The following is a 144,179-nucleotide window of genomic DNA, read 5'->3' on the forward strand; positions in this document are numbered from 1 at the left end:
TTTGAAAAGGCTTTTACTTTGGAAGGCAAAATCAGAATGACTTGATATTGATATGGTATCACTGTGGGGCTGTATACTGTTGATCTAAAGTGGAATTACCCTCTGGAAACAGGAATTTTCCATTTTAGAGCATTTTGAATTCACTGAAAGTTAGGTCAATTGTGGACAATTTGAAAAGTCTTTTATTTTGGAAGGCATAATCAGAATGACTTGACATTGATATGGTATCACTGTGGGGCTGTATACTGTTGATCTAAAGTGGAATTACCCTGTGGAAACAGCAATTTTCCATTTTAGAGTCAAATTTTAAGTCAAATATCAGCAATTTCAAAGGGCCATGATAGTGACAGGGCACAATTAGGGTACAAGGCTGTGTCATATAGATCTAACATTAGAGTTTGTAAAAAAAAAAAAAAGAAGCCTAAATTATATGTTATTATGTTCTTAACATATCTGTTGATTCACTCGAAGTTGGCTTTTATTTTGAAATCCGGTTTCCACATCCATTCCCGTAATAATTTGAATACACAGGGAACGTAAAACAAACTGGAGGCTGGCTTGACTTCAAGTCTCGAATTGGAGGCTGGCTTGACACAAGTCTCACTTTCCCTGTTGACAAGTAATGTTGAACCAAGTCAGCGGACTTTGCTGAACTGCACCTGTGCAGATTCAGATGGAGCTGCAGTGTAATGATGCACTCAAGGGAAAGTACGACACTGAATGGCCCGCACAGTTTATTAGTTCCATTCCTGAAGCAACGCCCAGCTCCGTCTACATGCGGCTCCAACCCTGTGAATGCTTTCATTTATTTTTTCTGGGGGTTTTTGGCAGCATGTTCATATTTCTAACTTGCATAATTTTGACAGGATATATTTTTATGAAGAGCAAAATATTTAAAGTTAAAGGTTTTTTTTAAAGTTTATTTAATCTGGAATAATATTCCTGTGTTTTTATTCATATTTTGTGGAGTTTATATACTGCTGGGCGGGTGCTATGATGTTATTGATGTTGAACTTGTTTTATCTTATTTTATTTATAAGGTTAATTATTAGAGTTTCCAACCGTCCCGTAAAAAACGGAATCGTCTCCTATTCAGAGAAAATATTGCGCGTTTCGTATTGAGGTGAAAAGGAGCACAGTTTGTCCCGGACTTCAGCTACAATGAAAAAGACACAAAGCTGGAGTTATTCTGTCTTTGCTGCACAGCTGCCTCTTCTTCTCTCCCCTCCCTCTCCTGTTTCCAGGGCTGGACTGGGACAAAAAAATCGGCCCGGGCATTTTGACTAGAGACCGGCCCACCAAAAATGTGACGTCATTCAGGGGTAAAACCGCAAAGGATTCTGGGAACTTGTGGCAAGAGGTACTAGCGCATGCAGGCTTTCAATTGAACTCAGTTACACAGCGATAAAAAGAAACATAAAAAATGGCAAGAAGCTGTTGTATTATTAATTGCAATAGCCGGTGTTGTGCCAAAAAGTGATTGTCTGCCAAAAACTGATTTCCGGTATTTGCCACAAACTGATTGCTCGTATTTAAATTGCTATAAGTAACTTGTTGGCCTATAATATGTGAAACATATGTCAAATGCATCCCTCATGGATGACATAAAGTCATCTCTCCATAAAGTCATCTCTCCATCTCCATCTGCTGCTCTTCTGTCTCCTCTGTCACAGACTTCTCCACTTTTGATGATAAATCAGCCTGGTGCAACATGTAAGGATTGGCACAATTTGTTAAGATTTTGAGGAGTTTGAGAAACTAACCTTAAGCATAAAATAAAATTTACTATCAGTAACTTCATAGCACCCGCCCAGCAGTATATAAACTCCCTCATGCTAGCTAGTACGCAGTACCAGTTATTCTAAGCGACTGTAAAAAGTTAGCACAACGAAAACAAACTACAACTAAACTTGGTTTATATCTGACACAGATAGACAGCAGGTCATAACTTCTTACCTGAAGTTCAGTTCCTCTGCCACTATGCCTCCTCTTGCCTCCCCTTTCCCTTATCCACCTGCTGGCCTCCACCACTTGCTGATGTTGCTAAATCTGTGGAAGCTATGCCATAGCTACCGCCAAACAATTCAGTTATTTTTACACATTTGGCAGCGTCTGCCTGAAGGGCTTGTTTCTTTTTGGCCCTAATTTTTTCTGCACCTCCTTTCCTTTTTTTGTTCTTCATTTTCTTTAGTTCGTCTATAACACAGGTGTCAAACTCTGGCCCGCGGGCCAAATTTGGCCCGCAGCCTAATTACATTTGGCCCGCGAAGCCATACCAAATTACTATTAGAGCTGGCCTACTGGTATTATACAGCTAATATATATATTGTTTAGTATTAAGCTTTGCTTGTTCCATATTCAGTTTTTCAGCAAAACTTGTTTGAGTCCATAAGAAAAGATTCATTCTTATATCTGGAGGAATAAATATATTTCAATAAATATTAACGTTAGCCCACGACTTTGTTCCAGTTTTGAATTTTGGCCCACTGTGTATTTGAGTTTGACACCCCTGGTATAAGATTGCTAAACAAGGGGGAGGGTGCATCCGACCTCCTCGGCTGTAATTGGTCCAGCCCAGAGTCGATCATGACCAATTGGCCAATCCAACACCTTTCATTATTTATACCCTTCCAAAAAAAACCAAAAAAATCGATCGGCCCATAAAAACAAAAAGTCGCCAGCGGCCCACCGGGCAAATGCCCGGTATGCCTGATGGCCAGTCCAGCTATGCCTGTTTCTACTTCAATCATGAAACTGATCAATGATCAGCTGATTTTGCCAGTATTTTCCCACATTTTCTAGATTCTGTACCAGTATTCTGTGTAAAATGCCATCAAAAAGTCAATTAAGTTTTATTCTTTCTCACCTGTCTTTCTGTCTCCTTTCACTTTTTGAAGGTTGCCATGTTAGAAAAAATATTTTGCCCTGCCATGCTGTTTATTGATGTGGCAAATGAATGGTTTATGAAAATATATCTAAATCTGTCATCAGTAATCAGTAATGATCATGTCTCACCTCTAGTCTCCTCTGTCTTAATTTCAGGTTTTCACCATGTGTTGTAGATAGTTTAGGAGGTTAACTCGACCAAGCAGTCTACTTTTGGGTACTGTTTAGAATACCAGAATAGGGAGCATGGTGTAGGCTTAAGTTTATTAGACTGATACATATAACAACAAGACAGTGTACATCACTGTGACAACAGCGTTTGTTTTCATTCAAAGGCTTTATGGTTTTTCCTATAATACCTGGTGGGCTGGTCTCTAGTCAAAATGCCCGGGCCGATTTTTTGTCCCAGTCCAGCCCTGGTTCACCCTGATAACACATCATACATGATGCAAATTAAATGAATCTTAAAATGTGAATCTTGATATTTCTCTTTATTATTAGGTACAAAAATTACATTAAAATAAATTCTAGGGGTGTTCTGTCACACGGAAAGTGTTACTCTTTTACATGACATGGGTAACATCGGTCCTGGACTGTAGTTGTAACTTGTTTGTCATAAACACAAAACCATCTTGCTAAAATCTACTGTGTGAATTCTTTTACTGCTTTTGCTTTTATCAGATCTCATCGTGCCCTTCAGTCCTGACTGTGAAGCCGTTTCACTCAGATCATTTTAGCACAAATTCAATTATTAAAGGTGACCTACTAATTAAATTTTCAAAATTTAATTTGCTTCATTTAAGCCTCAATCCAATAAACCATTTCCTGTGTAAATGTGTTTAACTGAGATAAAGAAGACAAAGTACAACATTTCAGAGGCGCTTTCACCTCATTTTGGGGTGTTAGGCTTCATGTTTGCATGTCACCTCCAGCAGGGGGGGCTGACCTCTCAGAGCTCATTGCTTCAGCTGCTTCAGGTTATCCAGCTGTCTGACAGAATCACTCTCCGTCTCAGTGTGCGTGTCAGGCCTGCCTTAATAAAGCCTTCATTGTCAATAAAAGTCCTTTCTCTTAATTAATCAATTTATCCAGCATCGGTTATGTCAGCAGTCCAACTCCTCGCTGATACAAGTGAAAACATTTTAAAATCCGAGCAGTACGAAACAATTCATCACAGATGAAACTTTGATATCTTTCGGTGTGAGACGTGTGAGAGCGGCATAAAGTGTCAAAGCTCAAAATTGAATTTCATTAAAGGTCGTCTCGGGGGAGCAAAGATCAAACCGTGTGAGGAGGAGAAAAAGAAAATGTTTGGAATCAATTTCACGCCTCCGTAAAGAATAATTACTGTGGATTTTAAACATTATGATATTAAGATAAGCGCCTTTCAGCCTGTCACAGCGGAACGCATTTAGTCTACTGGTTTATCACGCCTGCCTGTTTTGTGTTAATTACTAAATTACTGATGAGTTTATCTGCCATGAAAACCCTTTTTTCCCCTCCTACTCCTGCCTGTGATTTAGATAGATAGATAGATAGATAGATAGATAGATAGATAGATAGATAGATAGATAGATAGATAGATAGACAGATATGGCACTAAATGCACATAAATTCCCTTGAGATTTGTCTCTGAATTATTCACATCTAAAAATCTATATCCATGTGCAACACACGTACATTTATTATCCCTACAGGGTCCACAGCCAGCTTCAGTATTGGTGGTTAGATTTTTTATTTTTATTTTTTTAAAGGAGCTTTAACTTGCAGGTTTTCTTATGCTCACCATTTCCAAAGCAGCCATTTTTATCCAGAGTCCAACCTTTATTTAGAGGCAGGATGACAAAACTAATGGACACGATATTTATTAATAACTCAAAGGCACAAACATGCTGCATTTGGTCAAAACTAGAGATGGACCGATCCGATATTACGTATCGGTATCGGTCCGATATTGACCTAAATTACTGGATCGGATATCGGAGAAAAATAAAAAATGTAATCCGATCCATTAAATATCACGAAAGCACCTCACAAAACTTGCAACACGCCGTAACTCACCTCAGAACGTTAGCACGTCGAGCAGTATGCATCACGTGATAGAGCAGCTGTGGCATGCGGGACCTGTCGGTGGTCTGGATAGCATGTGGAGCTTCGCTAGCAACCTGGCATTTCATCTCCGACAAAGTTATCCCCGAGAGAAGTAAAGCAAGTGTGTAAGTCCATCTCTGAATGTTTGTAAAGCATTCCCACGTTAAGCTTAACAAGCGACTGCCTCTCGCTCTCCGGCTGCTACTTCAATCGTGAAACTGCTTAAATCAGCTGATCGGCTTTTCTGTCGCGAGTCTGTCTCTCGTTTGTTTTTGGTCCACTTTGCGCCAGAAAGAGCAAACCAGCGGCTGAACAACAGCAGCACGTTTAAGCTTGATAAGCTGTTGTTAGAATTTATTTAATATTAATTTCTACACCAGGATCTTTTTCTACGTAGCTGACGGCTGGTAACTGTGCAGGGGCGGATCTAGCAAAGTTTAGCCAGGGGGGCCGATAGGGCATTAACTGGGAAAAGGGGGCACAAAGACATACTTTTCTTTCTTATTCTCATTTAAAATGTCTAGCTTTTAATAAATAATTATCTGACACCCAAAGTTTTAATTTGATGTAAAATGAATAGAAGTCAATTACTGTATATAGTGACTATTAAGTCTAATATATATACCCTAGTAAGCTATAGTACTTTTTACTTTGGGAAGGTACCATCTGTGCAGTCTGCAATTTTGTTGAAGAAAGATGTTGAATCTATTTAATATTTCTTGAAAAATAATTGATTTCTGTGCATTTTTTTTCACACTGCATCAAATTAAGGTTGATTACGTCGATTAAGCATCATGAGGTGGAGCGTGAGGGGTGGTTCCCTATTTTTTATTTATTTAATTTTGTTGTTGCTGGGAGTTGGAACCCTATTAGTTAGGTTGCTTAATATTTACGCTAAGTACTCTTTAAAATACCAGAATAGGGAGGATGGTGTAGGTCTAAGTTTATTAGATTGATCAGTATTGCTGAACTATGAAATATTTTTTTTGTATACAGGTATAACAGAATAGCTTTAGTGTAGTTGTTGTTTTAAACTTGAGTATGAACTTGCAGACTTGCAAAATGCAGCAAGATATTTTAAAAAACAGTTTTGTTGATTAAAAAACACTATATCGGATTCATATCGGTATCGGCAGATATCCAAATTTATGATATCGGTATCGGACATAAAAAAGTGGTATCGTGCCATCTCTAGTCAAAACTAAAGTGAAAGGTGGATATCTGAGCTTCAGTGGCTCTTCGATTAGTCTGCGCTGTTTCTGGTTGAGGTTAGTGGGATTTTGAGTTGACTAAAACCTCCCCACCAATAAACTAACTGAGTCTAAAGTAGCAATTTGAAGACAGGATTTCATTTTCTTTGCTTTGTCCACGGGATTGCTTTTTTTATATGAGTGAAGCAATAAAGTGAAAAGGTAGACTATAGCTATAAATTGACAAGGCCTCGACTGTAGCGGCCCGTAGGGAGCCCTGTGCTTGTGCTACAGATGATAATTATGTTTTTTTTGGACGACTCTGTGCACTCTGCATTATCTTACTGTTTCAGAGGTGATGGGAAATGCTAATGGTTAGCAGTGTGGGAGAGTAAAAGTTGTGCGAGAAAGCAAGTGTGACAAGCAGAGTGGGTGAGTCATTTGAAAGGTCAGCACTGTATTAGCTCTCTGTGTGCTTTTGAATTAAGTAATCTGATGAACTTTCTGCATATCGATGTGTTTTTTTTTCTTTTTTGCTGTGACTAAAGTAAAGCAGATGCTACATGATTGGTTTTAGTGCGAGTGTGAAAATTCAGCTTTTTGTTTTTGTTTTATGTTATTTTATTTCCCATTTTATTTTGGTAGGGAAATGAAAAGAATAAGCCGATTGTGTTTTTAATTTCTAATTTTGTGTTTCCTGTTAAATGAAAACGTATCACCTTATTCTCCCTTAAACATTTTTGTGTTTCAAGCCAGCGGTAGATGACAGAAAAAAGCACAAACATAAAGAGAAACCCCGCAGAGATTCTCAGCTGTACTGCTTCTTTTCTTAAAATGTATTTTCCTACATAAACATTCTTCCTAATATATCTAGCCTCTTTTATTGTCACACAGAAAAGAGCCCGCAGCTGCAGGGGAGTAATTGCACCAAGATATTTCAGTGCTATTTCTTCCCTGCCAAGACTGTTTGAGCCTGTTTCATTTCTGAATTATAATACAGAGGTAATTTTTGTTTTCTCTGATGAATTAAAGTTGTATTACTCTTTATGCAGTTGTGCCTTTGGTCTACCATGTTTGCTAAGGGACCAGAGGGAGAGAACGGTAAGCTGTCGGCAGCTGCTGTACGACACGCTCAAAGACTTTTTCATAATTTCTGTCTGCATGTGAAGCTAAAACCTGTCAGTTACTCCTAAAGTTAGAATACTCAAGTTTTTCTACTATAAGCAATGAATGTTAACCTGCTCATTTTAGTGTACTTTTTCCCACTAGAGTTCATCTTAGGAAGTTCTTGATGCTGGTGAATTTTTATTGCGTAAACACAGATTTGGGCTTTAGTTAAGTCTTGTAATTACTTCCAGGACTAGCTGGCTATCTGGAACAGGCTCTGACCAGTAACGTAACATGAAAACATTTTTAGCCAGGTGACCACCTGCAGATTTCAGACTCCCGACAGTTAACTGTAGTTTACAGACTGTAAAGCACTACATGCAAAACGTTGCCAGAAATTGACAGCTAGCTGGGCAACTGTTGCTGTATTTAGGAGGCCGATTTAGTGGAAAATGTAAATATTGCAGTCTACTTTAAAACAAGATTCATAATGCCTCTGACCGTACATTTATTTGGTTGTAAAAAGCAAACTTTGTGATGCTAATCTAATCTTGTTCAGCAATAATTAGATTAAAATGATTTTCTGACTGGCAGTATGGATAGATGGGCAGGTTTTACTAAAACAAACAAACAAACAAACTAAATAAATAAATAAATATCAGATGGCTCAAAGCATTTTGTAAAAAATGAAATGAAACTGAATGCACGGGAAACATGATGTGCATTTACTCTGATGAACCTATTTCTTCAATGAAACTTCAATCTGTCATGTATGGCTCCTGCTGTAAAAGGGATTTTTTTTTTTACTATTTCCAGTTGCCTACATGAGAGAGTGACTTTGCCTCCACACCTCCCAAACTCCCAGTAGCTCTTTGTGGATTTACACAACTGAATTCAACAAGATGCACAAAGTTTGACCAGCTATCACGGCTGATGTCCATCTCCTACACTGACACTACACTGTTTAAACTGTCTTTACATTAAACAGTATACAGTTGGTATAAAGGTGGAATTCAGTGAATGAATGCAAATTGCAAATTCGTCTCTGCTTCGCTTGATGTAACCGAAATCTGACCATGAGCACCACAGGTACTGTGTACCAGTCCAACACAGAGCTTTACACCACGTTAATGCAAGCTAAACTCTTCATCCTTAGTTTGTTTTGCAGGCTGTTTCACAATAATTTATCAAAGCACATCATATACAGATCAATACAGATCCAATATGTGATTAAAATGATGACATTATATGCAAGCTTAAAATTTGCAGTTTATCGAGCGTCACCGAGCAGTAAATCTATCTTCTTCCTTTCCTGTCCTGTTTGTCTTCCTACATTTTTCTCAGAGTGAAGTTAGCTCGCACTCTTTTCTCTCCCTGTGAAATACAGCAGCAACACGCTGTGCGACAAACTGCACACAAGCAGTTTGTGTGTTTGTGTCTGACCTGACTTGTATTATCATACAATGCGGACTGTTCCATAAATAAACACAGTCTGAAGCAATGATGGATTATGTAAAAACTTCCCTGACAATTCAATCCAGTTATACTATCTGTCTTCTCGATAATGAACACAAAACAGCTTTCTTTAGTAGTGTTTATTAATGAGTTATTAACGTGATAGAGCGGCTTTTTGTGAATGCAAGATGAAGTACTTGAGCACTTTTCCCACCCATTAACAGGCCATTATAAAAAAAAAACATTAATGTGTTGTGGCCAGAGGTGGGAAATAACGAAATAATATAAAGTACAAAGAGTTACTGTACGTGAGTATTTAGTTTTCTTACAACCTGTTACTTTTACTCCCTACATTTTTAAACAAATATCTGTACTTTCTACTTCTTACATTTTCAAAAGAGGCTCGTTACCTTAGGTTTAACAGTAATCATTTAGCATTCAGTTTCTGATGGCACAAAGTTCTGCCCATATACCTAAGCTGTGGTTGCAGTGGTTACCGTGGTTGCGTCTAGCTAGCACTACAGAAGAGGAGGAAGCATGAAGGGAGTCTGTTTTGTTTAAGTAGTTACAAATGCAAAGTTTCTATCAGCTCAACAAACATCAGCCTTTGTTTTCATGCATTTAGCTTCAGAAGCTCGGTATAGAGCCACTGAAATCAGTTTATTTCAGTACAAGAGGACAATCCACTTGATGTGACTGAAGAGTCAGTATACTGAACCTTGTGTTGTCATTTTTTACTGTGCTTGTTTTTCTAAGGCCATGAATGAATCTGCAAGCTCAAAAAGTAACTGAATTTTCTCTCTTTCTTCAATCTGAAAGCGAAGCCATGAAACAAAATAAAAACTGAGCCTGTTCAGCATTGCCATAAAACAGACATCCTTTACGTCTCTCAACAACTGCTCTTTCCTTCCATAAACCCCATAAAAAGGGAGATATTGATGGTTGTCAGCTGATCTGATCAATGTTGGCTGGCCACTTCTTTAATTCATTAACCACATGGTGCATGGGCTTTCAGATGCAATCTATCCTTGAATAACAGTGAGCTGCCCTGACAGGCTTTGTCATCGATCTGCCGCAGCTCGGCGGCTCCGCCAGCAGAGATCAAACCCGCTGGTAAACCTGGGGACGCCGGCTGTTTGTTACCGTCGACTCACACCAACAGGAACAAGGACGGGAGCGGGAAGATGAGGGAGGCAGGAGGAGACGGAGTGGGAATAAGGGACAGCTGTGGTTTTTGCTGGATATTTGCACGAAGATACAGTAAACACAGAGAGTGGAAACTAGAGACGGAGACAGACAAACACACATGGACAGATGGAGACTTAGAGAAAAGCTGACAGGAGGAGCGAAAGAAAAAAAATGAGGGATGGAAGTTGACAGATGCACAGATAAACAAACTGTGGGAGTTGGGGGTAAAGGAGCTGGAGGCACCCTGGGGTGTTCAGTGATCAAAAACCAGTAAAGTACATTGTTGTTTTGCAGGTGGCGATTTTTACCTAGCTACAAAGCTTCTTGGCCTTGGAGGCTGCGAGGGAGACCCGGGCAGAGTGGGAGTTTCACTGGTGCTTGAATCAGCACGGCGGAGGTTTGTGCTGACAGTGCTTCAGCGAGGCCTCGGCACTCTCTCTTCCAAAGAGCAGGGGGGATATCATTACGTCCAATCAAACCTGCAGTTCATGAATGGCAATGAAGAGAATAAGAATAAGAAGGAGACAGTGCAGGTGAATAAGCTAACTGAAATTATCTCCCCTGTACATTTATTACACCCTCAGCACAGCAGTACCAAACAGTTGCACTGCCTGAGTCTGTGAGCCACACTTTAGATTCAGGACACGAAGAGCATCTGCAGTCTGTTCATCAAAAGTTTAAAATGAAAAGCTTAAGTGTGAGCGCTGCTGTTTCAAAGCAGTTTTCAAATATCCACCCTGTGTGTATGTAGCTTAGAGAATTGACGGCATTTTTTTTTTACTGTTTAGATGAGGATCACTGCAGATAAAATCTGCAAATATTGCATAAAGACATTCACCAAACATTACAAACAGACTATTTGCAATGTATGCAGCGCTGCATTTGATGCACTGCTTGTCGAGAGAGCCAGTCAACAGCTCAGAGCTTGTTTGTTGGCAGAGCTTGAACAATAGATGTCACACGGCTTGTAAATTCACAAAGTTGCTCTCATTTCGTGCCACTAAATTCATGTTAGAGTATGACAAAGAGCTTAGAACTGTTTCTTGTCTCTGGAGGACTGTCAGTGTTTTTTGGGGGGAAATATTCCCTCAGCACACCAGCTGCTTAAGATTTAAACCAAAGTAAAGAGGACTATCATGGTTTGATGAGAATTTGGCATACGTCTTTCAAGTATGTTGAGCGCTTCTCTGCTTCAGGGTTTAAGTATAATTTAAGATTTTAATAAGATAAGATGTTTTTCATTATTATTATTTTTTCACCACAGCTAATTTACTTTAATGTTACTATTCTTTAAATACTTACAGAGGCTACTGATTTTTTTTTAATTAAAAATGATATTTAAAGTGAATTTGCTAAAACAGATGTACAATCTCTTACTTTAAATTCAGAAGAGAAATTCAGACTCAAAGCGTCATAGAGTTCAATGATATTGACCATGTTATGAATGGAAAACCACACTCACTCACACACAGATACACACTCACACCCCACAAACATCCGCACAATTTAACACACACTGTTAAGCATTTGCTTTGAAGCATCTGCAATCCAGAATATTCCTCTCAGCATGAATTTCCCATGGTTGCTACATCTTAAACTCTTGTGCTCTGGCTGCGGGTTGGAACGACACTTCACAGGTCAGGCTCGAAATCTCTTTGACCCAAATACTCTCAGGTTCCTGTCACACATTGAAACAATCATCTGGGCTTTAAGGGTTTAAACCAAAGCAACATCCTTGTTTAATCTCAGGCATAGATGATGCTCTATATGAAGGAACATAAGCTTTTGGGTTTTTTGCCTTGGGTGTTTTTTTTATATAACAAAATTAAAATAAAATAAAAAAAGATAAATGAAAAGAAATCTGTTTTTATAGAAGAAAAGGAGTCCCAGCTTTGTCAGGTTCACATAATATTTACTGAAGGTCAGTTTGCTGCAGCTGAGCGGAAGAGAAAGGAGAGGAGAGACAAGATGACACATCTTTTGTCTGTGAAAGCAACACACCACCGTCTTTGTGAACAAGGATAACTGGCAGAACCATCTTGTTTTGCCTTCTGCAGCAATCTTGGAAGAACAGACTCCCAGCAAGTGTTTTTATTCTGTTTTGCTCGCAGCTGGATGGCTTACTCTATCCCCTCTCGGTACACACATATCACGTATCTCGCCTTTTGTTCTTTGCTGATGAAACACTCCTCTGTAACGCCAACATATTCACAAGAGTAAATGTGATCAAATGGAAGACTAGCCTTTTTTTTTTTGTCCACGTGCCTGATCAAATAAAACTTTTAGTTGATGATAAGTGTGGTTGTGTGTTTCAGGAATAGTTTTAGAAGCTGAGAAGACTGTCAGTGAAATATTAAATATGTATTATAGCCAAGAGCCAGTTAGCATAGCTCAGTATAGCACAAAAACCAAAGAGTAAAAATCTCAGTGTTTGGACAAGTAGCTGACAGACACGCTGCAACTCCTTGTTAAATAAATTTATTTTGGGGGTTGTTCTGTTGTTTTCTTATAGCCACTGTTGTATAAGGTACACCATACAAATGTTTCACATTAAACCCACTGGTACAAAATGAAGAACGCCTTCGTATTATATTGTCCTGGAAGGGTGCATCAGGGAAGTTAAAGCTGGTGCACTTCAGCTACAAAGTCTTTCACATTGTGTGATCATGAGTTGTTCTGTGTTTGTTCTGTACCATATTTTGTGTTACGTGTTAGATGAAGATGTGTCACCATGAGACTATCTGGTTGCTGTGCTGTGGTGATCCAGTGGTCCTGAGTCATCACAGGGAGGTTTGAATAGGCTGTTGCTTCTCATTAATGTAAAGAGCCGTGCAGAGGAAAACCAGCTGATTGGTGTTCTCTCTTGATTTCAGTAACTTCAGCAGAACATACAAGAAAAAGGTCAACATGAGGTAAAAAAAAAATATAGATCACAGGTGGGGAGTAACAAAGTACAAATACTTAAATTGAATTTTCAGGTATCTGCACTTGAGTAATCTGTTCAGTTCAGTTCAATTTATATAATAATAATGGATTGCATTTATATAGTGCTTTTCGAGACCCTCAAAGTGCTTTACAATTCCACTATTCATTCACTCTCACATTCACACACAGGTGGAGGCAAACTACAGTTGTAGCCACAGCTGCCCTGGGGCAGACTGACAGAAGCGAGGCTGCCATATTGCACCATCGGCCCCTCTGGCCAACACCAGTAGGCAGTAGGTGAAGTGCCTTGCCAAAGGACACAACGACCGAGACTATCTGAACTCGAACCAGCAACCGTCCGATTATAAGACGAACTGCCAACTCTTGAGCCACAACCGCCCCAATTCACATCAGCAGTCACCTCACGGAGCATTATAATGCAAGGTAAAGAGCCAAAAAGACTCCAACAATCTGAGGACCTTCCATGAACAAGCACTTGGCAACAGTGGGAAGAAAAAACTCTGCAGAAGCAGGCTCAGGGAGCGGCCTGACCATTTGGGTGTGAGAAGGAGGAAAAGAGGGCAAAGAGAGACAAGGGTGAACTACAGGAGAGCGAGTCTGAGTTTAATAATGACAAATAACAATGATAAATATAATAATAAAATGTAATAAAGAATTTTATTTTTTAATTTTTTTAAAATTGTATTTGATAAAAATAAGTTATCACTAAATGTGAATAAAAAAACATGTTTAAAGCAAATTAACAACATTTCAGTGATGACTGTTTTCTTATTATACCTTATTTAAGTTAACATAAGGCACAGTGAGAAATTACATGTAAAATGTCATTATAATCACAGTATATTCTGCAAAAAAAAGAGCCATAAGAATTGTACATAATATCAGAAACGCTGAACACAGAAACTCTCTTTTCTTACAGTCAAAACTGTTAAAATTCTTTGACCTTGTAGAATTCAAAACAGCAAAAACAACGCATCAAGCGAGGAACAATCTGTTGCCAGTAGATATTCAAACATGTGATTGTGTGGGGGCTGCAATTTAAGGGGCACATCACATTTAAAGACGCACAGCATTCAGATAACTAGGAGATTTTGTGTATAATGTGGAGGAAAAATGTGGAGCAGACTAAGTGTGGATCTAAAGCAGTGTCCAAACATGAAAAAGTTTAAAAATCAAAATAATTATATGATTGTCATCAGGTACAGGGATATAGAAGCAAGGTTAGGTGTAATAATATAGATTGTTGTGTAATATATATATATATACACAAATATATATGTGTGTGCAGACTTGTGTTTTTTTCTTTACGTGTAAATGTGTGTATGCGATTACACATAAATCAATATTGAGCTGATAGTTATCAAACAGATTAATTAAGTTCACTCTTCATATCCTACTCCTTTTCAAACATGTAAAGTGATGTGGGAGACAACATTGTGTCCTTTTTCCTTAGTTTACCAGTCTACACATTTTTGTGGCTTATTTTGATTGTTATTGCTATTTTTCATATTATTTATTGTGTGAAATCAATCAATCAATTAACATCCACTCGCCATTCAGTGAAGGGATATACATTTTCCCATAGCAACCTTTGGCTTCCAGGGGCGTCACTAACTGATCTCTACACCTGCATGACTGTGGCTGTAGCATTAAATTCATAGACAGCCAGGAACCTCCAGCAACTGCTTGCCAACCAGTTGGGAAATACTAATTTAAACTTATTGACCAGCAGTTGCTGAGTGGTCTCTCGTTCTGTGTGACCGGGGCCTAAAGGACTCGATGCTCATGGAAAGCTTTAGAGACCCTGATGGCTAATTTTGTCACCAATGGACAGAGCAATGCTGTCTGCTTCCTCCAAGCTGTCATATTATATGTAACACACTGGTAGTAACAGATGCAGTATCGAGGTGTGACGGTTAGTATAGTTGCCTTATAGCAAGGTCATGGGTTTGAATCAATGTGCTGTTTGCAGCTGCTCTGCTTGTCTGTGTGGATTCCCTCCCACTGTGAGTGTAAATGGTTGTCTACCTCTCTTTGTTAGCCATGTCTCAGACTAAGAACCTGTCCAGGGTGTGTTTGGCAGCTTGGATAAGCTCCAACCCCCTGTGACCCTGAATTAGAAAAGTGGGAGAAAATGGATGGAAAGGATGGATTGTAGGATCAAACTTCTCATCTTATAGTGAGAGATAAATGTGAGGTTCTTTTGAGGAAAGTTTACCATCTCCCGGTTAGTTGTTGATGCTATATACATAAGACATGGTGGATGAAATTAAATATTTGGCTGATGGTAAAGAATGTTTGATTTATGATGCTAATTCACATATTAATTGCTTTTCCCTTTACTTGTAACATGGCAGTGATAGTTGATTGCTCTCTATTTATAGTAAGTCAGATTAGTTAGACATTTAACAGTAACTCTAATAAAAAGACAGAAAATAGACACCGACTTATGTAATAACAATAAAGTGTTATCTTCAATTAGTTTGAATAATAAAATACAACAGATCATTGCAGCGTCCATGTTGGCTCCACATTCGGTACCATGAGAGGATCAGATGGATGTGATATTACTTCCTGTAGTTTCTCCTGCCATTCCTTTTAAGACCGTTTTAAATCACGCGAACAGAGAATTACATGAAACCACTCTTACTCTCAATTGCTCTCCCTTACACAATGTTTCCTAATGTACTCCCTGAGCTGCTGCTGGTACACTTTCTTTCCTCTTGCACTCATTTTTATCTCTATTTGCTTATTATTTACTGAAATCAATGCACTGTGGAGGCTTGGGGTAGAGAGTGATGTGAAATACACTGGAAAATTGCAGAGCTGATCATTATCTGTAGCGGGGCTTTGTATCTGGCAGTTTATGTGCTTTTAATTTGGTCTGTCTCTGAAGCATGGAGCTGACCAGTCTGCAGCTCGTAGGCGGACGTAATGAAACAGATGCTTGGCAGATGTCAAGGTTAAAACAAGTGCGAAGGAATTCGTTTTTGGTCTAACAGGCTGTTGAAAGCGTGCCCTAGCAGTAGCCCCTGGAAGTGTTTGTTATTTGGTGTCTGTTTCTTTCCGTGCACACACACGAGAAACCTTTTGACTTTCTATGTATGCATTTGGAATCAAAGCTTTCAATTTTTCCTTGGGTATTAAGGTTGGATAAGAACTGAAAATCCTCGGTCTCCAAGGCACGGTGACAAAGTATGCAGAATCATGAACTGAGATGATTCTTGCTGCACTCTTGAGCTTAGATTGAAGGCAGCTGCCAGCCACAAAGAAGATCATTTTTAAGATGGTGCCTTTTTGAAACTTATAAAAGACCAGCACTCATCTTTCCGTGGGACACACGTGGGAGAGAAGCACCTACAGGGAATGAAGAAAAAGGTAGATTTCTCGACTGAAACTGACAGTGCTGTGCGTAAAGCATGTGGATTTATTCCAGAAAAGTTGTACTTTCCCCGCTGCATTATTTAAACTTTCCACACTTAACACATACTTCGAAGCAAAACTGATATTTGTCAATTTTTAAAAAAAGACTGGGACTCATTAAAAAGGGACTCGGTAATGTTGTTTAATCACACGGAAGCCATCTGATGTTTCTGGCATAAACTCTCTTCGGGAGGATTCTGTGAGCGACGTTTTGAGATTTATGGCAGTCGTGCAGACAGAGAGGAGGCCTCAGCTAGTTTTTCATCTTTGACAGTAACAACTTCTCAGCAGAACAGACCTCCCATTAGTGCAGGGACTACTATTACCTCTCAGCTATTCTCATATGCACAAACTGGTCTTCTGAGCTCATTTGGAGAGGGGAGTCAGCTCTGCAGCCTTATGTTTCTGTTTCCCCCTTAGGTCTTAATCTAGGTTGCGACTGTTGATTTGCTTCTTGACATTGACGAGAAAGCCCTCTAGAAATTAACATGGCGGTGTCTTTGTGAGTGTTAGTGCAAAATCCACCTTATATTTACTGAACATATGAAATTGTTTTACTTTTTAGTATTTGATATTCAGCTGCAGAATCAATAAGAGGGAGACGAGAAGCCATTAAAATCCGTGCATGCAATAAATATGCCCACATTTGACTCTCATTTCTTATCCTCAGCTAACCCTGCTCTGCTACCAGTTGTAGCTGATGATTAATTAATAATATGTTCTCACTAATGCCCTCCAATCATGCCCTGTATCATCTGCCCTGCAGGGAGGAAGATTCAGTCTCACTCTGTCCAACCTCTCTTACTGTGCTGCAGCACCAGGTCACTGTCAGGTCATTCCAGCAGAACCTGTTCAATAATTCAAGCCTTGGACTGGAGAACTGGGACCCACATGTCACACACAATGAGGGAGCATATGACACTAACCTCCAGCCGAGCGCACAAATGATCATCGGTTGCTGACGGGTAATGAACCTAAATGACCTGACATGAGTAGGGAGAGAAAAATTACGTCTGGGACTGGAGAGCCTGCTCAGAAGGTTTACACTGGTACCTCTATGTAAGTTTGATGCTTTGCTTATTTGCTTTTATACTGTTAGAAAAGAAGGTTCACATACAAACATGGGCACTGCTTTTATGTTTTATGCATGTGAATCTGCCACAACAGCGATGTTCCTAACCATAATTCAGAAAGCAGTTTAGTTGTAAGGTTGGAGAGGCCGTTAGCTGGTGTTGTGTTTTTCCTATTGCAGATTCCAGCAAGGCAAGGCAAGGCAAGTTTATTTGTATAGCACAATTCAACAACAAGGTGATTCAAAGTACTTTACAGAGACATTAGAAACAAAAACAAATAAAAAGCATGATTTAAAATTGATTAAAACAAGCAAACAAACAAACTAATTAACATACAAACAAAACAGTATATAAAATCAAAACAGATAAAATCAGAACAATAGATAACATCAGTAGTTAAATGTAAGTTTTGAAATTTAAGCTTAAAAGTGTGGATTTGGTGTTTTATTCAAATGCAGCTGAGAATAGGTGAGTCTTCAACCTGGATTTAAATAAACTGAGTGTTTCAGCTGCTCTGAGGCTTTCTGGGAGTTTGTTCCAGATATAAGGAGCATAAAAGCTGAATGCAGCTTCTCCGTGTCTGGTTCTGACTCTGGGAACTGATAAAAGACCGGATCCAGATGACCTGAGGGATCTGGAAGGTTCATACTGGGTCAGGAGGTCACTAATGTATTTTGGTCCTAAACCATTCAGAGCTTTATAGACCAGCATCAGAACTTTAAAGTCTATCCTCTGACGGACAGGCAGCCAGTGTAAAGACCTCAGAGCTGGACTGATGTGGTCCACTTTTTTGGTCTTAGTGAGGACTCGAGCAGCAGAGTTCTGAATGAGCTGTAGCTGTCTGACTGATTTTTTAGGTAGACCTGTAAAGATGCTGTTACAGTAATCAAGCCTACTAAAGATGAATGCATGGACTAGTTTTTCCAGGTCCTGTTGAGACATCAGATCTTTTATCCTTGATATATTCTTGAGGTGATAGTAAGCTGACTTTGTTATTGTCTTAATGTGTTTTTCTAAGTTTAGGTCTGCATCCATCACTACACCCAAATTTCTCGCCTGGTTTGTGGTTTTTAGATGTATAGACTGAAGTTCTCTGGTGACCTGTAATCGTTTTTCTTTGGCGCCAAAGACTATTACCTCAGTTTTGTTTTTGTTTAGCTGGAGAAAATTGTGGCACAACCAGTCATTAATTTCCTCAATTCATTTACCAAGAGCCTGTACAGGGCCTCGGTCTCCTGGTGACATTGTGATATATATTTGTGTGTCATCTGCATAGCTGTGGTAGTTTATTTTGTTGTTCTTTATAATCTGTGCCAGTGGGAGCATGTAAATGTTAAACAGAGGGGGTCCCAAGATGGAACCTTGGGGAACTCCACATGTGATACTTGTCTGCTCAGATGTGAAGTTACCTATTGATACAAAGTATTTCCTGTTTTCTAAGTATGTTTTGAACCAGTTTAGTACAGTTCCTGAAAGACCTGTCCAGTTCTCCAGTCGTTTGAGTAATATGTTGTGGTCAACTGTATCAAATGCTGCACTGAGATCCAGTAAAACTAAGACTGACATTTTTCCACTGTCTGTATTCAGACATATGTCATTGAACACTTTGGTCAGAGCGGTTTCAGTGCTGTAATTCTGTCTAAAACCTGACTGGAAGGCATCATAGCAGTTATTCTGAGTTAAGAAGTAATTAAGCTGTTGAGAAACTGCTTTTTCAATGATCTTACTTAAAAATGGGAGATTTGAGATCGAGATTTGAGCAGGAAAAGAAGAATATAATGGATAAAAACAATATATTCATATATGTATTAGTCAGCTGCAGGGGTAAATATTCAGGCCAGGAAAATATGAAATGACAGAGCTTAAAATATGTAGTTTAAGAAAAAGAAAGTAGCGGCCTCTGAGCCTCAAGAACAAAGAACTGCAGTTCCTGGACTGGCCACTTGAGGCTGCGTACAAGTAAGATAAACCCCACTATATTCTCAATTTAAAGCAGAAATAAATGCAATTACATACGGCAACAAAAACGAGTCTCTATAGCTTTATAATCCATTTAGCACAACTGCAAATAGGAGGTAAAGTTGTGCATAAAATTGTATATAATTTACCATTTTAAAATACATTCAGGCTTAAAGTTATGAATAAGGGGCATGAGCACATCCAGTGATAGGTGGGTGTTTTTGTCTTGTTAGGATTCAGCTGTACGGTGGTCCCTCGTTTATCGCGGGAGTTATGTTCTAAAAATAAGCATAGCATAGCAATAAGCATAAGCAATAACAGTAAGCTTTATTTTTTTTACAATTATTATAGATGTTTTAAGACTGTAGAACCCCTCACTGCACACTTTATACACTTTTCTCACACAGGCATGAACATTTTCACACTTTTCTCTCCTGTTTAAACACTCTCAAAGTTCAAACCTTCCTAGAAAAATAAGTTCAGTACCCACAGGTGCCTTTGATGGTGCAAAATGTTTCATCGACAGTTTTATGTTTGCTGGAGAGAAAACTTACAAACATACAGTGCAGCACTTCAGAGTCTCACCACTAGCGATCGAAGATTTATGTAAATTTGACAACCTGAACGCATTCTGTACTGTACAGGAGACATGGCATGAGATTGATTGACAGTGGTATACAGCCAATCAGGATGCAGAACAGAATGCGCTGTTAACAAAAAAAAACAACAACAAAAAAAAAAAACATGCGAAATTGCACAAACAAATAATCTAGGTAGGTTCTAGGTTCTAGGTTCTTTATTATTTGTCACATGCATAGTTATACAAGTATAACACACAGTGAAATGTAGCCTGACACGCTCCTCGACATGTGCAAAAATTGGGGGGGGGGGGGGGGGGGTGTATGGTATATGGTATATATATATATATATATATATATATATATATATATATATATATAGTATATACACTGGGTGAATGTGCAGTAGTAGCAGCAAGCAGGTGAATTCTGTACATTAATATGAATAGACATCTGACTATTTTACAGGATAGACAATATAAACATATTTAAAATTAAAGGAATTGAAATGTACATTGTGCCTTGGTTTAGTGTCTGGAAGAGTCCTGTCTCAGTCAATTATAGATGATGTGAGAGGGCGGGTGTGTGTGTTTAGGGCACGGATGGCTTGGGGATAGAAGCTCCTCTTGAGTCTCTCTGTCCTTGCCCGGAAGATGCGGAACCTTCTACCAGATTGCAGAAGTTGGAACAGTTTGTTGCCAGGATGGGACGGGTCCTTCAGTATCTGCGCTGCTCTAGTCCGGCATCTCCTGGTGTAGGTGTCCTGAAGCAGGGGGAGAGCAATCCTGCAGCAGCGTTCTGCTGTACGGATCACTCTCTGGAGAGCTTTTTGGTCCTTCACACAGCTGTTCCCGAACCACGATGTCATGTTCTGTGTGAGGATGCTCTCCACAGCGCCTGTATAGAAAATCCTGAGGATCTTTGGAGAGACCCTGAACTTCCTCAGTTGTCGTAGGTAATACAGGCGCTGCCTAGCCTTTTTGGTCTGGACCTGAATGTGGGCAGCCCATGTCAGGTCTGAGGAGATGTGGACACCAAGATACTTGAAGGACTGCACCCTCTCCACTGGAGCTCCATTGATGATAATGGGCTTGTAGTCTCTGTGCTGACCCCTTCTGAAGTCCACCACCAGCTCCTTGGTCTTGCTGACGTTCAGCTGGAGGTGGTTGTCCTGGCACCACGATGCCAGATTCTTCACTTCATCCATGTAGGCCGCCTCATCGTTGTTGGAGATGGCACCCAACACCACTGTGTCGTCAGCAAACTTCACAATGGTGTTGGAGCCATGGGTGGCCACACAGTCTGAAGTGTAGAGGGAGTAGAGCAGTGGCGAGAGGACACATCCCTGAGGTGCTCCTGTGTTGATGGTGATGCTGTTGGAGAAGCACCTGCCCACCCTCACCACCTGAGTTCTGCCAGTGAGGAAGTCCAACACCCATGCACACAGACGGCTGTTAAGTCCCAGATCCCTCAGCTTTGTGAACAGTCTGCAGGGCACTATTGTGTTAAACGCTGAACTGTAATCAACAAACAGCATTCGCACATAGTTACCCTGTTTCTTGTCCACGTGGCTGAGAGTGGTGTGTAGGACGTGGGCGATGGCATCCTCTGTGGATCTGTTGGATCTGTAGGCGAACTGCAGCGGATCTGTGGTGTCTGGGATGGAGGAGGAGATGATGTTCTTCAGCAGCCTCTCAAACACCTTCATTACTACCGAGGTCAGTGCAACTGGCCGGTAATCGTTCAGGGATGAGGGTTTGCTGTTCTTGGGCACAGGGATGATGGTGGATCTTTTGAAGCATGTGGGGACCACAGACTTCGCCAGGGACTCGTTGAAGATGTAAGTGAACACACCTGCTAGCTGGTCAGCACAGCAGCGCAGCAGACGGCCGGTGATGCCGTCTGGCCCCGCCGCTTTCCTTGTGTTCACTCTCCTCGGTGCCGCTCGGACGTCATACTCCGCGATGCTGGTCACCGGTCTCTCGCTGATGACGTCACTGTCCTCGGTAGTCAGGCGGTAGATAGCATTAGCTGCCTGGCTAACCTCGAAACGGGCGTAGAACCGATTCAGCTCGTTGGTGAATGCAGAGTCGGCGTTGATCGGCGCAGTGTCCGTGGCTTTGTAGTCCGTAATGGTGCGTAGTCCGTGCCACATACTCCGTGTGTCGCCCTGGTGGAAGCGGGACTCCACACGTTCCCGGTACCTGCGTTTGGCATCTCTCACCGCGCGCCGCACGCCGTATGAGGCCGCTTTGTAGGCGCTCATATCGCCAGTGGCGAGACCCGCGTTGTAGGAGGCGGACCTGGCGTTTACTGCAGTGCGGATCGATCTGTCCATCCACGGTTTCTGGTTTGGGAATGTGGTGACTCTCGCAGTGGGGATAATCTCCTCCGCTAGCATATTGACGAAGCATACTGCTACTTCCGTAAACTCGTTGATGTCGACTGCGCATGCTCTGAACATGTCCCAGTCTACGTCGTTGAGTGCGTCCTGTAGCGTAGCTTCTGATTGGGCAGTCCACCGTTTTACTTCCTTCGTGGTCACGTCTTCCCTCCGTATGCTTTGTTTATACTGGGGAATGAGGAAGATGCCGTTGTGGTCAGACTTCCCAAAAGCCGGGTGTGAGACAGCTTTGTAGCCCTGCTTGTATGGCGTGTAGCAGTGATCCAAAATCCGATCCCCTCTCGTTGGACACGAGACATGCTGGTAAAAGTTTGGCATGACTTGTCTGAGGTTCGCTTTGTTAAAGTCTCCTGCTACAATGAGGGCTGCGCCCGGGTCCTTGTTTTGAAGCGAGCTCAGCACATCATGTAATTCGGACAAAGCCATACCTGTGTCCGCTTGGGGTGGGATGTAGACCGCCGTGGCGATGACTGAGGTGAACTCACGGGGCAGATAGAAAGGGCGGCACTTAATGCTCAGGAACTCCAGATGTGGCGAGCAGCCGCTGGAGAGAGTAGAAATGCTCCTGGCATCACACCACTTTCTGTTTACCATGAAACACACTCCTCCACCTTTGGTTTTGTTCGACTCTGCCACCTGTCCGCGCGGAGCACAAAGAATGAATCCGACGGAGTTACGGCCTGGTCCGGCACGGTGGGGGACAGCCATGTCTCCGTGAAGCACAGAATGTTGCAGTCCCTCATGTCACGTTGGAAGGTGACCCTTGCTCTTAGGTCATCGAGCTTGTTCTCCATGGATTGTACATTGGCCAGTAGGATACTGGGCAGTGGTGCGCGATGCGCCTGCTGTCTCAGTCTGTTCCTAATACCAGCGCGTTTTCCCCGGCGCTTCTTTGTTCTGCGCCTCGGATGAGCGGCCCGATCTGCGAGGCCGCGAAAGGTGAACCGCGTTAAAGCGAGGCACCACTGTACTAAAAGACATTGCAGTCTGCTAAAATTGACCTGACTTGTAGATGACTGCTACTGCTATGGCTACTTCTAGTTTCAGATAGAAACAGTGATCGCCAAACTTAAAACAGTAGTCCACTGAGGCACGGAGAACTCCACAGAGCAACAACTATTTTCTATTTACAATAGATTTTTGCATGGTTGATTAAAAAAAGAAGTAGAACAAATCTTATTTTTTGTATTCTTTTATGGCATTACTTTTTGTGATTCTTCTTCAGTAGCCTTCATCATTTTGAAACCACATCACAACAAATGCTAAGAAAGATCGTTGTGACTCCTTCCCTTATAAATGTGCTGTAAAGGGAATTACTAATCATGTTCTGAAACTAATGAATCAATGCAGTTTGGGCTTCTCTCACTGAAAAGCAACGATCTCCAACAATATCCAGAAAAAAAAAAGCTGTACATTTTTGTTTTATCCCAACAGAAGAACATTTACACAAGTTATATTACTCCCTATTGGAAAGTCTAGTAAGATATGTGCATGTTATTAAATCCCCCTCCCTGGCCACCTCCTCCCGCTTATCTGTGAGAACACCGAAGTGTTCCTAAGCCAGCCGACAGATGTAATATCTCCAGCATGTCCTGGTTCTGCCCTGGGGCCTCAACCAGGTAGGACATGCACAAAACACCTCATCTAGGAGGCGTCTAGGACACATCCTTCTTAGATTTCTTAATCACCTCAGCTGGTTCCTTTCAATTGGGAGGAGCAACTCTACACTGAGCACCTCACCCTGTCTTTAAGGCTGAGACCAGCCACCCTTCGGTGAAAGCTAATTTGTGCCGCTTGGGATCTCATTCTTTTGCACTCTACCCAGTTTAAAACTTTAGTAGAAAATTAAAGAAAAAAACTAACCTCACTTGCCTGGGGGAGAAATTTGATAAGTAAATTTATTTTTGCTGTTTTATTAATGAATATTAATATTGTTAGCACATTTGCATGCAAATCTTGTAAAAATGAAACTTGAAACTTCGTAGTTAAGAGTAAAGGCCTGGTAAACAGCAAATTGCTTTACTAAATAAGACTATAGCAGATGCTGTTCAGAGTGTTCTTGATGTCCAGGCAGACAGATTGTGTGAGGTGCTAAGCTAACTTCAATTTGTCCCCAGCTAACCTCTGTATGTTTTAGGCTAACCTCTGTAGCTGTGTCCCAATTCATAGGCCGCTTCCTTCGAAGGACCCAGCCTTAGCAGCCTACGTAGGCCAAATTGGGACAGCCTTCATGGCCTGGCTGTGATGTAATACGCCTTCAAATGCGGCCTCCGAAGGATGCAGCCTATGAATTGGGACACATTTTGCATGTCCTAGGCTAACTTCCATTTGTGCTAATTTCTATTTGGGCTAGACTTATCTCTGTTTGTCCTCGCCTAACCTCTCTTTGTACTAGGCTAACCTCTGTTTGTACTAGGCTAACTTCTGGCCGCAGTTTCATATCAAATATTAAAACAACTCATCTAGCTCTTTGTTTGAAAATTAAGCACATTCACCAAAATATAATACGTTCTTTTATTTACCTATTTTTTTTTAATGTACATAGCAAGTACTTCAAGGGTACAAGCATTATTTCAAGCACATTACTGCTGACGAAATTCAGCAGAGTCAGACCCTCTGCTGGCAATGGTTACTGTAATTGGTCATGAGTATGCACTGAAAGGTTTTGACAACTTGTGAACATTTCAAATCCCCACAGGAAGCTTAATAATCACCCCTTGAGGTTTAACTAACAAAGGAGGGAAATGAGAAAGAGCATCAAATTTCTCCATCAGCTGAATTAATCAGGAGCCTGAGAGCACTCTTCAGAGCACAGGCTAGCATCACATCTAATGACTGCAAGTCAGAGCACAGTGTGTCCCTAATTGGACTTTAAACAGACAAGGAGAGAGGGGACAAAAATATCATTGCGCTTCCATTAAACTCCATGTAGCAGAGTGGAAGTTTAGACTGAAGTCAAGGTGGAATACAAAGTGATGACCTTACACTGGGGTTTCAGTGGGACATACAGATTTCCATTGGAATGATAAATCTTAAGCACATAAAGCTGCACTCAGGAGTTTACATAAACTCATCATTTTGGGTTTTTTATGATTTAAGTGAACTGTTCTTTGTCCATGGTGGAATGATTGTACAGACTTCAAAAAACAAGAATTCAGTGAACAGGCTTCAAAATTATATGGTCAAATATGCTCCCCCGTTAATCTTTGGTTAAATATTAGCGCATTGCACCTCGACCAGACACTTCCCATCAACAAGCTTCTGCCAAAATTTTTGTTGGATATTGTTGGACTGCTTTTCTTGGCAGATCATTTAAAGTAGTCGGTTTCTTTGCACAGACCAAACTTTTAGGCATACTTCACGAATTTCCCTTGGGTTGAGGTTGGGGTTTTGGGAAGGCTGCAGTGAAATTACAATAAAATTCATGTTCATAATGAGTATATGTTCTGACCACCGCTGTATGGAAGCTTGTTTCTACAGGTTTAAGTCAAAATAAAGTCAAAAGTTACTTTATCAGAAGCTGGAGTCAGTAAGTCAAAATCTTAACATGCCTCACGTGAAATTTTGAGATAATAACCTGATAATCTGAAATTTTAAGTTATAGATGGGATTTTCCTTTGAGTGGCAGAAACAAAACGTTTTTTTCCAATGGTGGAAACAAACTTCCATAAGGATCATGTTTCAAATCCAGTATGTCTCTTCTTTTTTTTAAACAAAGCATATATTTTCAGGGATTAGCCAACTGTGCAGTAAGACCTTGATTTGTTCAATAGTAACATTCCCAAGTGTGCTTTAATACAACACACAGTTTGCATAGCAGGCAAGTCTGTAGTTTCTGATTTGCAATTCATAGCAGCTTCCCTCACACGTTTGCTCTGGTGTAATAGACTCGTGTCATTGATGAGTCCCTGGGGTGTGTAGAGTGAATCCTTTCTCAGGTCTGTATCGATTGGTCTGAGAGTCCTACCTGATTTACATTGACAAGAGCAGCGGGGCCCAAATGAAAGTAAGCATGTTTCTCAAATTGGAAACACAAGGGGCACGGTGCTCCGCAAACAGACAGCTGGGAAGGTAGACGCTGACATTTAGATTGAACACCGGTGAGGAAGGCTGACTCGGCTGCTTTTGGGGTTTCTTTAGACGCAGTGGTCACTTCTAATTAATCATATACTCAAGGATTAACAGATTATTTCAGGTTTATTTTATCTTTTAAATGTGACACAGGGCTACTGTTGTTAATTAGTTACTGATTTTTCAGTTAAAATAAATTATTTAATTACATATTTTGAACTTCATTAACTATGATCATATATTTTTAAAATAAAATTATTATTGTGAGTTTAATAAAAGTTACTTCTTCATTCCCCAAGGGGACACCACAACACATGGATCTGAATATTTGATTTGACACTACCTTGGGACCAGCACTTAGAAATGCTAGCATATGACCTTCCTAGGGTGGGTTTGTGTGCCCTCCCAGTTCCAAACTAGGGATGTGTGAGGTGAACAAGTCTGGTTAACCGCTGGTTAAGGACTACACCATGGAGCCACTTAAAATATATTTATAGAACATTTATATTCATATAAAATAATTAAATAGTTAATAAATTAAACTTAAAGTAACAGAGTTAAGTACAAAATGAAAATAAACTTTAATATACGATAGGGCTGCCACGATTTGTCGACTAGTCACGATTACGTCGACTATCAAAATCGTCGACGACTGATTTAATAGTCGACGCGTCGTTTGAAGCTTTGTAAGATCCCAAAAGACGCAGGAATAAGTGGCAGGATTTAAGAGTGTAATAACGGACTGAAACAGAAGATGGCAGCATTGCATGTACAAGGATGCCAGCTACCGTTAAACCCCGAAGAAGAAGAAGAAGAAGCAGCTGTGTCCCAGAATTCATAGCGCGGCCCAGCGCAGTTTCCAACAATGGCGGCAGCTAGTTAGTTTTAACTTTACTCTTATTATTCTTTCTGGGTCACAAAATAAACGTTTAACATATTTTCAGGCGAGAATGTAGCTGTTTAAACCTCAAATATCTGCTCAGTTTATCAGGACACCACATATTTTCAAAAGCGCTCCGACGTTTTCGGAGACATCTGTTACCCACTAGGTCGTTAGCTAGCCGGGGGCTAGGCTCACTAGCCCCGTGAGAACACCGGACTCCCCGCAAATCGTTTTCAAACCCACCGCCGTCTTTCGCTACTCAGGTTAAATATATATATGAGTCACTTAGATAACTTAAAATGTTATTGTTTGGCTTTTTTTTTTTAGTATTTTATTTGTTCCTGAGTAAATCAGTTTGTCTGAGATTAAAGTTATAGTTTTTACACAGCTGAATAAACGTCAAGCAGACAACTGATTATCAGAAGTGTGAGATGCTCCAGAATATACTCCGGTGTCCTGTTATATTTTAGATAGCAAGGAGTTTATTAAACTTCACCGAAACAATCTGCAAATTTCATTAAAATTTAATAAACTATCATCTTGTCTTTATTTTTAGTTAGCACAGACCTTAAACACTTAAAGCTGTAAGCTAATGATAGTTATATAAGAGCAGATGCTGCTGGTGCAATAAGCTGTAGTTTTACGTCCAATGGATGATGATCTGATTAGTCGACTAATCGCAAAAATAATCGGTGACTAGTCGACTATCAAAATAATCGTTTGTGGCAGCCCTAATATACGACAGATATGCTGTGTATATATACACACACAAAGCCTCTGTAACCTTAGAAATCTTTAAGAGGTCACGTGTGTAAAAGATGTCCATGATACAGTCCTGGACTGCGCTCAGATCGTGGGTGGAACATGTTTTTAAAGCAAAAACATTCATTTGTATTTGACAGGGGGCAGATGATGGAGTGAAGCTGATGTAATTATGATGTTGAAGCCTGGTATGAGAGTCGACGGAGCCAGCAGCTCAAGGAAATGTGAGCCTAAAGAATGTCAAGGGTTTTAGTTTCTCTGAGGAACACGACAGATCTTGGGAAATGTCAATGTGTAAACACATTAAAAGGTTACGCTTCATCAGTCACATGCACCCGACAGGTGCACAGACGAATCTGCACATGAACAGACGCTCACTCTTAGACGTTCGAGGAAAAAAGACAACAAAAACCCCCACATAAATAAATGCAGGCAGATTCACAAAAAGCACACATACAGACTGACTGCATCAGTAAATGACCTTTTTGTCTAATCCTTATTTTTGAGTAAGCAGCACAAATGGCTTTTTCATGAATCTCAGAGACAACCAAATTACTTTTCTTTGCGTAGTAATTTCTGTGAGAAATGGCAGGGTGTGCAAAGCAATGCCTGAAAAATGGGGTATGAGCAAAAACAGAGCAACAGTGAAGGGAAAAAAATTACAGGACAAGCACTCAAAATTTCCTCAGAGCTGTAATTTAGACACCACTAAAATGCAGTATTTTTTCCTCCCAAAGAACCTTGAATAATAGCAGCAGCATTGCACCAGGACAAAAAATGATTTGGTCTTCATAGATACACCACTCAGCCACCAGCTTTCTGTTCCCTTTCTGCATATCCTAAATTGTATTTAATAGCTTCAATCAGTGTGGGGTAGTGAAGCCTGCTGCTAATGCACTAGTCGTGTTTGAAGAGGGGGCATTGTGGGCGAAGCATCAGCCCGTCTGCCATTAATGTTGCATTACATGTCCCGTTCCCTGCTATAATTACAGCTCTTTCTCTGCCTCAGTTCAGACTCGTGTCTTGACCTGAGGCTGGGAATAAATCCAGTTTATCAGGGGCTGAGGATGAGACCGGCCCTGCAGCACACACAGCTCGGCTGCAAACACCTCTTCCCAATGCAGGCGTGTGGCTCGGACCTGGGAGTGTCAGCCAAAGTATCAGCTGCATAAGGCGAGCTGCATGCCAGATATTGTTGGTCTATCCACACAGAGCTCGGGATCCCAGCCAGAGAATTACCATGCGCACCGGGGTGGAGGAACGTGGCTTGAGATGAATAGATACAGAAATCCTTAGTCACACTGTGCTGGAATGGCATCTGCTCTGAGATTTGTGTGACACTGAGCAGAAAGGAGTGGTGTGCATTTTCCCTTTGTTGCTTTTTAGGTTTTTGCAGAAGTGAAGACTCAGACCTTTCAGATGCGTTGCTCTAGGAACAGTAGGCCACAGATTTCTATAAAAAGATGAAATTACCCTCAGCATACTTTTTTCTGGCTTCTGTTTGAGACTTTGGCATTGGATCTAACATTGTGTGAAACATGGTCAGTAAAAATAAATTTATGCTTCTTATAACAATGGCTCTCACCTACAGTGTGGTGCAAAATCCTTGAGTCTCTCGTCATTTTTAAAGCGGTCTTGAGCAACCATTCTTCAGGCTTTTACTTTGGCTGCTTTCCACTCACTTTCAGTCCAGTTCTTGCACCTGACTTTCAGAGGAATGCTTTTAATTTGTTTGGTAAGCCGCTTAACACTGACCTATGAGTCATTCAAGCACAAAACTAACCCAATTCAAAGGATATGTCTACACATAACAAACAACGTAGAAATAAATCCATTTTAAATGGTATCTTTAGGCAGTTTTTGGCAAAAATGCATCATTTGGTACCATTTCTTCAGTTGAATGAGCATGCCAATGACAGGACAATTTGACAGGAATAAAACACAATTAACGCACCAACGAAGTGATTCTCAAAAAGCTATTAGCTGTAAACTTGGCCAATCTTAGCACGATGTGCTATGTGTCCTTAAAAAAAAGGAAGAAACTGGACAAATGAGGATAAAAGAAGAAGTGTCACTGTTAAAAAACAGTCTGCAGCAGATGAACTGTATCTACAAGTCATGCCCTTAAGAAATAGATATAGCTCTTACAAAACATAGCTTTGAATATCCTGGAGAACTATTCCTGAAGACTACTTGAAGAAATTACAACAAGCTTGGCTAAGAGAGTTCAGGCTGTGCTGAAGAATAAAGGCGGTCATACCAAATATTGACTTTCAGGCTTGTTAGAATTGTACAGACTCTGGCTTTGCCTGATACGCTGTAATTACTGCAACCATTTCCCAATGTCCTGGCAAAATATAAAGAAAGACGCGCCTAGTGACTTTTGCACAGTGTTCTAAATTGGTATTATAACATTATCACACTGCCTAACAACCGGTTAACAGACAACAACATTAAGACTGTACAGCTAGACCAAAGCGTTGCAGGAAGCAAGCAAAAATTAGATAAGATTAGATTTTTCCAACTTATAATGTATAATTTTATTTAGTATGCTTTGGTTAGATTATTTTTTGAGGGTCAACTGCACAAACACACCAAACACACATGAGTGTGTCACAGTGTTGCTGTAATACAGAAATCTCTGTCTGTCTGTATGTGTGCAAACTCCTACACGATCAGAAGCTGAGAAACCAAAATTGCCACACAGGTACATGTTAGGCCTATATCCCACATTATGTCATTGTGTTTCCTAGCAACCACCTACTAACAGTCAAAGGAGCTTGCAAAGAAAAGCGTCTGGACTTCTTTAAGTTGCTTGAAGACGTTTCACCTCTCATCCGAGAAGCTTCTTCAGGACACCAAATGTCTGCCATCTATAATCCAGTTTTGAGTTCCCTCCCCAGACGTCTTAACTTTGACTAGTAAAAGCGCTATATAAATACAGGCCATTTACCATTTACCATTTAACACCCACTTACATCCTGGGCCATCTGACCTCAGGAATTCGCATGATAAGGTGGGGCCAGGTTTCACAACGAGCTCACCCGAAACCCTGGCTGATTGGGACCCACACCCAGTTTCACACCTTTGCTCATGCGATTAGAGGATCATCAGGGGGTCCTTTTGTCCCTCTGTGGGGGGTCACTCCCACTAGGTTTAAATCTGGGACTCCCCACCATTTGACCTTAGAACTGAAGAAGCTTCTCGGATGAGAGGTGAAACGTCTTCAAGCAACTAAAAGAAGTCCAGACGCTTTTCTTTGCAAGCTCCTTTGACTACGATGACCTGGATGACTGAGAACCTTCACAGACACCTACTAACAGGCTAAAATGACACATTATGAACCTGTAAAGCCTCATGAAAGCATCTGATCAGTTCAACTTCATGACGGTAACATATAATTTATATCCACAAAACCTGACTTATGTATGGTATATTATACACCGACTGTAACAAAGAAGTAAAATTGCTGGCCACACAATACTCTAGTATATGCTGTTGCTAGTTTCAATTCTACTCTTCTATTCTATTGTAAAAACTCACTGAATAGATGCATTCCAATTAAAAGTTTAAAATACATTTCTTTGGCTTTGGGATTTATGGGGAACTTCAGATATTTATTAGAAAGAAGTAAAGGACAGATGTTCTCTAAGACACCTTAGGAACTCATATGTCTAATTTTCTACATTTCAACTATACTAAAGTCAGAGCCTTGAGAAAAGAGTTGTAGCAGACAGGTGATCAGGTTGAAGTTTGTCTTAATTAATTAATAAGCATAAAACTGAATTAGATATAGAGTGGAAAGTATTCAGAATGAGTCATATTGTACAGCAGCTTTTAATATCAACCACGTGCAACATAAATACCTCTCTCCATCCAGTGCTTGTTACACGGTGATAGTCTCTTGACAGTGATATACCTATTATCCCACACAAAGGTGTGTTATTATGGATCACATTATGATTATGCAGGAGTTTCCAATATATCATGATCTGCTGGCAAAAAACGGATAATTTAATTGGGAGATTTATTATAATGAATTTGCATCTATTAAAAAATATACTTTACCAACCAAGTTTTTGAAAATTAATCTTTAAGCCATTTATAATTTTCAGTTTAAACCATCAAAGTCAATGACTTGTAGACCCCCATCCATGTCATCTTTAATTAAATCTGCTCTTTTAATGTAATTGGGTTCTTTATACAGAGATAAGCAAAAGTAATGTCGTTTATTTTTTGTAATAACTATTTTAAATAGCAAGTAGTACTGAGCAATGTTCCCTCTAATTTTTCATGTGTCTGAGGAAAACACACAATCTCCCTGAGCGATCCCTTGGACCACTGTGAGCAACAGCACATGTGTGCACTGTGGTCACGCCAGCATCGAATCCATCCAAGTTACATGGTTTATTAAAATAATCAAATTACAGCACTTACATTTATTTTAGACTACTTTTAATTAAGTGCTTCAGCCCACTTACAATCAAAATTTAAAAATAAATCTTGTTCATGACCTGTGTAGTATGTTAACACTATTGGAAGTAAAAATAACTTTAACTCCAATTTTGAAAACACAGCTTTCTTTTTTTTTTTTTTAAAAATAAAGCTCTGACTTGTATTATGAATCCGTGGTCTGGGAGAGAGTCCTGTAACTCTCTGTCTGCAAACTACAGTATATAACGACCAATGTTGGGCAATTAATTATATAGTTACTTCTTCAAAAAAAGTTACTGATTTTTGCAAACAACAAAGGTTTTTTGCAGCTGTTTACCTAAAAATGCAGCCAAGGCGGGTTTTTAAACAAACATTTCAAACTATTTACAGAACAATCAGGTGTTCTGCATCAAATTTGATGCCACACAAATTATTTGTGCCACTCCAAAAGATAATTTCTGTCCACTATGAGATAAAGGAGAACAACAGCCTGATACCTGCAGGCCTGACAACAGGAGATGTATCACTCCTGTAACACCTGTAACATTCAGTAGTCGCCTCATTGTTCTGACACACACAACAAAACTATTGACTACACTACACACTAACTACACAAGATTTGCGCTAAACGTCGAAAATCTCTCACATCTCAAAACACCGCCGTCACTCCTAAAACTTCCCCCTTCCTAAACAACTAAATGCCATGTTGCCATATCATTTTTTGATTGGTCGACATGGTACTTTTTTCGACCAATAGGAAAGGGTGGGGTTTTTTTTGGTTTTGTTTTTGCTCACAGGCTTTCGAGCGTTTTCCTTATAAAACGCAGTTTTTACCGTTTCTTCCCGCAGTAAAGATAGTATTCAGGAAGAAAACCAAACATTGCATATATTTTTGTCATAACTCTGGTTTTACGTGGCCTATCAACACAATAGAAAAACTGGTATAAAGTCCACACTGTTTCCGTCAATTCTTCCGTCTGTTCTGCTCACATCTCCAATGGTTGTGCACGTTGTCATTAACATGGCTTCACTCCACATCAGCATGTGTTGGCACATAAGGACGCTGCCATAGCCTGCCTGACGTTGATTAGCTGCGTATATACGAATGTGAATCACATTATTGGCTGGACTATGGGATAAGGTGGCATCGTTCTAATCCCATACGGGAGCAGCCAGTCACTTACTGACTAACTGTCACGGTCCTGGGTCGTTTTGACCCAGCGTTTTGTGTTTTCTTGAAGTTCATTTTTGTGCCTTGTGTTTGTTCTGATTTGTATTGGTTTAGGGTTGAACCTGAAGTTAGTGTATATTCAGCCCTACCTGTGTCTGTCCTTGGTGCTCTGTTCTTGTCCCCATGTTGTGTTGTAAATCAGTCCGTGTGTTCCCTGCTTTACTTTGTAGGCTCGTGTCCTAGAGTTCCTGTCTTATTCTGAAAGTCTGTGTCTCCTCCGGTCCTCATGTGTATTAGGTTCAGCTGTTCTTCCCTCCTGTGAGTGATTACCTGATTACCTTGTGTGTGTATATTTAGTGGGTGTCGGTCTGTGTTCTTTGTCGGCTCGTCTGCGTTATCTGCATTCATCTGCCTGCATTACTCTGCCCCTCACCCCTTTGTATGGTCTCAGGTTTGCTCTTTAGTTTCTCCCAGTTTAGGTTTCCGTTTGTAATTGCTCATGCTGCGTTGCCTGTTTTTGCCACCTCCACCTTGTAAATAAACATCACTCGTATCATCAGTTTGCTGCATTTTGGGTCCTCCTTTTCCTCCACAACACACGGCTCACTCCGCCAGCCGTGACACTAACACTGCAAAACAGAATTGTTAAAGTATTAATTTTAATTTCAATTCAGGTTAGATTTTTTTTTTGTGCGCAACACAGATTTTCCGTGCGCAGAGACCGTGCCAGCAGTGCGCAATTGCACACGCGCGCAGCTTAGAGGAAACATTGGTACTGAGTATGCTGGATGAATCCAAATCGAAATGCTCTCCAAACAAGCTTGAATGAAAGACAGGAACTAAAAGCACAGAAGACTCATAAAGAAATATATCAAAATAAAACAGGAGGAGAAAACCATGAGGGCAAAGGCCTTCATACAGAGACAAGACAGAGGGAGGAACAAAAAGACACTGCTGGAAACAAAAATACATTCCCAAAACCTGAAACTGGGACAATCACAGTTATTTTGAGTAGCTGGTCTTTGACTCTTATCATTCATTATTGTAAATGATGAGTTGTAGCCAATATGCAATCTGTCACATCTGATGTGCATGATCAGCCACAACATTAAAACCTGCTTCCTAACATTGTGTAGGTCCTTGTCTAAGCATGAATCTCTGCGTGTCTCCCGCTCTAGGACACTTGCAGCGGACCCTTTAGTCCTTTGTACTGTACAGTAGGACCTCCTTGTGGGTTTGTTTTGGCAGCTCAGATTGGGATCTGGGGAGGTTTTAATCTCAGCCGTGCTGTTAAGGGCAGTTTTTGGGACAAAGCTGTGGCCATTACTCTGCTGAGAGAGGCTGCTGCCTTCAGATCACAGGGATAGGTGTTTAGGGGCATGTCACAAGTTAAAGTAACATCCACATCAATAGCAGGACCTGAGGTCTTCCTTCAGAACGCTGCATTTTAATGAGAAGATCGGTTTTACTTACTTCACCAGTCGGCGGTTTTCATCTTGTGGCTGATCTGTGTGTACCTGTGTAAAAGATTCCTGCCCCGAAGGTTTCACAGTGACCTTCACAAGTTGTGTAGCGTTAATACGTGAGCATTTCTGGCCCTCGTCTACAACGGGGATCGTGTCTCATGCAATATAATTATTTTCACACAACATCCCATGCTGCACTAAAAACACCACTGACTTACTGGTTGCTATGGGAATAAAAAGGAGGAAAAAAACCTCATGTTGCGGCCATTTCAGGGTTGTGTTCAGAGGAGCCAAGAGCATGGCACACAGGAGGCAGCTGGTAAAAGCAAAAGAAGAAAAAGAAAAAATAGCAAGCGTTGCTTACAAAAAGAAGGTTAACTGTTCCAAAACAACGAAGCATGAAAACACAACACGGGAGCAGGCCGAGGCTGAATCCAAAGCACAGGCAGAGTTCAGAGAAACAAGCAAGAACTAAGAGCTGAAATCTGAATCCGTAAATACACGGTGATGCTCTGGTTTCTGCTGAGGCAACAAGAGGTAGGAGGGTGGGAATGTGCTGCATAAACTGAAGAGGGCTGATGAGCGGTGTGAAAACAGGTGAGAAGAGGGTCAGGAAACATCAGGTAATGCAGCAGGGCAGGTGGGACTGAAGAGGCAAGTGAGTGACTGAGTCAATGACTGCACAAATTAGGCCTCCAGCTACACAATATATTTGTTCCCGACATCTAAAGCAACCCACCTAAGCACCACTGAAAAGCTGCACAGTGCAGGAGTGGCTCCACTTCAAGAGAGTGAAAAAAAATCAGAGGGCAGGTAGGGTGCAGGAACCACAAATGTTACAGCTGACTTTTGACCACAAAATTTAAACTGCTTGGCTTTTGTCGGGTGTCAAAGTGTTTAAGATTAAAAACAACTATAAAACTACAAATAACCTATAGCAACTGTCTGGGGGAGGACAGTCTCAAATATCAGTGATAAAACCTGCTATGAACGAAACCTTACTCAGAACCCCATTTAAAAGCAAAATCTATGGAGGAAGCGATACCAGCATATGCAAATAAACTACGACATATATTTTAACACATGAACTGACGGTTGTTTAAAAAGAATCCGTCTCTTGGATAAACTGTGAAAAAATGTGTCAGCATCATAATAGAAACTGAATGAAATCACAAAAGTAGCATCAGTTATGTTTTTGTATACAAATATTAAGTCTCTGTAAAAACATTATCTCCTGATGCATAGTTACATTCACTGGCCACTTTGTTAGGTACATCTGATCAAACTTCAGTGGAAATATCTAATTAGCCAATCACAGCAGCAGCCTGCTGAATATCGAGCTGAGCATCAGATTGGTGTGGTTGTCAGTGTCAGGGGCTCAGGAAGTTGCAGAAACTGCTGATCAGCTGGGATTTTCCTGCACAACTATCTCCAGGCTTTACAGAGAACTGTTTGAAAAAAGAGAAAATATCTCTGTGTGAAAATGCCTTAGAGGTTAGAGGTCAGAGGAGAATGGCCAGTGCCAAAAGAGCATCTCTGAATGCGCATCCGGTACAGCAGCAAGAAGACCACACCAGGTGTCACTCCTGTCAGCTACAAACAGGAAACTGAGACTACAGTTAACACAGGGTCACTAAAACTAGACAACAAAAAAACAAAAAAACAAAAAACAGTCTCACTGGCTTAGTGAGTTCTTATTTCTGCTTCAGCTTTCACATTGCCAGAATTTGATGTAGACAGCACGAGAGCATGGATCCATCTTGCACTGTGGTTCAGGCTGCTGTTGGTGATGCAGTGTTGTAGGCCCCTTGAGAATTGTTTAAACAGCACACCTGACTATTGTTGCTGACCATGCTGAACATGAAAATGAGTTCACTATGAGTGTATGGCCTTCACAATCACCAGAACTCAGTCCAACAGAGCACCTTTGGTGATGTGGTGAAACAGGGAGATTCACATCATGGATGTGCAGCTGTCAAATCATCTGCACCCGCGTGATGTTGTCATGTCAATATGTGCCAAAATTTCTGCGTAATGTTTCCAGAAACTTGTTGAATCTATTCTACGAATCATTAAGGCTGTTCTGAAGACAAAAAACTGGTTCCAATCCAGGGCTATTAAGGTGTACCTAACAAAGTGGCTTCTGGCGTTATAGGCATTTGTTTATTTTGTGTTGCAAAAATGAATTTCTTCTTATTGGCACTAACGTTTTTTTAAGCTTTACAAATATCAAGTGAAGCTCAAAGAGATTAAAGTTTGTTATCTGTATCAGTCACAAAACACACTTTACACAAGTTTTCCTAAATCACACTGTATCAAATCAAAGAAGCACAAAGAACATGTCTGATAAATGCCGGTCCCGAGGTATTTGTCAAAGTCTATTAGGTTATTTGTCTTTGTAAAAAGAAAACAAAGGTGCATGGAAGCAGGCTGCCCCTGCGTCTATCTGCCTGTGTCTATCAGGGCCTTGAGAAGTCATTGATCCATGCAGACCCTTTGCTCATATGCCCGGCAGATGCTGCAGTAACAACAAAGACTTCTGTTCCTCCCTGACAGCACGACCACTCGTGTTTCCGTCAAGAATGGGTAGAAACCCTGGAGCCGTCAACCTTGCACAGCAGGATCAAATAAAACACGATGATAAGCTGGGGTGAAGTTTTCCAGACCTAAGAAATGCTGCACCTTTCATGTCCTCGAGTCGTATTAACATCCTGCAGAAAGCTCAGTAAATACTGCTTCTTACCTGTGGCCAACTGGCAAAGTGGACATTAACTGAGCTTTAAACTCTGTTATTGAGCCGCTGCCATTGACATCTTCATTGATCACCAGTATTCTCATAAGGCCCAGTAGAAACTCAGCTGATTAATCATTTAAGCGGATTTTAATGAGAGCACAAAGAGGCTTGAATTGGAAATTGATGATATATGAAAATCTTAGAGGGTGATACTGCCCTCAGCAATGATGGTTAATTGGCAAAAGGACTGAATTTATGTAAATAACATAATGAGCTACAAGGAGCGGTGTAATGAAAAATGTTGATGGATGTCAGTGACACAAGTAATTCTCTCTTATGTTGAACATTTGACAGCGGCATAAAGGAGCTTCAATTTATCATACATGCGACAAGATTGCTATTTTTCCCCAGTTTTGAACATCATGTATGTCACTTGTGAAACTGCTGAGATCACCACTGTGAGACCGTGATGGCTAAAACGAGGAAGACAGTTCATCAGGTGATCGAACAGGATTTAAGCTCAACAGATATTGTTTAAGGACTGTTTTTGCATTACTTCAAGATAAACGTAGCCTCAGAAAATAATGTCCTGTCAAAGTCTTTGGTGGGTTACATTATACAGTGTACTTTGGTGGGGCTGCAGAGCTCATGCAATGGCAATATAAACAGGGGTCACTTCCAGCTCATCACTTTTCTACATGCATTTTTAATGTTTTGTAGATCATTTTAACCTGAACCATGCTTTTCCTTAAGGTACAAAAGCAGTTTTTAGTGAGTAAACCTAATCAACAAGTGACAATGAAAGCAAAAAGTGAGTGCAAACTATGGTCTCCTGGCCATTCCCACCCCCACCAGCCTTCTTGTCTGGATACTGTAGGTCTGTTAAACCTGATCATTATTTCTCAGATATTGTTACCTTGTGCAGGGTGGCATTATACAGTGCAACAACCTGGGATGAGAATATGTTATGGAACATTTACATAACCTCACAATACTTTTGAGTTATTTCTCCTGCTACATATTCACTAGAGACTGAACCGCAGCAGCAGGAGAAGTCCGAACAATAACCACTTATCCAGGCGCAGTTCAACAATCACAGCAGGAAGAACAGCTGCAACTGTGCTCACAACCTGCAGCTGGATGCTGTTGGACATCTACAGTTTAATATGAGTAATGAGCATTAAATGCATCATGTAAAACGTCACATCATTTCTCCTCTTCAAGTTATCTGCAGCCTTTCTTTTACTGGACTGGATCACAACGACTATTCATGTGGATTAAAATTCATGTAAACCATATTACGACTAAATTATTGTGACATAAAGGCAAAAGCATTGCAAAAAAATCTACATTTTATGGTGAGTTAAGAAAAAAATGTCCTCTGTGGTCTTTAGGGAGCGCCATAGAAAAGGGTTCAGCTTATTTTGGAGATTTGGGGTGTGGTCGTTTTAACTCAGAGTGAAGGTTCTTGCCCCATCTCTCCTAATTTTAGTGATGCAGTCCTAATTTTTGTCTGGGTACTGTTATATAATGGATATAAATGATGACCTACAAGCTGGAGTTATACTAGCAGTATGCTTAGGAGAAACTTTTTTAGACAAACATCTCAGTAATTCCCAGAAGTTAAAAATTTAAAGACCCCAAAGACGCTCAGATGTCTTATAGGTAAGTTCATGCGGCAGATGTGCTTTCCTATAGCAGCTCCTGCAGGGCTTTAACATTTCTGTAGAGAAGCCTGTTTTTGTTTTTTTTACTGTCCATCCACCCAAAACTGTGTAACTAGAAATTTTGAGATAACTCAAAACTTTGACTTAGCACTGCTTGACATTTTTATTTATTTATTTCACTGGCAGCAACAAGCTTCCATGCATCTCTGCTTTTCTGGGTCAACTCGGATTTAATAAAAAGTTCTCAGACCAATCAGAGGATGAGCTATCGGGCCTTTTAAGTCAGTGTTCCTCCAGCAAATCAAATCAATCTCCACATTATACAGCAGAGAGGTTACAAGATGTTTGCAGACTGTGAATTCAAACTGAGCTTGAAAACTGTCTCTAAACTGTATTATTAAAATAATCACATTGCATGTGTTTTTTTTTTTCATGTAATGAACATAATAAATAATTGGGAAATAGATGTTATGTTACCACATGGACCCTCCTGGGACTCCCGCAGTGACCCTCAAAGAGGTGCCGGTCTCTATTTTGAGAAACTGGAAAAGCTCTACGTGGAAAAATCAGTGACATTATCAGAGAGAAAGAGAAAGAGAAAAGCAGAAAAAGACAGCAGCGAATACAAGAAGAAAGCTCGGACTGATTCAAAAACTCTGACCAATCCGAAGTCACATGACTCAACCACCAGCAGCGAACGGAGAGCGCAAAAGAGACGCAGAGCCTCGGTGTACACAAGCCTGCACACCGCCAATCCGACACGGCTATACGCCCAATTTCTTTTTAATTGAAACCTTTTACTCCCGCTCGGTGAGTACATTTCCCACTGCCATTTTCTTAAGCATATTTTTGTCCTCTTTTTCTTCCTTCCTGTTCTTGGTGTTTCGACACGGGGAAAATGTTTTCTCGTTTTCTGCATGCAATGATTTAAATCTTGGATGCAGAGTGTTTGTGCTCCGGTGACATCCACTGAGAAATAGCCCTACGTGCTTGCGGACGCTCTTGATATTTTTCCCCCCTCTTCTCTGTCTTCCTCTCCTCTTCCCGAAGCAGCTTTTTCACGAGCTCACTTGTTCCGATCTCGACCTTTTGCTTATTTTCTGGCTTTTTCCTCCTTTATCATGGCTTATTTTGGTGTGGTTTTGGTGCTTTTCTCGGGTCTTACAGTGTTTCTCTGGTGTTCGAGGCTGTACGTCTCCTCGGGCGCAAAAATAACAGTTTTGATTTTCATCTTTGAGGATTTTGCTTTTCCAATAGGTGAGAAATTTAACTTCGCTGGAGTTTGTTTTGGTGCTGTCTTTGTACTTCTTTCTGCAGCCTAGATGAGAGAAGTCTGAACTTCCCTTTCCTCTTTTTTTGTCTTTTTAAGTAAATGTCTCGAACAAACCTGGATTTGTTTTAAATAATGAACTAATTTGAGCTCTTTTAATGAAGAAAAAAGAGAAGAAACATAAATCAGTCACCATGCTACAGTTAGAAAGATCTCCACTGTAAATGTGTAATTTGTTTCTATAGAGAGCGACTGGAAAAGGTGAAGGCATTCAGTAGTGATGTGCGATACCACTGATTTCCTTTCCGATCCGATACCAAGTAATATTCAGGGTGGTATCAACAATACTGATCCGATACCGATACTTTGTACAAAAACATTTTATTTATTGTATCTCAAATTATAGCGTCATAATGATTACAGGACATCAGATTTCTTGTTGTTATCACTTAATAATGCAGAGTTCATCATATAGAAATAAAAAAAAACTGAAGTTGTGTGCTATTTGAACACCTTGCCTGCCTGCAGCACTAAAGGACTCCATGAGAGACGTCTGTCTCGCCCTAGCAGCACCTGTCCCTGTCCTTCTCTTCAGTTCGCCTCAACATAAGCTCGTCATATTCTGTGATATGATTTACTCTGAGGTGTTTGACAAGGTTAATGATGTTGCCACAACCATACATGCCAACCCTCCCGATTTTTCCGGGAGAATCCCAAATTTCAGTGCCCCTCCCGAAAATCTCCCGGAGCCACCATTCTCCCGATTTTCCACCCGGACAACAAAATAGGAAAATCACATCGCAGAATTCATAGCGCGGCCCAGCCAATTCCAGTTTCCAACAATGACGGCAGCTACTTAGTTTTAATATTACTCTTATTTCTCTTTCTGGGTCGCAAAAAAACTTTTAACATATTTTCAGGTGAGAATGTAGCTGTGTAAACTTCAAATATCTGAGCCGACCGACACATCGTTTTCAAACCCCCGCGGTCTTTCGCTACTCGGGTTAAACATGATATACAGGTCCTTCTCAAAAAATGAGCATATTGTGATAAAGTTCATTATTTTCTGTAATGTACTGACAAACATTAGACTTTCATATATTTTAGATTAATTACACACAACTGAAGTAGTTCAAGCCTTTCATTGTTTTAATATTGATGATTTTGGCACACAGCTCATGAAAACCCAAAATTCCTATCTCAAAAAATTAGCATATCATGAAAAGGTCCTCTAAACGAGCTATTAACCTAATCATCTGAATCAACGAATTAACTCTAAACACCTGCAAAAGATTCCTGAGGCTTTTAAAAAACCCCAGCCTGGTTCATTACTCAAAACCGCAATCATGGGTAAGACTGCCGACCTGACTGCTGTCCAGAAAGCCATCATTGACACCCTCAAGCAAGAGGGTAAGACACAGAAAGAAATTTCTGAACGAATAGGCTGTTCACAGAGTGCTGTATCAAGGCACCTCAGTGGGAAGTCTGTGGGAAGGAAAAAGTGTGGCAGAAAACGCTGCACAATGAGAAGAGGTGACCGGACCCTGAGGAAGATTGTGGAGAAGGACCGATTCCAGACCTTGGGGGACCTGCGGAAGTCTGGAGTAGAAACATCCAGAGCCACCGTGTACAGGCGTGTGCAGGAAATGGGCTACAGGTGCCGCATTCCCCAGGTCAAGCCACTTTTGAACCAGAAACAGCGGCAGAAGCGCCTGACCTGGGCTACAGAGAAGCAGCACTGGACTGTTGCTCAGTGGTCCAAAGTACTTTTTTCGGATGAAAGCAACTTTTGCATGTCATTCGGAAATCAAGGTGCCAGAGTCTGGAGGGAAATGCCAAAATGCCTGAAGTCCAGTTTCAAGTACCCACAGTCAGTGATGGTCTGGGGTGCCATGTCAGCTGCTGGTGTTGGTCCACTAGGCAAGGGCAGGGTCAATGCAGCTAGCTATCAGGAGATTTTGGAGCACTTCGTGCTTCCATCTGCTGAAAAGCTTTATGGAGATGAAGATTTCATTTTTCAGCACGACCTGGCACCCGCTCACAGTGCCAAAACCACTGGTAAATGGTTTACTGACCATGGTATTACTGTGCTCACTTGGCCTGCCAACTCTCCTGACCTGAACCCCATAGAGAATCTGTGGGATATTGTGAAGAGAAAGTTGAGAGACGCAAGACCCAACACTCTGGATGAGCTTAAGGCCGCTATCGAAACATCCTGGGCCTCCATAACACCTCAGCAGTGCCACAGGCTGATTGCCTCCATGTCACGCCGCATTGAAGCAGTCATTTCTGCAAAAGGATTCCCGACCAAGTATTGAGTGCATAACTGAACATAATTATTTGAAGGCTGACTTTTTTTGTATTAAAAACACTTTTCTTTTATTGGTCGGATGAAATATGCTAATTTTTTGAGATAGGAATTTTGGGTTTTCATGAGCTGTGTGCCAAAATCATCAATATTAAAACAATAAAAGGCTTGAACTACTTCAGTTGTGTGTGATTAATCTAAAATATATGAAAGTCTAATGTTTATCAGTACATTACAGAAAATAATGAACTTTATCACAATATGCTAATTTTTTGAGAAGGACCTGTATAAGTCACTTTGATAACTTAAAAATGTTATTGTTTGGCTTTTTCAGTGTTTTATTTGTTCGTGAGTAAATCGGTTTGGCTGAGATTAAAGTTATTAGATTAGATTAAATAAAACGTTATTAATCCCTCGGGAGGGTTCCTCCGGGGTTTTCACACAGCTGAATAAACGTCAAACAGAAAACTGATTAAACAGAAGTGTGAGACGGTCGAGAGTTTACGTCAGCGCCCGGTTATATTTTAGATAGCAAGGAGCAGACGGCAGAGTTTCACTCCACCGAGGGAGCTCATGACGTACTACCCGGCTTTCTTTAGACCGCGAAGGCCGGGTCCTCAGGTGGAAGCAGCGACAACACCTCACTTGTTGCCACATGTATCACAAACCACGTCTCAGCTGTTTGTGGAGGTAAAATACGTCCACACATGACTCCAACTACGATCAGCCATTGTTGTGAGTGAGCACGCCAGCAGCTGCGAGACATTTATACAGCCGTATTTCGCACAGTTTCTTATGAAAGGCGGAAGAGGAAGTAGTTCCTTTGAATGTAGACAATCCGAATGATATAGTTTCTTTCCACTGTGTTCCTGTTAATGATAAACTACAAATTTACCCTAAATTACTAAAATATCGGCATTTTAATGTGAAAATCGATTCTAGAACATAAACGATTGGTATCGGAGGAATCGATATTTCAGGATCGATCCGCACATCACTAGCATTCAGCTCTTTTGCTCTTCACATTTGCCTTCCAGTGACAGCATTGTGCAAAATTCAAACAACTTTATGAATGCAAATCGCTGATATGCAAAAGGAAACAGATTCCTGCCAGCTGAACCAGACACAGCTGTGCTTCTCTGCCCTGTTTGTCTTGCTACACACATAAGCCTTGATGCATGTGGGATTGATAACTGGTTGACACAGTCAGGCTTTACGCAGAGAAGCTGGGAAACTTAAACTCACTAAATGAGTCAATGAAGAGGGGAAAGGAGTTGGCTGGAAATTCTGTGTCAGCTCATTATGCAAATCAGGCTTGATAGATTTGATTAATAGTTTGACCTTGCTGTATCAGCCAGATCTCACCCACAAACCTGCAGGCAACAAATCCAAAAAGAACACTAAATCCCAGACAATCCATATTACGTTCCCCTTTTAAATGGCTGCTGGAATCCTTGACCAAAGTTTTGTTTTTGTGCTCCACTGAGGGAAACTTTCAGAGCTCTAGACAAAAACCTTTCAATCAGCCTCAAAAGATGTGTGTGGAGACGTTTGACAGCGTTTCCAGCCTTCAGACTTCGCAGGTCAGGGAACAGGTGGGGGAAGCCGAGCATGAAATGTGCTGCTACGCAAACAATACTTATCTCTCACAAGGAATGAGGGTGGGAGGCTGACTCTGGAATAGCCAGCCGATACACGCATGCACTGAATCGCTATGAGCTCAGAGAGGGGATGGAAGGAATAAAGTTTAGCCAGGCATTTCTGGACCGGTCAGCAACCTGCCCGTATCCAGCGGAGGCCCGGCTTTACGTTTGTGCCCCCGTGGGCTGAGATGATCATTGACCCTTAGCAGGTGTACGATGCGGGCTGCCTTGAAGCCACGCACCACAGAGCCCATCTTCAGCGAGCTACGGATGAAAAACATTTTAGAGCGGCTGCAGCTTTCAAACTATAGGTCAAAGAACAGATTAGGAGAGCTGTCTCTCTCTGTCTCTTTTTATATCCCCTGCATGTGAGAGATAACCAAAGAGAAAAGCATACGGGCAAAGGCAGAAACAGAAAGAAAGATGATGGGATGCTCATGTGGAGGAGTGGGCTTTATGAGTACATACGTGTGATATCTACTTCAGTTCTGTGTTACATTATGCATGTGGTAATACCCACTGCTCCTTATTAAGGCTGCTGCTCTCGGATGCTATTTCTACGCCTGCATTTGTCATATTCAACACATTTCTCTGGGCAGAGTGTGTGTTTGGATAGCAGCAGCTTGACTGAACGACAGCCAGTGTGTACGTATGCATGCACCTGATGCTCACTTTTGTTGTGAGACGTGCCATTCGCCTTGCAGCGTCAGTATCTCGGCATCACGGCCAGTTCCTTCTATTCCCTGTGCACAGAGATAGTAGTTGATTTCAGCACCATGGACAGCTCCCAACACTTTATTCCTTTGGCAGCTGGAGCGAGATGATTCTTGCCTGGAAGTCTGGAGCGTCTCTACTCACTAACCCCTGCCCTCTCCACCGCAGACGTCTTATTCTCAGCTATTTCAAGCTCTGCACCTCACATTCAAAAGCCGAAGAAAGGATAATTATCATTTTGTGTTTTATCAACAGAACAGGGAAAGTAGTTTAAATTAAACATTTGAGCATTTCTTGAACCGTTTCAATATAGGAATCTAAAGTATAAGTTTAATTTAATACTTTATATGAAACAGAATTAATTAGTTTCTGGATTCACATGTTGGGGAATTAAATCTTGTTTTATGACCCACGCCATCTTTGTTTTCTGTTCCCAGAAGTGACTATATTTAGAGGAGAGAATTGATTGCAAAGTTAACACCTGGAATCCTCACCCATAAACTGCACAGGTGCATCACGCAGACACAGAAACATGCTAATTAGTAACAGATTGATAAAATAATTTCTCCCAAACCAGAGAGCAAAACTGTTAGACAGCACATATTTCACAGTCAGCCTTATTATTTATCACATAACTCCAGTGATGTGCTCCTGAAGGAACTGACACCACAAATTGAGGCCTTAGCAGATCGCCTGCAGCTGCCTGTGTCGGTGCTCCTCTCAATCAAATCAACTGCACCCCTAAATTTAATTGTTAACAAATTCAAGGGTGATCATTGTTCTGTTGTTATAAAAGAGAATATCAGCTTTCGACACTAAAACCATTTCCAGCACCAGGGTGTAAACATGCTTTTTAGTGCTTAGAGTTGGACATTTTGACTGACTGTACACAGGATAAACAGACAGATGTCAACAGCTGGTTTTCAAATATGCATTTTGGAGCTTTGACGTTAGCCCTTGCTGGCATGTTTGCCAGATTGGATGAAAGGGTGGAGTGCTAAGCTATCAGCTAATGTCAGATTGTTTTGTTAGGTGTTAGCAAGCTATATTCATAAATTACATCCCTGCATTGCGCAGACACTCACATCTAATCATTAGTGCAAAGTAACATTAAAATACTAAGATTACATTTACCAAAATTGAAGCACAAACTTTTTGAATCGATTGAAGCTGTAATGTTTGTCATCTGTCCATGAAAATGCTCCTAAAGGCACCAACAGCACAGCCAGAGTGCAGTGGTCCAGTTAAGTGACTAAAAGAGCCTTTTATTCTAGTGTTCAGATGGATAAGTTATAAAAAATTAAATCCCTTTCAGGCATTTTTGTGAAGGGTAAGACTATCCATAGAGATACTGGGCTGTAAATGTGCGTTTTAATGATGGAAATTTGGACATTTTAACATGAGTCTATATGGGTCGACTCACTTTTACAGCCAGGAATTGTCCACTAGAGAAAATGCACATTTTGGCTCATCCTTGTGGGCTTGATTCTTTTAATTCCCCCTCATACTGCATGTGATCTGTGGAAGTTTGTTTATGCCACTGATACAAAAATGTTTTGGTCAAAATTTCACGTTTGTATCGCAAAATTTTGACTTGCTCAGAAGTAACACAAAATTTAGAGATATTAAGCCAGAACCTTGACATTTAAGATTACATTATTTTCTTTTTTGTGTGTGTGTGTTTTCAAGGGACCACAGTGAGCTGTTTGTGTTGACAAAATATAAACAGCACTATAAAAGCACACACTGTGCCCTTTAAGTTACTCTAGAGCTTAACTGAGACTTCTTCAGCAAACATTAAACATCAGCTTCATTAAAGAAGCTCAAGTGTAGCCGGCCCAATTTTAAAAACCTAACGAGATAACTTATTTTAATGATTTCTGCTGTGTTTTATTCTTTAGTGTTTAGAATTTAATCTCTAATCTTATGCACTAAGAATAAACAGAAGTATAGCAGAGTAGATATTTCTGTTTTACCAGTATCAGGAACATTTATACTTTTTCCCAGAGCGTTTTCTGACCCAACCCCAACAGAAGTAACCCTATGACATTCACCACCATTTTTTACCAAAGAAGAAGAAGCAGAAAGCATTTTGTGAGTTGGACTTTGTTGGTGGAAATAAACTTCAGTACACTGAGATTTAACAGGTTTGCAGCCACACAGACAATAAAACAGAAAAAGAAGCTGCTATTTTGCTATGTGTGCAAGTATAAAACTATTTGCTGCCGTGGTATTGGTATCCTAAAATGACCACACACTTTGAGCCATGCGGCTTTGTGCTTTCAAACAATGTATAATCGAGTCCAGTGCCATTCAAAATACAATGGTTTTCAGTTTTTACTCTGCATTTTGAAGATTGGTTCTTGGTAAGGAGTAAATATTATTGTTGCTCCAAAATGTTATTTGATGAAGATTAAAGAAGCTCTTTCACCTTAAAAACATTGAAATGTTTTCGTAGAATACACATTATACTATAGTAAATCTTTAAAACTGGAATATCCTTTAGTTTTTAAGGATAGAAATGCAGATACTTTTTTTTTTTGCTACTTTACACACAAAAATTACTCAAGAATTTAATAAACAGTCAAACTCTGGTAAAAAAAAAAAATGCATCAGATCGTGTTCTGAACACACCTCTGAGGAATCCACTTAGATAGGAACCTTAATCACAAATCCCATTAAAACCAACCACCGACTGATCCCACAACATGTATTGTCTGCATGCAAAGCCTAAAGATTATACCGCCGTGCCGAGTATTCCCAATCAGGGATACATCATCCAAGGGGCTATGCAGACTGTCGGTGTGAAAGCTGCACAGGACTCCATTTGTTGCTATTAATTTACAGCTGAAATGGGTATTTGACCAAAAGCAGATCAGCAGCATACCAGGCTCAAAGTTTGGGAAATTCCAAGCTTAGTAAATCTAAAAATACTAAAAGAAATTCAGCTGTTTTAAAATTGATTGTGTTTGATAGCAGCCACTTTAAAACCTTTAAAAAGACACACACTTTGAACATGACTCATAAATGACTCAAGCTGTTGCACGGTCTCCATCATTACTGTAAACCTAAAAAAATGTGGTTTATTTCAGGCACACTCACTGTCAGAAACTGATCTAAAGCACCCAGGTAATTTAGTAAATTAGTTATGAGTTCTACACTTTTGCCTAAAAAGCAAAGGATTCCAGGAGGAGACATAGAACCCTTGGAAGTTGCATCAGGAAGGCCACGCAACATAAAAATCTGCCAAATCAAATATGCAGAGCTTCCCGCTGGCGACCCCTTGTGAATGAGGAGCTGAAAGAAGCTGTTATGTAGTTGTATAAGTGAGACTGGTCTTTTCTGTAGTTAGATTTCAAAGCCACGGGTAAAAAACAAAACAAAACAAAGCTGGAATATGCTCTACCTGACACTCACTGGCCACTTTATCAAATACACCTGTTCAGGTGTTTGTTAATGATGGCTCTAATCAGGTCAGATGGGACCAGGCATTAAAAAAAAAGTATCAATATTTTGTGTAAAAACATGAAACATCGTGTAGCAACAGTTCAGGCTGCTTGTGGTGTCGTAACAGTGCAGAGGATAATTTCTTGGTACACTTTGGGCTCGTTAGTAGCAACTGAGCATAATTTAAACAGCACAGTCTACCTGAGTATTGTCAGTGACCATGTCCATCCCTATATGACCAAAGTGTACCCATCTTCTAATGGTTGCTTCCTGTAAAAGAATACACAATGTGACAGGGCTCGCATCCTGTCAAACTGGTTTCTCAAACATGATGTTGAGTTCACCGTACTCACACGACCTCCAGAGTCACCAGATCTCAATCCAATAGAGCGTCTTTGTGCAGGGATGGGAGATTTGCATCATGGATGTGCAGCTGACACATCTGCAGCAGCTGTGTGACGCTATCATGTCCATATGTACCAAAATCTCAGAACAGTCTTTCCAGGTCTACGTAAAAAAATTGGCTGGTGGATGTTAATTAACATTCTTCCCCTTATTTTCATCTCCAACACAAAATAAGAACTGTAATATTTACAAATGTAGCATTTCCCACACGACTCTTGTTTGGGATTGGGATTTTTTTTTTTTGTCAACAAATATAGAAACCAGAAAGCGAAGGATCACGAAGAGAGAAAAACTGGCTCCTGCCCGAATGTTTTTGTTCTTTTTTAATTGAATCTTTCCTGCTTGCATCACAGTGGATGTGTATTTGCATTAAAATGAGCACTATTTAGTGTTTGTGACACAGCATGCATTCACCATGCCGTCACTCTGCTTACAAAATCTGTTGTGCACAATAAACTGAAAACGTAACGTTTAGCAGCAGAAGAGAGCCTTTTTTTCATTTAAATTGCAAATTCTTCCTAAAATGAAATGATAATCAGCTCTTTGTCGTGCTGTTTTTCACATTCATGGAAAAGAACCTCCACATCATCCGCATCCCCCTCAGCCTCATGCATATTTCGACTCATTTGCTCCATTTCTGACTTTCACGTTTGACCTTTCACCCTGGGTGTCAACTCCTGCCCCAAATTATTACCTCAATATGCCTTTTAACCCCCAGTCTTCACCCTTCTGGTGTCATAAAGCGGAAACATATTTTGTTATCTGCTAATTACCCACAGCTCTAGTGACCCAGTTACTTTAGCCTGCTGGAGAGGAAGCTAAATTTGGCACTCACACAAGAGGAGAATTAAGGAAATGGAGAAATATGTCCGTGCCAAGAGATATGGGAAAGCATGGCATATGTTCGTATGCCCTCGAGCAGAGCTTTGTGTGGACTCCCCCTGCTGCAACAGCAGGTGGAGTCTTTTTTCCCCCCCTGTCATTCATTCACATACACATATTAGTAATGCAGGAGAAATCCTCTGTTTTCATGAGAACAGGGTAGACTCCCAACAAGACGGAAAGTAAAATTTTAAGAATACTTTGAATGTAATGAATTGGTGCACAGCGATGCAGTAAAGCAAAAATGCCTGAAAACAATGTCCCTGTGGAATCAGTGAGACTATATGTAAGCAGCTTTTACCATCAAAATCACCCCAAAACAGAGTAGTGTGAAAGACACACACTGACCTCACAGATCACGTTTCTGGTATGTTATTAAATTGCACCGATTTCAGAGATAATCAGAACTTCTATTATTGTAAGATGCGAGATAAAATGTCTTCCAGAGATATGACTTCATCCCATCTCACTGTACAGGTCACATTGTGCTTTATCTCCCGGCTGTCGTCGCTATAGGTTGCTCAAATCAGATTATGGCACTGCTCATTTTAGGCACGTGACCGTGTGCCCTCAGTCTTCATGCTTCACAGAGACTCCATAAAGAGGCTGGTAAAGCTGATGGAAAATAGAGTGTATTCTCCTTTGAGAAACTCTGCATATTCGCATACTTGTGGACTCTCGCACAGTAAAGCATAGCCTTGCAGTTCAAAAGTCAATTCATCAAATATATGAAAAATATGTAAACGATAAAAGGCTGATGGGATAGTAATATAAAAGGATAGAGTCGCAGTAATAATTTATAAGCTAGCACTACCTACCAACCGCATGATGTATGCCTGCATTTTCCATCTTTGATATTCCGGTCCAAGGCCCAGTTCTAAGCTCCTTGAAAATGATTGGCATTGCAAATGTCTTTTTCCCTTCTTCCTTTTTTGAAGTTCGCTCATTCTCTCCTTCCATCTCACCTCCTTTTAAACCCCCCCTCTCTCTTTCTCTCTCCTTTTGTTGCCATTTCCCCTCTCCTTCTTCAATTCAAACTCAAGACAGGTATTATGCAGAAGGTAATGGGGTGTGAACTGAAGGGAAAAAATATAAGAATAGTGCCTGACAGTCATCCTTCCTTGTTAAGATCCACAGCAGAACTGAAATTCCTGCTACATAGTAAACAGGGCTCGAAACTGGAGGGCAGGTTTCTGGTTATATGTGTGCAGTAATGGGCTATTCTCTATTTCCTTTGCACTGTTAGCCAGTATTTACTGTACAAGTCCTGCAGGAGAAATTAGATTCCACCAGGCTCCTCTGGGCAGGGAGGAAAACGGCCCAGCAAGGACCTCTATTCATTAAGTCCTTAATTGCTAATTGGGGTCTTTGAATGATTCAGCAATAGCTGCTGCTGTTGGGGCATTAGCCGAGTAATTTATGGCTGAGAGGGAGCATGGAATAATGAACGAGGGTGAGACAGGGTTATTAAAAAAGGGCACTGGTGCCCACATAGTGTTGTTATTACACAGTCACCTTATGTTAATGCTCAGAAGTCTGTGGTATGCTCTTTTTTTCTGTCTGATTTTCACCATTTGTCTGAGTTAAATTCATTATGTTCTGCAATTAAATTTAATTTAGCACTAATGCAATTTTTTTTTTGATTAAGCATATTATTGTGCCTTTGTGGAATTTGTGCATTTAAAGTGATGACATCTCTTTCTTTGACTGTGACAGACAATGAAAAATTGCGGCGGTCCTATCAGCTGCAGTCATTATTCCTGCTCCAAAGTCTCCCAGTAACAATAAAAGCTGGTGGGTCACTGAGAGATTCTTAACAGCATTTTCCCCAGCATTTTGATAAATCTTCACACCTCATGCTGTGTATATTCTCACATAAGAGAGGACGGGGAAAAAACTCATACATGGAAGCAGCATAGTTTATAAATGTTTTTCTGTCCACATTTAGTTTCTCATTTGGCTGTGATTCAAAAGAATGGAGAAAACGGGCGTATCATAAAAACTGATTCCTTTGTAATGCGCATGTCTTTGAACAAAGGAGACATAAATTAGATTAATAAGCTTCAGGTATATTATTCTCACTCCCTACAGCCTCAGAGATATAGGTCTAGTAATCAGCTGTTGACCCCCTGGCAACCTCTGCTTGCTATGGAAAATGTATTCCCCAGCCTTACCACATTTCAAATGGTGCAACTTTGAAGGTGACATTCTCCATTTCTGGTTTTTCAGTTTCATTGCTGCTTGTCGAGTAGAGTGTTTGCACACAAGTCGGTGGTTACCAATAGTTTTCAAGCCTCCATGAATGTGGGACTACCAATAAAGTTTATAGCAACCGATTGGGGAATACAAATTTTTCCGTTGGAACAACACATCTCTTACTGTGCTGTCAAGTTGTTTTCAGATAGTTTCATTTGCTGAGATTGAAAGTGGCTACTTCCTTTCATGTGCGGCGATTACATTGAAATTACAAACCAGATGTGATTAGTTTATTGCATTCAAACTAATCATTAATGCCCGTTTCCAGCATAACATTTAATAAATCATAATACTAGGTTTAGTCCTAATAAATAACATTCACTAATCTACATCACTCTACATGATGAGTAGTTAAAATAGTTTTTAATCATCATCCAATTGTTACTTTGATCTGTTGTGTTTTTCTATTATAAGTTACAGAGCGGCTCATTGCACCTTTATACTGAACTCACAAATACAACAGTGTTATCAGTTTATATTCAACAAAATATTTTTCTGTTTTTCTGAGTTGAATTCATTACAAGATTGTATTCAATGCACTCCTCATGCAATTTTAACAAGGTTTTTCAATTTTGAAAATTAAACCTGTTTTTGTCTGGAGATGTTTTGCTGCTGTAATTAAGCTTTTTTACTGGCCCATGACTGAGAGTGACAGCCACAGACCAAGTAACTGAGTGATTTCAGCAAAATTATTGAAACATTTTGTTAAATCCTCACATCTTCACAACAGAAACATGGAAAGTGCTACGCGTCTGCATGAAAAAAAAACAAAGAAAGAATTAAAATACACGAATGCTTCATTCTTCATGTCTGTTAAATTCGGAACAACAGTCAATTAACCTGGTATCACCATAGTGTTTATTGTTCTTATTACACATTAAACATTCAGGGTATATAGTGTTAATATAAGGCAGGGATGTCAAACATAAGGCCTGGGGGCCAGAACCTGCCTGGAAAAGATTTCTGTTTTTTCACGATTGACAATCATTTTTTTATTTATTTTACAGCAGTAAATTCAAAGTTTTTCACACTGAGAGGAGAGTTCAGTGGCCCATGATGTTAAATACCCCTGTTTGACACCTCCGGTCCCCTGATAAAAGGTTTAGAGGTGGTTGAAGAACTTCTATTCTCCAGACATGCTACTCTTGCTGTTTAGCCTCTTGGCTAAGCTAACCTCCAGCTTCATCTTTATCAAACATACGCTCAGGTGGAATCTATCTTAAACACCTTAAACCTACCTGTTGTTTATGGCTGATTAACATTTGTTTGATCTATTTTAATCTACATGATGATCCTCATGGTTTGCGTTACACATGTTAAACAGTAGAAAGAGAAGAAATAATCCATAGCTGCATTGGTGCCCAGTTTGTAAATTTAGATTGTATGAAAGCGTAATTAGGTTTCAGTACACAGTATTTCCCTTGTAATGTGTTTGGCTGTCCATCAAAGAAATGAGGCAAAAAGGTGAAAAGGTGTCTTATTATAAACCAATATTTTGTTCACTTGAGCAGCCACGTTTTTCCAGAAAGGCACTACAAGCAAGAGACATGAGACACAGCTGAAAAACACCTGCCTCCTGATAAAGCAGAACCGACGTGTGTCGATGGCTCTGTTCAGACAGACTATGAAGACGTCTGCAAATTAAACTTTCCTCTGTTGACGAGAGTCGAGGTTAGTCGCTTTTGGTTGTGCGCTGTCAACTTGCTAAAGATAAAATGTTGCAGTGCAGCATTCAAACAGTGGGGAGTGAGTGCGGCCTGAATGCATCTTTCACATCCCATATGTATTTGTCATATCGGATGAGAAGTTTTCATCTTTCTTCCTCAGACAGGAGCGTGAGTCAGTGAGGAGAGATCAGGGAGAGAGGAAGTGCTAAAATGATTACTTTCACCAGTTCCTCGCTTCTTTATCTCAGGAGAATTCAGGCTCTGAAGCCCCTGACAGTCAGTGTGAAAGGACCAAAGAGGATCCATGAAATACTTACACTTGGAACCTCTGCAACACGGGAGGATGCTGTAGAAGCCCTGAACAAAAAAAGGAAAGGAAAACATCACTGTCAGACACTCACTTCTGTGTTATAAGAAAGACTTTTAAGAGACAAAACAAAGTCTGTGTGTGGAAAAACATGCCAGTGATGAGTTTGGATGTATTCACAGCTCCGGTGATGCACGAAGATGTAATTTTGCATTAATTTCAGGAGCGTTAAGCATGCCAAGATGAATCCAGCACCATCTCTCTCCTCCTGTCTTGCCTATCAGACTGCTTTGAATTCGATGTGAGCGTGTTTCCTGGCCTGGGACGTTTCCACCAAGCATTTGCCAGCAGTTATGCCACATGCTTCTTCTTAAAAGGCTTTGAGGATCTTAGAGCCTCATGAATATTGTAAATGGCCTTTGAAGTCTCTTTCTTTCCATTTTGAAAACCAGAGGAATAATGTTACTCCTTTTTCCTGTGATCACTTTCATTAAAAACATGTAATTGAGGATAACTGAGTGATGCTCTACGTGAAAAATGTGGCGACTGAAAGCTTCTGCTTAGACTGACTGTGGTTGTATTTTTGTACCAGATGCAGCCTGCGGTTATTTAAAGCGTCGCTTGAGCGGTTGCTCAGTGACCATCTGATGCTGTCAGCTGCTAATAGAAGTTTGACAAGTTTGCAGACATTGTAAGAAACTTCAAGCCATTAGTCGAGGTAATGTCTTGTGTCTACAAGCAACTTTGCACCAGGCTTTAAATTCAGAAACAGACATACAAACACTTAAGAAGCAATTTGCTGTTTTCAACCGTTTCTGGTCTATATAGCTGTTTTTGCTCGATGCCGTTCCCTCAGGCTTTGAAGAACCTACTGATGCTGGGCAGGCATTTGTCTTCGTGCTCATTACCTTACTTAGATGCTAACGTTTGAGCAGCTGTGGCTCAAGCTATAGAGGGAATGTCCCCTAGTCACAGAGATGGCAGTTTGAGAACAACATATATTCAACCCAAAGTTACTCTTGATGTCCGGTGAGCTTCTAATATTCAGGTAGGAAAGCTTAGCCACTTGCTATGCAATTATCTAATGAAAGTTTGGACATCTATGGTTTGGATGGTGCGGTGGTTAGGTGGTTACAGTTGCCAAAAGGTTCCTGGTTTGAACCTGCCTACAGGCTTTTATGTGTGAAGTTGGTGTTTTGTTCTTTCTGGGTACTCCAGCTCCCTCTTACAGTCCAAAGACATCCATGTTAGCTTAACTGGTCATTCTAAATTGGCCATAGCTCTACCCTGGGTACCCCACCTTCTACCCAGTGGAGGTTTCAGGTTCCCTACGATTCTGAATTGGATAAGTGGCTAAGAAAATGGATGGATGGCATAAAGTGTGGATCATTTGGGTTCTAATGTATATTTTAACAGTTCAGTGTATATTGGAACAGTTGGATTTTAGCAATAATGAACACATATACTGACTCCTCAAACTGCATGAAAATAAAATAATAAAATAATAAGGTACCCTCTAAAATATGTCATTAACTCTGAAACAATACAACCATGCATGCTGTAAAGTCTGTTAATTATAATTTCAAGGCTGTACTTCCAGTAGTTTACTGGAATATTTTCTGGACCAAAGCCACATTCCCACCTCCAAAGCTAAAATTCTTTTTAAAGAATAAATCCTCACTGCAGTTTTTTTTTTTTAAGAATGAGCGATGGTGCAGATGTAAGACTCTTTTGTCTCATATTAATACATGTGATTAATCTTGTGATCACTGAAAACTCATTCTCTGTTTTAAGACAGAATATGTATAATTGTTCAGTTTTTGCCTTAACTGACCGACGTCATTACGAGTAGGCTATTCATGCCTTTGCGTACCGTCTGCCTCCTGGAATCCTTATATTGAAGCTATGATTATTTTTCTCCCACTGATAAGTGAAAAAACTGTGGGAAAGAAGTATCTGGAAACCCAGGAGGGATTGACAGTACTGAACAGGCCAAACACAATAGTTGTAGGCTGCATCGACATGATGTGTAGCTCGATTTTCCAGGGAGCTGCTTGTCAATTATGGCATCTGTTATGGCGTAGGTTACATCGTAGGGTTAATGCTGAGTGTCCATTAATTAAATGTAAGAAACAGCAGATTCCATTTAGCATGTCCCACTCCACTGTATGTAATGAATAAATATATAATACCTAAAAAAATTATTTACAAACTACTGTAGTCTTTCCAGCACTGTGCATTTAAACCGCTTAACTAGTATTTAATAAGCAAATGCCACCTCTTTCATTCAGTGCTCAGCATTTGTCTGAATCACATTTTCTCTTATTAAATCTATTTAAAATATTCTCCTGCTTAATCAACTATCTTCCATCTAATGGCCTCACCTCTGTACATTTGCCTCAAAGAGACCATTCAGTGCACTCCACATCCATCAGTCACTCCGCAGGTTGGGTAAGGTGTTGGGGGTGCGATACCATTCAAAAGGTAGAGACGGGGTGAATGGGATTTGAGGTTTGATTGGATAGAGTGTCAGCTTCCTGCTCTCTCACTACCGATAATTAAGTCAATTAACTCCAAACTCACAGCACTACCGTAATATGGGACATGCACCAGTTTTAATTCATCTACTCTTCTCTGTTGTGCAAAAGGAGATTTTTTGAAGAGCAGCAGAGGAGATTTAGAGTGGATTATATGTGGGTGGAGGCAAAGGATGGAAGTAAAGAAGCGGTTGGGGAGGATGGGGGAGGATGGGGGAAGCTGTGACGCAAGGGGAACCTGAGAGAGGATTGACTGCACTCAGTGCGTCTGTGTTGGTGTAGATGTGTGCAGATGTTTAGAGTAACTGTCACTCGACATGCTTGCACTCCACCTCCAGCAGGGAAAATGTTTCTGAGAAAATACCTATGGATATACAGTGGGGCAAAAAAGTATTTAGTCAGCCACCGATTGTGCAAGTTCCCCCACTTAAAATGATGACAGAGGTCAGTAATTTGCACCAGAGGTGCACTTCAACTGTGAGAGACAGAATGTGAAAAAAAAATCCATGAATTCACATGGTAGGATTTGTAAAGAATTTATTCGTAAATCAGGGTGGAAAATAAGTGTTTGGTCACCTCAAACATGGAAAATCTCTGGCTCTCACAGACCTGTAACGTCTTCTGTAAGAAGCTTTTCTGTCCCCCACTCGTTACCTGTATGAATGGCACCTGTTTGAACTCATCATCTGTATAAAAGACACCTGTCCACAGCCTCAAACAGTCAGACTCCAAACTCCGCCATGGCCAAGCCCAAAGAGCTTTCGAAGGACACCAGGAAAAGTATTGTAGACCTGCACCAGACTGGGAAGAGTGAATCTACAATAGGCAAGCAGCTTGGTGTGAAAAAATCAACTGTGGGAGCAATCATCAGAAAATGGAAGACATACAAGACCACTGATAATCTCCCTCGATCTGGGGCTCCACGCAAGATCTCATCCCGTGGGGTCAAAATGATCATGAGAACGGTGAGCAAAGATCCCAGAACCACACGGGGGGACCTGGTGAATGACCTGCAGAGAGCTGGGACCAAAGTAACAAAGGTCACCATCAGTAACACACTACAACGGCAGGGAATCAAATCCCGCAGTGCCAGACGTGTTCCGCTGCTGAAGCCAGTGCATGTCCAGGCCCGTCTGAAGTTTGCCAGAGAGCACATGGATGATACAGCAGAGGATTGGGAGAATGTCATGTGGTCAGATGAAACCAAAGTAGAACTTTTTGGTATAAACTCAACTCGTCGTGTTTGGAGGAAGAAGAATACTGAGTTGCATCCCAAGAACACCATACCTACTGTGAAGCATGGGGGTGGAAACATCATGCTATGGGGCTGTTTTTCTGCCAAGGGAACAGGACGACTGATCCGTGTTAAGGACAGAATGAATGGGGCCATGTATCGTGAGATTTTGAGCCAAAACCTCCTTCCATCAGTGAGAACTTTGAAGATGAAACGAGGCTGGGTCTTCCAACATGAGAATGATCCAAAACACACCGCCAAAGGAGTGGCTCCGTAAGAAGCATTTGAAAGTCCTGGAGTGGCCTAGCCAGTCTCCAGACCTCAACCCCATAGAAAATCTGTGGCGGGAGTTGAAAGTCCGTGTTGCTCGGCGACAGCCCCAAAACATCACTGCTCTCGAGAAGATCTGCATGGAGGAATGGGCCAAAATACCAGCTACTGTGTGTGCAAACCTGGTAAAGACCTATAGTAAACGTTTGACCTCTGTTATTGCCAACAAAGGTTATGTTAAGAAGTATTGAGTTGTATTTTTGTTATTGACCAAATACTTATTTTCCACCCTGATTTACGAATAAATTCTTTACAAATCCTACCATGTGGATTCATGGATTTTTTTTTCACATTCTGTCTCTCACAGTTGAAGTGTACCTCTGGTGCAAATTATTGACCTCTGTCATCATTTTAAGTGGGGGAACTTGCACAATCGGTGGCTGACTAAATACTTTTTTGCCCCACTGTAACTGCACCTCTTTTTGTATATGTTTTATATTCAGGTCATTTGATTTCAGCTGTGCAGCAAAATCAAGCAATTAAATATATTCGTAAGAGGCACATCAGCTAGCAAGTACTATATAGAAAACAGTAAATATTTTAGATTCTATAAAATGAGTTTTTTAGATTTCTTAGCTTTAGTGTTTAATTAGAAGAAGACGCTCATCCAGCAGGTGATTAGCTTAGCCTAGCACAAAGACAGCTAACTTGATTCAGTACAGGAAATAAAATCTACTAATGAGACTTTTTAAAGCTCCATAACACAAGAACAACCCAGAGCACCCTCTCAATTAAGAAGCTTAAACCACAGAGATTGTAAATTAATTGATTATGACTATATATAAACAAATATATCTAAATCTAGTTAAATAATTCTTAGTATTAGTAATTAATCTCTCTACTCTCTGTGAGTAGCTGTAACAGCGCTAACCACTGGGACTCACTTCTGTCCTTATAGCCTCATGAGAGCTTATCCTGCATGGCAATGTGTCTACACTTTGTGAAATCTGGGTTACACACTCTCACTCACAAACAAAGACCACCACCAACTGGGAATTCCAAGAAGAAACAACTTGAAAGTTTCTTCCTTCCTCTTGAAGTGGATGTGTCCGATTATTGTGGTGCACATCTTTATGCTCGTCTCCCAGGACTGTGGCATGATAGGAGCAAACAGTGCAGGCTCCACAGAGGTAAAAAGATCATGATGTGCTGCTGATGTTTACAGAAGGATTGCCCTAAGATTAATTCTAGATGACCTATTGGCTTTATGCTTAAATGCAAATTAATGTTAGGAGTCCAGTTAAATTATCTTTATTTCTGTTGACCTGGTTTCTGTTTGAAAGTAATTCTTCTTCTGGTGGTTAAAATATTCACATGCTTTCACATACCATGCTGCACTCAAATAAATCTTTCATTCAAAGAGTACTTAACCTAAGCATAAGTAGTGGTTATGCAGTTAAATGTCATTTGTGATATTATGATGCAAATATAATGACATACTACAAGATTAATGCTGATAACCTGGGAGGTTGGTACCTTTACACAAAGCAAGTTTGTACATATACAGTCATGTAAAAAAGAAAGTACACCTCTCAAGTCTAAGGTTTTATCAGGCGTTTATCAGGATATAATAAAAAAATCTGTGTTTTTGCTTGTTAAAAAAAATCTAAATACAACAACGTGTTACACCATGTCATTTATTTGTTTGAGTTTGTAGAATGACCTTTAGCTGCTTTAGCATGTAGTAATTGTTTTCTGTATGAATTTATCAGTCTGTCACATGGCTGTGGAGGAATTTTGGCACACTCATATTTACACCATTGCTTCAAACTTGTTTTGGCCGGTTGTGCACCAATTACCTACACCTTGAATGTTGGTTGCTAGAGATACAGCCAGTTTGTCGTGTTGATTTTTTAAACCACCAGTTTAATGATATATTAGTACAAGCCCAGAATTCACAGTGTATGCAGAGAGAGTTATTGCAAAAGTTTGAAAAGATTAGATTTCTCCTCTTATACCAGTGCTGATGTCTGGGGCCTCACACCTATCATTCAAGTGAATGCAACATCAATAGCAATGTGCAAAGCAACCAAAGCGGCATGTATAATGTGATCCTAAGCTGTGTTGCCATGCTGTTTTTAGAAAAAAAGACACTTTCTCATGGCATCCTTTACAAACAAGGTAAATGTACTGTCATGAACATTAACATACTTCTGCATTTGCACTTAGTTTTTGGTAAATAAATAAATAATGGATGTAAATAAATAATGTTGGTATATTTACCTAATTTTAAGACTTGCTAAGGACTTTTTTAATGTGCTGATAAGTAGGGTGTGCTTTATTTATCACATGAACATGTATATAGAAACAATGTGTCAACCATAGCGGTAACAATATATAATACTACATTTTCTCCTTTTTGAAACGCTGTGAAAAAGATGAACATAGTGATTATAATGTGAAATACTCAGTTGGAGTATAAAGGCCACCTCTGGCACTGCATATAGAAGAGACTCAAAAGGAAAAAAAAAAGAAAAGGGTAAAACAGTGAGTGGGGATTCTTGTGACTTCAGTGTGATACGCTATTTTCAAATGTGGGAACACAGTTCACATATATAGTGAGATCTATCAGATTCACACGCCTGAATCACAGCCGCCTCCGTGTCAGAGTTCCTCTCCCCTCCTGCAGACAGCAATCTGTCTCAGTCTCCATGCTCACTGAGGTAGGCACAAGTACAAGTGAACACTTAGACAAGGATAATAACAGCATGACTCATGAGCTGTAACCATGTGATTCATTGAATACTCGAGATAAATAATGTAGAATTTTAAAATAGCAGTTTAGGCAAAAATAACCAAAATCAGTCTGTTCAGACATTTTAAATGTATTTCATTTTCATTGGGTTTTTGATTTTTGCTTCCACAATCAAGCAATTAGTTTAAAAATATATAAGCAGTGGAGTAAATCCAAAGTTACTGTCAGTCATTTTTTAAATTATAGATTTTCTTGTTTTTTTCTTTGTTTTATGTCAGCAAACTGAATATTGTTGGGTTTTATCAACTAAAAAAATAGACACCAGGAAAGAGTTCCCTCTTACCTTATTTTATTTTTTGATGTTTTAAATGATTAATTGAGAAAACAGTTGAAAGATGATTGAAAAAAAAATGTCAGCAATCAAGGTTTGGCTTTGTAAAATTATGTTCAATGGTGCCTGGAGTTTGATTTAAACTTTGCTTGATATTTATTGTAATTATTATCTATCAATGTCTTCCTCTTTGTCAGTCCTTTTGCTCATTTGTTTAATCATAAAAATTTCTCAGGAGGGAAAGATGACACCAAATACATGCTGTATTATAATTTTTACAAGTGGCAGTTTTAAAAATAAATAAATAAATAAATACGTGAATATGACTAATCTAAAATCATTAAAGATTTGTCTACAAAAAGCCTTTAGGATAACATGCAAGCCTTTTTACCCCAGTTTTACTAGGGAGGGATTTGTTTCTCAGCCTGTACAAAGAAAATCTGAGGAATTATTTACAACATATGCTCTCAGATCTGACCAGTGTTTACATCCCACTGCTGCTCGCTGTTTGACTCTCTATGTATAACCTCTGCAATCTAACCTTCCTGGCTTCCTGAGCAGTGTTCAACTGTGTCTCCCTGCAGGCATTGCTGCAGGAATAGGATGACTGGGAAGACCCAGACCAGCAACGTGACCAACAAGAATGATCCTCGCTCCCTCAACTCTCGCGTTTTCATCGGCAACCTCAACACAGCCGTAGTAACCAAGGCTGACATTGAGGCCATCTTTGCCAAATACGGCAAGATTGTGGGCTGTTCTGTCCACAAAGGCTACGCCTTTGTTCAGTACGCCAGCGAGAGGAATGCCCGGGCAGCCGTGGCTGGAGAGAACGCCAGGATCGTTGCTGGACAATCACTTGGTAAGCAACAATTTTGATCCATGAACAGGTGAAACTTTCCATTATACTCCACATATACTACAGTGAACATATGATCAACTGAAGCAGTATATTCAGTACTTGCAGTATAAATAGAGAGAACTTTGTTTACAGCTTAAATACTTTCAATACTTCGGAGTTGGTTCTAGTTTCACTGTGTGTCAGGACATACAATTGTGGTCAGAAATTTTTATACACTGATCAACAATAGTTTGGGGCTTTTAATTGTTATTTTTTTTTAAACCTTTTCCACAGTGGAATGATTGTACAACATACATCTTTAATGTCCTCTTAGCAGAAGTGAGGAATGCCGAAGGTTTTAGAGCAGGGGCTTCCTTCTTGATTGACACCCGCTACATGTAAATCTCGCTGCACTGTGGACAGGGATGCTGGTGTACCAGCAGTTTCTAGTTTTCAGTTTACATGGCCACTTTTCTTCGTCAGATTGATCTGAAAATTCAGAGCAGGAAATTAACGTGATTATTTACTCCAACACTGTACTGTACAATTTTCAGGTACTTGTATAAGTGTTTGGATTTGCAGTCAATCTACTACATTCTCTCAATACACTTTAATACATTTACTTCTGAGCTTAAGCTGCTATTGTTGACAGATCTGATTATGACAGAATAAACTTCTGGGCACTTTCATCCAGAAAGCCCGCATCCGTGCTATACAACAGCAAAACCAGACTGAAAGCCTGCTGGTGGTTTATCTTTGTCTCTGTGCTTCTTTTTTTTTTACCGCGTTGCTTTGACTGCAAACATTTTGTGTTTCTTTAAAGCTGTTGGCATTTTCATCTGTATTGTGACTTTTTTGTTCTGTGCCTCTTAGTAGTGTGGCTGTTTAAGAGGTTTTTGTGTCTCTTTGTTGTTTGATTGACTGCCCAACAAGAGATGTTAACAGTCATGTCTTACCAGGGCTCTGGCCAAATGAAATCTCTAAGGCCATGTGATCTGGCTCTGTGCCTGGCAGTCCTATTCAGTAATCCATCCTGATACTACTCTTATAATGTTATATGCACACAATATAGTTATTGAAAAATGCTCCAACTTGACCTGCTGCAGGGCTCATTTACTGCTCAATAATGTATCAATAACAATAAAATGCTAAAGAGGTCACTTGCACACGACATATACGGTACAGCAATTTGAGTCTTTCCATTATATCTTTGAAAGACTTTTTCTTGTTATGAACGATTTCATAGTAGTATATTTATACTTTTACTAAAGGAAATGATCTTAATGATGTCAATTTGGATAACCTTGGTGGAAAAGCATGGGAAACAATAATAGAAGTTCATGCAAACGAGGTAAGCAACAGCAGGTCATTGCTGAAAAGGATGGCTGTTCACAGAGTGCTGTATTAAAATTAACTGGAAGGAAAAAGTATGATGGGAAAAGGTGGACAAGCAACAGTGGATTGTCAAGAGAACTTCACAAGGACTGAGGCTGGTATCAGTGCAAGAGCCACCACACACAGGGGTATTCAGAAAAGGGGCTATTATGATATTAAGCTATTCCTGAACCAGAGACAGTGTCAGAAGTATCTTGTCTGGGCTAAGGAGAAAAAGAACTGAAATATTGCTCAATAGTCCAAAGTCCTCTTTTCTGGTGAAGGTACATTCTTTCATTTCATTTGGAAATCAAGGTCCCAGAGTCTGGAGGAGTAGTGGAGAGCACAGAATCCAGACCAGTGTAAAGTTTCCTAAATCTGGGTTGATTTGGGGTGCCATGTAATCTGCTGGAATGGCTTGTCCACTGTGTTTTATCAAGTCCAGAGTCAACATAGTCGTCTACCGGAAGATGTGTATTGCCTTTTCCACCAGGACTTAGTACCTGCCCACAATGCCACAGCTATTACCAAATTGTTTGCTAGACATGTCATTACTGTATTCAGCTCCCTAGGCCTGTTACTATCAAAACCACCTGGGCTTCAGTGTCAACTCAGCAGTGTCACAAGCTGATTGTCTCCATGCCATCCTGCATCGACTCCCAACCAAGTACTCAATAGAAAAATGAACATATTTTACAGAATACTAGGAAATGTTCTTATGATATTTTCACAATTTGAGAAGCCTGAGTTCTGATTTTCATGATCTATAAGCCAAATACAGGAAAGACCTGATATTTCACTTTACATTGAATAAATTCAAAATATATGAAAGTTTCCATCCATAAATCCATCTGTTCCTGCTTACCCATCCAGATATTTACATTTTCTGAGATGAACTAGTAGACTTGATCATTTTTTCCCTTTTTAAATAAAATAACTAGCAATAATAAATGTTTATTTAGAAACCTAAACAAAATCAGTTTTAATTTAAGATTTAAAATATGATTGATTTGGTCCGTGTAAGGGCTTCTAGAATTATGTTTCAACCTCATGGAGCCTGAACAGCTTACAAATGATCAACTCTTATTTTTAATCAATAATGCCGGAAGACCTTGAGCTGTCATTTGGTTTTTACCATTCATGGTCAAAAGTTCTGCACTGTATCTGGTTGCCAGTCTTATATTTGATCTGTAAAAAGTATGAAATAATTTAATAAACTGAAGTATGGCCTCGGCAAAGTTTCTGAGATACAGAATACGTTTTTACTTAATCAGCTGAGTTAAAAAGGGAGATGCTGCGGGAAGGACACAAGGCGAGCTCGTACTGTACATACATTCAGGCCTCAGTCCTCATAGGCATTCTGTGGATCCCTCTAAGTCTTCCTTATATTACTTATTGATTGGCTCACAGCCTCCTCCATAGAGAATAAAAGTCCTCCCCAAGCCCTGTTCTCTCATTAAATATGAATAAGAGTGCTGCAGGGTCACATCTGTAATTCCACCTTATATTTTCCCAGTTTCATGCATTTCTGGATATGAAATTACATGCGGCAGTGGTAAAATTGCAAGGTTAACAGTTATTACACATAATTACGTGACTTGAGAACTGTTCTGGTATTATTGTAACTATATGACTGATCTCTTTAGTGAAACTATCACTCAAGTTATCAGCCTGAGCCAGTAATGAAAATGTATCCTTTAAAAAAACAAACAAAAAAAAAAAAAACACCACACACGAGTGTTTTTGATGATTATTCATATAATATGATTATTGTACTCACCAAGATATCAGTACAAGTCTAATGGTGAGGAACCCTCCAGATCTCAGACCTCTCTGGAAATGATTAACTGGAACTACCCAATCTATCAGTTCATTATAATTTAAAGACTAAGTTTCTGGTTTTGTCCTTTAGTTTGTACCAAACTTTGCATTTATACATCAACGAGACCTCTATTCAGTCCCCATGATTGAATAGCTGGTAGAAGCACCTTTAGCAGCAATAACTTGAAATAACCATTTTCTGTATGGCTTTATCAGTCTCTTACATCATTGTGGAGGAATTTTGGCCCACTCTTCTTTACAGCATTGCTTCAGTTCATTGGCGTTTGTGGCCATTCGTTTATTCACAGCTTAAGGTCCCACCGCTGCATTTCAATCAGGTTGAGGTCTAGACTTTTCTTTTTCAGCTATTCTGTTCTACATTTGCTGCTGTGCTTGGGATCATTTTCCTGTTACATGACCTCGTTCTGGCAAAGGTTTAGCTGGTAGATGGGTTCGCCTCACATTTGACTCTATAATACTTTGGTATACAGGTCGACTCAATGTCTGTAAGGCACCCAGGTCCTGTAACTACAAAACAAGCCAAGATCATCACCCCTCCACCACCGTGCGTGACAGTTGGTACGAGGTGCTTATTCTGATGTGTTTGTTTTTTGCCAAATCTGGCTCTGAGCATTATGGCCAAACATCTCCACTTTTGGTCTCATTTGTACAAGTCTTGTGTCTTTATCAGATGCGACTCTGGAAGCCTAAGCCTTGCTGCCTTGTTCCTTTTAGAGAGAAGAGACTTTCTCCTAGTAACACTTCCAAATGAGCCACACTTGTCCAGTTATTTTCTAATTGTGCTGTCAGGAACTTTAACATGCTAACTGAGGACTGTAGAGTCAAAGCAGTCCACCAACTAACTAAAAGAATACCTGAGCTCACCACAGTTAGGTAAAAATATAAAAACTTAAATTTGGTAACCGACAGCTCCTCAGATAACGTAACCCTTTCTAACATTTGCTATAAGGCTTTACTTTTCAAAGTGAATAGCTGTCTCAGGCAGAGACAATATTAGAGACATTTCAGGGATACTTAATTTAGTAAAACTGGAAAAAACAGTAAGCACTGTGATTTTTTTTTAACATCATAGTTAAAATAGAAATGCCACAAAAGCCAAAGTTGTTTGCATATGATTAATTCAAGTTGCTGTTCAGACTCAAAAATTGTCAAGAGTATAGTGAAATGTGATAGGTGGGCACCAGAGATTAGCATCAATTCACTATCAGACAACATATGAAAAAGTATCACAATGTCTCCTATGTGTTTGCAGGACATTTGTCAGCTGAACCCTTAAGCTCAGTAATGAAAACCCAATGTCAAATCCCTGCTTATATGTCTTGCTAGCTGTCAGCTTATCAGGCAAACCAGCTGTGTCTTTAGGAAACAAATATAAAATAAAGACAGACCAGCCAGGGTTTGCTCCTTTTGATTTTCTCTCTATTTTTGTTTGAAAAAACTAAAAACAAAACTACATAAAGACCATAGGTCTATTTTAGAAATAGCAGTATTCTAGCTTTGAACAGTCTCTTTATGGCTAAGTTAGACTATCTGTCAGCTAGCTTCAGCTCAGCGCCCAATCAACTGTTTTAAACAGTTTTCCAGCAAAGATTGTGTTTAAAAAATAGATGTGGTCTTTATGTTAGCTTCCTTTTAGCTAGAAGTTGTCATGTAGTTGTACAAGGCAGTAAAGTTATTAGTTAATGCTAATGAGCTTAGCTAGCAAGATATCTATAGATATCTATAGACATGCATAACCGCTATTTAGTACTAACCGACTAATGAAACACTAGAATCTCACTCACCTAAACTGAAGCACAAGGATGCACCAAAGAGCAAGCCAATATTAAGTGTCAGATTATTTCCTAAATTCGCTCCAAAAGACACCAACAGTGCAGACAAAGTAGAAAGTTTTAGTTTAGTGACTCTAATTAGCAGAGACGAGGCTGCTAATTAGATGATCCACCACAGCTGCCAGGTGTTGAGGCATCTGCCTGTCAAACCAGCCAAGCTCCTACCTTCAGTGTCCAGGTGGATAAGTTATAAAAAAAATAAATTACCCTCCTGAGAGTTGTTATGATGTGTTAAACAATCCATAAAGGACCAAACTGTTTGTACCACGCTGTAAATGTGCTTTTAATGCTGCAAAGTTGGGCATTTTAACATGGGAGTTTTTGGCACTGACTTCATTTTAATTCTCTTTCCAAATTAAGTGGCTGCTGGCTTTAGCTTAACTAGCTATCCCTCCTGTGTCCCTATCTTCCTGTCTCTGCTGGCTCTAGCTTTGTGTTAAATGTACCATGAAAAAAATGGTATCAATCACTTCGTCTAAGTAGCAATCAAAGTTTTTACTCCGGTGTAAATCAACATTTTAGCTCTAAATGTAGGCCAGAAATTGGGGGTATAATAAGATCTCTAATAAATGCTGCTCATCACTGCATTCATAAGACCCAGTTAGTGCCAAGAAAAACAGTCGTAGTCATAAACACCACTCTGTTTCACTTTGCCACAACACAGACATATTCACAGTGATGTCAGCACAAAACCACATGTCCCCTTTGCTCTGCTAAAAGAAGCTCGCCTCATTGTTATGCATGCTGACACAGTTGTATTCTCTGAGAAACACACAGAAAGAGTGTCTAGAGAAGATCTCGGGTCAACACGTCATCTGAGCTTCATACAGCAGCCAAAGTGAAATACTACTTTGCTTAGTGTGCCATACTGAGGCTCCACTGGCTGCTCTTGATTGTCTGACCATCTGTGCGCGCACGCACACACACACACACACACACACACACACACACACACACACACACACACACACACACACACACACACACACACACACACACACACACATTAAATCCAGCATATTAACAATGCACAGTAGTAAGTTGCCTAAAGTAATGTCTCTTCCTACTTTGGAAGTAATCTCTTCTGCCTTTATTCTTCCAAGAAATTTAACCCTAAACACCTTATCTTTTAAACATGAACAGGCATCTGCAGCCTGCCTAAGATATTAATGCTTGATATTTTCCTTAACATTTTTTTTTTAATTAAATATATTCACTGAAGCATGACAGAAAATGCAGCTGTGTGAAGGTATGATATGTGACAGGAATGTTACAAGGTCAGAATCAAACCTGTATATCCTGCAGTGAGCAGCTCAGCCTGCTGAGGTACCACAGCACCCCTTGCATGAGTAGATTTGATAGCAATGAGATACTGACGTGCTTGCTTTACCTGCTTTAATTTCTTCAGACATGACTGGATTGCAGATACAATGACTTAAAGTGTTAAATGTGACTAAAAGTGACATTCAATCACCCTGATGCGGTCTTCGTCTCGCAACCGCTTCTTGGGCCCCTGATGAAGATGTCTGCTGGTCATAGGGGAGGGTTTCATTTCTTTTTTTACTCACTCAGCTTCCCTTCTTGTAATGTCTCTGTGGATAAAATCTGGACACAGATGTACTGATATTTCCCACATTCATTTTTCATAATCAGTGTTTGTGTGATCACATCTTGCTTAGGTTTATAGTGTTTGAGAGCGTTCATGGGTGACAGCAGTCTTGTAGTGTTTGAGTGCCTCCCTGTGGTTGAAATAGATACTACAGTAAAACCTGTGAAATCCTGGCGTTTAGTTGAGAAGAGCGGATGGTCCTATAATAAATTCTGCACTTGTGAGTTTGAGTCAGGAAAGGTGTTACACTGTAGTAGTTAACTAGTAATAGTTTAATTGTAGGCTTGTTTACTGAAACTCCATCTTAAATAAAAATAACCCCACAAGGAGAAACATTTCTTTGAGATTGCTTTAGTTTAAAATCAATTTATATAGTACGTTTTGAAGGGCTTCACAGGAACGAAAAAGATAACAAAGGAGAACAAACGTCGTTATACGCACAAGAATAATGGCATAAAATCAATACAGAGGATTGATTAGATGCCTGTTTGTTTTTCTTTTGCTAATTTGATATTTATATTGATTCATGTTCTTCTGCTTATCCAGTTCAGGGTTGCACGAGTGGGGTATCCTATTGCAGCTGTCATAGGGGTGCACAGTGGACAGGTTGGCAGGCTTTTGCAGGGCTAACACAGAGAGACAGACAATCATTCACGCTCGCATTCACTTAGAGTCACCAATTGGTACAAGATGGACTGTAGGAAGATCCTGGAATACCCAGACATAACCCACGCAGACACAGGAAGAACCTGCTGGGGTCTTTCACACTGAAAGACCCCAGCTGGACTCAGGACCTTCTTGCTGTGAGGCCACATTGACATTCATATATTAATGCTTAAACTTTTGTCTAAAGGTTCCTCTGTTTTCTTTCCAATAGCAGCAGTTTGTTGGCCTCTGCTGATGCATTTATTAATTTCTCATCTGCATGAACACTAGATGGTGCTGAGAGAATAGCATTGAGACCAAAATTGGGACATCTCATGCTGTCCCTCAGCATGTATCATTCATTTGTAGTCAGCGAGGGAAAGACTGCATGCATCCTGCACAGAATATCCAATCGCATTTTTCCATTTATGAATCATTAAATTCCACAAAAAGATTTTTCTCTGTTTGTTAGAAAGTTCTTCGCCTGCCACTCAATGTGGTTTATTTCTAAATTAGCCTCAGGCCACTTTTTTGAAAATATGCCAGAACACAATTATATATATATATTATATGTTGTTGTCACGCAGTATTTTCACCACTTAAGTCACACAGCGGTATTTTTACTCTTTCTTAAGAGATGTCAAATTGAGACAATAGCTGATGACACTGGAGTTTGATTTCGGCGACTTGAAGCCACAAATCGTCTCACTCAGCCTGTTTTCTTCACGAGCTTTTAGTTTCTTGTCTTTTTTTTGTGAGAACAAAGAAACAATTAAGACTTCAGGCTTTGCACGAGGCAGCTGCAAACCCCATGTCAGTGTAATTAGATATCACAATTACAAGGCTTCATCTTCATCCAAGCCTAAGAGCTGCTCCTTTAGACACACTGCTGATTTTTTTTTTTAAATCTGTCTCTTAAGTCCACAGGCTATCCACTTTAAAATGAATTAAAAACCCTGATTGATGAATGAGAGACAGTGACAATGGGAGGCTGATTTACTTTTATGACAGGATGCCATTTGAATAGTGAGGTCACACAGAAAATTTCTGTGGCTTTAGAGGACAGAAAAATCAGGACATTTTTTAAAGATGTAGCTCAAATATCAAATGAATTGTTCATTTATGACCCCCGTGATTAGATTTTGTTTTGTTTATTCTGCTAAAAAGATTGGTTAAAATTCTGTGATTAATAGAAAGAATGACCTTTTTTTATGCTTGCATGTAGTCATTATACCTATAAAGCATCATGGAACTAAGGATAAGATCTTAACAGTTCTTACAGTTGAAATTATATAATAATAAAATGAATACAACAGTCTGTGTGTATGTAATTAAACATGTTAAACATATTATCTATGACTGGGCAAGTGTTCACACAATGCAGAAGTCTATATTTAGAGTGTGCAGTGCACACACGTGTGCATCTTTGTTGTTGTACCAATCACTATTTTTATATCATTGTTGGGTTAAGTGAGTTAGAGAGGGCCGCTCACAAGTGCAGACTCACACATGTGAGCGCACAATTCAGCATCTTTCAGCTTTTAGTCTTGCTTTTACTGCCTACAGCTTTATGTTTGATACAACCCCATTTCTCTTTTGGGGACCCAGTCTGGGCTAATGTGGGCAAAGGTCAGTTTTTCTGTGCTGTTTCTCTCTGCTGGGCACTGTTTAGAAAAGAAAAATAAGTGGAAACATAATTTGACGAAAGTTCAAGGCTATCTGGACAAATGCCATGAGCTGTTCACCTGCATGCAAGCTAAGCCTGCTCAAATCTCCTAGGTCACAGGCCAGGTCGGCTAAAATCAAGAACCCAGAAAGTTATCAAAACGTTTCCCCTTGCCAGCAATTTTTACATAACAATATCACACATGTATGTTTATTTACATCTGGTCATGATTATGCAAACTGGAACAGTGCTGCTCAGTGCTCCTGTTTTCGCTTTATATTAGGCCTACACTGTAGATTGGATGCAAGTATTTTATGTTCATTTTTATTTTTTTAAATGAAGATTTTTAAGGCTAAGCCTATTTGATACACCCGGCATCAATCATATTGGTCACCTGTGAGTCTCATGGACACCCATTAGTCTATGTAACCCCACCCTTTTTGCCTAGTGGGTCTATTCACCGCCGACCTGGCGCAGCAGATGGCGGCCCCTCCCTCAGCCTGACTCTTCCCACTGTTGCCAAGTGCTTGTTCATAGGGGGGCGTCGGATTGTCTGGGTTTTCTCTATGTTAGTGTGGGGTCTTTACCTCACATTATAAAGCACCTTGAGGTAACTGTTGTTGCAAATTAAATGGAATTTCATCTCCTCACCATCAAACTGAGAACAACGAGAACCCTGTAAGTCAGGAAGAATCTGTGTAACCTTTAAATTATTTGATTACCATTCACTGTAGAGAAATATTTCACCTTTAAAGACGATGGAAATAATGAGATGGTGAATGCAATGGGGATGTAAACTGATGTTATCCTAATTTATTAATTTATTTTGATGTGTAGAAAAACAAATCATCCATCCATCCATCCATTCAATCATTAACTGTCAGATTACCAAAGAAGATATTTTAAGGACATATCTGTGGAGTCTTTGAAAAGAGTCTTTTAAACATGCCATGTTTGTGACATGACAGTTACATTTTTCTGCATCTATCATGGCTATTTTAGATTCAGTAGTCTTAGATTAAAGTGGATTCTACTGAAGCAGCTTTGCATGATCAGCATAGTTCAAAATAAATGATTTTCAACATACAGTGGGGGTTGGGGCAGACACTCGGTCAACCCTCTCTCTCTTTCCGGCACCCTCACTTTAAGCCAACCCTTTTCTTATTGGCTGCCCCAAGGTTTGAACTGCAAGTGAGTGTAGCTATGTAGAAAGTAGAAAAAAGTAGAGCCTCAGCTCTTTTTTTTGTCTCATGGGGATAACACATCTACACTGACCTAATTTTTGAAAACTTTGACCATGTTTAATAAGAACATCCAACACTGGAACTGTTTATATGTAACAGAAAATTAGAATATAAGACAAAATTTTCTAATAATAACAAAAGCATATTTTGGCCAGTAAGTAAGTGAAATATGATGTGTGGCATCTTTTGAAAATATTCAAACATTACAGGAGAAATGAAAAATGACAAAAACCCGGTTAATTTGGTAAACACTTTGTGAAGGAATGGAGAAACTTTGAATGTAGCCATGGGCAAAATATATAAACATTGGAAGACTTATCTACTGGAGTCATACAGCTTCTTCAAGATTTTTTATTTATTTATTTTTTTTTGGCTTCAGGGGCTCCACAAAAAATACCAGATATTACAACAACTTCTATTAGGCAAAACTTTAAGGGGAGAGTAGCCAGTATTTTTTTCTGCCATCCTTAGATAATCATTATAATTAACGCATTTTAATTCTCAGCAAATAAACCGCGCAAAGACGTGAAAGCAGGATTTTTACTTCCCCTTCTGTGCTTTTGCTATTGGAGCATAGCGGAGCGTTTGCGTCTATGGCTCCCCCTGGAATAGGTGGATTAATGGTACGGTCCAGAGCGGCTCCGCTCAGCTCTGCTCGGAGTCTGGAGGTGCTCCGGCAGTCTGTCTGGTTTTTAGGAGAAAGAGGAGGCAAAGTCGGCTCAGCCACAGCATCACCCGTTTTGTTTCTACGCTCGTCATGACCATGTACAAAGGCAGGCGTCGCAATCAGAGATGTGAGTATGAGGAGGTCATTACTGGCACTTTAAACATCTGATGCAGAACGTATAGGAAGATTGTGGTTTTTGTTTTAGTCGTGTAAATGATTAAAAAGTTGTTCAACTGGAAGTGAGAAACTAAGTAACTGGAAATGTGTTTATTTGAGGCACTTTTCGGATTAAAGTTTGTAACCACTGCTTTTCCATCCTCAGTATTTTAATGAGTGGATGCACCTTTTCGAACAACTCGTTTGATCTCACAGCGTGGGCTGTCGCACTGTAACTAAATCGCGCAGAATCAACACCTCCGAGTCATTTAAGCACTTCATACAGCAAAAGATCCTCTTCCTGTTTCTTTGCTTTTCAGAGGGCTTGGAGATTTCTGAGGATGCGGGATCTGATTTAATTTTACTGTCGCTGGAGACAAATTAAGAGTGCGGTTGTACGAGTAAGACGTCTTCTCTGGAGCTGCTCAGTGGCTCGCAGCTCCAGGTGTGCGCGCACCTGTGCGCGTACGAGGCTGAGTGCTGCGGGTCCATCTTTGCAAATTTGTGGGTGCATGAATAATTTTTAATAAACCTCATGTACCAAGCTCTATATGTACTAACTGATAATCGTCATCAATTATTTATAAAAGGCTGCAGTTTGCGTTTCTAACTCTCCTATTAATATTTTATTGAAATTAATTAAACGTGGCCCGCAACTGAGCGTTATTTTTGTCAGCAGCAGGGATTTCTCAGCAGACATGCTCATTCACACACGCAGAGCCCCGAGTTTGTAACGTCACGTAAGGCTCTGGTGCATCAGGACTCTGAAATTGAAGCGGCTAAATGGCACCGCATCATTAACTTTAGTATTATTATTGTGATGTTTCCTATTTTAAAGAAATCTAAGTCACTACTATTACATAAAATCAACCCATGCAGTAAATTTGAATGTGAATTTTTGTATTTCTATTTTGGCTTAAATGTGATTAAGCCAGTGGTTTTCAACCTTTTATTAGCTTGCGAAGGAGGAAAATGTCACAAAAATTGTTCTCCTTTCAAATACAAATAACCTCCACATCGCTTGTCTGATTAAACTTTGTCCTTTTATTGGAGGATGAGTACCAACATGTTGGGACCTACTGGTTTGAACAATGAATTATCAAAGTAGCTCATCACAGAGTTGGTGACAATTCATGTATGCTAAAGATGTCTCACGGGAGGTTTGTGTGCTTGTATTAGTTTAGGCAGGTGGTTTTGTCTACAGTCCACCTTTGAATGAAGTACACAAGTTTTGGAGCAGATGTTCAAGTAGTTTCAAGCACGTTGCAGCTGTCACTTTGTTTTCCAGCTGCTTGCACAGATTAACAAGCGTGTGCTTATGTGGAAGTGTTGGACCGGCTCCAGGGGTTAAAGTGCTTCAAAGTGTTGCACTTGAGAGCCACGTAGTTACATCATAGGAAAAAAAAATGCCAAACTGGAAAAGGAGGAAAGTGCATTAGTGCAGGAGTGCAGCTCAGGAGAGATGAAAGACTCTTAAATTATCTTTACCTCAGGCTACAGCTGTATGCTCATTATGTTTTAATGCAAAAAAAATTAACACATACCAATGTTGGGAGATACAACAGTGGCATCAGAATGTTGCCTTTTGTGCTTACGAACATCCGCCTACTAATAGGTATATCGCCAATGTGATATTTAGAGTCCAGTGACTCCAGTCAACTTGGAAGTTCAGTGGCCTAACATCACATTCTTCTAAATGACTCATAGATCAGCAGGTCAAATAATTTCATTAGATGCTCAGGAGCTTGAAGACAGGCTGCCAAATTTATGCACTGCCAGGAAACCATTTTCCTGAAAAGGGCAAAAGAGTAAAGTACACGGATTTCATTAAGGAAGGACAAGCTGTTGAGCGATTAACCCCCGTATCCCCACAACAAAAACTGTCTAAGCCCCGAGGTCTTCATCCATATTGGAATAACTACATGGTTAGACGGAGCCATGCAGTTCAAAGAGAGCTGACAGATTAATTACAGTACACTTCTTGGGTGGGAGTCCTGCAATGCAAGCAGGTTAAGACTAAAGTATTTGATATTGACAGGATGATTCATATATGTCAGTAGCTCATTAAAGCAGTCCAATCTTAAATTCACTCTAGCTGCGTTTGACTTCACATTGAAACATATATAACAAGCTATTTCAAATTCCTATTAGTAAGAATGAGCTAAATCAAAGCGACTTACAGGGAATTTTGAGATAAAAGATATCTTCCAGTAATTACCTGGTCACAGATCTAACAAAAAAGCGGAGCTACAGCTTCATTCATAGTACTGCATTGAATCCCTGTCACAGTGCGTGACGTTGTGAGCTGGTCCGTCTGCATTGCTCCGTCCTTACAAGTGAAACTCGGCTGATCATTTTCAACTCGGAGCTGGTAAATATTGAACAACTGTTACTTTTAATCAAGTGCAGGGAGAAGAGAACACTTTATACACATTTGATTCTATACACATAATGTCACACAGAGCTGTGACAACAAGAAAAACAGCCTGTGTCCACACTGGCAGAATACTAGCTGTTGCAGTAGAATAATGGGCACACTAAATACAATTACAGCCTATTACATTTTGTTTCACAGAGTCACGAGCCTTGTGCTAATCAATGTGTGCATATTACCACCAGTCAGACCTGTCACAGCTGCTGCATCGCTGCGACGTGTAGTAACATATTTTGGGGAGGCGCAGGTCAAGCTACAGCATAGGGTGTAGGCCTACGCTGTAGATTGGATGTGGGTACTATAAATCAAGCGTAACTATGTTAGTTAAGCTGCTATTGAGCTTGGAGTGAGGGGGGAGCTATTTTGGGCACTGCTGGTCCAGGAAGGATAATTTATGGATGTTTTTCTCATAGAATATAGAATAAGGACTCGGTGCTACACCTGGACGGCATGAAGCTCTAAATTATTAACAGCTAAATACAAACTATCAGGTTCTTTTAAATGATTTTTCAATGAAAAGTACAATAATAATAATAATGGATTGGTTTTATATAGTGCTTTTCAAGGCACCCAAAGCGCTTTACAATGCCACTATTCTTTCACTCTCACATTCACACACTGGTGGAGGCAAGTTACAGTTGTAGCCACAGCTGCCCTGGGGCAGACTGACAGACGCGAGGCTGCCATATTGCGCCATCGGCCCCTCTGGCCAACACCAGTAGGCGGTAGGGTAAAGTGTCTTGCCCAAGGACACAATGACCAGGACAGAGAGCCTGGGGATCGATAAGGCGACCTTCGGTTACAGATGAGCTTCCTCACCTGATGCTTTGGCATGCTATTGAGAGTGCATGGCATTGTTTTTTTGTGTGTGTTTATAGGAATGGCGATATTTTTCAGAACAAAAGTAGAAAGGTATACATGTCATCATCATCAACAACTTGTACCTCAAGATATTAACCGAGACGTCCTAGGTGTATTGATGAAAGGATTCACTGCTTTAGTGTTATGTCTGCATACATACTAAGAATATGTTAATGCAGTAGATGATTCAGTTTATATCTCTGATCAGTTTACCTTCGGATTCTTTGCCGGCTTTGATGGTTTTATCAACGCTGCTGGACTTTTACATATAAATGAACATCAGTCACACCTGAGCCCTTCAAAAATGAGTTCACACAGCACCGATTTCTGTGTTTTGCAGTACACACGTTTTCAGTATCTTGCCTGTCACAACACATCCACGCTGTCAAATCATGGAGATGTGCTTTTTTTTAAACTAGCATTGATTGAATTGCCAGAACTCAGGAAATGGTAGACACAAAAGGCAAATACTCCTGAAACCTGGTGTTCAGGTAAACGTTTACAGGCTGAAACAAAGTATTAACAGCAGAGCAAACATTTGGGTGTCATAAATATACAAAAGATAGGATGTAGCCTCCTGGTCTGAAAAGAGAGGCCAGTATTGACCAGGAGGGGGCGACTTCTGTGGTTGCAAAAAAGAGTCCAACTGTACAAAAGAAAGTTCCTACTTCTTGTTTGTGGGTGATTTCTCGTTACACACTGCCTGATGAGATTAGGCTTTCCAGGCAAAGGTTTAAGGTCATCTACTGTAATTTATGGTGTGGTAAATAAATGATAAAGCAGGGTACACTTTAAAGTATTGATACTTTGTTATTGACAAGTTACTACTGTAATATATGAGTGTGCAGGATTGTTGGTATCTTAGTATAATCCATGGGAGAATGCATGTGATGCCTGGGTAGAGTTTGTCTTTAAATGGCACTCTCACCACATCCATTTATTCTTTTTATCTCCAACTTTTCAAACTTAGCATCGTTAGTCCACCAAACAGAGATTCAGACAAACGCACACTCGCAGTCCTTGGACTGCAGAGTGGAAGGGGAATCACACAGACACAGTGAGAGGACAGCATCTGAAATCCACCCGGAAAGATCAGGTTGATATCCTTAACATGGCTGACCATTCAGCAGAAGCTTTGAGCCTTTCCAAATTAAAATGCCGCAACTTGTTAAGTCTGCTTCGCTTCGTACGGCTTAACATCATGAAATTTTTCTCGGTTAAAACACTCAAGAAGCTCCCACCAGAGATGATTCATTTATGAACATCTGACTATCCCTGTGATCCACAACTCAGGTCAGAGACTTTTCTTGTGAAATCAGCTCTAAATTGAATAAATGTGTGTTAAATCGAGAGAAGTAGTGTTTTATTGCATCGTGTGATGTAGTCTACAATATAGGTAGCCTAACATGAACATAGATGGTTTGTAATAACATTCAGTTCAGATCTAATCCCATTGTCATTCCTTGCGACTGTAAATCACGCTCCATTTTCATTGTGAGCAGTAGCAGTCTCGTTCTATTACAGTAATCAGGTCATCAACTTCCAGACTGAATATCCTTAAGAATTAATAGGTCTTTGTTTTTATATTAATATTATTGGATAACTGGCTTAAAACGGTCTGAAAATTACATTAACATCATTTCTTGGTATTATTTCTAGGACAATATATAATCCTCTAAATATAATTATGTGAACCAGAAATGATGATGTCCGCATGTGTGAGCAGTCAAACGCCCAGCAGCACATTCGCCGTGTCTTCTCTTTCAACCTTTCAGTCACCCTGCTCCATTTGAGAAAATGTATTTTCAGGTGTCGCAAAAAGAAAAAGAGCTGCCTGTGCCGATGAGCTGTGATCGGAGATTATTCAAGTCTGCTCTGTCAGATTTACAGGGCGCGAGAACACAGCCTAGATTGAATCTGCGGCCGCTGTCTTGCAGGATGTCTCTTAGTGGTACATTTGTATTCATGCAGGTGCCTGGATGATCTCTTAATCAAATATCACTCACCTGCTCTCAGGATGCGTGTAGACTCCGCAGAGATGGGAGTTTGTTCTGTGCCAGAATTGATCGTTTGCCTGCCAAAAGATTATGTTTTGGCATTAGCTGAGGAAGGAAATGTTTTCTCCCATTTCTTTTCTCAGGTGATATTGTAGTACTACAGCACTCACCTCCTCTGTCATAATTGTTTTGTTTTTGCAGCGAGAACACTGAAGGACGGCAGTGTTAAATGTTCAGTTGCTTTGTACAGTCTCTTCAAATGTATTATCACATATCAAAGTAACCTCACTCAAGAGGAAAATTGCAAGTGCTCTGTGATTCAGCTTACGCTTGGCTAAATAGAGGCAGCGGAGGGGTTATGCATCCATTTCCTTTTTTTTTTAAACTTTTAAAAGCAGGCTCGTCTGATTCAGATTTAGCCTGTGCTATGACTCCCTTTGTCTGTGCCCAGTCCAGTTATCATGTCTCCGGAGGGGAAAGTTACGAAGGGCACTGTGAGCTGAGGGATCAGTATCTAACTAAAACAGACACGCATGCAAGCAGTAACACGGCGAAGCACTCATAGGTAATTCAGCACAGCCTCATTAATATGAATAAATCCAAAGTGAGTCAGAGGGCCCCTGAGGTGCAGATGATTGTATTCTTGAAGGAGCCACTGTGGATAGATAGAACTGTTACTGAGCTCAGTCGCAGCTTTTCTGTAGGAGACGCTGAGCTGAAATGAGGTCTTGTAAAGTCGGCTATTGGCCCTTTCATCTTCTACACAGACGAGGAAGAGGAAGACAGTGTGAAAACACCACTTCAGCTTTTGAGACTGTGACTTACAAACTGACTGTGTAAGACAGAAAAACATGGCTGGAATATTTCACATTGCACAGTAAATAATAGGACGTACCATTGTAGGTAGAAATGTTAATATGGAGTTGTAGAAGAGGGAGATTAGTTGAGAAGTTTATGAGAGAAAATGCACCAAATTACACAAAAAAAGTAAATATGTTAGTACTGAAATTCCCAGATTTTTAAAGTCTTAAAAAGTGTAAACAGGGAATATCAGTTACACATTAGTGAGAAGCTGCTGTTGTGCAGTGCTCAGGTTTAGGAAATACTTGTGTAGCATCCACAGAGGTAGTTTTATTTGTAGTCGTATTACTTCCTGAAAGGATGCAGATGCTCTGTGGAGGTAATACTTTCAGTACCATTTGACTATCTGTTTGTGCGATTCTGCTAAAATACACAAAGACTATAAAGCTGATATTTTGTGAGACTTGTTGTACAGGCAGTGGAAAGGAAGAGGAAGAAGTCTGATGAATTTTTTGTGTGGATCTGAATGACTTTTTAACACATAGTGAGATAGTGTCATTGGCCCTGGCAGATGTCCTTGTCCTTCTGTTATTAACACTTGAACCAGTGTCTAAATGTGAGGTGAACATAAGAATTATCAGCCTGCTGATAATTATCACCCTCCCTATGAAGTGTATAAAAGTCTTTGGTTGTTTCAGCAGACAGCTGAAGTTACTAGCTGGTGAGCATACTGGAGCACTTAACGACAAAATATCCGTTGAGTGCTTTAGTTAGCTAAAAACAGCCAATGAAAACATTTATTTAACCAAATTAAAATTAGTTATTTCCTAGTTTCTGTCTGATTTGAGATTTTTTTTGTTTGTTTTTTGTTTGTTTCTGCTGAAGTAGAGCAATAAAGCTACAAGTTTAAGTCAGTCTCGTCTCCTGCACTGGGGTCCTTTTCCTGTCTGCCACACAGTGAACCATGACATGAACACTGAAACTAAATATTTCTGAACAATAAAACTGTAACCTTTTGCCTTCAAAGCTTTAATTCTTCATGACAGATGCAACAGGGTGCTGGAAACATTCCTCGGAATTTAAAAGGTGCTCTATTGGATTGAGATGTTGTGACTATAGCAGCCATTTGAGTACAATGGACGCATTGTTATGTTCAAGAAACCAGGTTGAGATAATCTGAGCTTTGTGAAAAGGCACATTGTCCTGTTTGAAGCAGCCGTCAGAAGACTGGTACACTCTTCATAAAGAAATAAGCATGGTTAGCAACAATGTTCAGGCAGGTTGTGGTTTTAAAACAATACTCAACGGATACTGAGAGGCCCAAAGTGTGCCAACAAAATATCCCTAACACCATTACTGGACTGTTGATACAAGGCAGAATGCTTTCACGTTGTTTACACCCAATTCTGAGCCTTTGTGAATTGTTGACACTGATGGCACTGTGTGGTCTTTTGCTGCTGTAGACCATCTGTTTGAAGGTTTTCTGGATACCTTTTGGTATTTTAGTTATTGTCGCCTTCCTGTGAGCTCAAAGCAGTTCTCTGGCATCAACCATTTCAGCTATGACACTTACCAACTTACTGAAATCACTGTCCATACTCATTCTAATGCTTGTGTTGGGCTTGAGTAGGTTGTTTTGACCATGTCTGCGTGCCTGAATGCCTTAAGTGTTTGCTACGTGACTAGCTGATTAGATATTTGCTTTAAAAAGCATTGAACAGGCATACTTGATAAAGTGAGTAGATGTGCGTTGTTCATCATATTCTGACAGCAGTGCATTCTGCATTGTAGCAGCGCCAATAGGAGTATGCTCTCAGGAGTTAAGAGGGCGGCCAGTGTTTTTACAGTGTCTGTGACAGACTTTCTTCTACTTTGAGTTCACCTCTGTGATCGGTTTTTGTGGCCAACCTGGACATAATGGCTTCAGCAAAGTACATTTTTATATTCCCCTTCAATGCGATGCCGCATGCAGTTTATAGTATCAATCAAGTCCTAAGTGGCTATTGCTTAGCAACACAGGCTCTATCTCCTCTATCTCCCGCTTCAACTTTTTATGAATACACGCACAAACAAGTCTCGGCTGCAAGCACACATATACTTATTCATGCGACTTTTGTATATGATTAGTATAATGACTGTAATTAATCAGAGACTCTATGTGTGTCTGTTGCGATGTGGAGGGAAGGGGTGTTGTGAGGTGACAGTGTTCATTTTAGAGTGCTTTTTAGTGCTCCACTCTCTCTTTAATGACCCTAGCAGGGGCCCAAAGAAGAGCAGGCTTTACAGTGCGAACCATTCCTCACGTCTTCCTGTGTCCTAATGATAATGATACAGCTGTCCCTGTGCACCTGAGAGCTAGCGATACATCCCCCCACTCCATTAGTCCATTAGGGAGAACAAGGAAGGAAAGGAGGAAATCAAGAGAATGAGAAAGAGCGAGACAGTCTGGGCTCCAACCATTGCACCCATGGTGATTCTGTAGACAATGTGATGGAAGATCCAGACATATCTGCAGCTGCAGGACTCTGTGTGAAAATGTGAATCTGAGAGAAGTGCTTGGATTTATCTGAGATATTTTCCATTCTTTAATTCATAAGATTGGTGCATTAATATTGCAGCAGAGAGTTCATGCTTACCCCACCCCTGGAAGAAAAAGCCCAAAAAACTGCGACTGCAACCCTTTAGGCACAACAACTTGACTCCAGCTCCAGTCATGACACTTGCTGCTGCATGATCCCCAAAGCTGATGTTTTATCTCTGCAACTCAAGGGTGACTCATCCATCAGAAAGGGATCTCTGTTGCTGCTTTGTCGGTTCACCCCTGTGTTCGTTTGTGTGTATGCGTGGGAAGGTGGCGTTTTGATTTTTGTTAGTGTTTTTTGTGTATGACCTTGAGCAGCACTCGAGGCTGATTGAGCAGAAGCAACGTCGGAAAGCCGACAGACTAAACGCGGTATGATACCAGCCGGGTTTAATGCGCCGGCGTTCTTGGCAGGTAGAAGGGGCTGTCAATCATGGCAGTAGTCATGAGGTGCGTGCAGATGAGTCACAGCTGTCTGCTAATGCATTTGAAGGGGATTTCTTTCTTGAAGTCCCTTTTTTGCACAGTCAGTCTCGGTTGTTTCGAGGCTCTTACAAAATCTTGCAAACTATGCACCGTCTGTTTGAGCGTTACAATGAAGTGAAGTGAAATCATTAAATGAATCAATGTTTTGTACCCCAGTTCACCTGGTTAGTTTCATCACACAGAGCCCTATAGGCACCCAGACAGCTCAAACTAAGAAAAGCTCTTCACTACTTCCTCATCTCTGATGAGATTGCTGCTATTTCACACCTATTAAAACAGAAAATAGAGGAAGGCTTTTTCAAATGGGTTTTCACATGTTATACACTAGACAATCTATAGATAAGTCTTAAAAGATGAATTTTCATTGTTCAACTATTAACTAATTAAACTATAAGAACATTTGGGATAAGATTTGTGGCTCTTTTCCAAATATAGACTGTATATAAAGGGTGGACGTAGCTATTATGACATCATCAGCTGTTTTTGGAAAGCTTAAATTGAGGAATTTGAATCTGACCTACAAATTAAGAATGCCAAATGCTCATATGGCAGCAGCTCTCTAGTTATAATGCAGGCCTGGCATTGTTTATCATCTATTTTACTTAAATGGGGCCATAATTTACATAATTTACAAAAATATACGTTCTGCTTTATTACAGAAGTCTTAAAGTTAAAGGTAGACACTAAACATTAATCAGGAAAACATTTAAGGAGATCATAAATAACATGACTTAGATGGTTGTTTTCTGATAGACTCTGATACAACTCGATTTGTTTTTCATTTCCCCTGGATCGCCACCTCCTGGCCACTAGAAAGAATGCAGGTTTACACTTTTATATCCTTGTTCTTCATATAAAATCGAATAACTGCGTTAATAAGGAAACAGGAACAGTAAAGTAGCAATGAATACTCCATAACATCCTGACTGTTATAAATGTTTTTAATGACAAACACAAACTGACCATCGCTCACTCGCTCTCTCGCTCTCGCTCTCTCTCTTTTCTTTATTTGATCCCATTGATATGGTCATGCACTCAGAAATGCTACGAGACGTAATTAGCTTTAGCTAGCAACCACCCTCTTACTTTTACTGCTGCTCTTTAATTTAAAACGATGTTGGCCCACTTTTCACAGCATCTTTCATCTTCAAAACCCACTTTGACCATTCAGCTAAGAAATTTTAAATAAACTTCCTTTTAATGCATGAGATCTGAGGGTGAGGATCATACAATTTTAAAATTCACAGTTTCTGCTGAACGTCTAGTTCAGTGAGGATGAATGTACACTGCTACAGTACATGAGCCCTGGCCCATAATATGGCAATTCTGAATGAAAACACTGTCACACTGATAATCTCATAAAAATGCAGTTTGTAATTTGTTCAAACCTTTAAACAAAAATTCTTAGGAGCTTGAAAATGCCCAGGGAGCCTCTTTATAAAGACTGTGCTACATCGTATGATGTGGTATTCTGCAGGACAGGCTAAAAAATAGCTCCTGGAGTCAGGCAGGTATAGTGCTTTTATAAGAATATAACTATAAAATTATTACAGTATACATATGAAGATATGTTTACCCTTTATTTTCCATTATCCTATTGTCTCCTTGGCAACATAATTTTATTTGTGCCACTCTTTAAAAAGCTTTGGGTGTAGGTGCTTTGAAGTCTTTTGGTTTCATAAAAATAAAAGTTTATGGTCATCCAGGGGGGAAAAAAAGCTGGACTCATGAATGACCATCATAAATAAGCACTTAAAACATTGAAGATTTACTTCCATCTGTCATAAGATGTATATGAATATAGAGGATTAAAATGTGTTTATACAAATATTCAAATAAAAAATAATATTGTGATCTAAGCATCGGTGTCCTTCATTACAATATAAATATTTATTTTTTTCACACTGTAGAATATTTCCAGTCTAAGCAGAAAACAATTTTTTGTGTAACATTTAGGTAAAATTACAGTGCTTGGAAAATCAAGTTATGTTTTATCAGAGAAAATAGCTACAATATTTGCATTGATATTAACCAAACGATAACTTAAATGACAGAAAAAAATCATGTTGGTTGTTTTTAATTAAAACCCACTTGAACATTTTTTTTAAATTGCAGCTGTCTTCATACAGTCTCTCACTTCAGAGGCTTAAAAAACTGTTGGACAAGATAAAATAATTTTAGATATAAGTATTATATTTTTATACTTTCATAAAAAACACCAGCTGCTGTGTTTTCTCCCTTCAGATGCTCTGTTTGGCTTTTACTGCAGCCACCTTCAGTAGCTGCTCATTTGTGGGTCTCTGCCTTCAGTTTTGTCTTCAGTAGCTGAAAAGCATGCTCTGTTGGACTGGGATCAGCTGACTGACTTGGTCATTGAAGAATATCCCATTTCTGTCTCTTGAGAAACTCTCGGGTTTCTTGGGTGCAGCTTGCTTTGGGTCATTATCCAGTTCCACTATGAAGCACTGTCTGAGCAGTTTGGCTGCATTTGGCTGAATGTGAGCAGAGAGTACAGCCCCGTGCACATTTTGCTTCTTCTACCAGCAGTCACATCAACCAGCACTTTCGTTTGGTTTCCCTGGCAGCCATACATGCCCACACCATAACATTGCCTCCATGTCTGACAGATAATATGCTTTCGATCATGAGCTGCTTCTCTCTGTCATACTTGTGTCGCCCCATCACTCAAGTTTAGAAATTATATTTTTCCAGAACTAAAGGCTTTTTCAGATGTTTTCTGGCAAATTCTAATCCGGCCTTCTTGCTGAGTTTAGCCAGTAGTCTGCACCTTGTTCTGCATTCATCTCCTATTCATGAAGGCTTCTATTGATTGTAGACCTTGACAGTGATACTCCTACACAGCAAAATCTTTAGTGTTAAATTAACACTAGAGAGTGTCTATATGGGTCCACACCTCTGAGTGTTAAATACAACACTGTTGAGTGTTAAATTAACACTTTTGACAGTGTTATATGTTTAAAAGTAACCTAGTCAGTTTTGAAGATTAACAAAGACTAACACTGAGCAGTGCTGATTTTCTAACACTGGAAAATAACTCAAAATGTTAGAAATATTCCAGTGTTAGAAAACCAGCACTGCTCAGTGTTAGTCTTTGTTAATCTTCAAAACTGACTAGGTTACTTTTAAACATATAACACTGTCAAAAGTGTTAATTTAACACTCAGAGGTATGGACCCATATAGACACTCTCCAGTGTTAATTTAACACTGGAGAATTTGCTGTGTACCTCCTCGGGAGTGTTCTTGATTTAAGTGTTCACCTGGACCTTTAAGTGTTACCTTTGAGCCTTTGAACATTTGCCTCTTGAACTATTAATGCAGTTCTTTTGTTAAAGCCATTGAACTGAAGTTGAAAATGTATTGTCTGTGATGGTGTGCAAAGGCAAAACGACACAAATTGGTGCAATTGTCCAAATATACGTGGATCCAACTGTATGTTGTGGATGATCTTTATATTATAAACTGCTTCTCTATCACACCACGACTTCAACTCTCATTTTTTTCCCCCAGATATCAACATGGCTGGAGAGCCCAAACCGTACAGGCCTAAGATGGGCTCCAAGAGGCCTCTCTCATCCCTCTACAGGTGAAACATGTTTTTCTTATTTTAGAGTGTCAGGTGGATGTTCCTTTCCTGACCTACTTTTTCTGTTGTACCCTCTCCCTCTGCTGTCTGTAAAATATGTGTTTATGATCCTCTCTGGCAGGCTGTGCTCTTAAGGACAAACAGCCAATTCCCTACTTGTGCTATTAGTGCCATTTTTTGTCTGTTGCTGTTACACACTTTGCTCTTTTGTCATCTCGTTGAAAGAAACAACAACAAAACAAACAAAAAAAAAGTCCACACAAAGTTGCTTGGCAGTATAATAAAAATACAAAATAACACCTTATTCAGGCTTTTAAAGGAATAGTTTTGGGAAATGTCTCTTCCTGCGGGGGCTTTGAATATGATTTACATAGTTTAAGACACAGACTGGAAACATGACCAAATTCTGTCTATATTATATTCTGTCCCAAAGTAACAGGATCAACCCAGCAGACCCTCTGTTAAAAGCTTACACAGTCGTGTGAAACAGACAGGTTTGGCAGGACTCTTTGGAAAAATGTAGTGCACACTTAGTGCTTCAATCAGAATTAAAAGGGTAAGTAGCAGCCAGGTGCTGTTAATCAAATGCACTTGATTAACTGATAATCAGCACGTGTGAGCGCCCCCATAAGAGCAGAGGTTTTGACAGTTTGCTGGTCTGGAGCTTTCAAGATTGTCAAAAAAAATCCACAAGATACATCTCCGACTCAGTTAGCTTATTGAAATGTTAAAGTTCACCACAATACAAAATGGAACAAGTGTGGTTTGTTTGGGAGGTTTGCACAACAAAGTGTCTTCTCTCTAAAAAGAAAACAGCAGCACAGCTTTGGTTTGCATGGTTCTGGAAATCTTGTGAACAAACCACTTCTAGGACAATGTCATTTAGACAGATGACACCAAACTGACAATGTTTGACTATAATGCAGTGTCATGTTTGGTAAAAACCAAACCCATCAGCACAAACACCTCATACCAACTGTCAAGCACCGTAGTGAAGGGGTGGTTAATTGGACTTGGTTTGAAAATGCAGTCCCTGAGTTTACCATAAACTCCTCTGTATACCAAAGTGTTTTAGTCAAATGTAAGGCCATCTGTCCTACGGCTAAAGCTTGGTTGAATCTGGGTAATGCACATATCAAGCCTAGCAGCAAATCTACAACAGTCTCTTATTATACAAGCTATAATAACTTGAAGCAAATGAATCATTGGGTGTTCCTTGGTTTTCTCACACTGCTTCAACATGTCGGCTTAGTTGTTGTTAAATAAGTGAGATGGTGTGTTTAAATAATTTTAGAACCTGGTATTGAGTCATGAGGCTATGAAAGGTTTATTAGTATTATTTTTTTGCATGATTATGTGTTATTTAAAAGATAATAAGATAAGAACAAGAGTTTGGGAACTCCTTTACTAGAGGATTTGAAAATGAGAAGGAACACAACATACACATAACAAATTCTACCTATTTAAACTATCTCACTAAAATTTAATAAAATCTGACAAAACACGTGTTTTATGTTTGTATGTTAAGTAAAATGGTCATGTTGTGGTTTTGTAGCAGTTTTATGTGCCAGACTGATTTTGAAGAGATTACATCAAACATGTTGCCTGGGCAAAACGTGCTGAAACATGTCAAAGATCCAATCTTCATAGTAGATCGTATCTGTAAAGGGAGCTACTTATTCATCATAGTTGACGATTCTAGTGCGCTGTCTTGCTTTTACTGCTAATTGGTTGCTAGCCCAATAGCTGTAAAAGTGTACTTCGAGCTTAACAACTATCCTGCAACACAAATCTGTTACATTAGGAAGGAAGCTGTCATGAACCACAGTATTTTCATCTGTATTCTTGCCATTGGCCAGTGGGGATGCTTATTAAAAGGCAGGAGGGGAGGTTTAGGAAGACGACAGCTAGCAGCTGGACAAATTTCCTTTGTTTCAGCCTTTTGTGAATTGATTAGAACCGTGCGCCTTTAGGTAGTCAGGCACTCTAATCACACAACTTTAATGTGAAGGCTGTACCGAGGTGCTGGGGTAACAATAGATGAAATACTCTTCACATCACAGTGAGCAATGCAATGGGAACAGAGTGGCCTGCATCATTATAGAGCTCAGATTTTCTTCTTCTTTTTAAATTTGCAAAAGAATTCAAACATTTGTGCCTGATTTTTGCCTCCAAATCCAGAAAAGAGATCGCTCTCTTGGACCTGTGTGTCAGGGGCGGGAAGATGGCAGCACTATGCAACACACACACACACACACACACACACACACACACACACACACACACACACACACACACACACACACTGTGTGTATTTATATCCTTGTGGGGACATCTCATTGACATAATGCTTTCCCTAGCCGCTTACCCTAACCATCAAAAATGAATGCCTAACCCTGACTCTTACCCTAAAACTAATCAGAACCTAATTGTAACCCTGACACAAAAACCACATTTAGAGTCTCAAAAATGCCTTCAAACAGCCCACGAGGGCTGTTTGTCCCCACAAGTATAGTAAACTACCAATTTTTGGTCCACATGAAGATGTTAATACCCGTCCACACACACACACACACACACACGCACACACAGTTATTGAAAATACTCATGAAAATGAATTCGTTAGGCACAATATTGTAAATGACAGTGCTTTAATTTCTCTACATTTATCAAGTTTGTTCGAGTTTTACTGTCGCTGCTTCCTTTCTTTTTCCAAAATGGAAGAGTAAGCTGTGTAGCTGTGAGCAGTGTTGAGCTGCCCAGCTGTGAGCAGTGTTGAGCTGCCCACCGTCTCTCAAGCTCTTTTGATTCCTGCTTTCTTTTATCCTGAATTTTTGAAAAGTAATCAAAATGCAACCATCAGGAACTCGTGCATATCGTGGCAGAAGTCTTAAGGCCACTCCTGTTGTGCCAGATTTATCACAGTGTAATTTGTAGCCGGGAACTGAAGCTTCCTGTTGTCAGCAGGAAGTTTGATGGGAATCTGGTAAGTTTACCGCTATAGCAACCAAGAAAGAAATGCAACATAATGAGGCAAACTTGTTGTTGGTGCATTTCATTTTTTAAATGGATTAAAGGAAATTCGATTCCAGTGCTCAGCTCAGTTAAGAAACCACACATCAAATCTTAACAAGAAGGAATTTTCCAGTAATAGTCTTTTAGGACACTGAATAAAGAATTCAGTCTAAATGTATTTGCACCGTCATTTTCTTCCTTTATTGTTTTATGTTTTTGTGCACAAAAATCAAAGTAAAATAGAAATGTTCTCTTTTATTTCCACAGTGGCTATGAATTTGACTACGACTACTACAGAGATGACTTCTACAGTAGGTATGTTTAAAAAAAAAAAAAACGTTGGCTCACTGGTAAATAACACGTCTTTGTCATTTGCAACTTTTCTTTTTTCAACCAGTCCCTTTCCTCCCGATATTTTGCCCTTAGTATACACATCCTTTCTCCCCATTTCCCATCTTGAATAAAGATGATTTTTGAGCAGAATGGCCCCATTTCCTTCTGAGGCAAAGTAACTACATTATCACAGGCATAATGAATGTCATATTGAGGAGGTTTTTATTCCTCTCCGTTGGGCTTACTAATGATGCTTTTATCCGCATAGCCGGGTACTGAATGTCAGATAGTCCCCCGGCTGGTCATTTGTGCTGGCAAGGCACAGAATGTATCTTCATTCTGACATTTTCATTGGTTTGTTTACTTCCTCTTCTTTGCAATATCCCCAAGAGCAGAATCCTTCAGCTTTGAGTCATTATTGCTATTTTGGCAATTTGATATGTCAAAGGCAACTGGGAACAGGCTTTGATTGAATTGCTGTGGCATTGTTCAATGTGTACCTCTATCATTCAGACATCTTTTGCAGCATGTCTATTAGGTGCTTTGTAAGTGTTCCTTGCTGCTTGAATAAAAACATCTGACCAAAAACAAGGGAAAAAAACTCCACAAAAACTCCCATAGTGATTACAGAGTTATATCCCCACTTTTTTTGTTTTGTTATTTCTCTGCATTGTAATACTCTTGGAATATTTCTGTTGCTACAACTTTATTCTTCATGTGTCTTCAGACTGTTTGAGTACCACGGCCGCGTTGTGCCTCCGACCCGAGCTGTGATCCCCATCAAACGCTCACGACTAGTTGTCCCAACCACACGCAGAGCCAAATCCTCTTTTCCAGTCAGGGCTTGCTCTTCCTCTTCCTCCTCCTCTTCCTCCTCCCGAGCACTCAATGTCGGCTCTTCCATCACTGGCCCTAAACGTATGTTTGGTGGTTTTTCTTTGTCCCTTTTTGTTCCTATAGTATCCTGCCATCTCTAAAGTGATTTCCAAATGTTTTCTAAATGTGATTGTTTGTTTTGAACTTACCTCCATGTCCATTTTTGGGGTTTGAGTCAAGTTAATGGCAAAGAAAATAAATTCAGCCGCTACAAAGAACATTTCCTATTATCATAACTTTGAACACATGTTGGCGGGTATCATTTCTGCCCATTATGATGGAAATGTACTCAGCAAGTGTAAATGCTAAGCTCTCGAAACAAAAAAAAAGGTTAATAATCGAAAAAGGTCAGGCCTGCAATTCCTGATTATTTTCATTAGTAGTCTTGATAGTCCCTCTTGAACTGATTAGAGTATACGCTCATTGGACACTTCATTAGGTACACCCGTTCAACTGCTCTTTAACTCAAATATTTAGCCAGCCAATCACATGGCAGCGACTCAAAGATTTTAGACATGACATGGTCAAAATTAATCTGTTATATTATGTCATAATAATAATAATAATAATAATAATAATGGATTGCATTTATATAGCGCTTTTCAAGGCACCCAAAGCGCTTTACAATTCCACTATTCATTCACTCTCACATTCACACACTGGTGGAGGCAGCTACAGTTGTAGCCACAGCTGCCCTGGGGCAGACTGACAGAAGCGAGGCTGCCATATTGCACCATCGACCCCTCTGGCCAACACCAGTAGGCGGTAGGGTAAAGTGGCTTGCCCAAGGACACAACGACCAGGACAGAGAGCAGGGGGATCGAAAAGGCAACCTTCCGGTTACAGATGAGCTTCCCAATCCCCTGAACCATGGTCGCCCCCAAGGCGTGGAGGAAACTTTCTTTGCTCAATTTGGGCCTCTTAATATCAACTGGGCATTGTTTAAATGCCACAGACTACTTGAGTATCGTTATTGACCATGCCCAGTGCCTTTTTGACCACAGTGTACCCATCGTCTAATGGCTGGTTGTAGCAGGATATAAAACCATGTCACAAACCTCAAATCTTCTCAAATGGGTGTCCTAAACAAGACAGTGAGTTCACTGTACTCAAATGTCCTGCACAGTCTCCAGATCGCAGTCAAATAGAGCACCTTTGGGATGTGATGCAGGGGGAGATTTGCATCATGAATGTGCACCCAACAAATCTGCAGTGTGCACTGTGTGATGCTATCATGTCAGCGTTGAACCAAAGGTTTTGAGGAATGTTTCCAGCATCTTAATGAGTCTTTGTTGAATAACATGAAGAATGAAGGCAGTTCTGAAGACACAAGGAGGTCCAACCTGGTCCTAGTAAGGTGTACCTAATTAAGTGTCTAGTGAGTGCATTTAAAAAAAATATATTGTAATTTTTAAGATGCCAAAACTGACATTTACAGTACTTTGTTTGTTTGTTTTTTCACCAAACTGTCCAAAACCCCAAAATAATAAGAGATTTTCATACAAAACAAAGAAAAGTGGCTTATCCTCACGTTGGAGATAAAAAACTGTAGTGATTTCCAAATGCTGAATCATTTTCATGTCAAAACTGTCGTTGAATGCGATTTACTCTTGAATAAATGAGTAATTTTTTAAAAACACCACCTTTGATTTTAATAAGAGGTTAATGTACAAGCTATTTTGATTGTTGAGGCAAAAACTGTCAAATAATGCAATAAAATGGGGAGGAAAAAAATGACCATAATGACTTCCTAAGCTAACCGAACAGATTCACAAGAAATTGTCACATTTGAAAGCTGGTTTTAAATATTTTCTTCTTGAAAAATTACTTTATTATGGCATTTATTATCATTTGATTTTAACAATCATTGCTGATTAATCTTCAGTCAGGTGACAAAGCCAGCCATTGTCAAACTTAAGGATGTCTTGGCCAAATTTTAAACCTGCGCCGACTGAACCTTTAATCAAAACTCTGATTGAAACACAAGACTTGATGTGTTTTCTCTGATTCCTTTTGATCTTCTGGTGATTTTCTTGTTGAGGCTGAATCTTCATTAAACACTTTCCTTTCCCTTGCCACCTGAAAAGAAAAACAAATCATTTGAATCTCACATCTTTTCTTTAGTTCTGATGACCTTTTTGATGTAAATATTTAAGCTGTTCCATTGTAGCTTCAAGCTAATTACATGAGAAACTTTGACCTCCTGCAGACCACCGCCACACTCTTTAGGAATGACTGGGATAAACAGTAAATTTTTTTCTTTTCTTGAGATGCATTGAAACACATTTAAACCAGAGTTTTTATTCGTGTTAAAACAAAAGTAAGCACACCAGAAATGTTGGGAATAAACCAAAATTATACAGAATAAATCTTAGATCAGAGTCTCAGCTAGTTGTTTGGTTATTTTTTTATTTTCTGCTCTGTGTAGCATTTCTGCATCATATTGCTCATCACTTTCTATTGTTTTACAGCAAGCAGGCAGCTGTTTTCTCATCATCTAAGCTAGTAACAAGGTGGTAAATCTAATAGTAAGAGCCAGATCTTTCCTCTACAAAAATTGAGGTAAAACATGGCTAAGAAAGAAACATTTTCGCTGGTAGCAACAACAGTGAGATTATGGCTTTAGCAGCTGCTGTACTGTTCAAACTCTCGCATGCTTATTATTATTCTCCCCTCAATGAAACACAGTGAGATTTCCTGCTTTTCATCAGTTGTGCCACATTTTCAGTGAAGAACTTGACTGTTGAGAAGAGTCTGCTGCTGTCACAGTGTCTCTTGTAGAACATCCCATTAATTATGCTTTTTAACTTTATTAATATATGCTTGCAGTGAAGACAGATCAGCTTCTAACAATCAAAAAGGAACTGTCGCAAATCAAAACCAAGATCGACTCACTGCTGGGAAGGCTTGAGAAGATAGAGAGGCAACATCGCTCTGACGCCGGTAAGATTTGACAGCCAGGAGGGGAGGACCTGTCTGATGAGCATGCATAGAAAAACGGGGAAGATGCTGAGAGAGGCCGCCATGTACTGAAATAAAAGCCACACAAACGTCCTTTGAGGAGAGTTGACGGAATGATACTGAACATATTAAATGCTTGTTCGGAGGCTTGTCTGAAATACAGGTTCTTCTATTATCAAAACAAGATAGAAAGTCAATAAATCTACTATGCTCTGATGTTAACTGCCAGTCTTTGTCTCTTGATGTCTTTTGCCAGAGATGCAGAGGAAGCAGGAGGAGGTGTGCGAGTGTCTCCATGGTGATGCAGCAGACCACTCTGGGGGGGAGGAAGTGGAGGGGACGGCTGAGGTTGAGGCAGGGGAGATGACAGACGGTGGTGAAGACGACTTTGAAGATGAAGGCACAAGCGACATGGTGAGCAGACCAAGTACCCATGTCCAGTATTAATAAGAAGTTATTTGGTTCCAATTTAGCTGCAAAGTGTTCGTGCGTGTTCGTTCGTGCGTGTTCGTGCGTGTGTGTGCGTGTGTGTGTGTGTGCGTGTCTGCAAAAGTCACAAGAAGTCCTAATTACCTACAGATTTTCTTGTAATTTTTTAAAGTGGACTTGATTCATATTTGTGCAGGCTTTCTGAAGGTCCTTCAAAGTTTCTCCCCCGCCCCCGCGTAGAGGCATAGTATTGGCAGTACTTCCCTAGCTTCCAAATTACACAAGAACAGGACAGAAAATCGTTGGCAACAAGGCCTGTAGACTGATGAATCCAAATCGTTGTCATCATTAGTGTAAGTCATTGCCAGTATGCACAGAGGTCAGGAGAGAGGTATAGTGGTGAGCATCTACATGGAACTATGAATGCAGAACAGAACCATCAAATTTCAATCCACCAATACCATCTGCAACACAGCTGATGTCATTTTCTTTTAACACGACAGTGATCCAAATACACTGTCAATGCCGTAAAAGCCGATAGTAGCTGACGAGAAACACAGTCATGAATCACACCCCTCCCAGAACCTGGACCTCAACATTTTGGAAGCAGTGTGGGATCATTTTGAGAGAGAACAGAATAAAAGGCACCCAACATTCAAAGAATACTTTGATTGTCCTTAAAGAAGCCTGGAGAACTATTCCTGAAGAATACTTCAGGAATAGCTTACATGAAAGCTGTCTGTGAGACTTCAGGCTGTGTTGAAGAATAAAGGTGCTCACACCAAATATCAACTTTCAAGCACAGCAGAATTATAAAAACTCTTTTTCTGTATATCCATGTATATTTCGACGTTTCCCATCCCATCTCCCAAGCAAGATATAAAGAAATGAGGGGTGTTTCAAGACTCTTGCATAGTAGTTTATCTATTTTATGATGCGGAAAATGTTTTCCACTGACATAATATGCCAATAATAACAGTAAGTATAATGTACATTCAACTCTGTTGTATAAATAACTTTGCCTTAGATGGAACCATTTGAGTCATACAGGATTCTTATAAAACTAAAAGGTGAAATGGTCATGAAAAAGTAATCAGGTTGTTCGTGGTGATGGATACAAAGTTTTGCTGTCTTTTGTGACAATCAGCATGATTTGAAAAGTCTAAACTATATGAGTAAAAACACTCAGAAAATGATTCTTCACCCACAATAAACACAATACAATACTCTGAAATATATATAAAATTACATTTGAATTTATTTAATTAATTAATAATTAAAGATAATGTGCCTGGTACAAACTAAATGTGTATCAATCAATTAAGTTTAGTTTGACCAGATCCCATTAAATGTAACATTTTACATTGTACTTATGCAACAAAATTACATGGATAAATTACATATAATTAAATTAGTTGAAGTCAGAAGGGCAATTTTTTTATTTTATGTTATTTTTGAGTGAGGTGTATTTTGTCTCTGTCTGAACAACATACATGCTGCAAAGTGGGGACACGTTGTTGTGGCAACCAAGAAAAGTAGTAGCTGTTGTTTTAAAGCTTAATCTTAATGTGTTTTGAATTAATATTGTATTACAAAGTAATAACTATCATCAATGACAAAATAATTCGAGGTCGTCTCTATCACAAACCGCCATGAAACTGAACAAATCACATGAAAACACCAAAGTCAGCAGCACGTAACGGTGTCTGTGAATACTTTGGCTTTCCTTCCCTGTCTCAGACAAACCTGAATGGGAGGAGTTTGTCTTCGGAAATGTATTTTACATTTTTAAACTCTTAGTTTGGTCAGGTTCAGGCAACAGAACTTAGGTTTGGGAGAGACCCTTATAATTTTCCCTCAGATTGAATAAAATGTGTGGTACTGAGCCCATCTGCCAGAAGAACTCGAAGGCAAACTTCTTCTCTGTGTTATACGCAAAGCCTCAGGCATAGAAGTTTTATAAATCTTTGAAAGCATTGTTTATTTTAATAAAAGAGTAAATAAGTTAATTATACAGTTAAGTGCCAGACTTTTTTAAGTCACTATCTATCGCTGAGTGAGGTAACGCACAATCACTGATGAAGAGAGCGTTTATACTTAGTTTCCACGGCAACATACTTGGAAAAACTGCTGTATTGAAACCTGCCATGGCAAACCAAACATTTTCTTCTGATGCCACCAAGCATTAAAAATAATTTAACTGACAAAACAAGACTTGACTTTCACAAGATATTTACAAGAAATGGGACACATCTGTCAGCTACCTCAGTAATTACTGCTGTCATTCATCTATGAAACAAGACAGCTGGAGTAACGGAACAAGACGGAGCAACAACACTAAGCTGTTAGATGAAGAGCTGCAGGTGACAAGCTATGCACCTCCAGCTCCTCGGTGAAGTTAGGCTGCTGTTTGCAGACGCTTCGCCGTGTGCAGAATGAAATCGGAGCAAAGTTTCTCACAGAGTGTTTGAAACTGATCTGCTACTAACTACATCACTCTCTGGATACACTTGTGAAACTTTTTGGGTGGTGTTAATTTACTGTAATGCAGTAAAAGAGTGTAATGCATGCAGCATATCACCAATTTTTACTTTAAAAATCATAAATCATCTAACTGAACATTTGCTTTCCAGTTTTATTACTGTGACAGTTTTATTTCTCAAAACTATTGCCTTACTTTGACACTAAAGAAAGGTTATATAATCATACCTGCTTCCTGTTTTATGAGATCTGGACCCACTGTTGGGTGGTTTATTGGCTTCATTCTGCAAGCAGACTAAACTATTGATTACTGGTAATCATTAAAGCTTATATGTGTTAATCCAATAGATACTGTGGCCAAAAGGCTTAGAATAAACAAAAACCCCAAATCCCTATATTGATTTAGTGAAAACACACTGTATAAAATGTGTCTCAGAGGACATGGATGAGATGTGAATTGATGCACATTTTCAAGGTTTGGACAAACAAAAAGAAAAAAAAAGATTTGCAAAACAAAAAAAAAAGTACAGCCATTTCTAAGGTTTTAAAAATCAGGACATGAAAGATCCTCAGGTATTGACCAGGTTCTGATGACTGTGGAGTCCATTTGAGTACAGTGAACTCACTGCCATGTTCAAGAAATCAGCTTAAGACATTTTGAGCTATGTGACATGGTGCGTCATCCTCCTGGGAACACTGTGGTCATGAAGCGATGCACATGGTCCGCAGCAATACTCTGAGTGTTATTTGTCATTGAAACAATGCTCAGGTGTTACTAAATGTGTCAAGAAGATATTCCCCACACCATTACACCACCAGCAGCTTGAACTGTTAATAAAATGCAGCATGGATCCATTTTTTCACGTTTATGGGTTTTGTTAAATGAATAACAGAACTTGTGCGAACCAGTTAATTTTTTAAATATGTACTGATGTGTATTTCAGACTTAGAACTGGAAGTGTTTCATTTTTTTTAATGACTGTGGATTGAGCTAGAAAAGGGAAGGCTATGTTGCTGCCTAGTTATAAAAATTAATTCTTGACTGATTTAAAGCAATCTTATTTCTTTTACTGCAGATAGAGAACCACATATCGGACATTGACAACTGAGTAAGGTCAGTATTTAATCTTGGTTTAACAACACACATTTTGCACAAAGCTGAATTTATTTTTGGGAATAACGTATGAAAAGCAGAATCATAGAAACATTTTAGCATCCAGCAGTTGAAAGCAATTCGAAGGATCTTTCGCTTCCTGCTTTAAAAAGAGTAACAGAGTAAGAAACATTGCTCATCCTTGGAGTTTAATCCTCCAAAATGTTCTTCTAAAGGTGGGGTCATTCTCTGCATCTGGGGGCAAAAGGAAAAGCAGCTTCTCTGCAGTGATCGCTGATGACTGAACAGCCGCAGAGATGAGACTCTTTCTCATGTGCATTTCCTGTCAAACGACATTTAAATCTCCCCTGATTTTCTTTGTAAGAACAAATAGCTATGAGATTTAATTTGCCTCTTGGCTGACATTTCCTCCCTGCTGTCCTTAAGTGCCTGCGAGTAGAAGTTTTTCCTTTTTTTTTTTTTCTTTTCCTTCCTCAGGCGGTCTGAACATGATAGATTGTTAAGATGATGGTTTAATGAACTGCTTGTCCTCTGGTGGATATCTGAGTGGTTGCAGGTAATAACAGCAGCGTTAGAAAATTTTAATGTTGGTCCGCTTGAGTTTCCAAGCTTCACAGGAAAATTTAAACCTGCAGCTACCTTTTTTCACATGAGGTCGCTGTGAGAGATGAAAAAATAATAACTTTCTTTTTTCTTTCAAGTTGGGGAATAATGAAGCTTGCATTACAGAAGATGGGAGGACAGATACCAGCAAAATCTTCTTGATCAAGGAGGTGCATTTGACATTAAAGGAAAGGAAGTGACAGACAGCAGTGGAAGAGTGTGTCAGACTTGTATTTTGCTTGTTTGCCTCATTAGAACATGCCACTGCTGATGCATACGTCATCAAAATCCTGGGTATAAATATTCTCCAGACGACTGCAAGATCTTCGCAACCAGCAGTCAGTCATTTCCCCTCGGACTGATTGCTGTTCTGAAAAATACAGACAATACAGTATATTGTGTGCTTATTATATTGTGGTCTGTATTGTGTATAAAAATACAGTTATGTGATCTACCAGAAGAAAATTTGTCTTTTGTTGTACCTCAGATGTTTGTTTCTGTTTCTGTGCATTGAAAACTGTGAAAAGCTGCATTGCTGGCAGAGAGCTAAATATGAATGTAACAGTAACATATTTTCTTTGACACTCATTAATTCTGCATTTTGTTTTCATTCATTTTGAGCAAATGTACAGTATGTAATTTATTCACAATCTCGCCACATGGTATTGAATGCATTTCATGTTTTTAATTTGTTCTACATGACAACGTGTATTTGAAATTCTTTACTTTGTTTACAATTTTAAAAAATGAAAGACAACAATTTTTGCTGTCAGCATGTTAAAAATGTGGCTATCAAGGATCATTTCTTTGCCTCTGTTGTACAGCCATGGATAATAAACATTTTTGACATAAACTTGTGTCCTTCCTCCCCAAAACTGAGTGGTGTAGCTCGCATTTTTTGTAAATGTATTGTTTCTTTTTCTATTTAAATGGACCTAAAGCTAAGGAAAGATGAGATATACTTCTTGCATCTAGTTTGACTGCCGATTGCATTTAATTTTTTTCGCATTTGCTAACTGATGAAAAGTAGTGCTCATCCCCACCCAGAGACCGTGTTGCATGGACAGTCTCTGGGTGGGGATGAGCATTCAATGTGTCTGACAAGGCGATTGCACAGGTCACCTAGTGGGAGATGAAGTGTTTCCAAATGCTGTCAGACAGACTTCTGAATTACAAATATTTCCCATTAAATGTAGAAATGCAGGCAGATTGTTGACATGTTGCAATCAGTCTGAGTCGGTGTACGCCGATTATTGCAACTCATCTGTATCATGTTTCTTTGCAAAAAGAGGTTCATCTAAGTTAGTTTCCAAGTGTCTTTTTTCTGGTTATATTCCTATTAAAACAAGGTTGCTGTGCACTTATGTCATTATAAAGTTAAACTACTGTTCTGCAGCAACTACGCAACTATTTGTTTCAAAACTGAGTTCTGATTAGACTCTGAATGTAAGCAATTCATTTGAATTTCTGTGTGTTTTAAAGACAACAGATTTGCAATTTTCACAGGTTTATCTCAGCGAATCATCTTATCATCCCAAATTGAGGTCAAACTGACAATTAAATACAATATCATCCTTAAAGACGGAATCATCTTCTTGGCATATTATTAAATTCTTGATACACCAACGTTTTTCAAGACAGAAACGTGACTCCATTCTTCTCAGCAACCATTTCCAATAAGATCGCAAGTTCATTGCGCACGGTTGTGCCGTGGTCACCAGTCACTGTTTTCCCTTGTGTGACTGCAGCATAATGCAAACATTTGAAACTTTACCAGTGCGCTAACACGATCAAGATACTGTTAAATAAAACAGTTACTAAGTTTTCTTTAGGACGGATTTAAATATTGATAATTGAACCCTCAAAAATGCTGATTTTTTTTTAATCTAAATTTTTAATCGGCACCTTACAAACAAATTAAATAACGAATTCAAAGTCTGGATAATAACAGCTGGAAGACAAAAAAATCAGAGGGAACAACAGGCAAAAAGCAAGAAACAGGAAAGCTAACAAGCTAACAGCAAGGGACATAACAGTATGAGACAACAACAGCATAGGCCTGATGCTCATACCTGCATTAGTTCACTCATAATGTTGAAATGAAATTGTGGGTTTAGTTTATTTTTCCCTTAAAACAACTATGCACATGATGATTTCTTTATTCATCATTTAACAGTTTTTAGCGCTTACAGTTATGCAGAGTCAGGCATGAAAAGGCTGCTGTTTGTGACAGGTGGGTACTGACAGACGTGTGCAGCTGCCAGCTGTCCTCTAGGCTTCACTTCTGCTAAACCTGTGTCTCTGAACTGGACCTCGTCGATGTTTGTGGCCTCATAAGCTCTCCTGTGATATTTAGTTTGTATACTTGGATTATTCCAATGAATGGTTAATATATGCAAAATCTGCACAGATTTTTCCATCTTGGATTTGAATGCAATTAAAGTCTCCCTCTACAGCCTGTTGATTCTTAGTTTCAGCAATGAAACTGAATTTAAAACAAACTATAGCTGACATTCTGTCCCCTAGGCAACCACCAATGTCCTACTGCCTACACATATTCAGTAACACTCAGAAAAATATGCTGGTAATTAGATAGTGTTAATAAATATCTTTCAGTAAGTATGAAAGTTTTCTACATGTCCTAGTTTACATTATGAAATAAGTTTTTGTGAGCGAGAATATCTTGAATGTTTAACACTTTTCGACTAAACAGTTGTCTTCTACTTTGGTTATTTTTTTTTAAACAATCATTTATTAAAACCTTTCCTTTAAAACTTGTATTTTATTTAATGTTTTTGTGAAATTCAGGTAGAGTAGCTTTTATACTGTTAATTCAGCATATACTAAAAAATAAATAAAAGCCTGTTCTTACAATATATTTGTGAGCTTTTTATTTTGCAAAGAAATTCACAATCAGACAGACAGACTCACCAGGCTGCATGTCCTCACCTCATGTGCTTGATAACCACTTTCTCTCTCTCTCTTTGTTTCTCTTCTGTTGTTGTGAGTGTGTGTGTGTCTATGTAAGTGTTTGTGTATTTAAAACAGCTGCCTGTCTTCACCTCTGCAGTGCTGCCGTCTCCTGAAATCTTGCATGTTTAGAAAGTATGTTTTCTCCATTTTTATGTTGTTCTTGTAGTTTTTGTCCTCAGATGAGGTTTGAAGTGTCTGTATCCAGACTGCAACCACCTGTAAAAGGTAGAGGCTCACCAGGACATACACACCTCAGAAGTTCCTGTTCTTGGCACAGCCCCCTGTCCCCTGGCGCCCCCTGCGATGCCCCCCTTCTTAGGGAAACCCTCTGCAGAGGAGCCGTGAGAGCCAGGAACTTATGACTTGTGTGTACACTCAGGCATCACTCATACCTGCTCTGTAGACAGTTCCTGTCAGAAGGAGGGGGCACAGCAGTGATGCCGGGGGGCAGAAGGTGGTGCCTCAATGCCTCTCTCATTCTGAGAGTGTAAAACAAAAAAAAACAATTGTCAGTGAACATTTGATCCCCACTTGGTCACAACATATGGCAACCCCTTCCTAAGCCTGGTTCTGTCGGAGGTTTCGCCCCATTGAAAAGGAGTTTTTCCTCCCCACTGTCGCCAAGTGCTTACTCATAGGGGATTTGGGGGCTTTTTAAAAACTAACCACTGAAAAGTTCAGCGGCATCAAATTTAGGACTCACCAAATATGTAACTGGATGATTCGTGATTAAATGAGAAATCATCCATTTAAAACATATTTGCAAGTCATATTTAGTTGTATATAAATTTGATTCCAGGGACATTAAGGCCGATCACAGACTAATTTGGACAACTGGTAAAAATAAATAAATAAATAAATAAATAAAAGAAATTGGAAAAAATCAATGTGTCATTTTTTAATATAGATTTCAAATAACATACCATTTGATGTCAACATATTTTTGTTACATTTGCGGTGCTCGTCATGTTATATTCTTATGATTCTGTTCATTTTATGAGTTCATGCTTCTGCCTTGCTTAACTGGTACTTAGCTAGCTTTAGTCATGCTAGCATCAGCACAGGTAGAAACACATACACATCAGAGAATCGCACTATCTACAAATGGAAAACTACAAAAATAAAATTTAGAAAGCTTTCAGATTAGTAAACCTATCAAAAATCAAAGTTCCTATAGTGCAAACACATCATTTCATATTGTGTTCAAGTCAGTTGTTATCCAATTTTAAAACTATAAAATGTGATAAAGTGTATTTTTAGTTTACTTTGTTAATAAAGAAATTTTTTTTAGAAACACTAACGTTATATATAGCAAAATATGAAGCAATCTTCTACCTCCCGTTGACATGCAGACCTGTGGCCAACTCTACAAACCATTTAGAATTTTTTCCAGCTGAGGTGTTCAAAATAGATAACCAAACTGGTGATAGTTACAGTGTAATGTGGGCAACTGACTGCCTAATATAATGTAACATCATCACAATATTTTACGAAAAAGGAACAAATGTACCTTTGTTTCCTCAGCTAAGACAGCTGGGCTGCAGTAGCTTGTGTTTATGTCAAGAGTGCCATTTGATTTAAAAGCAAGGAGCAAAAGACTCTGAGCAGCATATCAGTCAGAAACAATGCCATATATTTAAGGAACAAAGGTCAAATTCTTCATGTGTGTACATGTACTGTTGTGCACATAAACTCACAGATGTATATGACAACTCAAGTTTGTGACCAAAAATTTGTATTCTAATTTTAAAAATGGAATACCATCCATCCATCCATCCATCCATCCATCCATCCAATGTTCCCTCTAATTTTTCATGTGTCATGTTTTTTTTTTTGTGCGCAACGCAGATTTTCTGTGCACAGAGACTGTGCCAGGAGTGCGCAAGCCTCGCTCTCCCTCCCTATTCATTGTAATACATACAACAAATATGCATTACCAACTCTTAAGAAAAACAAACAAACACTGAAGTCTTAAATTGAATACCTTTTTCATGCTTTTCAACATCGTGAGAAGATGGAGATGATTTTCTTTCTACTTTCAGTTTATACAGACAGCTGCATGTTTAGCTGAGAAACATTGCAGCTGAGAAACATGCAGCTGTCTGCATGTTTCTCAACATGGAATAAAATGCTGCAAATATTTTTATAATAGCAAACTTTGGAGGCAGAGACATAAAGACTCGCACGTCACATGTTTTGAAGGTATCGTTGTTCAAAATGAAGAATAAAAAAGAAAAATACTAGAACTGATGAGTGTTGACAAAAAGGGTGCATTGTGTCTATCTTATTTTCTTATGTGGCACAAGCAACTATCCAATGTAGTTATTATGATCTATTCATTTTTTTGATGCCGCATAAATTTTAAGACCACTTATTTGTCTTGCTGTTAGATAAACCACTGACTAAACTGACCCCTAAGCCTCGAGCTCATTTTGCCCCACAGCCAATATTAAATAAATAAATAAAATATTTAGTCTAGAAACTAATGATAAACTTTTTAATAATGCAGATACATGTTATGAAAATATAGAACTTTATAACCTGAGATTTAAAAAAAGCATTTGACAAACCTGATATAACTCGTAACTCTACAAAAACCTTGGACACAATAACCTGTGAAAAACAAATGCTTCATTCATAAGGTTCTTCCTTTCAAAGAAAGATGAAAAGGAAGGTGCTAATTAAAGTTTAGGGTCAGTTAACAAAAGGTGTGTAGGGTTGCATAGGTACAGGTGTTAGATCAGCTAACCTTGCCCCACTCTCCCATCCAGAAACTTTCACTTAACTTCTTATGACACCAGTAGCGGATTTAGAAAGTTTCTATGAGACTCATCTAAAACTTCGTCCTCCACTCTCAAGCCATTTTCAAATCTGTCGGTCCAGATTTAATACCTCGACAGATATGTATGGTCCAATCCTAATAACGTTGGTAAGCCTGCTGACTTTTAATCTAGGATCCCCATGAGGTTGATATTCTGTAGTTTTACCTTTGGTAGAGACAGTCACCGAATTAGAGAACTTTAAAGCACATATTTTTGTATCTATATGCTTCATGAATTTATTACACACTTATCTCAGTACATTTCAGGAATCGCTCATGGACAGATTGATCAGTCTCAAGACCTTGTGCACTCTTATTCCAATGTTTAGCTGAGTGGTGCATGTCCAAGTAACAACCATATGATGCCATGACTCAAGGTTTCCCTAAAGAAGGTGTCATTGTGCTATACGAGTTTATGAATCCCTTCACCTGTCAGTGGTTTTAGTTATGTGGCTAATTAGTGTATTTACAACTGAAAAGATTTTTCCAGTAATTAACATTGTATAACTGGTATAATCTTTTCATTCTTCCAGTTTCTTAAACATGAGAATTGAGAGGTCTTTCCATATAATTATTTAATTGCTTCAATTATCAATGTGTAGTCAGGATTTTGTTAACTGAGAAGGATATTTTCCAATAATTTCTGAAGATTGAAGCAAAACAAAAAAAACCAGCATCTGTTGTGAGAACAATATTTAGCTCTAGCCATGTGATTAAAAATATATCCTAATGTCCTGCTAAACTCACTTTGTGCATGGAAATAAAATGACAGTGTTCAGCTCAAAGCATCAGGGAGGCACTCTTATTAACCTTTTCCAAGCTTGTACCAAAGCCTGAAGCTTTACTTCTCTGTAACCTTTCACGCCAGCCTCAAACAATTTTCAAAACAAATGGGAGTAATAAGATGAAAACAAAGGTGCAGAATGATGCTAAAATTCTCCAGTTGGCTTTAATTACAGCACCCTTGTGCATTAGTACTGATTCCTAATTGGCTTTGAGATTATTCCTCCCCTCTGTCTTTTGAAATTTTTTATTACAGTGACCTTGAAAACTGCAGCCAATGAGAGATAAGGTGCCGAAGCATCAACAGATGGGATTTCTAATTCACTCACTTCATTTGCACCAGATCATCATTTTCACAGGTTAAGGAGGGCCATTGGCTGGGTTGCAGGTATAATTGGTTCTATCGTTGCTGGCGAGCAGCCAGTGAGTACAGTGATCAGTCATGCAGCGTCTCTAATATGGACAATGCTCACTGTGAGATGAACTAAATCAATCACCGGCCTGCAGAGCTGCTGGATAAATTATGACTATAATAGGGGTCAGGATCTTTATAATACATCTGTGATTAGCCATAGTTGAGCGAAGATACTCAACTTAGAGAAAGCATTGTTTCACAGGGCTATAAGTCAAGGACGGTGCTAATGTAGGAAGTTTTATTAATTATAACTTTGGGGATGCAAGCATGAAAGGAGAAATCTGTATTTAAATTATTGCTCCATGAATAATTCCAGAACTGCAAAAACTGTCAACTGTCATCAGCTTTATGTTCTTCTATTTGTTTTACATGGTCAGAGTTGGTGTATTTCACTCTGGCTGTCATTTATCACTTTCACATAATTAAGCGTATGAAATTTCTCACACGTGTATTAATTTTATTCATTTACACTTTTAACTGAGTGTATTACAAATATCACAGTGTACACTGTGATATTATGAACCATTCCTGATTAATTCCCTGACATGCCAAACACCAGTGCTTCAGATTTAGTTTAGTTTAGCTTTGCTTTCCTTCTTTGATAAAACTTCAGAAATATTTAAAGATGTGACTCTAATGCATACTGGGTGATGAAATCAGGAAGTGCAGTAAAGCATTCAAAGGCAAAGGTAGAATAAGTCAGCAAAGGAAAAGTGGGATTGTCAAGTAGGTAAAGAACGAGGAGGTGAAGGCAAAGGAAAAGGCATATAGCGAGTTGTATTTGAGACAGGACACTAAGGAATGACAAAAGGACTTGTATTGATTGGGTAGGAAGAGGGATCAAGCTGAAAGGATGTGCAGCAAGTTAAGATGATTAAAAATTGAAATTGAAATGTACTAATGAGTGAAGAGAACATGTTACGTTTCTAGAGGTGGGCGGAGCAAAGAATCTGTCCCGGATGTGCCCGTTAGCGACGTCTAGTAAACAGGAAGTATGATACGAGAAGCGGTTAGTTCAACTGAACTCCAACGAACAATAAATGTACAACACTTTGTTAGAAAATGAAGTACGAAAGGCTTTTGGGCTCTCCCAGAAGTTGCAGTTGTTCTCTGTTGATGGCCTATAATAAGTTTGGCTCCTTTGAGGCCGCTCGGTAGTCGCTAAACTTTGGCTAGCCTGCTGGGTAACTTAGCAGGATTGTTCAGAGGATGTGTTCGTCGACTTTTTTTAGCGAGTTTTCTACGTGTTTAGCCTGATGTCGGTAGCGGTTCCTTGGTTTATTTTGTTAGTTAGCAGACTTTACGCGTAGCGGTGGGACAGCTACATGTCGTCGTTATGGCAGGCAAGGAGCTGAGTCTTATTGACAAGAACATAACAAGGTAAAGTTACCTATTCACAACTAACGTATCAAAATTTACATTACATCAGCTAATAAGGGACTACTATGTACCACTGACGAACCGATTAAGTCTGGCATGAATATTTACTTACTTCATGACGAGCTTTACGTTACAATTTTAATCTGATGATAAACGTGATATTTATAAGGAACAATAAGACCCCATACAATGTGAACTATAACTCATTGCTGTATGAGAATGACACGTGTGAATAACATATGAATAACATTTTGTTGACATCAGTACCATTCTTCAATTGTATAGATCTGATTCTAGATAAGATAAAATAAGATGATACATTCCTGCGAGTGCAGACAAAGAATGCTGTAAATAATGTTGAATTGCGAAATGAAGTAACACAAATATTTTATTTCTTTAAAGTAAAGCCTAGATAAGTTAAGCACTGTGGGGAAAAGGCCTATATAGGTTATTAGCGTCATCTACTTCATTATCTAGTGAATACAGATTTTAAAAAGACTGTATGTTAGGTGGACAAAAGCTTTACTACCAAGAATTCAATATTACTGTCTTGCAATATGCAGACAAACAAGTGCAAATAAAAAAGGGCTATGTGGTTGTCAGTTTTAAATTAGTTCTAAATTCCCATGTTCTGTATATAATTTGAACTTTCTAGTCACTGTAATAGGCACACCTTTTCATTGCAGGGTAAGATGCATTTTCTCCTAATTCATTGTGGCAATTCATTGTTAATATTTTGGTCCATATTGAAATGTTGCAGATGTACAGATCCACATCATTTCTCCAATATTCTGTTGTTCAGGTCTGGTGACGCTGTATGAACTCTATCCTCAATTTCCTCGAGCCCTGCTGGAATGTGATTGGCTGAGTAAATATTTGTGTTTAATAGCAGTAGGACAGGTGTAACTAATACAGTGACTGATGGGTGTATGACAGACTGAAAATCCAAACCCAAAAATATTTTAATAACAGAAACCTATTCTCTTAGCTGAAAAGCTGTAACCAGAGGGCTTGACTTTTCTTAATTTATTCGCCGTCAGGACTTGCCAGTTATTCTGTTTGATTTCATGTTTGATTGCTTTTTCAGTTCTCACAGTTTGTGTAAAGACTATAACTCGCGAATATGGAGAGAATAGAAGTACAAGTAGAATCATCAGTCAACTGAGAGACACTTAGGCAACAGAAACTGTATTTGCATAAATGCCATGTTTTTAGTAGTCCACAAGAGGTTGCTTATCTGGAATATTTTCTTTGTAGTAAAATATGAGAATTGTCTTTAATGTCATTGAAAACTGAATACCCTCTAAGTTTTAAACACTTGGATTGAGTTTTTAGAATTTTCAGAGGAGATTTTACATCATTTAAAGTAAACTGTTAAGCAATTGATTAAATAAATTAACAAATTTATTGTTATTGTTATAATAGTCATTAGTTGGTACACATTTACCTTCAGAACATGTACTTATTTGCACAAAGTTTTACCTTCCGCTGTGAATCTGACCTTGTTGCCCTCTTTCTAGCTTGCTAGATATTCCCCTGATACCCACTGTAGCGTCACTTAATCTGCACTGCAATCACATCCCGAGGATCGAGGGCCTGACCTCAGCTTGGCACCTGCGACACTTAGACCTTTCCTCCAATTGCATTTCTAAGATTGAGGGTCTGAGTTCCCTCACTTCCCTGAGGACTTTAAATTTATCCTGCAACTTAATCACCAAGGTTGAAGGTGAGTCTTTAGTCACCATTTAACAGAGATAATAAATGCCTCTGCTCTCTGTGAGTTCTCCAAGTAATAATTCTTTATTAGTGGATCTTGTGTTTACCCTGACATTGCTGTCACTGCTCTATGAGCTGTAAAATCACTCAGTTGTTAATGTCCTCTCCCTTCACTCCAGCACTGAATGGGCTTGTGAATTTAACGAGATTAAACTTGTCCTACAATCAGATAAATGATCTCAGCGGTGAGTTGAATTTTGCCTGAACAGTGTTTTCTTTTTCTGCACCCAAATGAGAATGCTAACAAGTGAATGATGCTTCAATGCTGTCAATTCTTCATGCCTTCATTAGGCTTGTTGTATCTCCATGGCACGGAGTACAAGCTGAAACACCTCAGTCTCCATAGCAACTACCTGGACAGCATTGATCACCTCCTGCAGTGCCTTCTGGGAATACAAGGGTTAAGAGAGGTGATTTTAAGTCAGGATGGCAGAGACAACCCTGTCTGTAGGTCACCAGGTAGGAAACCTTAACACTCATAGACAGGAGCCCTGTTCACATCTATAACAAAAAACTGGTACTTAACGATATTCAGAGGGTGAACAGTGATTGTAGAAATACAGATTTAAAATGCAGAGAGAACGGAAGCAACAAACGAGCCAGAAGCTTTGTGATATGTATTCAATATCTTATCTGAACCACAAGGCCAGCAGACACATCAGCTGATAGAGCCTGTGACCACTTCTGTATTGGAGTGCAGTTGTATCAAGCAGCTGATTGATGTGATAGCTGTACATGTTGACCTATCAGATGTGTAAATGCACTGGCCTGATGTAGGAGAACTAAACAAAGAAGGCTTATGTTTGTTGGGATGGAATTTTCATTAAAACACAATGCATTGAAAACATGGTTTATCTAAAAGGGCATTAACTCAGCATTGAAAGTCATTGTACTTGTATATTTGAGCTGTTTCCCTCTGAATTAATTTGTTTCTGTTCCTTTCATTTTTAGTACGAACCTGTAGCTATACTGAATGTGTAATAACATACGCCCAGCAAGTGCAGCAATACGTTTTCACTGACATCAATGTAAATGGCTATATTAGAGCAGCGCCCTAATGGTGCGTGTGAGACTTGCTCCTCAAGCGGAAAAATATACCAGTCTTCCATATATTTATTTTTTACGCAATTTGTTCAGTCTTTTTTGCATTTAAAAAAAATGTTTGCGTGTGTGTATGTGTTTTTTAATGGAACCAGCAGTATACAGGAAATGACTTTGGGACTTATTTTGCCAATAGGAGCTCACTGTTGCAAAGTAAATTTGTCCCTTAAGTAGTGATAAAACTGTAGTCTGTAATTCAGACTAAATTAGCTTACTCATATTGCATACATTCAGTGTCAAATTTAAAGTTTTAAATATCTACAAATGCTGTGTTGTCATTGTTGTCCAAGTGTATGTTAGTTAGCTAGATGAAACATATCTTGTGGAAGCTTTTTTAGGTGCTTTTTCAGGTGTTACAACAGTGGGGTGAGCTAGTTGAGGTTGGTCTGATCCCAGCTTGTGTCCCACAAGGAATTGTCCACAAATCAACCCTCATAATTGAAAGCCACATAGTTGCTCTCTCTGTGGTTTTGGCAGCTGATTTAATGGTCCTCCTTTTGTCAGCGGGATCACCTGCCTTTTCTTCAGCACGCATTCACTTGAAATGCTTTCAATTTCCTCATCCATATGATGTTCCCAGAGTACTATTATTTCCAGCATAATCACTTCCTTGGTGAATGTGGACACAGTGGTCACGTCTGGCTGCAGTTTTGATATTATAATCTGGACTGAGAACTTCGGCTGCTTAACCAAGGCGGTAGTTTCAGCTTAGGGGCGAGATTTCTCCCCAATTCTTATAAAGGTGATAGTCATTGGCAGATGGTTGCATCTGGTGTTTCTAAAAGCATTTACCTTGAAGACCTGGTCATGGCACCAGCAATAGTGCTTGCCTCTAAAGGCTTTTGGACAGCTATTGAAAAGATGCTCGTTGGAACACCTTCCAGAGCAAAGAGGGCAGGGAGGTGTCTCTCTGTGACGAGGTTTTCTAGAGTGGATAGGACATCAAATACACCTTGGACAAAGAAGTCCAGTCTCTCCTAACGCCTTAGGTCATTGTTTTGAGTAAGAAAAGCATCTGGCAAGCTGCTTGGTAGCTGTTCATTCTTTGTTTAAGAACATCCCAAATTCACCTTTTGTCAGGCATTTTGCATGTATCACATAATGATGTAGATGAAAGACTGGACTGTCAACAAGGTGTTTGCTAAGTAGCAAAGAATGGATATAAATTCAGAAGAATAGGGGAAGAAAAACTCCCTTTGACACTTTGCAGACATTTAACATGTACCAACAAAGTCCTATAACACACTGAAGGAATGGAAAAATCCCAGGAAACATAATGGAGGGCACTTAAATGGAATGTCAACCATCTAATCTCAGAAGTCAGTGAGAAATCATCACATCAGCTACTATGAAAGATTATTATTGTTATTATTATTATTGTAAGATGTTCATTTTGTAATAATACTCTGTTAGTTGTGCTTTATGGTTGTGTCTCTGTTGTGTGCTCCTGGGCAGAGTTAGGCTAACTTGAGAATTGTGCGTAGTTTTGTAAGAAGGAAGACTAGAGTGCAGATGGGACTCCAGGGGGTATGATATTTTGGCTTTATTGATGGAGATAAGCACTAATGAGGTTTCCTGTTGTGGTGAACCAAAGACTATGATGTGATGTTTACTGCAGACTGGCTGTGGTAACAAGGCCAGGGTCTCTGATGGCAGGGGTGAGAGGAGATGAAAAGATGAAAAGTTGGAATTGTAACTTTGTTCCAGGTCTTCCAGGATCGCTTCTTTGGATTACACTTTATTTTGAGCATTTCCGCATCAAATGCGAGTATGTCAGTTCGCTGAATTTGCAAAAAGCAAAAGTTTGTTGTACGTTATCCAATTACAGAAAAAAATAGGTCGATACATAAATTATATATATATAAAAAAGATAAACAATTTAATTCATATTTTCCAACTGCAGTTGGATCAAACTTTAATAATAGCACCCAGCATATCAGCTATGAACAGCAGTTTTACAGGATATTTTTTCCAATTTTGCAGAATAACTGATTTAAAACTCCCCCTGTAATGAAAGTCCAGTGAATATCAGTCAAACTGACAGCCGCTATTAGTAATGACTGTGATCTTTTAATCTCTTTGTTTATCTTATATTTGGCTTCTTCATTAATTGGATTGGCTGCAGTTAAATTAATGTAAAAAGCTTTTCAGTGATCCTTTGCACCCATTATCCATATCTTCCAGTTAATGATTAATTCACAGCACTAGTTGTTGAAGGCGTCTCTTTTCATGTTGTTAAATACGAGAAGGCACTCTTGCAACTCTTGCTGTCTGTATGTGTAGATATACTTGCATAAGTTTTGCTCACTACCTATTAAATAGGGTACATCAGTAGTGCATATGAAGGTGACACACAAAGGTTATTCATTCAGAATGAATTATTTGATCTTTCATGAAGGTCATATGCACCACTGATGTGACATTACTGAATAAGAGACTCATGGCAATCAGGCCTCGACAGGTTTCTCTGATACACCTGCGTTCCTATCTTACTGCAGGTTACAGGGAGATTGTTTTGCGGTCACTGCCGCAGGTCTCTGTTCTGGATGGCCTAAACCGACTGGGAAACCGATCACCTCAAAGTCTCAGTAGTCTCTGTGATATCCCCGGTCTAGAAGATTACGTGGACCTTCTACTCTCATCTGACACAAGTCACAATGAACCGGTAATTTTTTATGCTAAGCTACTATCAATTCCAGTGTAGTTCTTTTATTTGTTTAGATATACTCACCATGCTTTAGGGACTTTTGTTATTAAATCCTGTTTTATTTGACCGGAAAGTCTCTCGCCATGTGTTTGCTTTTTTGCAACTGACACAAACATAAAGTTATTTCCCAACAATTAATTTACAGCTTTCATAACCAGAATCAGAAACTTTATTGTCATTGTCATGAGAACAACGAAATTAAGAATGGTCCCCGATCATTGCATCATCCCTAGCAATATCAAAATATAAATAAAACAATAAAATTCAATAAATAAAATAGATAGAATACTTAAAATACTAATAAGATATAACAGTAAAACATTCACATACATTCCCACACACATGCTTCAGACCGTGCATAGATTAACACAAGAGTGGCGTGATGGACATTTTTTTGTAGTATTCAGATGTGTTATTGCAGTTGGATAACAGCTGTGTTTGAGTCTATTAGTCCTTGCTCTGATTGCCCTGTACCGTCTGCCTGAGGGCAACAGTTCGAACAGGGAGTGGCCAGGATGTGAGGTGTCTTTTATGATGTTTTGGGCCTTTTTAAAACAGTGGGCATTGTGTAGAACTTCCAGTGTGGGGAGAGGGCAGCCAGTGATCTTTTGGGCGGTGTTAATGATCCCTTGGAGTGCTTTCCTCTGAGCCCCTGTGCAGCTAGTGTACCAGATGCATATGCAGTAAGTTAGAACACTCTCAATGGTGGCTCTGTAGAATGTGAGACGCATGAGAACAAGAAAGTTGTAGAACAGTTTCCACTTATTGTATGAGTGATGCTCAACTGCCTGATAGGCAGCATATCAAAATCCTGCGCTCCTGATACAAAAGAAAGAAGAACCGAGAATTTTATTGTCATACACACCACAAATAACTGTGGGTATGTTGAGCAATGAGGTTCTTACTTTTCGGGTTCACTACACACAAATAAATAAATAAAATATAATAATAGATTAATAAGCACAGAAAAAATTTAATAAATAAAGCACGTACTATTTACAGAAGAGTAGAGGGTGGTTAGTTATGCAAAAACACAAATTCCATCTATCCCATCAGCTGTCGTAGGGCAGGATGCAGTGTACAGGTCACCAGTCCATCAGAGAACAGACAGACAACCATTCACATCTTTACCTTTGTCCAATTTAAAGTCAACAATTAATGCACCTCTTTGTACCGTCGGAGGAAATCGGTTCACCCGGAGAAACCTCACACAAACACTTTGTATTAACCTAAGACAAAATATCATAATTACACAGCTTTGCTTATAGAAGACCTAATTATGAAGGTCTGCTTCGCTGCAACGAGGAATATCATCGAGCCAAATAGATTTCCCGGTTGTCACTGAATTATTGGAACATAATGAATTTATGTATACTGGGATGATGAAAGTTTGGTTGCTTTACAATATACTACTTTGCATATTCATTGCACCAGATGGCAGTTTCTGTCTGTTTTTCTACAGGAAAACAAACTGCAGTAGAAGCCATTTTTCTTGCCGTTATTAACTCTTTTCTGTCTCTGCAATGAAGTCCTGTAAATACATTATAATTCGAAACCACACTTTTGCATTTGGAAACTCTGAAATAAAAGTGAAGCTGTAAGTAGCCTATCTGTTGAACACAGTGGAGGCTCTATCATGGTTTCGGGCAGGATTTCAGCCACTGATGTTGGGGATCTTGTCCCCAAAAAAGTATATTCATATTTGACCCACCATCTGAAAAGAGTCTGATCACAGCTTCAAACTGTAAAAACTCTGTTTTTGCCTTATGTGCCATTTGTGTTAACTGATGTTGGTGTACCTATTTCCCACTTTTTTATATTTCCTAGAAAAATATAAGGAACCGGGGGGTGACAAAAAAAACCTTTAAGTATTTCTTTGTTATTTACCCAGAACCCTGCAGATAATAAATCCAGAAGATCTGCCCATTCTGTGGTGATGGTACGGAAAGCCAAGCGGGACACAGACCGCACTTCAGAAAGTGAATGTGACAGCGGGAAGGAAAACAGGAGGCAAACGAGAATTCCCAAATACCATGACAGCGTAACATCGTCGACAACCACCAAAGAGACCAAGAGATCAGAGAGGTGATTCTGCACCAAAAGAGATTTCTGGTGTCATGTTAGCTGCTTTGAAATGCCATCATGTTTATATTTGGACTCCCTGATTTTGTTATAGCAGCTGAGATCCAACTTAGCAAAGCCTAAAACTTGATGAACCTAAACTATGTGAAGACATTTTCAGCACTGGTGGGCACTACATCAAAATCAGAGAGTGTACCTCTAAGCAATGATAATCACATTCATACATTCACCAAACAATATGCAGCAATGGGTTTTTCCATATTGTTCATCATGCATCAACTTAATATTATCAGGTATCTTGATTAGGGAAATTCCTTTTACCTCCCACTTGAGAGGGGGTGATAAATTTTCCTCAGAGAGATGATATGTTATAGACGTTTCTCCTCTCTGTTAGAAATTACCGCCGGCAGCTCACTCGCATGATTAATGGCCACGCTTCTCTGGTCAACCCCCTCATCTTACTTCATCATCCACTAATGACATGTGCTTAAGATTCAGAAATTTAACTTAAGTAATCTCACAATAGCCCTCATCAAAAAAAGGTTACTTTGAAATATTACTTCAAAATTCAAAGTTGTTCAGACTTTGCTTCCCTATAAAACTCAGTAAATCTTCTGCTTTGACCTTTGTTTAGCCAGACATTAGCTGGAGGGTTGTTTAGAATCTATTTTACAGCCAGTTTAATACTTGTGATTTGTTTTATGTGCAGCGATCAGGAGAATCATAAACGGAGGGCTTCAAAGTCTGCCGTTGGATCCAGGACGAAGGCTGGTAGCACAGGGAGTGCAGAGGCAGTGAGGCCAACAAGGAAAGGACCTTTAAGAGCAGCTAAGGCCTCAGGCGATATGAAAACCAGATCCACTGAAGAGGAGGAAACCTACAGGGTACACGATGGACGGGTCACCTAGCTGCTTCTGTTTTTATTGAGTGACTGTAAAATAGAAACGGTTCTGTCCCCATTCAAAAAGAGAGTAAATTGGTGTGTTTGCAGAAACATTTGTGTAAACAAAAAAAAAAATGCAGGAATAGAATAAATGGATAATGCTTTTAGAAGGTGACAGCAGAAATAGGACCACAGTAAACAGAAGGTTTTTCATGTTTTGCTCTTTGTTTCTGAGAGCTTTGTTTCAGTAACATTGACTTTATCTTTGTGATGTCAATAACTTCTTTGTGGTAACTTTGTTAAATTATGCGCAAAATAGAGTTCAAGCCAGTAGTCCATCATCTGTTTGGTTATTTAATTTCAGTACATTTAATGAAACTCTTGGCTTTTTGTTGTGATAAGAAAACATTCGATTCCTTTCCACAAAGAAAGTTTCTATTTTTTCAATCATTTATTCAACAAAAATATCAACAGATCCAACATTCTTCTGTCAAAGTAACAGAACAAACTTCTTGTAGGCATTTCATGTAGTTCTCTACAAGTCTCTTACATTAGTTTGCTGATATTATTTGACAACCTCCATGTTAAATTCATTCTATTGCAAGAGATTAATGATTTTTCATACTTATACTGTGTGCTTCAAATGCCCCCAACATCTGAAATGATTTAAATCTGTGCTTCTTGTTCTTTGTCTGCCATTCTTTATCCTGCTGACGGGTCCACTTTTACTTCAACGTTTGGACAAACGCTCGTCTGTTATCTTCAAGCAGAATTCACAGTTCAATCAATTCCTGCAAACTCCCCAATCCTGAGGCAACAAAGCAACACCAGTCATAATATTTCTACAGTCATAATTCACAGACTCTTTCAGGGTCTCTTCCTGAAAAACTGTGATTCATATGCATCGATAATATCTGCTGCCACTGTGGCCAAACAACTCTTTTATTTGATCTGCCCGTTCAGAGCATATTATTTTTAAAAAAAGCAAAAAAAAAAAAAAAAGCAGTGTCATGTCCTCCATGTTTATTGGCAGATGGTAGTTGTTCTTTAATGTTTTTTTGGACAGCACAGGCTTTTGTTTCTGGCACGTATCCCATGCAGTAATTTCTAATATTGGATTTATCCTCAAAGCAGATGTAACACGAGAGAAAAATGGTGGAAATATCTTTTATTCCTAACAATATTTTTTGAGGGGTACTCACTTGTTTATACAGGGGGGTAAAAATCCTCAATGTTGCTTTCATTGTTCCTACAAAAACAACGAGATGCTTTAAATAAAACTGTAAAAAACACTTGAGCTGTAAGAATAAATTGGTATTTCAACTTAAAGAAAAAATGACTTTTTTTTTTTTTTTTTTTTTTTAAGCGTTCAGTGTGTGTTTACTCTGGGAATTCATACTTTGTGTATGTGTTCTGCTCAGACGATTGTGGAGGAGCGTGACCAGGAACGGGAAAGACGCTGGAAAGCAGAACAAGCTGTGAGAAAGCTAACAGAGGAGCTCAAGTGCCTGCAGACCAAGGTCAGCGAGGAAAAGGACCTTCAGAGCATGGCCCTGCACACTACAGACAGGTAAGAGGGAGGCACATTTACCGTGGACGCCTCTCATCACAAACCTCCACTTGAATCTGTTAGGCAGCTCTAAAGCAGATATCATGCTGGAAAAAAAAGCGATAATTGAACTCTTCTCTGTGTATTTTAGTTGTCAGCTTCATAATGGATCCTCATCTGTTTCTACTCTCTTCATCTTTTGTATTGGCTCTCTTGAGACCAAGGCCTGCTGCGTGTCTCATTGTTCAACAATGAGTATCTATCCCACCATTAAAATGTCTCACTATCACGGTGCCATAGTCTCTTTAGAAATCATGCTCACATTTTGGCTCCATTACACCAAAAACCTTTCAAGTATGCCTGCAGTTGTCTGCGATAATAAAGCTATTTAGTATAAAGATCATTAAGCGACGCAGCCATCCTGATTATATACCTAACGTTTAAATTTCCAGAGGCTTTGATTAAATATTCCTATCTCTGCTGCCACAAGGCCATTTTACTTCTGCTCTGTACGGTCTTCGCTGGCACCACATCCTGCTTAGATAAATCTGCATTATGGTTGTAATTAGAGGCCCGATGACGCGCATATGTCAGCAGTATTACACAAATCAATCTTAACTGTCACTTTCTAATGACACTGAACACAGCTGTTACTGTTGCCGTCCATGCTCAGCGAGAGACAGATTACAGTGACTCATCAAAGCACATTTTAATAGTGGACTACTGTGCGTGAGCTGCTTCTACTGTTTTATAGTTTCTTAGTTGTCCCCTGTGTGCCTCATTTCCATTTCTACTTCCATTGTCTCTCCCATGAGATAAGATTTTGACTATACTATAGCGTTAGAGTTCTTCAATTTCAAAAGCTATCACATATTTGACACTATGGAAGGACAGCCAAGGGCATCACAGAATTGGGGAGTGCTTTCTGGTACCAATTTCTATATAAAGTGAAAAGAGAAATTCAGAGTAGTACCGCGGCTTCCCTTGGACACCCTTATCGTATTTTTCTCCCCGTCCAGACTGAAAGAATTGCTACTGAAAGAGCGATCGGGGCACTCTGAGCTGCAGGCTCGTGTTGAGGAGCTGGAGGGGAGGTGTCGATCCCTAACCCAGCAGCTGGAGCAGGCCCGCAGCTGTGAGGAGCAGCACAAAACTGCACTGCATAGACTGGAGGAAAGCGTTTCCCACGGAGAGGCGCTTAGGGCTCACCAGCAGGCTGAAGAGGTACAGATGTTCGCTTATTTCCCCTAGAACAAATCATGTTGATAAAGATAAGGTATATTCAGTCAGGCGGTGCTAATCGATGCTCGACATACAGTTTTTCTCCCATCAAAGCAAGTTTATCACACTGCTTCTGCTACATTCGATTACCTGCCGCTGAGCTCCCCTTATCGCTCTAATTTTTGATTGTAACGACGCATTAGTTCACTGATCCAGCCTGGAGTGAATACATTCAGATAGATAAAAGGATTCAGTACAGAGAGGTCATTCAGCTCTGACAGGCTGGTATAAAACATGTGCTGACCTTCCTCAGATAAAAAGGCAACAGGAACTGCAGAACAAGGCAGCAGCTCTGAAGAGAGAGTTGGACATCCAGAGAGCGTCAGTACGACAGCACAAAGACAAACTGCAGCAGCTGCATGAACTGCTGGCAGCCAGGGAACAAGAGCACAGGTACATCTAAGAAGAAGAACCCCTGCTAAATATAAAGTTCATCTTTAGATGCCATGGAAACCATTTCTGTAAAAGAGTTGCTTCTCATGAGCAGTGTGATCCTAGATAAATGCAACATTTTCTCATAAATTTTGAAATATTATAAAATGCTTAGAAATCTGGAAAAGTTTTATTATTGCTTATTTGTCATGAATCCCCCAAGGTACCCGATTGAATGCCAAGTTTCAAGGGGTTCTAATATCTAATGTTGTTTAATTTAGAAATTTGCATCTAAATTAAATATTGGATGCAAATGCAAAAAAAGATACAAATGCAAAAACAGATTACAATAAGCAGTTACATGCCTTTAGAGTTTCTGTTGACGACACAGTCTCCATTTAAAGAGGCGTTTATCCTCGTTTGCGTCATTCTTCCTACAGAAAACAACTAGAGTTGCGGTTACAACCCGGTGGGGCAGATTTTCATGATGCTGTGGCGAAGGAAGTGGCATCAGTGGAAGAAAGGCACAGCCACAGGGAGGCGGAGCTGCAGGAGAAGCTGGCAGAGGGCAGGAAACAGTACACTGCTCTGGAGGACGAGTTCCGCATGGCGCTAACCATTGAGGCTGCTCGCTTCTCTGAGGTCTGCTAAAAGATGGACCCCTGCCATCCAGATGGCCTATAATCACTGTAATGTTGCCCTGAATTTTACACTACAATCTCTGAGCAGTCCAGCTGATAAATGATTACTTTGAACACTAAAAAGTGAAATGATTGAACTTGATTTCACCCAGTTGGGAGAGACTTGGCTGATGGGTTTTTTTTTCAGCACGATGGGGAAAACTGGTATTGAATTAGGATCTTTTGCCTCTGGACAAGTAGTCTTTGATTGCCACATGGACAGAAGCTTACAAAAGGATTGGGCTCGAATCAATTCAGAATGTTCAAAAATGTAATCTCATTTTTGATTGCTACTGCTTGCACAAATTTCTGCTCTTAGTCACCCAAACTTGTGACCTTTGAGAAAAGTGTGAAAAAGCTATTGTGGGGCACGTGTTTCTGTAAAGCCATGGCTCTGAAACTGTTCTGACCGATTAAAGTGTCAGGTAATGCTCGGACCTACGCTTTGGTTAACTCCCAAGATTTCTTATTAACATTCAGTTCCACACTCTCACTTTTTTCTGTAGGTAAAGGAGGCGTGTGATCAGATGACTGCAGAGCTGATGGAACTCAAGGCAACCCTGGCCCAGTCCCAAGAGAGGGAGAGGAAATCAGGCTCTCTAGTGCAGGAGCTCACTGCTATGGTCAAAGAACAGAAGAGCCGCATCTCTGAGCTCATCAAAGCCAAGAGAGACGCTGTCACTGATCTAAAGGTGTGCAGCATTGCAGTAAGAGAGGGAGATGTGGGTGATTTTTATTCCAGCATTTCAACTGGATTTGAGCCCAGATTGCAGGATTTAAAATATTGAAATATGACTTCATGTGAGATAGCATGGGCACAGATTCATCAGTCACTGCCTTTTCAAAAACATGTTAACCCTGGTCCTGTAGGAGACTGACTACTTTGAGACATCATGAATACTGAATGGTCCAGCTGCCTTCCCATCTGCCATCCATGACAGATGGCCATTGATCATTAATACTGTCTGTCTCTCTCTGCCAGAGCCATCTGCATTCCTTGGAAGCAGAGGTAGGACAGGACCGGCATCTTGGCCTGCAGCTAGAGTTGCTTAAGAAAGATAAGGCTAGAGTGTTGTCTCAGCTCATGGCTCAGGAGTCGGTGATAGACGGCCTCAAGGTAGAGAGGAAGATTTGGGGCCAGGAGCTCGCTCAGCAAGGTGGGAAAAATTCAGGAGAGTACTTGTTTTGCACCTTGAGTCTGCCCTGCAGTGCACAGAAAAAGCTGATAATGCAGTTTTAGCTGTTTATTGGCAATCAGTGGTGCGGGTCCTCCCTGGAGCCAATCTAATGCACTGACTTGTGCTTAACTCGTAAAATTTTGGAGATTTCCACCTTAGAGGTAATTTAAAAAGAGGCTCAATACAGTACGTGCTGATTTACATTTTTATCAGGTAAAAGTCTGCCATCTAGTGGTTATAGCCCAGATGCACAATTAGAAAACACCGGGCCAGCTTTCTTTTTATATCCCTCTTAACGTTTGTCTTCCACATGTGTTTACATAGAGAGTTAAAGCGATATTTTGATGGGTTATTCTTTTCCAGGAGCGTCTTTGGCTCAGGACCGTGGTCGTTTAGAGGCCAGGATAGAGGTGCTGAGTGCTGAGTTGGAGGCTCAAAGGAAACAGAATGAGAAGGACAATGATACTCTTAGAATCAAAGCCAAAATCATGGACGACCAGACAGAAACCATTCGCAGACTCAAAGAGGTAGGTTGAGAACTTGTTTTACTCAAGCCAGAGGGCTCAAACTCCAAGCTAAACAACAACAAAAGAAAACTTTTGTGTTTTAACCGTCATTGTTGAGCTTTGTAATCATTTATGCATTTATTCATATTATCATGCAGTTTCTCATTATCAGTCACTGCTTTGTAGTCCTTGCAGGAGCGTGATGATCAGATCCGAAGGCTGAAGGAGGAGGCAGCAAAGGCTCAGAAGAGGCTTCAAGAGCAGCTGGAGGAGGAAACAACCCAGCAGGCTGAACTGAAAGAGCGAGTGGAACATCTGAGCCTGCGCAAGGAGGAACTGAAGCAGCAGCTGGAAGACAAGGAGGCAGAGCTCGAGCAGGTCAAAAGAGTTTACAGGCAAGTACCCCAGCATAACCACAAAAAGGAAAAGGGCCTGCTTTAGGCAGAGTACTTTCTGACATTTTAGGGTAACAATTGTGTTTAAATCAAACAAGTTCCAATGTTAGTGGTGCTACTGACCCGAAGATGATCAGACATTAAAGCTTTAAGCTGTTTCTAAACCAGTATGTTTTATGCTTTGTGTCTTTCATCTTTTTAGTGAATCCACTAAGAAGTGGCAGGAGAAGGCAGACTTGCTCACTCGGCTGGAGAGCCAGGTGAAGCGTATGAAGGAGAACTTTGATTCCAGGGAGTGCTTGCTGCTGGAAGAAAGAGAAAAGGCAACAGAAGCACACAGGTATGTTAAATATCAAGTTATTCTCTCCCGGTTGTTCAGGGACTTTCAGTGATACTTTTGCACTGCTGCTGGTTCACTCTCTTGGGTCAGGCATGTTGAAATGCATTTTATTTGCCTTTCTTTGTGTCTAGAGTGCTGTTGTTTGGTTTCTATCATTGATTGTTGTGTGTTTGATGTTTGCCTGCCTGCTGGGAAGAACTCAGAAGAAAGATGATATATAGCTTTGTAGATTTTGCACCAGTAAGAAGTAGTTTTTAACAAAGCCCTTATGAAACTGTAATGTTATGGTACTTAAAAAGTCTCAGATGTCATATCAGGATTAGGAAAGTGTTTGAGTCTTTTCCCCATAAAGCAAGGCAAGGTGAATGCTTTTGTTGTAAATAAATGATCACATAAGGCTGCACTTCCTGTGTTAGTACTTTATACCTGTGGCCCTTCACCATCAAAAACGCAGACATGTATTTTTCCCAAGGCAGCATTTGGAGAGCATCCAAAGTACCACTCCTTACGCAACCTGTCACGTTTGTGTTGGTCTGTTCCGCAGAGCTGCACTAGAGAAATTACACTGCGTGGACGATGCTTTCCGTCGACAGCTGGAGTCCGTCCAGGCTGCCCATCAAGCTGAGCTTCTGGGACTTGCTAATGAAAAACACCAAAAGATAGAAGAGGCCAATCAGAAGGTAAAATGTGGGCAGCTTTCCCACAAATGTTTTTTTCTCCAAAGTGGAAGAAAGAAACTGGTATGTCTTGGTATGAGAAAGGGGAACGCAAGCGTTGGTTTGCCTCCTCTGTGACAGTTCAAAAATAAGGTGTAAGAAAGGCTGCAACGGAAGCATTTCGTAACAGACTTTAGTCGCTTGCTTCACTGTTGGATTCATAATTCATTATAAATTATGGGGAAGATTCAGTCACTGAAAAACTGAAATTCTTCTCATACTGTAACGGTTTGTTGTTATGCAACAGTTGATGACATTCATCACTTTTTCTGGTCAAAATAAAAGTCACTGTGACAACGTTAGATTAAAAAATAATGATGAGGAAAATGTTTTAAAGTAAAGCATGTTTTCTTTTGTCATACCTCCAGTCAAGGGGTGGGTTTTCTTCAGAGGGCTATGTTGTCTAACATAAAGTAAGTAAAGTGCTGCACTTTGATGTAAACGTGGTACACACAGCATTGAATGATAGTCCACAGATTTTTGTACACATTACAAATAAGAATGGGACCTCAGTCCAAAAACCAAGAAGTGAGCTTGTGCAACATAGTTTTGTTCTGCATTACATCTTTGAAGTAGTGCTGAATGACAATAAAGTAAATCTTGACACCCCCCCAGAAAAATATGAGTAAAAAGTGCTGTAGTGCACAGAAAAGCTTTGTTTGTGTGGCACACATTCATTTGGAGTCTTACTGAATGGTATTATTGGGGGCAATTGTGGCTCAAGAGTTGGCAGTTCATCTTGTAATCGGAAGGTTGCCGTTTCGAGCCCCGGACAGTGTCGGTCGTTGTGTCCTTGGGATGTGGCTGCAATGTAGCTTGCCATCACCAGTGTGTGAATGTGTGTGTGAATGGGTCGATCACTGAATATAGTGTAAAGCGCTTTGGGGTCCATAGGGACTAAGTAAAGCACTATACAAATACAGGCCATTTACCATTTACAGATGTATTAGACTTAATCATCTCAACATAAAATATACATAATAGATAAAATTGATACATAAAATATGCCATTTCCTTTTTTTGTTGGATTGTTTATTTGTCCTTTTAAGACACCCAGGGCTGGGTTGAGATGGTTCAGCGACCGGTTCTGGCCCTCTGGTCATATGTTGCCAATGTGTGCTCTGGTCATTGCCTGGTTTTAATTGCATTTTACCCATCAAGACATGGTTAATAAAATGCTAGTTAACATACAAATGTTTTGAAAAGCAGTTTGTGTTTCTGCTGCTGATGTTGTCTGTCTGTGCTTCTTCCTCAGGTATTTGAAGTGGAGGAGGAGATGCGGCAGCTCCTGGAGGAGACAGAAACTAACAAGAGAATCATGGAAGAGAAAATGAAACGTCTCAGCAGTGTACTAAAAGACTTTTAACAAATAACGGGGTTGTTTTTGTATTTTTGTTTTAGAATAAGTTCTATTTTAGTACTGTATTATTTATTCAATAAATTCTTCTTTGATCTTATTTTTGTTTTCTGTTTCTAACCAGAGACCACAAAAGGCTAATGAGACATAATGATTTAACAGTTTGTGGTTAGTTCAGATAGAAAGAAGCTAAATTGTGTTCTTAAATACAGAGTTACATTAAGAACAATCATAACTACTCCAGTTCCGAGTAAACACAGGAAAGCACAAAACTGACTGCTTTAATGTTATGTCACTACGTTATGCAAACCTGCAGTTTTATTTAAGGCTGAAATGGTTATTAAATTACAGCTTTGTGGTCTAACTGCTCCAAGATAGGCAGGTAAACAGAAATTAATTCAGAAGGTTTTCCTTTCATTTAAAATGAAGAAATACAACCTTAATTCCAAAAAGTTTGGGTGCTGTGATGAATGTAAACAAAAACAGAATGTAATTTTTTGCACATCTCATAAAGCCATATTGTAGTCATAATAGAAAAAATAAAATACATTAATTGTTTTAAGTGAATAGATATAATATTTTAAGAAATAAAAAAATAGGATAATTTTCAATTTGATGATTGTCACACATCTCAAAAAAGATGGGCTAGGGCCATGTTTACCACTGTCTGGCATCCGTTCTACTTTAAGCAACAGTCTGTAAATATCTGGGAACTGAGGAGATCAGTTCTTGGACTTTTGGGAGAATGGTGTTCCATTCTTGTCTGATTCTAACTGCAATGAAAGGTCTGGACTGTTGGAGGCCGGTTTGGCACATGGACACCTCTACTGTGAAGTCCTGCTGTTGTAATAGCTACAGTATTTGGTTTAGCATTGTCTTGCTGAAACATGCAAGGCCTTCCCAGAAAAAGATGTTGATGGGAGCATATACCGTAGTTTTCGGGTCATAAGCCGCTACTTTTTTCCCACACTGTGAACACTGCGACTTATACTAATGCATTTCTTTTTTCATGCGGCCAAAAACATTTTGCCTGGTAACAGTAGACCAATCAAAATGACAAGTAGTGTATATATACACGGTATATATTTTTATCAGTTGTTAAGAGACGTTGTAATGTTGTTTGTGCACTGTTCCGTAAAAAAACCATAAGCAACGTAATTTGTGTGTTACGATACGTACGTAGACTTAAAGGTAGCCGTGTTACAGGCGCTGTTCGAGGAAAAAAAGCATTTGCAGTATGTATTTTTGTATGTTACCATAACGTTTATGTTACCATGTTTATGTTACCTTATATTAAACGTTAAAAATCCTCACGTGTAATATTTCTGTGTAAATATCTCATATTACAGGTGAAACGCATACGGCTTAAAATCCGGTGCGGCCTGTACAAGTACAAAATTGATTTTCTTTCTACAATTAGAGCATGCGGCTTTTAATCAGGTGCGCTCTGTAGTTCGGGAATTACGGTATATTGCCCTACAACCTGTAGACCCTGCAACATAAATAGTGCATTTCCAGAGGTGCAGGCTGCCAATTTGCCATTGATGCTAATGGACCCCTATATCATCAGAGATGACAGGCATATAATATTTAATTTTGGCCTTGTCCCAGAATCTTTTGATGCTATCACATACTGTAGATGATGAGATATTCAAAGTATTCACAATTTCACGCTGATGAACAGTTTTCTGAAATTGTCATTTATAATGCAATTTGTAGTGCAGGTCTTTTTTTTCATATTTGTGAACCTGTTCTTCCTCTGCTTATCTTTACTTCTGAGAAAATCTGCCTCTATGATACACCTCTCTTTTTATAACCAGTCACATTACTGACCTGTTGCTAGTTATTAGTAAAATAGTCCTTTGGCCTCTCTCTCTCTCTCTCTCTCTCTCTCTCTTTCTCTCTCTTTTAAATCATTTTTTTTCAGGCTTTCATTGTCCCAGTGCTGTCCTTTTTGGGATATGTTGCTGCCATCCATCAAACTCAAAATAAGCTAGAACTTGTCATTATAAAACAAAATGTCTCAGTTGTGAATAACAAAACACCCCATGGGATCATGAGATTTAAAAGTCACTTCACTGTGATTTTACAGATGTCCAAACATTTTTGTAATTTGTGTTAAATAGGTGCTATATATAATCCTGTATATAGGATTAGTTGTTAGGATTAGTTGATTTTTCCCCATTTTAAAAAATAAAAATGACAAGAATGTTAAGTTACTATGACTTATCAAGTAAAGATAAAAAAAAAAAATTAATTTGAATATAGTGTTTGGGAATTTTACCAAAATATGATAAGATATACTTAGATGGTATGAAATCCTTGTTAGGAAAGCTAAATTTAAACACGACCTATAACAAAATAATTTAAATAAGTAGAATAGCTCAATAAAATGTTATATGTTTTTTTTAATTAGTTAAAAAAAATGCTAACCTATATTTTTGGCTGCTATGGGCTTCCATACTAATACTAATCGTACCGATTGGTCAGTGATGTTTGATGTGCGGGGAGGCGGGACTTAGTTGGCACGAGCTCGGCGGTGGGGGTCGACCGTGGCACGAGCCGCAAATGGGTTGCCATAGCAACAGGACCCTAACGTAACGTCCGTTCATTTAAAAACCCTTCAGGTGCTGCTATCGTCCCGTTAAGGGATCCGGCGTTATTTGCTATTTAAAGAAATTATCGTTATTCTCATTAAAACGTAGGTGGCTGAGTAAAAACAAGTAAGGGTTTCTTTTATAAAAAGAAGATGGAGTTTGAGACGACTGAGACGGCACCCTCGACATCGAGTCGCCATGAGAAAAGTTTGGGGCTCCTCACTATTAAGTTTGTCAGCCTGCTCCAAGAAGCCAAGGACGGCGTCCTTGATTTGAAAGTGGTCAGTAAAACGGAGACGACGGGTTTTGTGGGTTGTTTTGGGGGGAGCATTAAGTGGTGTTTTCCACTGACAACATTAATACAACAGATGCGAACAAAGGGCTGTCGGTCATTACGGGTCCAGTCAGGTATACTGATTTTTTTAACAGGTGGACTAGCAAGCCGCCATTACCCGGACTCCTCCTTTATACTTCCACTGATACTCAAAAGGTTTTTTTTTTCTTCATTAAAGAAATTTTTTTTAGAGTATTTGTTGACAGAAAATTAGCTAATCATTGTATTTCATATGCTTTATCAATTTATCGCGTGTTTAATGCTAAATCAGGCCTAAGTGAATTGCACTAAAATACACTTAGCAGTCTCCCTTGAAACCTACTTTTAATGAGCGACCGGGGAGATGCCAGAGTGGCACCCTGATCCCCAGTCTTTTTGCATTATGATTAAACATGGCATTATCCTGTGACCCAGTGTCACCAGGTTCATATGTCCATGGGCTATAAGATGAAATAGGAATCATCTCCTTTTAAAAGAGAAGGCTAAGACTTAACTCCTGAAATTAAGGTTTCTGCCTACCTGTCTTTATGCTCCTGAGACCTAGCAGATATCAATTGACTCCCTGTGGGATCCTGCAGTAACATATAACAATGCGGTACCCAAATCAAATTTTTTCCAGTCAGTTTTATATATGTAATTGATTTCATCTATTCAATTTCCCCACTAGCAATGTCCTTAAGTATTGGGCATCTAGTAAAATTTGTAAATGACTTTTACACTCCAGTGCTCTCCTTGGAGACTTCTGTTTCATGTTAACTGCCTGTGTCAATCTCTGATCTACTTGAAGCTTTAATTACTGCAACTGTTTATTTATTTATTTATTTTTTATCATTGGTAGCATTTTCCCTCTCTTCTTGCCCGCCAAACTTGGGCAATGTTTACACAGCAGGTTACTCAGCCCTTTCCCTCCTCCCTTTGCCTCTGGTATTGTATAACTGGCTTCTTCTGCCAAGGAGTTTGATTTGTTATTTTGTGCAGCTTAATTTGCCAAATTCCCTATTTCTTGGATTCACCGATGAAGCATTTCCTGCAGAAACTTCCTGGTATCTATGATGGACCTGCAAGTGTATATCTCAAGATGCTATAAACGAACAGCTGATATGGAAATATGGATGTGATGTTGATATGTCTGTCTGAATTAACAGGCTGCAGACAGCTTGGCAGTGAAGCAGAAGAGGAGGATATATGATATCACCAATGTACTGGAAGGGGTGGGGCTAATTGAGAAGAAAAACAAGAATGTAATCCAGTGGAGGTGTGAGACAAAATGTTTACTATTTCAAAAAGTTGTTATTATTTTAATGTTCCTGTAGATTTAAAAATGCATGCAGAGTTGGTGCTTACATTAATTTAAAGATAAACACACTTTAATTGAAGATGAAGCAGATGGAGCAAATGCTGAGAAAACATCCTTATCCTGTACGTTATGTTAAGGGGTGAGAACATAGCCAGCCAAACTGAGGAGGCTTTGGAGCAGGTAAATGTCTTAAAGGCCCAAATTGCTGAGCTGGAAGCCCAAGAGAAAGAGCTGGACAACCAGAAGGCCTGGCTGGAGGAGAACATCAAACACTTGAACCACGATCCCATTGTCAACACATATCCTTTTTATGACTACATTTTTGAAATAAATGTTTTTATTTAGTTCGCTTGGAGACACTGCTTTTGTGCATCTCATGTCATCGCTCTGCCTTTTCTATCATATGTTGGCAGAAGAGAAGTTCTGATTTTCTTTTTCATCTTAAGACTTTGTAAAATAACCAAATCTTAACTCATTTTTTTCATATTAAATGAGTAAAATATCTGTTAGTAGGGCTTGCTTTGTTTTGCAGTGAAATATCACCAGGTGTTTTTTTTGTACTGTTGTCTGCATGGTTTGTAATTCTAGTTCCCTCGAGGCCCCATTTACTCAGTTCAGAGACAACAAATCCTTCTCTGATCCTTTTAACATTGTTTGCCTATTGATCAAAGAAAACACTATAAAGCAGGGATTATAAATATAATTGCCATTGTCAAGTAGTGAAATGACATCCAGGCTAATCCCGATTTGCACAATGCTCACAGTTCTTGTTTTTCAAGTTTATTGTCTCCATTTCCTTCAAACAGTAATCCGGCTTCTTTAACACTTCTACACATATAAATTTGTGACGCATGAAGACATCTGCAGCGCTTTTAGTGAAGAAACACTTCTAGCTGTTGTGGCTCCTGCTGGGACTCAGCTGGAGGTGCCACTGCCAGAAATGGTAGTATTGCTTTGGTTGTATAGAAATGTACTGTTTTATTTGACTCTGCTTTAATGAGAACAGACGCCAGACACAGCACAGGCTTTATCTAGCAGATTTTATTACAGGTGGATAAAAGCTTGTGAGTGAGCTGCAAGATTCTCGTTACATTTGGCTTTTTATTTTGTACATAAGTGTACATATGTGTGCTCTAACATCAATCAGCTAGCCTGTAACTTTATGAGCGTCTAGATATTGCTGTGATGGTAAACAGTAAAACTGTAAAGTTGCACAGAAACTAAACAGTGCAAACCTAAAAACACTGCACATTTATCTGACAGTTTTCTGTGTTTATCACTGCAAGCATCTTATTTCATGCCCTTGTGATCATGTGATCAGTTTTAAATATTCTTAAAAAAAAGATCAACTATATAACTGCTTTATTAAATGACATACTTAATGACATGCTGCTGTTTTTAAGGGTCAGAGTGGTCAAAAGAAGTACCAGGTGAACCTGCGCAGCCACTCTGCTCCCATTCAGGTCATGCTTATCAACAGAGATTCAGATTCCAGAGTGCCTGTGGTCTTCTCTGTACCCCCCACTGATGACATCTGTCAGATGCCAACTCCACCCAGCACCCCCGCGAGCCTGCAGAGATTCCCTCTTTCAGTTTCCACTTCCAACACCAACACCACCTCTTGCTGCAGCCAGGAGTCTTTCTGCTCAGACCACCAGATGGTGCTGCCAGAACATGATGATGTGCTGACTCCGTCGGCCACCCCTCCTGACGTGCAGATGGGTAAGGATGGGCTTTAGGGCATGTGAATTTTAATGCTGTTGAAGTTCTTCAACAAAACCACCACAGAGTTTTACTGCCTGCTAAAGAGGCTGCGGTGAACACATGTGTAATAAAAATTTTGCATTTGTAGTCAAGAAAAACTTCTACAACCTGAGTCATTTGTGAAATTTAAAGTGGCCTCAGAAGAAACTTCTGACATAGTGACCAATTCAGAAGAACTAGGTTTACTTTCTGATGTTCAGTTTTCGTTGGAATAGTTTTTACTAATTATATAGTCAACCAATTTGTGGTGCTACATAAGGTTTCAGGTTTTCGGTGTCAGAGTCACACACAGGAGCAAATGTGAAAACCACTGCACTAGGGTAATAAATATTACTTTATATTGTTGTAACTTTATTGCAGTTTATTGTTTGATAACAGCATTTTGGTTATTTTGTAAATGATTTAATTGCTAGCCATATGTTTAGTGAGAGCTGTTAATTATAGATTAAATTTTCTGCTAAAAAAGAGCATTTAATACATATTTTCATTAGAAGACTTCCTATCCTTTGTTGTAGACTTGGAAGTTACTCATGTTTAGCTAGGAAAAGAAAGTTTTCAGGAAGCCATTATATGTTGTTCTGATGTCGGTCAGTTTATGTTTTGTACACCCCTTTTTTGAGGTCCTATATAAAGACTGTCGTTTCTATAAAAAAATAAAAATAAATAAATGTATCAAACATCATATATTCTTAAAAGAATGAATGTGTCCTAACACACATGATAGTGTGTTTTCTTTTAAGAAAGACACACTGTCGATGTTAAACAATGAGTGATCTACTATGAGTGATGGGTGCTTTTGCTGTTACATTTGATTTGTAAGCACTGCCCTTCATTTAACTGCTTTTAACAATGGAGTTTGCGTTCCTCTTCTTTCTGTAGTGCCAGATTGTTATGGATGTTAACTATAAATCTATAGTTATAAATCCCATGCATGTTGGCTTAAAGAAAGAAACTGATAAAATATTTTAGATATAATGTGAAGGTGGTATAAACTGGCCTCAAGTAACAGTTGCGCATGTTGTTTCTGAACTTCAGTGCCTATTTTAACAGAATAAACTGCATGTGTGGTCCTGATTTTTAACACTTTAATGTATTTAAGCCTCAGGGGGCCCCAGGCCTGTGTACTGGGAGTGCCAGTCACAAGTCTGGATAAATGGGAGGAGGATTGTGTTAGTAAGGGCATCCGGCGTGAAATCTGTGTCAGAATAAAACGTGCAGATGTGTCCTCTGTGGTGACCCCTCAGGAGCAGTCAAAAGTGCTTCCTTCTTCATTTAAGGATTTCACTTCTGGTATTTTTGATGTTCACATAGTCATGTCTGGTCATGGCCGGATGCATTGCAACACTTCTTGGCATATTACTGCAACCGGTACTGTGCAGCCTTTGCTGGCATTTATTCAAAAATAGTTCCTTAACAATACCAGAAATTACCAAATCCACACCATAACTTTCAAGGTGAAGAAAAACTTGCATTATCATTATTTTTAATGGTAAATAGAGGTAAATGTAATTCTTGTAATTCACCGTGTAAAATTCTCAATTTGCTATTTACTTTTTAGTATCTGGTTATAAAGGTGTTTGTCAGCAGCACTGGAATGCAAAATGATTGGCCTGTCAGTCTTATAAAAATATCAGAGGATCTCCTGGTTGTTTAACTGTATTGCAGGATGGCTTCAGGGAAATGTTTTGCCTACAGACACAGTCCAGACAGACTCAGCTTCCAGTAAACCACGTACACAACATCAACATGGAAGTCATAGATGTTTTATTGTGAGGTAACGTGGAAACAAGCCTCACTTGACAGGAAGCTGCTTGTCAGTCAGTTGTCTAGTGAGTTCTGAGTCACTGAATGTGGAGCTTGTGTATTAAAATAGCTGCAATTCCAAAACGGTTGCTGCAGTACTTTTCTTAAAACCCTTTAAAGAAACCGGAAAGTCTGCACTTTAATCAGACACTGTCCACGGACAACACTGAAATTGATTATGTAAATGTGATTGATTTATTGTTTTAAAAGTATTGCTGTTTATCAGCTGACTTGGAAGTATTAGCTGTTGTAGAGTCTTGACATGCAAGAACACCAGAACTTATTAGTTGCTACTTTCTTCTGTAATACTATACAGTGCTAATATCTTGAAACAAAAAATAAAACTGCTGTCTGTCACTATGTTCCCTCTCTTAGCAAGCTGACTTTCAGAGTTACATGAACCAGATCTAGGCCGTAAGAAAAGAATCTAAAGTCTTAGGAAAACTGTAGCGTCAGTATGCACAGTTTGACCCATTTCTTTGCAGATTTACTTCAATCTCTTGTAGCTTGTGAAAAAATGATAAACAAGGAGAGTATGAACAAAATTTTGCACAGAAAACTTGATCTTCAATAACCTCAAAGTGCTGTTACTATGGGACAGTTTCATTTTTATTTATCAGATTCTCTGGAATAACATTCTCCACCTAAATGAGTCACAAGATATCAAATTTCTCCCAATCGCAGCTACTTGACAACTTGTTTACACTGCTTAAAGGTTGCCTCACCACCTGCCTAATACTGTGGAAAAATACACTTGTGCAAAACAGCTCTGGCCCCTCTGAGTATGGTCACAGGACCGCTGAAGTTATCCTGTGGTGTCCGTCACCAGGATGCCTGCAGTGGGTCTTGTTGGCGCTCCCTTAATTTGACTTGTTTTTGTACATTTCTGTAATGCTGAGACTGGATTCCATGCAACCTGTGGGCAGCCTGTTAAGGGTTATAACAGTATTTAGGTGGGTGGTGCTTGTAACATCCACGTTGATGCCAGTTTCCCTCCATCAGAATATTGCATTGCGGTGCCATATACTTCACTGGTTTTAATGTGGCTAATCATTGCATATGTTCATGTGGCTTTATTAAAAAAAGACTTCCAGTATATCTGACAGATCGACAGCTGACAGCTCTAAGTTTTATAGAGGATGAGTCAGAGTTGCACTAAAAGTAGAAGAGTGTCAAAGCGAAACCCAGTCTGACCATCCTTCCAGAAAATAAAAAAATGAGGAATTGCCCCAACAAAATCACAAGACCTTTCACTGAATGATTTTTACTTACTCAACATTTGGAAACACTTGGATTCTGTAAAATGAAAGCTTATGGTATGTTTTGCACAGTGGTGTGTAGATGAGAAGCCAGTGCATAGGGTTGGGTGTGTTTATTTTTTTTGTACATTAAGAATGAGTTAGGTAAAAATAATTCAGATTTAAAGTGGGCCATGTATAGGATTCTTTTCAGGCATGACCTCGTGGACATTAATAAATTAACAGCCTTTTGGCATTAACTTCTTATTTACTGGACAAATGAGATTGGTGGTAATCATGTTTTTCGAACTCTTACATTAACCCTGGAGAACCCATGGGGTCAGAGCCGACCCCATTGGTTTTTGAAGGAAACCATGGGGTCAAATTTGACCCCATGGGTTCTCCAGGGTTATAGTAAACAAGTGCACATTCCAACATTTGTTGTTTTCTGCCTCCAGATAACTTAATCCTTCATTATGAGGTTAAGTGACCTTGTTTCGACTCCTCATTCTGTCTGCAGTCTATCACGGTCGACCAGTGATGGGGTTGGAGCAGCAGGAGATGGACTTGGTGGACCAGGAGTTCCAGTCTGTTCTGGATGTGAGCAGCCTACTGAAGCTCAGTGCCACTGGAGACCACATGAAGGATAACCGAGAGGGTGAGGCCCAGGGATATGAATAGAATCATAAGTCTTTTTCCTTTTTTTAATGTTTACTTCACATTTGTTTCAGTTCTGATTCAGTTGACGTTCTTAGGTCTAAGCATGCTTTTATTTAATGTTTTTTCTTTCAGTGGGAGGAAAGGAATGAATTGTTTACAGATATGCTACAAATGGTCCAGAACAGTGAACGTTTAACACCACAGTGGAATAGAAACATGTTTTTAATTTTCTTTGTAGGAGCTGTTGACCTGATTGAGGAACTCATGTCCACTGATGGTAAGCATCACAGCACCTGTTTTAACTACATTCAGTATCTACGCTTAAATATATATTGCTGCTCACCCCTCCACAGCAGTGCATTGCTTGGCTTCCATTCATCGCCCCAATTTTCTGTAATGCTGTCTAATTGGGGGCACACTTACCCCTAACTACTGGAGGTAGTCTACCTACATATAGACCTCCATAAAGTCCTATTTCAGATAAACTGAGACCCCTAACTCTGTTATAAAGCTCTCTGGTTTTACCTTTCAGACCTTAGGCATCACTATAATGTGTCCATTTTAACGACTGGAGGTCAAAGAGAAGACATTCAAATGATTAACAGATGCTCCTGAGTTAATGCTAACATCCTGATGCTTAGCAGGTTTATTATTTGACATATTTAACATCTTAATTTGGCATATTAACATTTCCCAAAAAGTTGCTTCTGTTCACCTGGGAGTAGTGTTTTCAGTGGGAGAAACATTTCATCAGTCACCCAAGTCATCCACTTCTACAGTCTAAAGAAGAAATGCTGCTCTGACAGCACAACTCTTTGGGCTTAAACTCAAAAATAAAAGTGTAAAATTACCGAAAAAGTTCTGGTAGCTCATTGTTCAAAACATTTTTGTTAATTAAGAAAAGGGAAATTTCTATAGTAGACTACGAAAAAAACAGGAATGTTAAACATGAATATAAAATGTTATTTAATTGTTTATCTATTAAAGGAGCTGTAAAACTTATGAAAATACAGATGAAAGTGTAAATGTTTGCCCTCCTTCACGTTTTCCAAAGCAGTGCAGCGGGCTGGATTAATGTCTTTGTCGGGCCAATTCTGAACTCTGGGCCTTGCCTTTCACATTCTGATCTAGGTCCTAAATCATCAACAGCTGGAATGTGTGTTCAGTGTGGGTGCCATCTTTTCATTTTTGCACTGATTCCTTTCTCCAAATTCAGGTATAGACTACAGCTTCAACCTGGATGACAACGAGGGAGTGTGTGACCTGTTTGATGTGCAGATCCTGAATTACTGATGTCTGACAGTGACTCTGATGCACACTCTTACAATCTTGAGAAGCACTTTCTGCCTCTTAAAAACTGTAAAGATTTGTCCTATTTGTTAAAATTTCAGAGATGATACTTTGATATACCACTGTCATCTTACAAAAACAAAAAACAAAGACTTCACTGATGTGCACCTCACAGCTAAACATATCCAGACTCTGTCCAGCAAAAAGTGCCTGATTTAATGAACCATAAGGTATTTATAAAGCCATGAGCCACGAGGTCTCAAGTAAACAGAGAAATCCTTCACATTCCTGCTGCACTTTTGTGTCTCTGTATTTTTCCACATCCAACGGAAAGCTTGAGTTGTTGATAACTGTTTTCCTTTGCACAGCTTATCCACTTTTGGGACTGTAACATTGTTGTAGATAAGTTGAACTTTGCAATAACATTTCAGTATTTGCTTCTTTGATGATCCAGTTCAGGAGATGTAAGCTTTGTCTTCATGCAGTACGTCTTCATCTGTTCAGTTTCCCAGTTAAATTTCAACCACCGTTTTGTATTTATTGAATTAATGGTTTGGCTACATTTTGTTTACCTTGTTTTTGTGAAAATGTCAGAAAGTTTTCTTTTCTAAATTATTGTGATACTGCCATTTTAGGCCTCAGTTTATCCTATCATTAGTTAAATAATTGAATATTTTTACTTATTTAATTAAAAAAAAAAAAGTAGTTCAGGTTTGAAACTGAAGTTAGTTGACTGCCTTAATCATAATTTAATTTAATTTGTTGCACTTTTGTTCTAAATATAGTACAAATGCAGAGTTGGTTTTTTTTTTTGTATACTTCATTTTTTATTGTAAGATATATTGTTTATGTTCTCAATAAATCAGTTTAATGAGCACAGTTGTATTTGCAAAGGAAATTCATGTAAGGAAAATGAACAAAAATCACTCGAATGCAAATTTTGAGTCTGAAACAAGTAATTGTTTTCAAAATTGTCTTGAATCACACAGAAGGTATGCAACAATTCAAATTGGATCAACCCCCTCCCCCCCCCCCCCCCCCCTTTTTTTTTTTTTTTTTTCTTTTTTGGCTCAATAAAGTGTTTTGCTCTTTTAACAGATGGATAACATTTCTCAGATGCTTTCCACATTGTGTGACCTGCAGTATACACCAATACTTGAGTTCCACCAGCTGGGATGCAGGGAAAAAAAAATACCAAAGAATAATAAATAAACCTCACATCTAATGAATAGAAAATGAATGACACAAGTAAACATTCGATTGTATACATTTTGTCAAATTGGAGCATTTAAAAAAAAAGAAAAGGAAAAAAGAAAAACAAGTTGCAACAGACATCAAAAACATTTGAACTATGCAGTATCCTGTTTACATCTGTCAGGGTTAATGATGCCGATGCTGGACGGTAAGGGTAACAATATCTGAATGTGTCCAGCCCTCCCTCTGTCTGCAGCTACACATTTTCTAAGGAATTTCAGCTCAGTGGTAAACCCATATGTAGTGATAAAGTACGATTACAAACTTGTCGTCATTGACTCATAAAAAAGTGTTTTTTACCCCGCTGTGCAGCCTCGGCTCTCAGTGCAGAGGAGCGAATCTGTGTGTGGAAAAATGTGTGTTTCAGATGTTCCTAGGAATTCAGGAAACAACAAATGCGGCGTTCCCACATCAAACCAAAGTCCCAGTGGATGTAGATATATCACACGATTCTGAAACACCAGCAGCGCACTACAGCAATTCTGTTGATGGTTAATGTTTGTTGGTTTTTTTTGTTTTTGTTTTTTTAAGAGTTTTCAGGATACATCCTGAGCTGAGAAAAACAGATATTTGGCAAACATACAGAGGTTTAAAGTCTTTGCTCACCCTTTCATAGGTGCACGATATAATATCTGGTTTACAGGCTGTGCAGATTATTACATGAAATGGGTCTGGAGTTTTTATTCATGGTTGATTGTAATTAAACAAAGCACTTTTTCAACAAAGCTGAAGTTCCAGCAGGTCTGGTTTTTCTTTCCTTTGTGGGTGTTTTTAGTGTGTAATGCAGAGAGAGTTTAGTAATAAATCTTAACTGTGTGGGCAGAGTGCAAGTTTCTGGTGAAATTTCAGAGAAGCACAAGTCTACTGAACTCCTTATATTACGTCCTGCAAGATATTAAAAAAGGGTGAGGTAGGACATTAGGTTGAAAAAACAAACAAACAAACCTGTCAAAGAGAGCATAAATCTCTAACTCTGCAATCTAGTATGTTCTTTAAAAGAAGGCCAGCTCAAAAACAAGACCTGAAAGACCACAGAAAGCAACTAAAGTGGAATATTGCAGAATTCTTTCCTTGGTTTAAAAAAACAACCAAGAACACTGGGGAGGAGGTAGACATATTATTGGCAAAGTCTACTCTCCAGATACACCCTCATGATAAATGATCAGCACAGTGTGTTTCACAAGGTGCAAACCGCTGGTTACATTCAGCAACATGAAAGACAGATTAGACTTTCCCTTTTTTTTTTTTTACAAATGAAACCAAGATGAACTTTTATCAGACTGATACGACAAGAAACATATGGAGGAAGAGAGAAATGACTCGTGATATGAATCAAACCACATCATCTGTCAAACATAGTGGAGGCAGTGTTATGGCATTGGCATGGCTGCCAGTGCAACCGGGTCACTAGTGTTTGATGTGCCTGCTTATAGAAGTAGCTGGATGAATTATGAAGTGTACAGGCCTGTAGTCTCTGCTCAGATAGCATTTTACAGTGCACACGGAAAAAACCCAAAACATCCTGGAAAATCAACCCAAGAGTTTCTCGGGGCAGAGAGCTGGGATATTCTTAACTTGCCACTTGGTCACCTGACTTCAACTTAGAAAAGCATGCTTTTTGAATCCAAAAAAACAAGCAGCAACTGAAGTAGCTGTAGTAAGAGCCAAGTGGAGTATCTCAAGAAATGAAATGCAGCAGTTGGTGATGTCCGTGGACTTGGATTTTCATCCAGCTATTAAAAAGAATCCTTATATCTAAAATTTATTTTAAATATAAAATCAAAAAATTTCCAGATTTTGAAAACGGAGCACTGTGTATAAGAATGTCCGTAATTCTTGAAAAGTTAATGCAATACTTGAATTAGTTCTCAGTGAACCCACTGTGGTGGATGTCATTGTCACTAATGGATACTACTGTAAATAAATACATCTACTCCTGCAAAGAGTAACTACAAACTGTCTCAGCAGGTCTTTTCATAAAATATATGTGGCTGAAATGATTTTTTTTTCTCTTCAACAGAGGGCAAAAGTAATATATATTGGAGCTCTTTGAAACCAGCACATAAACTGTTCGCTTTGGCAGAAAAAGACTGTTTTTAGGAACAGACTGTTAAAACTAGTGGAATTTTTGAACAGTTTAATGATTTGCAAGCATTTTGCTACTGCTGCTACACCCTACATCAACAAAAGCTTTATATGCTCTCCTGCTGGACCTTGTGTGCATATATAGACACATAGACCTCGCTGACATTTTAGTCATGTCTCATATTGAGAATGAGTTTGTCTCTTGGGATGCAGTGTGGGAGTTGAATGACATTTCCATCCCCTCCTCCACATTAGTTTCTGTTGTTTTGCTTCCCCTCTTCCTTCGCTTCGCTTCAAACTTCTTGGCCACTCTCATCATGTGCATCTTAAAGGAAGACCCCACAAAGGCATAGAGGATCGGGTTCAGACAGCAGTGAGTGAGAGCCAGGCTTTCTGTCACCTGAGCCGCCTGATCAAGCACCTTACTCGCCCCGCAGTGGGTCACTAAACTGTAGACTGTATCCATTGCCCGATACACCTTAACCACGTTGTAAGGCAGCTGAGTCATCACAAACACCCCTACGACAATGAGAAGGACACGCAGAGCTTTCCACTTCTTCCCTCTGCTCTCATCAGGGAGGCCCCGGAGTGCACAGCCCACCCGCCAGTAGCAGGTCACCATGACCAGCAGAGGAAGTAGGAATCCCAACAACACCTCGACCACCTCTAGGACAGCTTTACCTCCTCGAGCCATAGATGAAGGATAGATGGTTAGACAGATATTTCTATCAGATGCCTGCCTCACTTCTGAGCGTATTAAATCAGGAAGGCCAAGGAGGAAAGCTGTCACCCAAACAGCTAAACACACCTTCCAACAGCATTTCCTGGTGAACGCCCTCTGTAGCCATCGTCTTTGGTCTCTATCCTGTGCTCTGACCAGCGATAAATAACGATCCAAGCTGATGCACGCCAGCAGCAACATGCAGCAGGTGAAATTCACTGTGTAGCAGGCGGACACGATTTTACAAACAACCTCCCCTAGCTCCCAGCCCCTTGCAGCATCAGCAGCCCAGAAAGGGAGCGTGAGGAGCAGGAGCAAGTCGGCCACAGCCAAGTGGGTCAAGAAGGCATCTGTCATGGTCTTCAGGCGTTTGTGGTAGGCGTAGACAGCCACGACTAAAACGTTTCCAGCCAGTCCCACCACCAGACACACGGTGTACATGATGGGCAGGAAGAGGGCTGCGAAAGATCGGATGTCCCCTTTCTCGCATACGGCAGGATAGTCATCATAGGTGAAGTTGTAGGTGGTGTTTTCATAGTCGTAGTCTTCCTCTGAGAATTCCATGTTGATGATATAAAACTGTCAAGGGAAATACAGATGTAAACATTCACAAAAATATACATCCCCAGAGTGATACAAACAACAAACACTTGCAGGATTTATATACGAGGCAGATTTAAATCCAGTTCTTGAGATATGACTTAACTGCAGTAATTCAGGGCAGTCATTTAGAATTTCCTTGATTATCCTCTTAGAAAAAACCCAAAAACCCTGAAACCTTAGAGATTAACCAAATGAAACTTTATTTATGTTGTAAGAGCACTGTACGTTTCATTCTCTTTCAAGCTTTTCTTTTTTCCTGTCCTCCAGTCTCTCTTGATCATTCGTAGTAAAAGCTATGACTGCATGCGTAATGGTGCATTCTCAACAAAACCAAAGAAGAGGGCATAGTACATTTGTGCAAGTTTAAATATTGCAACATTGCTGAAAAACAGCCTAAGCATGAACCAGCTGGGGTTCTCCTGACACCACTGACAAATCAGAAATGGAGGATGCAGAGATAACGATTGGAGTGGTCTGGTTAAACTTTGCTTTTAGATAAAACACAGAGAAAATGAACTCAGTTTGGAGAAAGGTAGGCTACACTGTAACGGCTGAAAGTATGTTGCTGTAACGTGATTGGTTGCCGTGCTCCTCCTCTTTTTAAATGTTGGGGACCAATATCTGAGGGGAAAAGTTGGTTTGCTTTTTGTATGAACACACCATATTATTGTAATAATATGGTTAAGTATAGGCTGACCCACTCTCATCGAAACAATAGATATGAGTACAGTGAAATTAATCTGCAAAATGAATAATGCTTGATTATGATCAAAAAAGAAGAAAATGTCACAGGAACCCCAAATTCCAAAACCCAAGTTACAGCATGGCTAGTATGTCATATGATGTGTTTCATATTTTTAAGGTAAGGATGTCAGTAACGCTAGCACAAATTCCCAAAAGCCATACAGCTTTGGGGTTCATGATCACCTCGAATATGCATACAAGAAAACAATGAAAAAGTTTTCCTCATGAAAATTTAATCAACAACTTTAAAGGCAAGTGGCTGTTAGTGTTATAGAGAAGGGTGCAACCAGAGGACGCATTCTGCCATGGCTGTAGTTTTAAAACCGAGTGCTGTAGTTCTCATTTCTATTTTCTCTGTTTTCTTCTCAGCTTCAGTTTTTTTGTATTTTCAAGAGTTTCACTATTGCGAGAAATGCTGAATGAGAGATTGTTCTGAGGGAGTGAAGTCAGTGCAACAGAGGTCAGGATGTATACCACAGGTGATTCATATAACCACTCCTCAAACATAAGAATACTGAACAAATTATATACCTTATTGGTTAAAAGAAGAGAGGGATTTTGTTGTAAAAATACTGAAAAGCATTTCACCGTGTCTTTAAACATTCTGCTTGAGCAACAGTGTGCACATTACTTGGCAGGGGGACTATCTTAAATCAAGAAGGAACACAAATTAGAAACTGACAAAAATAAATCAAAATTTAGCGCCACGATTCCTGTAAAGCTGCAGGCAACTATAGATCTGATGTCTGGATTTTATGTTCCCATTACAATAAAACAGTAAAATACAACACTGCTAAGCTGTAAGCAGAACTGGAGCCACATTAGGAAACATTTAGAAACTTCACGTTCCCTGGGTTTAAGAAAATACATGTAAAGAAGAAATACTGCAATCTGGAAACAGTTGTGTGATTGTGTGTTAATTATTCTGTCGTGATGCTATCAGTGGTAACATCTGGACACCATACCCTGACTTGAACTCTTCCTCCCTTTTTGTACCTTCACTTTGATAAATAAAACAAGTTCATTTAGCCTCTGTGCAGACTGATAAGTCCAAAGTGCACTAGTTTCTACCAGTGCATGTTATCAAATTTCCCTGGAGATCCTCTTGCAAAGATTACAGCACATTAATCTCCTCTCCATTGACTTTCACAGGGGAATATTATTGTTGCCACTACATTCATTTGACAATTACATTTATAATTATCTTCAAAGTGTTCCCCTTTTTTAGACATTGATTTCGAGGTTTTTAGAGTCAAGTTCAGAGCACGAGATGCCCACATTTTTTCACTTCTACACACAAATAAATGATCAACAAATAAAGTGCAATGGCACGGGAAATATTTAGAGAACCATGTCAAACATTTGCACAGACTGACCCAATCAAGGTTGTTTGTAATATGATTTTTCCCCTTGTAAAATAAACTGTAGACACAACACTACTGGCAGTATCTTCATTACTTTTGCCTGGTTATATGGGTTTATCATGTGGAATGTTTTTCAGTTAACTGTTGGGCATTATTAAAAGGCCATTGGTTGTTTTCTGCAGAGCAACCATATTCAGAAAAGCATCCTTTCTGTATGTAGTGTCATAGTCATGGACTCTTACATTAAACGTGGCCAAAGTTCTTCATCCTAGACTATTGTCCCAACACCCAACACAGCATTCAGACCATGACTCTCACGGGTGAGAATGATCATTAGAAAGGTGGTGGATCAGCCCAAAACTACACAGGAAGAGTTGTTAATGATCTGAAGGCATTTGTGACCACAGTCACTAAAATGCCATCCGTAACAATCTATACATTAATAGATAGAAATCTTGCAGTTCCTGCAACGTCCCCCTGCTCAAGAACAGACATGTACAGGCCAGTGAACATTTAAATGATACAAGGCTTGGGAGAAAGTGCTGTGATCAGATGAAACCAAAATCAAGCATGGAGCATGGAGGTGGAAAAATATCCTGGGACTGTTTTTATGCAAAGGGTACAGGACAAATTCTTGGACAAGTACCTACTTCCCTCAGGAAAACACTGAAGATGGGTCGTGGATGGTTCTTCCAGCATGACAATGACCCAAAACATACCGCCAAGGAAACAAAGGAGCACAATATGGTCATGGACCATAAATCCCACTTAATGGTCACTATAGCTTACCCTATATATCTTACCCTATCTCTACCATCCTGTCACACCAATCTCCTGCATGTCCACCTTCACTACATCCATGAATCTTCTCTGTGGTCTTTCGCCTCGTCTTATGCTCCAAAGGTATTTGCTCATCTGCCTTCACACCCACATGAACTTGGGTGAGATCCCATTTTTAATCTATAGGGTTTAATGTGATATCAGCCCACCCAATCTATAACAGCTTTAACTCTCCAGGGAAGGCTTTAGACAAGGTTTAGGAGTGCGTGTATGGGAATTTTCAACCATTCTTCCAGAAATACATTTCTCTAATTCATCCCAAAGGTGTTCTGTCAGGTTGAGGTCAGGACTCTGTGCAGGCCATTTAAGTTCTTCCACACCAAATCTGCCCAACCATGTCTTTATAGACCTTGCTTTATGCACAGGGACCATCCCCCAACTTTTCCCACAAAGTCAGAAGAATGAAACTGTCCTTTCACTGGAATCACAGGCCTCAGATAAAGTCCTGAAAAAACAACCCCCACCCCCTCCACTAAACTTTACACTTGCACAATGCAGTCAGGCAAGTAACGTTCAAACCATTTCAGTGTTGCCTCTATAACTTCATCTCAAAACTATTCAACATAAGCTGTCCCTCTGATATTTTCATTTGTAAAAAATAAATAAACAAAATGAAATAAAGCATTATCGAGAAAGACAGATACGATTTGGAGAACTATTCTGGCCAAGAGACACATCAGACATGACATCAGAGCAGTGGAAATTTTTACTCTGGCCCGATTAGTCTTAGTTTAGATCTAACTGTTTCAAGACACAAAGTTGGTTGGATGTTTGTGGATCCTGCTGTGTAGCACTGAGAAGGAACTGTGATGGTTTGAGAGGATCTTTGTGTGACAAGGTTGATTTATTGTAATTTATTCAGAATTCAAAGGAACACCTAAGTCAACAGCTTGGAACGACAAACAATCATCATCTGTTTGGAGTTTATAGTGAACATTATCTCTCCACCACAGCTGGTTATTGCTGTGGTCCACCCTCCTTGAATGTGGTTCTGCCCCAGGTTTCCTCCTCTAGAAATTGTTCTTTTTCAATGCCACCGTTGCTAACTTGAAATGAAGTTGAATCACTTGTCCTTTAACAGGACAGTGAGCAAACCACCATAACAGATGACCTGGCCTCCTTACTCCCCCAGCGTAGACCCAACAGAGATGGCTTGGGATGAGCTGGATTGTAAAGTGAAGGAAAAGCAACACGTGTTCAGCATATGTGAGAATGGCTTCAGAATAAACATCTTGAGGCAAAATTACCAAAACTAATTAAAGTAAAACTCTTATCAAAGCGTAATGTTAAGGAATGATTTATTATTTGGTGATTATATATTATATTCTGCTATTCCCTATATCTTAACATATTCTACTGTTAAATAGTCTGGTCTGTTTTTGTTGATGTTACGGTACTGGAGCAACTGTAACCCACATAATTTCCCCAGGAATTAATGAAGTATGCTGATTCTGATTCTGATTAAAGACATATGTTGGTTTACAATGAATCCATATGTGTTATTTACACAACCCCAGTTGGTCCAAGCTCACGACCATCCATAATGAGAGCCTGATTCTTGATTGAAGGTTTCTTCAAGATGTCTTGCTATGGAAAGGGACTTTTTTACACCCAGCCAACAAAGTGCTGCTCAAGGAGGAAATTGATGATCTTCTTTTTGTGCAATAATGTTCCTGTTTAATGTTTACTGAGTGCTCATTAGTTTTACTCTGCACTGTAGAAAACAGTAATAAAGGAATAATAATAACTGAGTCGATAAGTTCAAAAATTTCAGTCGTACTATGTTAAAATATAGTCATTTACATGTGAAAGTCCTACACTTAAATAAATGAGAAAAAGGCCATACTCTCACTAATACATGTTTATCTTCGTACAAGCTTGTAAAAGACCTTATCATTTCTTTTTAGTGGATCTGGTGTATTTAAAGTATAAATGATAAAGTGAAAGTACCTCATATTACATGCTGTGCTTGAATAAATATCTGCATGTCACTCCACATTGATTCAGCAAAACAATCTAAGAACCAGTTACGATAAATCACATTTCTAATATTACTTTAAATTGTACTTGCTGCTGATTATTTTACATTCATTTGCATGTAAAGCTATTTAAATCTTTATTTTACTAAAAACTTTACTGGAATGCATGACTCAAGTAAATATCTAACTTCTTATTCAATAAATGCTTCGTTATAATGTTTCTGACTTCTTAATACCTACATTACGAAAAACTGACAAACAAACAGACTTAAATCACTCAGTAATATAAAATATTACAAAAATAAATGAATGGTGACTGCATAGCACAGGTGAGAAAACGAACTCA

General features: G+C 39.5%; 4 protein-coding genes across 7 annotated transcripts in view; 3 read left to right on the forward strand and 1 right to left on the reverse strand.

Moving 5' to 3' along the window:
- The first annotated feature begins 40,162 nt into the window (after positions 1–40,162).
- LOC147308169 (RNA-binding Raly-like protein) lies at positions 40,163–99,007 on the forward strand. Its single transcript, XM_086272294.1, has 9 exons — positions 40,163–40,298; positions 62,099–62,373; positions 86,078–86,153; positions 89,436–89,483; positions 90,229–90,419; positions 93,207–93,320; positions 93,595–93,752; positions 97,325–97,362; positions 98,064–99,007. The coding sequence occupies exons 2-8, from the start codon at positions 62,118–62,120 to the stop codon at positions 97,355–97,357; spliced, it is 876 nt and encodes a 291-aa protein (XP_086128420.1). The 5' UTR covers positions 40,163–40,298; positions 62,099–62,117; the 3' UTR covers positions 97,358–97,362; positions 98,064–99,007.
- A 6,915-nt stretch (positions 99,008–105,922) lies between these two features.
- On the forward strand, positions 105,923–124,495 carry lrrcc1 (leucine rich repeat and coiled-coil centrosomal protein 1). Its single transcript, XM_086272422.1, has 18 exons — positions 105,923–106,337; positions 107,858–108,063; positions 108,233–108,298; positions 108,405–108,572; positions 111,713–111,879; positions 113,813–114,006; positions 114,713–114,887; positions 116,308–116,456; positions 117,455–117,659; positions 117,970–118,109; positions 118,529–118,730; positions 119,275–119,460; positions 119,751–119,925; positions 120,310–120,473; positions 120,639–120,847; positions 121,050–121,187; positions 121,732–121,867; positions 123,159–124,495. The coding sequence occupies exons 1-18, from the start codon at positions 106,294–106,296 to the stop codon at positions 123,267–123,269; spliced, it is 2,835 nt and encodes a 944-aa protein (XP_086128548.1). The 5' UTR covers positions 105,923–106,293; the 3' UTR covers positions 123,270–124,495.
- A 1,273-nt stretch (positions 124,496–125,768) lies between these two features.
- Positions 125,769–135,564, forward strand: e2f5 (E2F transcription factor 5). 2 transcript variants are annotated; one of them, XM_086271153.1, is made up of 9 exons: positions 125,769–126,138; positions 127,337–127,446; positions 127,626–127,783; positions 128,319–128,431; positions 128,892–129,210; positions 130,918–131,026; positions 132,814–132,951; positions 133,192–133,230; positions 134,170–135,564. In XM_086271153.1, exons 1-7 carry the CDS (start codon positions 126,010–126,012, stop codon positions 132,941–132,943), a joined length of 1,068 nt encoding a protein of 355 aa, XP_086127279.1. In that variant the 5' UTR covers positions 125,769–126,009; the 3' UTR covers positions 132,944–132,951; positions 133,192–133,230; positions 134,170–135,564. The 2 variants fall into 2 exon arrangements, with proteins under 2 accessions (XP_086127279.1, XP_086127278.1); XM_086271152.1 differs by lacking the exon at positions 130,918–131,026 and having other exon boundaries at positions 125,775–126,138.
- Positions 135,565–137,620: 2,056 nt separating this feature from the next.
- Positions 137,621–144,179, reverse strand: part of ackr4a (atypical chemokine receptor 4a) — a 6,827-nt gene continuing 268 nt past the window's right edge. The window contains exons 1-2 of one of the 3 annotated variants that reach the window (XM_086271150.1): positions 139,132–139,221; positions 137,621–138,882 (exon numbers count right to left, since the gene is read on the reverse strand). In XM_086271150.1, the coding sequence (XP_086127276.1) occupies positions 137,761–138,867 (1,107 nt within the window). In that variant the 5' untranslated portion in view covers positions 138,868–138,882; positions 139,132–139,221 and the 3' untranslated portion in view covers positions 137,621–137,760. The other 2 variants (XM_086271151.1, XM_086271149.1) reach the window with 2 other exon arrangements.

The sequence above is a fragment of the Aulonocara sp. 'chitande type north' Nkhata Bay genome, linkage group LG18, assembly GCF_057382095.1.
Source record: "Aulonocara sp. 'chitande type north' Nkhata Bay isolate Kocher_YH1m ecotype deep benthic linkage group LG18, A_spYH_male_GT1.1, whole genome shotgun sequence".
Lineage (NCBI taxonomy): Eukaryota > Metazoa > Chordata > Actinopteri > Cichliformes > Cichlidae > Aulonocara > Aulonocara sp. 'chitande type north' Nkhata Bay.

Bases quoted from the DNA above. Each gene is read 5' to 3' on its own strand.
- e2f5 (XM_086271152.1), top strand. From the start codon at position 126,010: ATGGAGTTTGAGACGACTGAGACGGCACCCTCGACATCGAGTCGCCAT. The intron at 127,784-128,318 runs ACACATATCCTT...TTTAACACTTCT, and splicing joins GAACCACGATCCCATTGTCA to ACACATATAAATTTGTGACG. The intron at 128,432-128,891 runs GTAGTATTGCTT...GCTGTTTTTAAG, and splicing joins AGGTGCCACTGCCAGAAATG to GGTCAGAGTGGTCAAAAGAA.
- LOC147308169 (XM_086272294.1), top strand. From the start codon at position 62,118: ATGACTGGGAAGACCCAGACCAGCAACGTGACCAACAAGAATGATCCT. The intron at 93,321-93,594 runs GTAAGATTTGAC...GTCTTTTGCCAG, and splicing joins GCAACATCGCTCTGACGCCG to AGATGCAGAGGAAGCAGGAG. The intron at 93,753-97,324 runs GTGAGCAGACCA...CTTTTACTGCAG, and splicing joins ATGAAGGCACAAGCGACATG to ATAGAGAACCACATATCGGA.
- lrrcc1 (XM_086272422.1), top strand. From the start codon at position 106,294: ATGGCAGGCAAGGAGCTGAGTCTTATTGACAAGAACATAACAAG. The intron at 118,110-118,528 runs GTACATCTAAGA...TTCTTCCTACAG, and splicing joins GCCAGGGAACAAGAGCACAG to AAAACAACTAGAGTTGCGGT. The intron at 121,188-121,731 runs GTATGTTAAATA...TCTGTTCCGCAG, and splicing joins AAGGCAACAGAAGCACACAG to AGCTGCACTAGAGAAATTAC.